This window comes from Leuciscus leuciscus (genome assembly GCF_965113295.1).
Source record: "Leuciscus leuciscus genome assembly, chromosome: 1".
Lineage (NCBI taxonomy): Eukaryota > Metazoa > Chordata > Actinopteri > Cypriniformes > Leuciscidae > Leuciscus > Leuciscus leuciscus.
Genome location: NC_138725.1, coordinates 55332476 through 55476654, shown reverse-complemented (window position 1 = coordinate 55476654; position 144179 = coordinate 55332476). Strand labels below are relative to the sequence as shown.

At 38.2% G+C, this 144179-nt stretch overlaps 6 protein-coding genes and 1 long non-coding RNA gene across 8 annotated transcripts in view; 4 read left to right on the top strand and 3 right to left on the bottom strand.

Moving 5' to 3' along the window:
- Positions 1-64893: 64893 nt before the first annotated feature.
- hapstr1a (HUWE1 associated protein modifying stress responses a) lies at positions 64894-71579 on the bottom strand. The gene is made up of 4 exons (XM_082177229.1): positions 71128-71579; positions 68680-68760; positions 68307-68582; positions 64894-67132 (listed from the first exon to the last, which is right to left on the bottom strand). Exons 1-4 carry the CDS (start codon positions 71321-71323, stop codon positions 66888-66890), a joined length of 798 nt encoding a protein of 265 aa, XP_082033355.1. The 5' UTR covers positions 71324-71579; the 3' UTR covers positions 64894-66887.
- Positions 71580-74712: 3133 nt separating this feature from the next.
- Positions 74713-101152, top strand: usp7 (ubiquitin specific peptidase 7 (herpes virus-associated)). 2 transcript variants are annotated; one of them, XM_082146637.1, is made up of 31 exons: positions 74713-75169; positions 78325-78429; positions 78566-78764; positions 79001-79139; positions 79240-79328; positions 79405-79513; positions 80912-81042; positions 82469-82523; positions 82651-82731; positions 82821-82911; positions 83158-83240; positions 83792-83901; positions 84272-84449; positions 87364-87508; positions 87706-87836; positions 88054-88188; positions 90790-90891; positions 91002-91107; positions 91241-91333; positions 91448-91515; positions 92264-92364; positions 92454-92607; positions 92697-92764; positions 92865-92973; positions 93082-93159; positions 93294-93394; positions 95279-95378; positions 95547-95666; positions 95772-95843; positions 98832-98922; positions 99680-101152. In XM_082146637.1, exons 1-31 carry the CDS (start codon positions 75085-75087, stop codon positions 99784-99786), a joined length of 3336 nt encoding a protein of 1111 aa, XP_082002763.1. In that variant the 5' UTR covers positions 74713-75084; the 3' UTR covers positions 99787-101152. The 2 variants fall into 2 exon arrangements, with proteins under 2 accessions (XP_082002763.1, XP_082002762.1); XM_082146636.1 differs by having other exon boundaries at positions 74939-75169; positions 84272-84428.
- Positions 101153-101250: 98 nt separating this feature from the next.
- On the bottom strand, positions 101251-107704 carry litafd (LITAF domain containing). Its single transcript, XM_082146660.1, has 5 exons — positions 107665-107704; positions 103739-103809; positions 103476-103586; positions 102351-102525; positions 101251-102266 (listed from the first exon to the last, which is right to left on the bottom strand). Exons 2-5 carry the CDS (start codon positions 103782-103784, stop codon positions 102152-102154), a joined length of 447 nt encoding a protein of 148 aa, XP_082002786.1. The 5' UTR covers positions 103785-103809; positions 107665-107704; the 3' UTR covers positions 101251-102151.
- Positions 107705-113633: 5929 nt separating this feature from the next.
- ptx4 (pentraxin 4, long) lies at positions 113634-114324 on the top strand (the record flags this gene model as incomplete). The annotated part of the gene is given in 7 exon segments (XM_082167622.1): positions 113634-113883; positions 113886-114016; positions 114020-114072; positions 114074-114149; positions 114152-114190; positions 114194-114244; positions 114247-114324. Coding segments are annotated over 7 exon segments (678 nt in total), but the record flags the coding sequence as incomplete, so codon positions are not given.
- A 3512-nt stretch (positions 114325-117836) lies between these two features.
- On the top strand, positions 117837-136794 carry clcn7 (chloride channel 7). Its single transcript, XM_082142383.1, has 25 exons — positions 117837-118036; positions 118693-118767; positions 119231-119296; positions 119485-119550; positions 120890-121022; positions 121575-121684; positions 123109-123189; positions 123613-123675; positions 123758-123841; positions 123921-124014; positions 124259-124323; positions 124417-124533; positions 124757-124811; positions 124911-124971; positions 125664-125805; positions 125937-126030; positions 127357-127529; positions 129816-129867; positions 130027-130154; positions 130349-130434; positions 132354-132486; positions 132582-132641; positions 132732-132908; positions 133717-133797; positions 135372-136794. Exons 1-25 carry the CDS (start codon positions 117932-117934, stop codon positions 135456-135458), a joined length of 2388 nt encoding a protein of 795 aa, XP_081998509.1. The 5' UTR covers positions 117837-117931; the 3' UTR covers positions 135459-136794.
- A 1664-nt stretch (positions 136795-138458) lies between these two features.
- Positions 138459-139715, bottom strand: LOC309492946. Its single transcript, XR_014203755.1, has 3 exons — positions 139456-139715; positions 139234-139274; positions 138459-139090 (listed from the first exon to the last, which is right to left on the bottom strand). It is a non-coding gene; the product is annotated as an uncharacterized lncRNA (long non-coding RNA).
- A 2813-nt stretch (positions 139716-142528) lies between these two features.
- Positions 142529-144179, top strand: part of arhgdig (Rho GDP dissociation inhibitor (GDI) gamma) — a 29766-nt gene continuing 28115 nt past the window's right edge. Inside the window, exon 1 of the mRNA XM_082143570.1 lies at positions 142529-142699. The gene's annotated coding sequence lies outside the window, so the exon portion shown is untranslated. The remainder of the gene's footprint in view (positions 142700-144179) is intronic.

Below are 144179 nucleotides of genomic sequence, written 5' to 3'. Positions count from 1 at the left end.
AGTTTTATTTTTTTTAAGGCAACTAAAGCTAAAACTATTTCAATTTTTTTAAATACTGGGAAACATACTCTTGTTCCATGTAGTTACAGGGTAAGTGGTGCTTGTTACCCTCATGTTTCATTTACATTACCTCAAGCGTTTCCTGAACATTATAACCCCAACGTTTATCTGTGTGCTGCACATTTCACGGAGAACAGCTTCCAGAACCACAATGCAGGCTATGCACAAAAGCTCCTCCTGAAATGGATCAGTTCCCACTTTGTCGGGACAATCTGTTGTTTGTGGATCACAGTTAGTATGTATGTCTTATTATTTGTAGTTGCGTTTTCTATTACCAGTTCCAGTTATTCGTTTTATGTTGCCAACATTAGTGTTGATATAGTGTTTACTGTAAGGCTGTTCACCATATCCTTTGGAAAATTAACCATGGTTTTGTGATTGATTACTGTTTGTATTATCATAGTTTTCTGTCAAATATCATGATTAAATGGTGTATAACATCGTATCTAAAATGTATAAAAAAAATAAAAAATTTAAAAACATACCACTCTGAAACATCCTGTGAAATCCGTTCTTGCAAAGTCTGTGCATGAAATCCATTCTGGCCATCCACTTTTGTTCGTTAGCATTCTTAAGTCTTAATCAGGCATGAATTGTATGGTAAGGGTTATTATGGTAAGGGGAATGACATTTCCCGAACACTCTAAGCACTGCCAATCACAACACACTGGGCCAGCTAACCAATCACAGCACATTTCGTATTTCGGTAGGAGGGGCTTAATCAAAACAGTAAATAAACAGTATGTTCGGGCCAGCCTGGGTGCTATCTGACAAAAATTATGTTTTTTGAACTATCAAGCATGAAGGTATATTCTAGTACACCCCAAAAACAAAATCAAGACTTTGTAAAAGGGCATAATTTTAATTAAATAAATGCTTTGTTTATATAATGAGGAGGAAGTTTTATGCTATGAAACTTGCAGGATGTTTTTATGGTAGACCTCTTAGATGTAAAAAAATCTAGACACATTTGATTTCTCATGTCATTACCCCTTTAAAGCATCAGTACATAGATGGTGGTAATAAAAAAAAAACACAGAACAACAACAGAGATTAAATGTTCTTTTTGGAAAAGTTATATTTGCTTCTAATTAGAAGATATCAAGATTAAATGCACTGGTTTTTGTATTGAAGTTGCTCTTATGCTGCAATGTTACCCTAAACAGTCATCTGGGATTTTACCCTGTGAAGGATTGACCCTCATTTCCTAAAGAAAGGCTGTGAGCTCATGCTAATAATTCTGGCAAAAATGTACAACCCTCAATTAACAAGCTTGTGACAAAAGGACAAACAATGACTGCCTCTGAGCGTCCACATGTGGTACTACCATTCACAGCAAGCAATTAGCACATGCCCTCAGCTAATTAATAATAAGAATGGGGTGAGACCAAGTACATCTTACTGCTAAAGTACCTTCCATCTGCCTTGGTGTTAGTTTCAAACAGACTGAATATCTGTTATGTACTTGATCTTCTTTCTAGCTTACAGTGGATTTTTTCCTACATGAAATACAAGAAAAAAAGAAAAGAAAAAAAGTATAAATAGAACTTAAAGTAATCATGAAACAGAAGTTGTCATGTTCTTTTCTTCCCTATTGTGATGTATATCAGAGTGAAATGGCTTCCTGAACAAGAAAAAACAGAGTGGAACTTGATTTTGTCCTTCGGGAATTGATTGAATCAGATTGATTGGATTCACAAGGGCAAATGATTTTTAAAAAGTTAAATATGCATGATTTGCTGATATGCATGGATAAATCATTTACAAGAAACACTGCAATATTCTATTAAAAATAAGAACTGTCTTTTGGATTTGAATTTTGAATTTTGATTGGTGACTTTAAAAGTGATCACATGCAAATGAAACCAAGCCACACCAAATTAAGTTTGATCTTACTGTATTTTACAGTGGCCGAAAGAGCTCAATGCGCTGCAACTGAAGAAAACACATGCAAATTAAGAAAACATCTTCATCAGTTTCACAACACGTGTGTGCTCCAAATACTCACAACACAACCAAATACAGAAAAACGCTGCAAAAGTTCACAACACAACCAAATACAGAAACGCGCAGCAAATAACACCGACCAAAATGTATATTGATTTGTAACAGTTATGTTAACAGCAATAATAATATATTTCTTGTATAACAGCTATTCAGCTGATGGACATCCTGCGTTGTCATGGGAACAAAAGTTGATTTTAAAATGATAAGACCATGAATTACAACATGAATAAGTTTAACAGTAATTTAAAAATAGCTTACATTAAATTTGTAAATTGCATAATGGCTTAAATCAAAAGTATAAATAACATGAATTGAAAAAAATAAACTAGGCATAAAAAGGAAAAAGTGGACAGGTAAAATATCTATAATGAATTAGCTCTCATTTTTGGTTTTTATCTCTCTATTGTATATTACTCAGCCCGATACAGCAGCCTGAATCTTTCAATTCAATGTATATCTGAGACTGTCAGCATTGATAAGGTGTGACAGACTTTTTCCACCACACCTGAATCAAACCTGACAGTATGTCAAGACTCAAGCAGCTCTATACTTCTTTGAGAAGAATATTGCTGGTCTCCTATGCACCAATACAGAAGTCAGTTTGTTCACTCCAATTGCATTGTCTTTTCATAACTGCACTCAAATTCAGGAAACAGTTGCATCAGTTTTGCTTGCATAATTGCAAAAACCTGCGTATTATTAAGTTAAGTTAATGTTTTAAATTGTAATGGTGAGAAAGTCCCTATACCAACTACAATAAACCAAACCTCCTTGAAATCATCTGCTAAAAATCATGATTTACTTAATCATGTCATGGCTGGCAAACCATAATACAAGTAATATGATGGTCCCATCAACCTGATTTTTTTCCTTTAATGGACATGAACTCCACAGCCACCATTATTCAATATTATGGTCAGTCACATTGAATATATCCCAACAGCCTCAATGCAAGCATTTGATGCCCACTTTCTATTCAATACTCTGATTTCGTCAGACAGACTACACTGAACACAACACAGCTGTGTATGCTCACTTTGTTTTTTAAAAGGATTCCCTTTTATGCAGCTACCATTTTGAAATTGAAACTGAGGTTCAGGTACAAAAATAGCATTTTGGAGCTTACTCTTTTCAATGCGAATGAATGGGCTGCGGAAGAATAACAAATTACAGAAGCAGTGTTGAATAGAGGGCTACATACAGTAACTAATATTGAATGCAAAGCCTATTAATGTTAGCATTACAGCTGGCATCAGTAACATCAGAAAGTCTGAGACATTGATTGAATGATGTTGGGGGCTGCCATGGGGTGTAATCAGAAAATAAAACATCAATTTAAGATTAAAATGAGTGACTCATCAACATGTACCGCCAAACTATTTGGTTAAAATCATATATAACTCTTGTAGATTTTTTAAATTTAGAGTTCTGCTCATCTGCATCCTTTAAACTACAATGCAGGCCACTACCACTGTATAAGGTAAAGGTAAGCAATTATGTATTTTAATAAGTCTTTTTTACACATTTAATGTTACATTTCACTTTTTATGTAATGTTGGTAACACTTTATTTTGATGGTCCACTCAACATTCTGTTGACTATAAGTAACGCTGCACCAACAATTTGCAACTACCAGTCATTATTAAAATTACTAAAATTAATCAAACTTAAATAAATGAATCATGTTAATTATACACATAAAAAATATAAATAACTATAAAAACAATTTAAAAAATATATAATACAACATAATAAAATAGCTAAAAATAAAATAAAAGTGAAAATAAAAATACAATTAAATTAAAAATATTAATAAATACTAAAATAGTATATAAATAATTCTAAAATAAAATGTTCACTCCCTGAATCTAAGTTAGCTAACATTAAAACTTCCCTTGGGTCACATGGAAAGTGATGAAGTTACAAATATTTATCCTGTTATTTCATTTGGTAAGTTGTAGCTTGGTGCAAAACAATATTAAATCACTAGTTAATTATGCTCTACTTGCTAATAGCTATTGCTACTTCACTCTCAAATGATCTCCTTAGCCTAGTTTTCATTGAGAGAAATTTCAGTGGCAAATTGTGTGACAAAAGGGAATATAGGATTTTCTGTAAAATTGGAGAATGACAGATAACATTTACATCTTTTTCTTTGTGTTTGACAAGGCGTAAGATTGTTTTCAACTAAATATATCTTGGATAAACAACATGGATGGCCATGACATGCTGCAGAAAGATGGATATGGTTGTTTTTTTTTTGCTCCTGTATGGCCTGAAGGAACAACAGCTGGGCTCTTATGATGCATACGGACTATCAGCATGAATTATGCATTATATTTCAATGCTACGTCCAACAGACGGAGATGGTCCCAAGTGCAAACTGTACCTTTGCATATAGAAGTTCATGTCCACCTCAATCTGCTCACATATCACGCTTCATACATGGATCCATTAAGTAGGAATGAGCCATTTGTATATCACTATCTATCCTTCAGCAATATGCATGTTAGAGAGCAGATTATGACTCAAGGGAGGGTGATTGTGATTTCAGCTTGCATGCTGAAGTCTTTAAATTTAAACATTCATATTCCTAAAATAATTATTGCACTATAGCACTTGTTTTCATGTTTCAATAACACAAGAGAATAAAAAGTCCTTCAGACCAACTGGTAAAGCTTGGAGAACGCCAGGAGCAAAAATGATGATAATATAATAATGATCAATGGGATAAAAGAGCATTTGATCATGTTGCATGAAGAAGCACGACAGTTTGTGCCAGAATTTGTTGTTGTGTTTTTGCCATCAGACTTTTTGTACCTTTGCTATCTAGTTTTAGATCATGCAACACACATGTAATAATAGTACATCAATGCTGTGCTGCAGCAAAGGCTGATATTAGGTGAGATGGTGTCAGTTTTTAACGGTACTATGGCTCCAGGCTTTGAATTAAAGCTGGCAGATGCTGTAATTAACATTGCACTGTGCTTCAAAACCTTTCGCTCAGCTCAGCAAATTTCCTTGTGTTTTCCCTGTACTCACTCCCCTCGTATTGTGCTAGACACAGAGCCCATGCTGCAGTTCTCTCACAGCTGTGATCCCGTTTATAAAGTGTTCTGCTGCTTAAACCCTGAAGAATAAGGCTGAATTCAGCTAATCTGATTTGCTATTCCTGAAGCTGGGATCATATCGGTCCAACAGCTGTTTCATTGTTTGGCAGCGCGCAGGGAACGACCGACTGCTCGCTGAAGGGATTCTGGTGCTCACTAGTCTGTCCAGCACGTCATTTAACTTTCATTTTGTTTCGTGTCAGATGTGAGGCTTTAGCGCCTTTGATTCATTTTGTGTTTTTGGTCTCTTTGTTTAGCTACAGAAGCTTGATTTCCAGAGGCAGCAACTGAATGGGTAACATTCTTAGAACATACTCAATGAAACACTTTACTCTATTATTCTATGGGTTGGTGAACACATTATGAATACTTAAGAAGTTGTTGACGTTAATTGTATTAAAAAATACATTAAAAAAGCAATTCATTCATACAATGACCTGAATACACCTCTTCAATGATACATTATTTCTGTATTAAAATACATAATTTTTAATAGGGCGGCATAAAGTCACAAATTTATTTATTTTGAAATTCTCGAAAGGCTTGTTCGACTTGAACCGACGCTGCACAGACCGATCGGTGAATGACATCAAAATACCACGAGACAAATTGAGAGCGGACGGCTCCTTATGCTTTTGAATTATGATACTTTGATGTCATAAACCGATCGGTCTGTGCAGCGTCGGTTCAAGTCGAACAAGCCTATAGTCTTAGTTCCTGGTCATGTCATGTGATTCCCTGTTCCCCTCATGTGATCCTGTCATGTGCTTCCCCTGTTCATGTGCCATGTTCTTATTGGTTGTTCAAGCCATGTGTTTCTCTGTTCTGTTTTGTTATTGGCTTATTGCCTTGATTGTTCACAGGTGTTTCTTGTTAGTCATTAGTCCTTTTGTATATATAGCCCTCATGTTCCCATTGTCTCTTGTCTAATGGTGTGTCCCAATTCGCATACTATCCATCCTAAATAGTGTTTGAAATTAAAATTAGTACATCCCAAATCGTAGTATGTTGAAATGAGTGTTCCAAAGATACCCGGATGGTCTACTATTTCCGGCCAGAATCCGAAGTGCAGATCGATGCGCACTCTAAAGGCTAATATTGCCCACAACCCATCGCGTGTTGGACGAGGATTCGGTTAGAACTACAAACACAAGTGAAAAGTGTTAAAAACTACAGATATGGAGGACGCGCAAGTCTGACGGTTATGTAGAGAGGTTTAGATAAAGGGGTTTGAGTGATTAATTATCAGTATCTAACCTGACGAAAACATTTTTATTCAATGTTGTAGCAGCATTGTGAACTTTTGTAAAGATACGACAGGGCAGTTTACGGTGACAGGATGCACGCGACAGATCTGTCCATTAAGATGACGAAGTAGTATGTCCCAAAGCTTGCCTACTCTTTTGCTACACACTGTAACAACAATGACTTTGTGTTGGGGAATTAATTAGCGGTAATATTCATCAATGTGAATATGCATCTGTTGCTTCCATAAATTAATTTATTCAAATTAGGGAATAGGTCAAAATCTCGGCTTGTATCAGCGATTACACAATTACTTGTAATAATCACTGATAGAGACGGGTAGCATTTACTCAATTTGGGGGAATTTGAGGTAGAAGTTGAGTTTGTTCATTTACCATGCAGACTGGCCGTCCAGCGGACAGAATGTATACTTTATGAACAGAAATCGGGCGTCTTTAACACTGATAGATAACACTTTCTTGTGGCCACAAAGAAGATAATTATCTCCGTGTTTTAGACAATTTTAGGTTTCTTTTAAGAATAACCAATCGTAGAGCTTATAAGGTAAAATCTGCACTCATCAGGGACTCAGAATTTGAAACAAAACAGGCAAACTTAATTCAAATGATTTAACAAAGTTTATTTAAACAAGCTAGCGATTACACAATCATTTAAAATCACGCAGGAGTAAAAATGCATAAACAAAACAAGCAATATAACGATCGTAATACAGAAATACAACAAAATAAAAAGGTTTTAGAGAGAGATTTGGGAGAGAGAGAGAGAGAGAGAGAGAGAGAGAGAGAGAAACTCAGCGAGAGGAAACTAATAGTTGAGATACGAATGATTTTAGGTGTGTGTGTGAAAGGTGGAGATGGTAGCGTTTGTAAGGTGGGTGTGTCGCTCCGTGAGCACGTGGTAGTGTGTTTATCTCGGCACACGTGGGTGAGAGTATGTGTGTGTGTGTGTGTGTGTGTGAACGTATATGTTGGTGTGTGTGAAAGAGAATTTAGAGAGAGAGATAGAAACAGTTTTAGTCATTCACCACAAAACCCCAACGTTTCTCAGTAATATTTAGGCAACTTTAAACAGCATTTCCTTCAGATTGCAAATTTAAAAGATCTACGTTACTCTGTTTGAAAGATCGGCCTTCCGTGGGTGCGTTCGTCTGTGTTGGAAAAGACACCTGGATCACGTGGTCACAGCGTTCTGGTTGCTATGGCGACTTGAAGCGAGCGAAGACTCAGCAAAGATTATCTTTAGCCTTAAGTTGGTTTTGTGGGTTGGTTTCAGAAGACTATACTGAAGTAATGGTAGTTCTAAGAAAAGACTTGGAAATAAAAGGAAAATAAAAGCGAGCGGAGCTTCCTTGAGGGAAGGAGGCGTGTCTTCTTTCTCTCTGGCGGACTGCAATGAGAGGAAAGGGGGCGCGCAATTTTAAAGGGCTAAACTCACGCCTCCCTCACGTACGTGGGCCAATCGTCTTTAACAACGTATGGGCCCACCTCCTGACGTTTTGAGGTCTATACGCCTTCTTTCCGCGGGGTTTTGAAACGAGGAATTCGTCCATAACTTACTAACACTGGTATTTAATAAAACAATGCATTCTCTGATATTTTGTGTTAAAGATTCAGCATCGTTGTGGTTTGTGGAACACGGCAATACCGCGAATGACAGTTCTAATATCTAAAATCAAGGAGGTACATCATTTCTTGTAATTGTGGGCACCACAGGGTGATTACAAGCCAACAAACTACATAGGCATAATATTTGGGACAAAGGGGGTCAGGCACACATCAAGAAAATACATTTAAAATATTTCATACAAGGATTTGAGTCCCACGTGGTGGGCCTGCGTGTGTTTCTGTGTGTGTGTGTGTGTGTGTGTGTGTGTGTGTGGTGTCAAACAGAGTTCACACCATGCGTTGAACTTTTGGCTTTCCGAGCCGGGGAGGGTGAGGGTGTAAATGTGTGTACGTGCGTTTGAGTCCTTGGATTGATGTATTAGGCACAGACCACATGTTTTGGGTATCTGGTCTCTAAAACACTGTTTTATTGTCGTGAAGAGTTAATTAGTGTCTATGTGTAAATCAGTGTCCGAGAGACTCCCTGGGGGGGGGGGCGCTTTCGGGATCGCTCTCATTGGTCAGCGTCAGGCTCTCCGGCCATAAACAGACGGTCTCTGTTGGTTTAGACGTAAGAGATCATGTAGAGTGAGAGATAGTCAATGATTTACACCATTTTTCGGCGCCGTTTGGGCTGCACGTCTTGCGTAGAGCAATCTCAAAACAGCAGAGGTGTCGTAAATGAGAGTTCTTTGGAATGTGAGAATAGCTTGGGTCAGAGCGAGACAGGGGTTTTGTAGATTTAGACTGAATTAATTAATTTGATTTAATCACCATGCAACTGGTGATCTGCTCTCCGTTACATTCCCCCTTTTGATGAGTCGACCGGGCGTGTATGGGCCTAGTCGAGTCATCACGGTAACAACGGTCAGATGGCAGGTGCATGGATGGGCGGAGGCTGCACACGGGTGTTGCTTAGGACTGCAGCGTGAGCTCGATGAGGTCTTCAGCTTGCTCTGGTGGGGAGTCATCCTTCCGGAGGTTTCTCCTGAAGCCGACGGAGACTGCCTCTGTGAGCTTGGCTGTGGAGGTTCGAATTGCGTTGATCCTTCTGTACAGGATATAGGCCAAACCCAAAGCTAGGGCGTGTCCGAGGATGTTGGTAATGCACAGTGCGGTATCAGCGGCTGTCCATGTTTGTACCACAGGTGAAGTGTTCAGAATGGGTAGTCGAGACAATGCTTGAAGGGCTGAGTCCAGGGGAGCTATGTCGATGACTTGTGACCCCCTTTTTGCAATCCAATCTTCCAGTTCGGGATCTAGAGTGAAATTGCGGCTCTTGAAGAAAGACAGAATTTCTAGTTCGGCTTGGTACTCTTCACTTGGGAGGTGGTACGAGGCCAGGTCCTCTAGGTGGAGGATGGCTCCTCGTGGGACTTGAATCCACATGCTTTGGTTGAGCAGGCTGACACGTGTAGCAGTGTCGTGTTGGTCATAGGTCAGCGAGGGTTGTCCCGGGGGATGGGACAGTCTTCTTTCCTGTAGGGACGGCGGTTGAGTTTAGTTCGTATTGGCCTCTTCTTGTCTGTCCCTACTACGGGCCACATATCTTCTAATTTGATTTCGGTGGACCCATTTGAGAACGGGTTCTCTTGGTCCCCGTTTAAGCTGGATCTGGTATGCTACAGGAGAGAGTTTGTTCACAATTTCATGTGGTCCAGTCCAGTGAGGCAGAAACTTTTTTGACAGTTGCTTGGGTGGCAAGGCGAAACTGTAGTACAGGACTTTGTCGCCCACACTGAGTTCTTGGTGGGATGCCTTTCGATCATAGTATGCTTTCTGGCCATCAGCGCTGGTTTTCAGGTGTTGCTGAGCGAAAGCGAAAGTTGTTTTCAAGTGTCTATGGAGCTCGTCCAGATATTGGGACGTGGTATAGGCGGTGACGAGGTTGTTGTCTCCTGGTTGGTACAACAGGTGTAAGGGCAGAGTCATCTGCCTCCCAGTCATGAGTTCAAATGGAGCCACTCTGGTGGATTCCTGTGGTGTGGCTCGGATAGCCATCAGCACCAGGGGAAGTTTCACATCCCAGTCTTTCTGGTTAGCCGACACATATTTTCTCAACATGGCGACCACCGTTCGGTTAGACCTTTCTACCTGTCCGGATGAGATCGGATGGTGACTGATGTGAAGTTTGGCTTGTACCCCTAGAATTCTCCAGATCTTTTGCATGATCTCTGCGGTGAAATGGGTACCTCGATCTGAATTGACTTTCAGTGGCAACCCGAATCGGGAGAAGATGTGGTTCATCAGGAGATATGCCGTTGTTTGGGCGGTGTCGTTAGGTGCTGGCAAACACTCTACCCACTTGGTAAACTGACACACCACCGTGAGAAAGTATTTGTTACCTCTGCTCGATCTGGGCAGCGGTCCCACCCAATCAATTTGGAGATCTGACCAGGGAAATGTGATTCCTCTGCGTTGCAACGGGGCTCTGTGAGTCAGGTTTGTTGGGTGAAACTGGCAACAGACCAGGCATTCTCTCACATACTCTGCCACATCCTGCTGCATACCTGGCCAGTATGCCACTTGTCTAAGTGTCTCATACGTGGCTCTGGTACCGTGGTGCCCCGCGTAAGGTGCGTTGTGGGCGTGGTTTATCATCTCCCCCCTTTGACATCGGGGCACGACAAGCTTGGGCGAAGTGGTGTCATCGGTGACAAACCATAAAATGTCGTCCCGCACACGCAGCATGTGTCTGCTGTTGTGTAAGTGTCTGAGATCTGAGTTATCAGTGGTGTCAGACGGTGCGATTGGGTTGGTGGAGGGGTCTTTGAGGTGGAGAATCATAGTCTTTATGGCAGTGTCCGAGCCTTGCATTTCTGCAAGGTCATTGTTTGAAATTTGTGGGGTTAGTGACAGCATCTGCGAAGCAGGTGCGGTAGCAGGTGATGGTTTCTTGCTTCGGGTTAGCACTGCTACATCGGGGGTTGGTGAGGGTTTCGGGGAATTCCACGGTTCACCGTGTAGGGCGCCCGCTTTTGCGAGGGCGTCAGTGTGGTCATTGAAGTCTTTGTCTTGGCCTGGGAGTTTGGAGTGTCCTTTTACCTTTTTCCAGTACACGGCGAGATCGTGTGTCGTTGTGATGTTATCACATTCCTGGAACAGGTGTTGGTGTTTTACAGGCTTGTTGTTAGCAGTTTTGAAACCATTCTGTTTCCAGGTCTGGAGATGGCATACAAAACTGAGTCTGGCATAGTTAGAGTCTGTGCAGATGAGAAGTTCTTTGATGTTGTTTGATGCTGCGATTTGCAGAGTTATGAGAATTGCCGCGATTTCTGCATACTGTGATGACTTGGGGCCTAGCTTGAAGTGTTGTGGTGGGCATGGGTGGTCGTTCACCCACAGTACCCCTGCACCTGCTTTTAGGATGCCCTCGCTGTTGTAGGAGCATCCGTCCACGTAGGCTGTGGGCATGCCTTCGCACGCATTCTTGTCAAAGTACCTGTGGCAGGTCAGTGGTGGTTCTTGGGGCTCAGGTGTGTTCAGCGTTGCGGCAGGAGAGTTGTCAGAGCAGTTTTGACAGGCCGCCAAGCCGTTACCTAGAGCGGATTTGTGGTTTTGTGCATATCTTGCCTCGACGTTTCGTCCTTGGAGAGCCATTAGCCATGTAGCAATGCGTGAATTAGTGACAACGCCGTCGCGGATTCGCTGGCTATTGAGGAACATGACGGGCTGGTGGCATGTTTCTATGATGACTTTCTGTGCACCAATGTAGTTGGAGAAGCGCTGAATTGCCCACACTGTACAGAGCAAAGCTTTTTCGCAGTCTGAGAATTTACATTCTGGAGGGAGAAGTGTCTTGCTGGCATATGCGACTACCTTCTTGTCTTGGTCATGTTGTTGGTATAGGCCAGCACTGAGACATTGGTTTGAAAACCCAGCTTCCAGGTGGAATTCTTTCTGTGGATCAGGGTAAGCAAGGCATGGAGCTGTGCATAAATGTCTTTTTAGTTCTACCATAGCGTGTTCTTGAGCATCTGACCAGACGAAAGGGCAGTCCTTTTTCAATAAAGTCGTTAGAGGCCTGGCGATGTCTGAGTAGTTTTCGATGAACTGTCGGGAGTAGTTGCAAACTCCCAGAAAGCTTCGAAGTTCTGAGACGTTAGTGGGAGGCTTGATGTTTTGAATGGCATGAATACGGTTTGATTGTGGTTCAATGCCATGTGGTCCAATGAGCAAGCCAACGTAATTGACCTTGCTTTTACACCATTGTCCCTTGTGGAGGGCTATTTTGGCGCCGGCAGCAGATAACTGGTTTAAAACATAGTCAATTTCTTTTAGGTGGTCTGCCACCGTCGTGCTTTTCATAAGCACATCGTCGACGTAAATCAGGTTACCTCTCATCCTGGCGTCTGGGCATGCTTTGTTCAGGAATATGTTGAATTCAGCTGGTGAGTTTGCATATCCGAACGGACACCTGTTGAAGGTGTACTGTCGGTTGCCGAACGTGAATGCCAGCTTGTGTTGGTCGTCAGGGTGTACTGGAATGGTCCAGAATCCAGAGGCCACATCGAGTGTAGAGAAGATGGTGGCTCCTCTGATTTGTGGGATTTCCTGTTCCAGCTGAGTCATGGGCCATCGTGACAATGGCACCTGTTGATTTAATTTGCGATAGTCGATGGTCGGTCTCCACTTTCCATTAGGCTTGAGAACAGGCCATAGTGGCGCAGAGTATGTGCTGTTGCAGGCTCGAATGACATTTTTCTCAAGCATTGATTCGATGATTTCCCGCACCGGTTCGTGTGAGGCGATGGGAATCTTGTATTGCTTGACAAAGGTGGGCGGAGCCTCGGGGTGCGTGGGGATACGCACTGTGTGGAGGTCCGTAAGACCACAGTCTAAAGAGTCTTTCGCAAATGATTCTTTGAACTTGTATAGGACTTGTTTTAGTCTTTGGCGGTCTGCATCATCCTGAAGGGCATCAGCATCCTGTAGAATTTGTTGCACTTGCAATTCGAAACCTTGGTATGGTTCCTCTGTTGGTTTGTCATCAGTCGGGTTGGTTTCAACCGGCACGGCGGGTGCGTCAGCTTCACTGACGGGCTGGTGGGAGACTGTGTACACTGTGAGGTGTTGATCCTCTGTCAGCTCTGTTCTGCACACACGGTGTTTGGCTACCGACATGACAGATGTGATGGCAATGAATTGGAAGGGTGCTGTGAACAATGTATTGTCAGTATGTCCCTCAGGTATCAGTGCAGGTGGAATAGGCCCTATTACGGGTAGTATCAGTTCAAAGTCATGAAAGTCATTACTGACTAGCCATCCCAGTCGGTAGGCTTTGGGGATGTTGATGTCAGCTGCTGTGCAGTTGTTGAACAGAATGTAGACTACCCGAGATGACACTTCAGTGAGGGGTGTGGCTTCGAGGGTGAGTCCGAGTTCTACACATTCAGGTGAAGGTTGGAAGAAAGCCAGTGTGTGGTTTAGGGTTTGGCCCTGTCGCAGGTTGAGGCGCACGGCGACGCCTTTCGTGTAAGCAGGTATGACTGTTCCTTGTTCGTTGATGAGGGTGCAGACTTCAGGGATGGTCTGACCTGACAGTAGATTGTCATGACTGATGGGAACAGGTGGCAGTGAAATCAATGGAGCCCATACAACCTCATTAAACATGTCCACATGAGCCTTGAGGCGAATCAAGATGTCTGCTCCAATGTAGACGTCGTGAGCTGGGTCTTCCAGGATCAGGAAGTAATGGGTCAAGTGCCGGTGATTCCATGTCAAGTTCAAGGCACAGATCCCTTTGGCAGATGTCAATGAGGTTGGTTCTGGGTTCAAAGGGAAACGGGTGCGTTTACAGGTGTAGGGCAGGTCTGGAGTCTTTTCAAGAATGGCATTGAATAGTGACAAGCTTATAGCTGAGTTGTCTGCCCATAGTGCCAGGATAATGTCTGTTGCGGTTACGTCCTGCAGCTGCAGGGGAGTTTTTACCTGGGGGCAGTAATTATCGGAGTCTGGCGTTGTTCTGAACGTGCAGAGTAGCGAACTTGAACCCTGAACAGCTGTGGGGATTTCATCCTCGTGTCTGGATGAGGGAATTTCCACGATCCTTGTGGCTTGGCATTCTGGCTCAATGGATTTGTGCGGCTGGAGGGGGAGGGGTTCGCGCACCTGAGCCCAAATTTGTAGATGCTTGAAGTCCAACAAGGGTTCAAAACGGTCCAGCAGGTCCTTGCCTATGAGAAATTGATAAGTGTTCACAGGGGAAATATACACAGGGTGGACTACGCTCATAGGACCGATTGCCAGGTGAATGGGAGCTAAGTTCTTTAGCTGGATGTCGTTCTGGCTGTATGACTGCACATTCAGCTCACAAGTGTGGAATTTAAGAGTTCGGTTTTGTCTTTGCGCTTCACACTTGAGTTTTTGAAATAGTTGAGCAGAAATTAGCGTTAGGTCCGAACCTGTGTCCACCAGGGCTTCGAGCTGCATTTCCTTTTCTAAGGTGATGGTTAAGTACAGTTTTCGTGCCACTCCTCTCTCAATAAGGTTGCCCAGGAGTTGTGGCATGGGCTCTTGTGTGTTGATTGACAAGCAGTGGGGGTAGGTCTCTAGTGTCTCGTTGTTGGTGCAGATTACTAGGACAGCGCTGTCTGGCATTTTGTTGTGAGAGCTGCTGCAGTCTTGTGCAGGAAGTGTTGTTGTCAGCTGGAGGGAGTGAGTTGAGCTGTCATTTGGTGATGCAGCAGCGAGTTCGATAGTCTTTGGTTTGACAGCAGTGTTTTGCGGGGCTGTCAGTTTGAGGGAGTGAGTGGAGCTGTCATTTTGTGATGTGACAGCGAGTTCAGCAGTCTGAGGTTTAACAATAGTTTCAGGTGGGCTGTCAGCGTGAGGAGCATTGGTTTCAGGCCTGTGGGCTAGTCATGCGGTGTCTGGTTTATCTTTGTCTTCCTTGTGAGGTTTCTTTTGGACAAGATTTCTCAGTGCTCTTATGAGTTCTGCTTCTTCGGGCGTGGCTGCACTGTTTCTGTCGGGTGTGGGCTCCATTTTGACTTTACCGTTGTCATGTCGAGATGGGTCCCTTGGCCGTTGATCTGGGCTTGTGGTTCGGGGAGATCGGGGTCGGCCCCTTCTGGGGTTGCGGTCGGCTTCCCAGCTGACTCCGCCTTTTTGGTTGTGGGGGAAGCGATGCCGGTCCCAGGATCCACCGAAACGATCATTTTGCGGCCTTGGGCGGACACCTCCCCGGTTTCGCTGTCCTCTGCCGGCTTGGAACGGTCGGGACTGTTTGTTGCCGGGTTCGTAGTTGGCAGGCTGTGCACCCTCCAGGGCAAGTTCTGGACCGGGCGCAGCGACGGCACACACTGTGGGGTATTTTACAGGTTTTTCAGACACAGTCTTTTGTTTTACGTACGCTTTGTGGGCCAGGTCACGTAACTGTTGAATTGACAGGGTCCGTGGACAGACTAGAACGCCCAGGTGCGCACTTTGACTTGGGTGGAGATTCCGCAGAAAAAGCGTTTTGAAACTCACGTCCTCTTCCATGTGTGCCTCATTCCTCGGTCCGAAGTAGGCGAGCCGCAGACGTTCGTAGTAGGCTTGCGGCGTTTCCAGACGAGCTTGTTTGAGGTCCATTGCCGCAATGATGCCTTGGTCCGAGTCTGGATCAGAGAATTCACGGATCAGGGCTTGTCGTAATTGTGGATAGTTCGTTTTAACGGATTCTGGCTGGCGATCCAGGAAACTTCTCACGATGCGCCCAGACGTGGTCCGAAGGAGATATAACTTGTCCCAAGTCGTGACATTGTCTACAGTTTGCAAGTGAAATTCAATATCGGTTAAATAAGAGTGCACGTCGTTGCCACCTGCTGGATTTGGGTTGAATGTAGGGATGTTTCTTGCCAGCTTGTCCAGTTCTTTAGAGGCTGTGCGGTGACTGGTGGCTCGTCTTTCCGGGACGGGGCCCGCAGGTGAGATAGTGTCAGGACGTGGGCTTTCCTCTTCTTCTTTGGCTTTAAGAGTTCGGCTGTGAAGTGCAGGTTCGCGGGTAAGGAGAGACGGGGTGGTGTGTGTCTCCCCCTCCCGCTTATCTTGTAGGTCGTACACATGTTTGAGTTCACAGTGGACCAGGTCCAGCTCGCCCTTAAGCTCATGTCTTTGTTGGATGAGCTCGTCAATTTCAGCTCGGGCTTTCTGCAAAAATGTTTCACACACTTTGACTCTAGCGTCTCTGTCCGTTAATTCTGTGCGTGCTCTTGCTAGCAGATCCTCTCCACGTAGCAGCTTGGAATTTAGGGCAGCCGTGGTCTGTTTCTCCGCCTCCACTGTCCTGTCCGTGTCCAGACGCAGGTCCTCCAGGGCCTGCTGTAATCTTTCCACTTCCTGTTGTAGTCCTTCCACTTCCTGTTGTAGTCTTTCCACTTCCTGTTGTAGTTCCGGGTGTGTTTCCTCCTCAGTTCCCAGAAGTAGCTCGTCCAGTTGTTGTTGTGCCAGCTCCTTTTGTTTGCAGGCCTCCTTTAGCTGAGTTTTTAGTCCAGCGGTGTCCTTTTCCAGCTTGGCTTTGTCCTTTTCCAGCTGGGCTTTGTCCTTTTCCAGCTGGGCTTTGTCCTTTTCCAGCTGGGCTTTGTCCTCCTCCAGCAGACGTGCCTGGGACACCAGGTAGTGAGAGAGACTCCCGATGAGGCGACTCCATTCTTTTGAACTGTAGGCCTGCGTGGGGTCCTGGGACATGATCTGGTCCACGTTGGCGTCCAGTTCCTGTTGGGTCAGGAGTTTTGGGTCACCGAAGTCTTTGGATAGGCAACCGGAGGTCATGGCGGCCAACCACGCCTCTAGGCTACTCCAGTGAGCTGCAGGGCTGGGTGAGCGCGACATGTTGACTCACTGTAGGCGAGAGAAAACACAACACACACACACACAAGAAGGGCCAATGCAATCGTGTCGTGAAGCTAATAAACTATAGGACGGTGTGCCGTCTATAGAACTTTGGGCTAACTGACTTTAGACAGTTAGGCGGGTCAGCCTAGGACCCGGAATAGAGACTGTTCAGTTGTCCCTCTATTACTTAGCTTTCTGGGGTCTCGTTGGTGCACTGAAAAACAAGTTACCAAAGAACATGCAAGGCACGAGTAGGCGAGGATTTAAAGGGAAGGAAGAAACAGAAATTGAACACAAAAACAAAACAAAAATATCAGTGATTTTGATCTGAGCTGTAATTTGGACACTAATAGCACAAAGGATGTGCCTTGGGGGAGGTATTTAAGATTATGTGGCTTATAGCGGGAGGCAGAGTTTTCTCTTTTTTCTTTCCAAATGATTTAGTCTTACCTGAAATGGACGGAGGTCGCCCCGGCCGGCCCTCCCTGAGCGCGGTCAACCTTCCTGGCGCCCCGAACACCTGGCCGCCGTGACCTTGGATTCTCCGTTACTCTGCTCACGGACACGACCCCTCAAACAGGGTGACTTTTAACACAATCCTAGTAGTTCCGGAGATATCAACCAACCAAACGCAATGCAAAGGTGAGTGCGTCACAGAACGGTGGCAGGGGCTGCCTAGTGTTTGCGCAGCGGTCCCAACAATTTACTCTTGCGTCGGTTTTTATGGCTGACACTCCGAAGCACCGGATTGCTGAGGTCACGCACTGCGTGCCGTCGCCCGTGGCAGAGGTAAGAGAAACTCAAGGGTCACCGCACGGTCAGTGTCGGAAACGTCAGTCGGGAGACTCACCCACAGAGGGCGAACCGGGACTCCTGTGGTCCACTGCAAGTGCTGAGATTCTTGCCTATAAAAGCCACAACATGGAGTGAAACAAGGGACTTTAAAGTGAATTAAGATTTCTTGCTTACACCAAATGGGTTATGTGGTAAAACAATAATAACAAAATAAAACTTCGTAGAGGAGAGAAAAAAAAATAAATAAAACAAAGTAAAATTAAACCAACCTTGAAGCGGAAAAACCGAATTAAAGGGGTGTATGGTCTTGTCAGTTAAAGGTGAAACAGAAGAAGGTTAGCGGTTTCTCGATGTAGGTGGAAACAGGTGAAGCGGTGCGGTAGACCACTGTAGTGGTTTAATAGAGCCTCTAGGGGGCGCTCTTCCTCTCGTCGGTTCGCCTTAACTGTTGGACACACTTAAACTTTTAATTCAAAATTGGCTTAAAATCAAATCCAAATAATCCTGGGGTACCTTAACAGAGAATTCGAATGGTTATTTATAACAATCAAACAACACTTAAGTTATTTTGTAATGATTACAAACTAATCATTCGAAATCAGCATCTATGGAATGAAATTCAACAGAGTAAATTTGTAGAAAGCTGACTTGGACAGGGAGCTTCCACTAGGGGGCTCTGTCTTTCTCAGGGGTATGATGATTGGAAATAACAAAAAAAAAAATTTTTTTCTTTTAGAAATGGAAGGATTTCAACAACAAAATAAAATAATCACTATAACATTGAAGTCGTTATTAAATGATTATTTAAAAACGGGAGTAAACCCAAACAGAATCATCAATGTAGATTTAAAAGTGGAAAACACAGCAGGGTATAGTGACCCCGAGGAGAAGAGGGATAGTTGACCTGGAGGGGTGTGGCCACGTGGGGCACTGTCCTCTTCCGGGTGAACTATCAGTGCTTTTGGATTGAGACACTCTATAATTTCCGGTTTCCTTTCTGGGAATCTAAATTCACAATAAAATGTCTCAGTTCAAAATACAAGGGTTGTTTTAAACGAACTTAGCGAGCTGTAAATACAAATATGTATTTAAACAGCGTCTTAGATACTTACGACCGCGAATTTATTTATTTATTTTTTTTATCACCAAAAATCAAGGCGGAAGGAAATGGCCGACGGGTGTTTACCCCGTCGTCAACCACGCGGTGGCAGTGTTGCGCTTACGCGGAACAAAGACACGAGGTGGTAAATTTAAAACATGAGAACAATACACGCCTGTAGGATTGACTTCAGCAATCGCAATTTCACGCGTGCAGGCCTTTTACAAACACACAAAAAAAATCACACTGCAACTAAATTCTTTAAAAAGGTCACGCAGACCTTTTGCAAACACATAAATTACACTGCAAATAAATTCTTGAGAGATCACGGCGGATCTTTTGTTTCTGTTCTGTGCAGAAACTATAACGCGGGTTTTTTTGCTGGTTAGCGAAGCCAGTGGTTTAACCCGTAATGTGTCGTAGCTAGCGACATGCAATAGAATATTCTTTCTGACCGGAGTAGCTTACTTTGCTCTCGGGATTTACAGAAGTACCGGTAACAATGCCTGATGGACTCCTTTGTTCCAACACAGGTATTAAAACAGAATTACATGTACGGTCAAGTAAAAGAGATGTTTATTTTCCTCTAATTTTGGACTCGCAACAATACTGTAAACTTAACTGCAGTTTTTCTCCACGACCAGACTTAACTGGTGGGTTATGGCTTTTTGCCCTTTGATCAGTTTTTCGAGTCGACTTATTCAGTAATTCAATACTTGTTCGGTAACGTTACAAGATTCAAACGCGCACAAAAACGTTAAACTTTCAAAAATCACACATGAATATCAAATTGCACAATTTGCATCAAAACTGAGTATGAGAGTGCCCGCATTCTCCACCAATATTTATGTAACAACAATGACTTTGTGTTGGGGAATTAATTAGCTCAAATTAGCGGTAATATTCATCAATGTGAATATGCATCTGTTGCTTCCATAAATTAATTTATTCAAATTAGGGAATAGGTCAAAATCTCGGCTTGTATCAGCGATTACACAATTACTTGTAATAATCACTGATAGAGACGGGTAGCATTTACTCAATTTGGGGGAATTTGAGGTAGAAGTTGAGTTTGTTCATTTACCATGCAGACTGGCCGTCCAGCGGACAGAATGTATACTTTATGAACAGAAATCGGGCGTCTTTAACACTGATAGATAACACTTTCTTGTGGCCACAAAGAAGATAATTATCTCCGTGTTTTAGACAATTTTAGGTTTCTTTTAAGAATAACCAATCGTAGAGCTTATAAGGTAAAATCTGCACTCATCAGGGACTCAGAATTTGAAACAAAACAGGCAAACTTAATTCAAATGATTTAACAAAGTTTATTTAAACAAGCTAGCGATTACACAATCATTTAAAATCACGCAGGAGTAAAAATGCATAAACAAAACAAGCAATATAACGATCGTAATACAGAAATACAACAAAATAAAAAGGTTTTAGAGAGAGATTTGGGAGAGAGAGAGAGAGAGAGAGAGAGAGAAACTCAGCGAGAGGAAACTAATAGTTGAGATACGAATGATTTTAGGTGTGTGTGTGAAAGGTGGAGATGGTAGCGTTTGTAAGGTGGGTGTGTCGCTCCGTGAGCACGTGGTAGTGTGTTTATCTCGGCACACGTGGGTGAGAGTATGTGTGTGTGTGTGTGTGTGTGAACGTATATGTTGGTGTGTGTGAAAGAGAATTTAGAGAGAGAGATAGAAACAGTTTTAGTCATTCACCACAAAACCCCAACGTTTCTCAGTAATATTTAGGCAACTTTAAACAGCATTTCCTTCAGATTGCAAATTTAAAAGATCTACGTTACTCTGTTTGAAAGATCGGCCTTCCGTGGGTGCGTTCGTCTGTGTTGGAAAAGACACCTGGATCACGTGGTCACAGCGTTCTGGTTGCTATGGCGACTTGAAGCGAGCGAAGACTCAGCAAAGATTATCTTTAGCCTTAAGTTGGTTTTGTGGGTTGGTTTCAGAAGACTATACTGAAGTAATGGTAGTTCTAAGAAAAGACTTGGAAATAAAAGGAAAATAAAAGCGAGCGGAGCTTCCTTGAGGGAAGGAGGCGTGTCTTCTTTCTCTCTGGCGGACTGCAATGAGAGGAAAGGGGGCGCGCAATTTTAAAGGGCTAAACTCACGCCTCCCTCACGTACGTGGGCCAATCGTCTTTAACAACGTATGGGCCCACCTCCTGACGTTTTGAGGTCTATACGCCTTCTTTCCGCGGGGTTTTGAAACGAGGAATTCGTCCATAACTTACTAACACTGGTATTTAATAAAACAATGCATTCTCTGATATTTTGTGTTAAAGATTCAGCATCGTTGTGGTTTGTGGAACACGGCAATACCGCGAATGACAGTTCTAATATCTAAAATCAAGGAGGTACATCATTTCTTGTAATTGTGGGCACCACAGGGTGATTACAAGCCAACAAACTACATAGGCATAATATTTGGGACAAAGGGGGTCAGGCACACATCAAGAAAATACATTTAAAATATTTCATACAAGGATTTGAGTCCCACGTGGTGGGCCTGCGTGTGTTTCTGTGTGTGTGTGTGTGTGTGTGTGTGTGTGGTGTCAAACAGAGTTCACACCATGCGTTGAACTTTTGGCTTTCCGAGCCGGGGAGGGTGAGGGTGTAAATGTGTGTACGTGCGTTTGAGTCCTTGGATTGATGTATTAGGCACAGACCACATGTTTTGGGTATCTGGTCTCTAAAACACTGTTTTATTGTCGTGAAGAGTTAATTAGTGTCTATGTGTAAATCAGTGTCCGAGAGACTCCCTGGGGGGGGGGGCGCTTTCGGGATCGCTCTCATTGGTCAGCGTCAGGCTCTCCGGCCATAAACAGACGGTCTCTGTTGGTTTAGACGTAAGAGATCATGTAGAGTGAGAGATAGTCAATGATTTACACCATTTTTCGGCGCCGTTTGGGCTGCACGTCTTGCGTAGAGCAATCTCAAAACAGCAGAGGTGTCGTAAATGAGAGTTCTTTGGAATGTGAGAATAGCTTGGGTCAGAGCGAGACAGGGGTTTTGTAGATTTAGACTGAATTAATTAATTTGATTTAATCACCATGCAACTGGTGATCTGCTCTCCGTTACAACACTCAAAATGATGTACTTGTACAAAATGAGTACATACTTTTAGGGCATAGTATAAGTAGGCAAATTGGGACGCAGCATAGCTTTCTTTGTGAAACTGCTATTTGGTGAGTTTTCATGTTCATGCTTAAGCCAAGTTTCAAATTTTCTCAGGCTATTGCTTAGTTCTGTTTATTTTGTGTTTTTTCACATTTTGTTTGAATAATAAACTGCACATGGGTCTGCATTCAACTCGCCCTCAGTGGAGTATATTACAGAAAGTTATAGGCCTTAACAATGAACCCAGCAGTTTGTTTATTGTTCCTTCATCAAGGCAACTGGACCCCGAATATGTCAAGGAGTTTTGTGGATTTCCAAAGTGGATTTTAATGACAAGGCACTCAAGGACATTTTCCATTGTGGACTAAATGAGCACCTAGCTTATTTAATGCCTGAGAGCACTGTACCGTGGACTCTGACCCATTGACTTTGCATTATTGAACTGTTTCTCATGTATGGTGAGAACTGGGGATGAAGGACCCCGTATTCCCACAGGACACACAATGCTAGAGCCTCGTTACGTCATGGCTGCCACACCAGAGTCCCTTAACTTCATGGCTATTCATGTCTCCCCTGGAGATTTTTTTGGAGGGGGGCTTTAGTAACCCAGCTCCAGAGGATGCGGACATTGGGTCACAATAGATCTCCTCAGTCACCAGATCTATCTCAGGGTGGACGAGACTAACTGCCTATGTTATTGTTCCACAACTGGGGTCAGTGAGAGTGGGTCAAGTCTGGTGGTCCCAAGTCCAAGTCTGGTGGTCCCAGAGGTCATTCCACTACCTGCAGTGCTTCCAGTGATGGTCACCGCCATCTGAACTTTTTGTCTGCCCTGTCACGGCCATGGAAACCATTTCTGAGCCATTTGCTTACCATGTCATGGCCACAGAGGCTGTCCTTGAACTTTCTGATACTCGTGTCACGGCCACAGTGGTCCCTCAATAACTTATTTGAGCCCTATGTCATAGGCAGGAGGCCTGCCCAGGTCTTTGCTCCACCATGGCCCAGGATAATTTGCTCTGCTGAGGAGGTCCTCTCCTTTGCCGTCTCCGCCCTGCACTGTAAAAAATCCAACTTACGTTTTGTATGACAAATTCAGTTTTTAAAGTTTATTCAACTATTTAACATGAAAAAAGTTGAGAAAAGTTGAGATAACTCAAACACGTAAGTTGAGAAAACTCAAAAATGTTGAACAAGTCTGCCACTGTTCCATAATCTAGGCCATGATCCAGGTCTTCTTCCACTTCATGGTTCAAGTTTCAAGTTTGCTCAGGTCATTAGTTCTGTTTATTTTGTATTTAGTCACATTTTGTTTAAATTAACTTGGCCTTAATGAGCCAGATCCTGTTCCGGGGAATGTCCGATTTTGGATTTTTGCGTTCCGGCATTGTTTTTAAACGATCCGGCATAAACAAGTGCATTACATGGTGACGATGCTTGCACACTGGCGTGAAGCAAGCGTTTTCAGTTCAGTTCTCGTGCGTGAGCATGAGCTTAAAGCACAGCTTCCATAGGAATTAATTGAAAACGCTCGCTTCGCACCAGGGTGCATGCATCGTGTGAGACTGTCAAATGTCAAAGACAGTCAAGCATATTTTCATTTTCCATATCCACGAGTAAAGCTAGTAGTGTTTCTGATCAAAAGAGATCCCGAAGATGGAACAGCTAATAATAATCAGATAGCAGGAGACATGAGCAACGGGAGTTAAATCATCAGAATCAGAAATTGATGTAATGGAAAAGGCAACAACGTTGTCCATGAGGGAATATCACTGATCAACTGAATGATTTTTTGTCTCAACGTAGCTATATACGTGATAGAATAACACACTAGGCTGTAGTTAGGGCTGTGCAGAAACTTGTGAATAATGCTCTCGCCGTTATTGTTTATGATGTCATTTTATGTTCAGGGAAAGCTTAAAGGTGCTCTAAGCGATGATGGGTGACGTCACTTCTTGTTGACGTTCAAAGTATTGTCAAACAAAACGGAGGCTAGCTCGACCCTCCCTCTTCCTCATCCCGTCCCCCCACCCCCCTCCCTTCTGTGCTTCCTGAAACAGTCATGAACCATTTAGAAAAAACAAACTGGATTTACTTACCTGTCCAGCAAAAACAGAGCCACCTGAATTTCGGATTGGAAGCCCTTCTGCCGGCGGAGTTCTCGCCACCTTTTGAACGCTTTTCCAATGTAAATTCGGGACTTTGCACGTTCCTTCTCCTTTTCCCTATTCTTTGTTATTTGTTCATCGGAACGTCATCTCTTTGGTCGTGTGTCGGCCATATCAAAATTCTCAAGAATATAAATTAACGTTAGTCGTTGTCGTTGTCTAGGACCTCTCTCCTCTAGCTAGCATCCCTCTTCATGCTTCTCTCTCCTCCACTCCCCACACCCCCCTTCATGTGCATGTGCATGTGCACTACCCCCCAACCCCCACCCCCAAATCATTCTTGTCAGTTATTGGCTGGAACACTGTTTGTTATGTTTCATGGTCCAGGCTGGGCCAGTTTGTTTTTGTTGCCGTTTGTGGAGCCTGCGCTGTCTACAGAGACCGCGTTTTTTTACAGTCTGTTCAGGAGACAGGCAGCTAGCGGATAGTGAGGAGATGTTTGCTGTATGTGACAATGTTTTGGCCTAAAAAACGCGTGACATCGCTTAGAGCACCTTTAGGTTGTCTGGTCAGAGTCGGTCACAGTGCCTTTTAATTGCTGTTTTTGATCCGCCAATTATTTATTTAGAAATAAAGCACCGATCAACCTTGATAATAAATGTTTCTTGAGCAGCAAATCAGCATATTAGAATGATTTCTGAAGGATCATGTGAGTAATGATGCTGAAAATTCAGCTTCAAAAAAATCCTACTGTCTCTAAACTTTTGAACAGCAGTGTAAATATTTATTTTGGAAATAATGATTAACAGGTGAACAATATTCAATGGTGTGAAATGTTATTACTTTTTACTTGATACACCAAATGAGCCATTAAATTCAAACTTTTTTGGAAAATGGCTTTTCAAAGCCATATGAAACCAACATGAATACAAGAGAGTCTGTTTCTAAGAACTTAACACAACTACACGTCATTGACCCAAACACATTAAGAGTTGAAGTCAGGGACTTGGTTGATCTCTGCAATACAAAATAATGCCCTTGTCTGCGTGTTCTCCCCTGATATTTCTAATGGAGCACTGCTGAAGTGCTTTTGAAGGCAGAGAGCGTGAGTTGAATTCTGAAACAGTGCAGTCTAAAAAGTTGCTCAAGACAAAAAGTGCCACACTCAATAAGTCTCTTTCATGAAACATGAGCAGGACGAATGTTCAATGAAAATCATTCGCAAAACCGTTCTTGCTTAAATTGTTTTATTCTGCTAAGTGCAACAATTTATGTAAGAATGGTTTTACAAACTATTTAGACAGAAATCCATTCTGCTCATGTTGCATGAATGAGGCCCATTGTTACGCAAGCAAGTGGATTGTCTGCCATCTGAGATTGTTTTAAGTGCAAAACTAACAGTTCTTGAGAAAAAGCAATCATGTGGCTTCAAAACCATCATGTGGACCTCTGTTATCATAATTGTATGATGTTTGTGTGTCTTTTATTAATTGCAGTTGTTGTTGTTTTGTCTTTTGTCCTTGTGTGTTATACAGAAGAAAGAAAGTCATTTGAGTTTGTAAATAAGGGTGGCTAAATCATGACAGGTTTTTCCTTTTTGGGTGGACTCTTCCTTTAAGCAATATTGCCTTCATGATTTCATCAGAATGAAAGGTATGATAATGTCATATATTTTCTGGGTTAACTCACCGTCCTTCACTAAAAATAGAAATACCAAATAGGTTTTCGTCACAGATTTTGTAACTGTGTGCCTGTAAAGTAGGTTACCTCATTAACAAAATAGTTTTTTATTATTTCATTAGAATACAAGTTGGTAGTCTTGCAACAGATCTAATCAAGTGAGTACAGAACACTAAAAATAAGAAGATATTTTGTAGACCTACTGCAGGTCACAGGGGTTATTGATGCAAGTGATAGTTGCAAAAAGGTGCTAATATCTGAATGGTTACACTTCCAGTGAATGCTATTTTAAGACTTGTATATCATCTATGCCTCATTGCACCAGTTTCTCTGGCAGACATCTATTAAGCTAACACCTGCTTTTCTAATTGAGAACTTCAGAGCCATATTCACCACTGTTACAGCTAATAACACAAGAAAACACTAAATAAAGAAGATGTTGCAGCCAACACAGACTTATTTGTGCAAAAAGAAATATGTCTCACTAGAGGACAAAGCATTGTGTGAGCTTGTGTATATAAGAGCCATAATTCTGAGATCACATTTTGAAGTGAATCATTAAAGGCCCTCCAACAGGGAAATTCTCCCAGTGTGACTCTGATCTTTGAGAGTTTTTGCTGTAATTGGATGGGCCAAAAAACAAACAAATCCACCACCACCTTTGAGATAATGAGAATTGCAGAAACAAACATCACATGTGAAGCCTCATCAGCAAGTCTTCTAGTTCTCCTGGAAAATATTTGGAGTCACTGAAAATCCTGGGATTTTTCTGTTCACAAGCAATTCATTTCATGCCATTAACAAATAAGTTTGCCTTATTTGATATGCTTTATGATGAGCAAAGCAAAAGTCAGAAATGCCAAGTATTAACCAAACCAGTAAAAATGCTTTTATTTAACATTTTTCTGATGAAATAATTTTCCCCGTTACATGTAGCAACATATCAATTAGTGAAAAGCTTAATTTAAAAATGAACACAAATGAAAGATGTCAAAATTACTGCGTTAACGCACAAACATTTTTATTTCTTAGTTGAATGTGTTAAAAAATATTGAACACAATTAACGCAGCATCCATTTTTTCCCGTCATCCTTTGGCTAGCGTTACATTAAATGATCACACTCTTATACATGCAAATGCTTTTAAACCATTCAAGCATGACAAGACACAAAAGAGAACGCAGTGCAGTGCTGGCGCGTCTGTGAATCTCCTGTCTGTGTGAGACACTCACTCGTGCGCACAGAAACCCGCTTCAGACAGCGCTTGAACGAACAAAAACACACAAAATTATGCTTTAATAAGGATTAATCTATATTTAATTTATAATTTATGCATTGAAGACTGTGAAGTGTTTGATAACGTTATTCAATTTCTGTATATATCCTACCTGTTCATCTTAAAGCATTGTTTACAAGGTTACATGGTTCAAAAACAATAACTTTTTTTTTGCATTTTGGCAGGGTAAGTAAAAATCTGAACCAGTCTGAGTGGGCCAAGAGAAAAATTGAGCCCAGATATAAACCACAGGTAAAAGTGACATATATTATTATGGGTTTATGTTAAGATTGTTTTAAGTTCACTTAAATTAAAAGTTGTTCTATTTTTTAAAGCCTATAAATGTTGCTTTCAATTATACTGTAATGCTGAATGGCTATTTTTAATTGCTTAATATAAGAAAGACAAATTCTATAGAGACATCAGTAGCAGTACCAGGCAGTGATGCGTTCTGTCATAAAAAATAAATATGCCATTAAACAAATATTATTGTCTATTGCTATTGTCTTTGTAGTTTTTACATTAATTTGGAGATTAAATGTGAAATTATTACATTTCAGCACATAGTACACAAAAATAACCTCATTCAAATGCATTTAAACACGCCACTATTTCGCAAAAATTGTAAAACTTATAAAAATGTATTACACTTAATCACAGAAAATGTGTGATTAATTAGTACATTTTTTTAATCGATTGACAGCACAGTATTAATCGTTTTCCAAAAAATAAATAATAATAATAATAATAATCTTACTGGCCCTAAACTTTTTGAATATATATATATTCTTTATTTAGAATTTATATTTATATACACCTTTATTTATCCTTTTATATATACTTATTTATTATACTATTATTTGCAACATTTTCATGTAATTTAATTGATCAATGAACACATAAGATGGCACAAGTACCTATACACATTCCCTCCTTAATTTAAGGTCAGAAACTTTTATCAATATGGCCACAGATGCTGACTTTTTCCTCTCATGGAGTAAAAAAATAAAAAATAAAAAAATCACAATTAGAAAGAATGGATGGGATTCCTAATGAATGTTGATTGCACCCTCACTGAAACAGCGGGCACCTTAAACAGAGGCCAAGAATGTGCTCCCTGTCCTCTCCACCAGCCGTTCTGATTGACTTCAGCTAAGCATCAGTCTGAATCATTTTAGAAAGCTGTCCACACTGGTAGACAGGACTAAATTCGAAAACACTGCAGTGTGCGTCACAGCTGCACCCTTAACAGTCCTCAAGTCAATTTGAGCTGAAAGGTCCTTAATTCTTATATTTTCCTTTTGACTAAATACAAAGTAAACTGGATGGCAAAGGTGTAATCCGTATGCATTTTTCATCAGCTCCACTATGTGCTGAAGTGGAAAATTAACAACACAACAAAAAGCATTTGGAGTCAGATAAAAAATAACCTCATTCATATGCATTTAAACACGCCACTATTTCGCAAATTCTCTCCCTCCAACCGTACAGCTCTGATTAACTTATTCTCAGGGGGTCCAGAGCTAAAGAATAAAGCTAATATTTCCAGAACACACTGAGCTTTGAGCATTACAATCTTTACAAGATTAAGTAATTCCAGAATCCAACATATTCAAGCAAGACACAATAATTTAACTAAACATTTCAAAATCTGATTTACATTTTAAATGTAATACTGAATTTTTCAGTGTTTTTTCCAAAAGATGCTAAAAAAAATAAATAAAATCACACACTGTATAAAATAATGCCCAAATAACCAATCACCTATAAGCTGTAAATGCCATGCGACTAATTACTCTGGAGCTGCAAGAAAATATCGTCATGATGACAAAGCTGACATCATTAGTCACATCATATTCACAGTTCAAGTGATTAGCTCAAAAAACCTGCAAGCAGAAATGTGTTATGCATCTTGCAGGGGCTAAATAGGTCATGCTAATCAACCAAACATTAATCCCTTGGGTTATACTAGAACTGCAGGAAAATCAACTGCTACTCAATCGCCTCTGAATAAAATAAGTAGTTTAGAGTCTGCTGGATAGTAACTGGACTCAGAATTATAGCTTTGCATAACATTTATTCCCCAAAAGAAACATGACATGTATTTCAAAGAAATATTGAAATGCAAATGTATTTACATTATATTACATTATAATATACATATATTTATTCATATTAGGCATGCAATGAAGTAAATTGAAGTAAATTAAGGAGTTGCTTAAAACATTTCGTACTGCCACTGCAGGTCCTTGTGTAAATGTGGATAATGTCTGTAAATTACAGAGGAGTAGGCAGTAGTTATCTGTCAGCCATTCCACAGGAAGAATAAACCGAATGCATTTGAGACAGATGGGTGTTAAGGTTGCACCATACATCTACATTGTGTTGCTGATGTAAATACAGGCAATAGTAAAGTGTGGATAGCACAGGGTAATTACAGCTTCACCTCACAGAATATGGGGTGATTACAGCTGTCACCCTGCAAACTGTGAATGGTTCATTAACAAATACGAAATTGACTATGGAAATTGTGAGCAGTAACCATTAATTGCAATGTTACTTCATACTTTGACAGTAGTTGAACTTTAATGCTTGTACACCTACACTGAGATTAAAATAAGGGTGAATTTCAAATACAGCCAAATAAAGACTGCTTACTTATTATTCATTCTCAATGAATCTTGTAAGACAAAACAGGCTGCAAAACTGAAGAAAAAAAAGTTACTGTATCAAGGAATCTGTTCAACATGTTGAAGTGTTCACCATGTTTGGGTGCAAAATCCATTTACACACAGAAAGTGTTTTAATAATCACTGAAAACTAGAAATCTAGAATTCACTTCAAAGAACAAATTAATTGAGACTACATGATGGTTTCAAACTGATGTCATGTATAAAATGCAGCTGCTATATATATTTGTTCTAATATTGGTAGCTATTCATAGGCCTTTTCTTAAAATTAACTGAATGTTAAAACTTCAAAGAATTTCAATACTTGTTGGATGAAGTTAATACCACGGTGGTTAATGGGGAACAAAATCTATAAAAATACTTAAATATCTGAGAATGTTGACCAAAATAATGGATTGGACATGTTAAATTTCATGAAAGACACACACACACATGTATATGTGTATTTTTTTTTAACCATTTCCTTCTGTCAGTAATATATAATAAAGGCACATTTGCTGAAGAGGAAAATGAACAACACAACAAAAAGCATTTGGAGTCAGATAAAAAATAACCTCATTCAGATGCATTTAAACACGCCACTATTTCGCAAATTCTCTCCCTCCAACCGTACAGCTCTGATTAACTTATTCTCAGGGGGTCCAGAGCTAAAGAATAAAGCTAATATTTCCAGAACACACTGAGCTTTGAGCATTACATGGACAATCTTTTCACGATTAAGTAATTCCAGAATCCAATGAGCAAGACACAATAATTTAACTAAACATTTCAAATCTGATTTACATGTAATACAGATTTTTTCAGTATAACGTTTTGTTTTATATTTTACTTTCTATTTCTATTTATGCTAGAGGGGAAGAGAGCGATAGGGTATTGTTATCATTTTGATAAAATAAAATCTATATATTTTTTTACATTTTGTGTCAAGATCATTAGTGACAATCTCAGATCAATTTCAAAGCGGAAAGGTTTTTTTTCTTCTAAATGGCAGATAAAGTTCTCTCCCATGTCTCAAGAATCACTGTTATGTTTTTTGACTTACTTTCCTTTTGTCTTTTTCCATTTTCTACTCCACCAACACAAAGCAAATTAAAAAGAGAGCAGGTGGAAAGCACTTACAGCCAGCAAGTTGCCCTAAACTTGTCTCAATCAGCATCCCTAGATTTAAGTCGGCGGTAAGTAAGTAAGAGCAGCGGTCCCTTTTGTGTCTCTGAATTATTGAACCGCATCTTCAAGTGAAGCATTTCCCCCTGGAGGATGTGGGGTTTGAAGATGAAAGGCATGTAAATGACAGCAGCTCTAAAACCAGGACAGCCGCGTTCCTCCATGAGCTTCAACGAGCTGCTGGAACCGCTCAGTAAACCACCGTGTTTTCTGTATTTTGTGTCCATGTCGAATGTCTCTCATGTTTTCGCTGACAGTGACAGGGAGTCATACAGAGGGATGGTTAGTCAACACCTTATCAGATTCAGCCTGGAAAATGATCTGTGAAACCTGTGCCATGTTTTTCTCCCTGATAGTGGGGATTTGTTTCAGTAGGCAGAATCTCTTGTCCTTTGAAGCAGCACATATGCTTGGGAATTAACTATTCTACAGCTAACCTGTTATACGCAGTTACTAACATCAGCACAGTCCTTTACTAGCTCTTCTAAGTAGAAGGAGCAAACCTGCCATCAGACATTAAAAAAGGGGGGGGGGGGGGGGGGGGGGGGGGGATTGCATGTTGAGCATTTTTAAGTCAAGAAGTATATTGTCTATTGAGATTGACTTGAGTCTTACAGCCTCTAATGACATGTAGATCTAAAAATAATATGGATGCACCAATATTACAATTATTATATCGTCTGATAACGATAAATGATCAAATAATTAACAATTAATTAACTAACACCAGTATCCTTAAAAGGCGCCTTCTTACAAAATGTCTGTTACTGAGGCAACAGAACATATGGTTACTTTTGAATGGCCATCAATGGAGAAAGATATTTTTTTTTTCCACTATACTAGATGGTGTAGTTCCAGCATCTGCCAGCAGGTGTTAAATGTGCCATGCTAATCAACCAAATCCTGACACATTGAACCATACAGAACGAATGTATATTATCACCACATAACCAAGTCAGCAACCTGGTTTTCAAACCCAGATCTTTCTGAACTTAGCAACACAGCCCAATCCTATCATTTACAGTACAGTTGGCTGGCTAGATTATACATGCAGGCAGTACTATGCTATACTATGAAGTAGCATCCTCATGCCTCATATTAGGATGTTCATTCCTTTTTTTCTTTCTTTTTTTTAGTGAAGCTTGCTGAGAGCTGCTATCATGAACTTTTAAAAGAGCACGGCTTTTAAAACAATCTCGGTTAACACAGTCTGAAACAACCACATGGTAAGCTAACCTTTATCCCCATATGTTTATGCTATAGCATTACCAGTCATAATTTCGATGTGAAACCTACATGTAGCTGGATATGTACGATTACACACATGATATATGATCAGCACAAACGTGGGTTGAGTGCAGAGCTTTCTCACATCCAAACGCAGCCAGAGGATCTTCACATGACTAATGCTGTTTGACATTAATGGAATGTTTAATTAATCAGAAGCCGTAGAGCATAGATAAGTAAAGGTTGCCATTTGTCTAAAACGCCATTGACAGGATATCCCACTCCCCTATAAACCTCTGATGACATCTAACCTCTGCCCCCATTAGGAAGGCTTTAGTGTTGCATCAACCATCAGGGCCAAACACAGAGAAAAGAGATATGATCATCCTGACACATCGTCTAATAAGCGTTCAAATGTCACATAATATACACTAGGGCCCGGTTTCACAGACAGGGCTAAGATTAATTATAAACCAGGATTAGGCCTTAGTTCAATTAGGACATTTAAGTAGCTTTTAAACATGCCTTAGAAAAAAAACATTACTGGTGTGCATCTTGAGACAAAACAACGGCAGTGACATATTTTAAGATATGTCACTGCAAGTTGCTTTCAGTTAAAACAGTCTGGGACTAGGCTTAAACCTTGTCTGTGAAACTGGGGGTATGGGTCCCAAACTAGCAATTTACAGGTTCCGGCTATATGTCCCACATGCATTGCTTGTGTTTTGACATGCTGCTCTGTTATTCCAGCCACTTTGTTTTTTCCTGACTGACTTAAAAAATATTTTCTTTACAAATATGATTGGTAATTGTTTGCTATTACATGTTTGCAGTTTATTTAAATATCTGACCATTATATCATAAACCAAATCAATTTCGATTCACTTAATAAAAACTACCGGTAACTAGCCTGGATGCCAGCCGAACTTAGTACCGGCCACAAAATTTGAGGTCGGGAAGTTCGGTCTGGACTTGATCCGTTGTGGAGCAACTATGCTCGAACCAGAGCTGTTCGGACCAATCAAATTGTCAGGGCGGGCTTTATACGATGATGGACAAATGATCAACAGTAACGTAATCATCCACGTCACCAAAGAGAGCTTGGGTTGAATTTGTTTACAACAAAGATGACTGCCGCTGGAGAATTGAGATTTCACAAGTTCACACTAACAAATAAGTCAGATAGAATAAATGCATATTTGGCGTGCTGTCCGAGGAGAGTGCTCCGGGCTCGGTTTCCGGCCCGAACCCAAAGTACTCCCCCCATATTCCTGGCTGTGGAAGAACAAACCAAGAGTGAGGAGTCGGGGTGGTAGAGGGATGCTGAAAACTGTCAATGAATGTTAGGTGAGTTGACAGAGTGAATAAATATGTTTCCTCTCATGCTGATAGGGTAGACATGGTAATTGTTTGATGACAAGTTGATTGGATTGATTATTTGAACGTGCTCCTCCTGAACTTTGTTTATGAAACATCATGTGTAGATTCTGCCATCGCGTCTGTTATAGAAGATATCGACAGCGCATTCATTTTAAGAGAAGAACAGAGAACCACGATCAAGGCATTTGTCGATCGGAAAGATGAATGAAGAACACACGTCACTTACTCCGTTGCTCTGATTGGTTGTAGGTCTATCGTCTATTGAGTGCAGAGGCATTTTATTTCCTGGTTCGGTTGAAACACGCCTCATAAGCACAGCCCAATGGAGCAGTATCAGACTCATATTCTGACTAGACTCTGAATATGATGACGTCAGGCTAAAAACTAACTGAAACAGTTGAGTAAACTGAGTTGCTCAAATCCAAAAGGTGTCTGCCCATCCATTAATAATAAAAACTATCAGCTGCTTTAATAATTTTACGGAAAATTCACATTATAACAAACTTGATAACAGGCCAATTTCTAAAATTATTAAATAAATTAAAACACTGTTCTAAAATACTCAACACAAGGTCAGTCATGTAGGCCTACTTGATGATTTACACCATTACCAACAACAAACAAGTCCATTCACTCCAATCCTAAATATGCAAAAAGGTAAAAAGAAAAGAACAAGGATTTGTCTTACCGAGTTCTTTCTCTTAGAATCCTATTCCTAGAAGCCCCTTGTTGTGTCCAAATAATCCATGAAAAATTAATCCACAAATGAAATTGTTAGAAATATGACAGTTGAAATTACATTTCCATTTAGGGGGGAAAGGTTAAATATCCAACACAAGCTGGCCCCAGACAGGTGTCCTAATAGCCTATTTCCTCCTTTCAAATAATCCTAATTAAAAGTCCCCTCCACTTCCTGTTGTAGACAATGTGGTACACTATACTACAATGGCAATTCAAATTCATAATTTTGTTTAACTGATGTCTACATATGTTCCCCACAAACTCCAACGTGTGGCAATGTCACAATGGTTGTAAAAACAGTTTGTTGCTTTTTTTTTAGCTATACACCTCGCCCCCTGGTGGTGAACAACACCTGTCTTCTGAGACCCAAGTAATTGAAGTTTGAGACGCCTAAACAACTTTTAATTTTTAGTCCAACAAACGAGGGAGAGTAACTGGCAGGATATTTCATGAATAGGCCTTTCTTAAAATATGGCATATATTATTTGAGGTCTAAGAGAGCAGGACGTTAAAATTCATTCCCCGTTCTCACTGAAGCCTTTTCTGCATCTTCAGCTGTTTTTTGAATTGATAGACTGAGCGAGTCTTTAATAGCTGCATTCTTCTTCAGTCACATAATAAGTTGAAAGGAAAGGTAGAGGCTATATTAGCCCTGCGAGGTCTGTTAACCACAGCACTGCAGCAAAAAGCTAAAAAAAATAAAAATAAATCTGAATCATCATTTATAGCCATTTGCCACACACAAAAGGTTACTCTGGAAACTTTTATTTAATTTTAAAAACCGTAGGAGGTCATTTAGTGTAAACAAACTGTGAATTCAATAACTCAATTATTAAGCATATTACAGTTGTTGTTGTTTTAAACAATTGCTTGCAGAAAATTTCTGAAACTATGGCTACATTTCTGAAAACTCTTAACACAAAACCACAAAACATGCACACAAGATACAAAATGTCATACATGCACTGCACACATCTCTTGCATTGTTCAGTGTGTGCAGTGGAGTGTACAGGAGTTTCTCATAGCACTTACACATACATGTATGTGAACAAATGCACAATTGATAAAGTTAACAGTTATTGAATTTAACTGAATCAACACTGAACTGACTTGAGCTGTGTACAGTTTTTTAAAGTTGCTTACACACTAAAAGTGGTACTTGAGGCTCACTTTTTCCGAAAAAATTCACTCACATCTAATCTTCAGACCAAGTGCCAGATCTAACAAGAGCAGCACAAATTAGCGCCTTTTTGGGAGTTAAATAATGGCACAAATACCAGACTAGTGAAAACCTTAGTAAATCACTATACATGATTCCTTTATGTAAATACTCTCCTCTATTCAGGACTTAAACCTGAATGCACATAGACTCATTGTGACTCGTGTCACTGGGGAATTGAGGTCCCCATGAAACAAGCTTTTTTTGAAAATGTAAACATGCAGAAAGTTTTCTGTGATGGGTATGTGTGTGTGTTGGTCTTGGTAAACCTATGTTGTGAGGACCAAATGTCCCCACAAAGATAGTAATACCAGTAAAGTTTGACCTTGTGAGGACAATTTTTTGTCAGTAGGCCTACAATGTCCTGTAATTTTCTGTAAAATTACTTATATCAAAAAAATAAATGATTAAAGGTACAATATGCAAGAATTTTTGCCGCTAGAGGGCGCTACATTCCAAACAACAACAACGGCGTAGCTTGATGACGATGTGAAGGAGCGTGGAATGATGGGAACTGTCGTTTTAAACTCCACCGTGGATGTAAATCAGTCAGACGGGAATCGAAAAATCATGTTCATGGATGAGGCTAAGTTCTATTTTTATAAATGTTGCGTTTAATGACATGCTTTTTGTGGCGAGGGGGGCGTGGTTCAGCGCGGTCTGTGATGGGAGAGAAAAGAGACGAGCAAGTAGGTCAAGTGCAAATGCACCTGTGTCTTATTGCAGTGATCGGCGTGGAGAGACCGCTTATAAGCCGCGCTGGAACGAGAGAGAGACTGGAGAGAAAATTGGACGCAGAGGAAGAAAACCGGTGGATCCAAGCTCTCATTTTTGAACTGTTTTGTGCCGTCGCGGTTGCCACAGTGAATGGCGCGTTGTGCGCGGCTTTTGTTTGTTTTGCTTTATTTTAATAAAGTACGAGTCCCAGTCACAACGACCCGTCTTCTTCCTTCCTGACTCTTAAACCTCATCACACTATTATTTCATTAAAATGAATTAACCGCATGAAAAGTAAGGTTTAATACTTCATAGATGTTACTGTATTTGTTGAATTCATTGTTGTGATAACGCTGCGCAGTTTTACATGTTCTAAACAATTGTTGTAAAAATACATTCGAACATGCCCACATCATTTGCCAAAATACTGATTCATCTTTATGTATAACACATGCTATATTTATTTACATGGCCATAAACACCAGACGTGATAAACAATGTCAATAAACTAAACACAAATCTAAAGCAATAATACTTTCCTTACATAAACATAACTATTACCGAATGCTACATTTGGAAAATATAAAATTAAGCATGCTTTGTCGACAGAACCAGCTGCAATCGGTAAAGAATAATTGTGTCCCATAACGACTGCAAGAAACAAGCTAAAGTTTGTAGCTTGATAGACGCTCCACGCAGTACGAGCGGAAACCGAGGGTGACGCGGATATGACGCAATTGACTGGCGACTCCCAGCTCCCCCCTGCTCTAACGCCCCGTTTCCTTGGTTAAAATCGCAATTTTCTCACGATTTAAAAATAGTTGGAAACATTTGGGATATTGTAAGTAATCAACTTAACAAAATATATAACACTGGCCTTGAGATTTTGGGATATTTTAATGCAAAATTCTTACATATTGTACCTTTAAATGAATAACGCAATGCTTTCAAACAGGCTTTTAAATGGGAACATTGTGCTTTATCATCCCTTTCACTCTCTCTTGCTTGTTGTTTCATCCTTTACAATGATACTAGAAAATGTACTTTTCCATTTTAGAAGGAAGGTTATTCCACTTTGCATCCAGAAGCTCAAACCAGGTTCACTGAAATGGAAGCAATGGACATTTATTTTACGCCATCCATGGTCTTCGATGTGTGTCGTCCCCTCCATCGCTGAATCCTCTCAGGGAGATGTGGAGCTCTCTCATCCTCAGACTGCCTTTCCCTGCTGAGTGCAGATAAGACCACCCAAATAAACAGCACAGCATTGGAGTGCGTGGGTGCTGAAGTTATTCATTTGTGAAAGGCCCCTCATATATACAGTTCCATCATTTATTTGTAGACAGTTGTTGCTCCAGTTTGAGAGCTCCAAGTCTTTAGTCCTTGTCAGGTGGTGACGAGTAACTGTCTTTACGAGTAATGAATCATTCCCTCAAATGATTTGTTCAAACAGTAATTCATTCAGGAACAAACAAGTGTCTACTTTCTATTTTGAGTCAGTCATCCACTCAATTGATTCATTCAACAACACAGATTCAATCAGCATCTAAATAGATGCTGTGTGCGAGTGACTCGCTGCGCCCCAATTCGCCTACTTATACTATGCCCTACATTATTGTAAGGGTATTTATTGTCAAAGACCCAGTACCAGAAATGATTAATTAAGACAAGAGTCAGAATTATAATAAATTAAAGAAAAGCTTTACTGAAGATAGTTTGCAGTTTCATCAGCAGAAGTCAGCTTCAAGACTCATTGGAGTTCGTAGGCACTTACAGTTACAAAGATCACAGCAATTATACCCTACACCAAGGTCTAAGCTACGTCCTCGCTTCAGGTTGAATGATTCTCATTGGCTAAGAAATAGATAGACATAGTAATTTTCCACACATATACAGATAGACTGAAGCATATCTCCATCGATTAGGCAGCTGACACTCGGACCCTGAAGTTAGGCACGTTGTGACCTTCCAGGTCGCAGATTTGGATTGCTGGGCGCCAGTCTGTCCAGAATAACAAGTCAGTCAATCTCCAATAATGCAGTAGTTCCTTAACCTGTAACCAAGAAGACTAGCACACACACCGACACACAGCTTTTCCAAGGTTGGATTTGGCTAGGCTCTAACTATAAACAGGAGAGTATTCTCAAATCATCAAGATAATACAGTCTTTCTCTCAAGGAGAGGACACTTTAATATAACACAGTAAAGTAAAGCTTTAACTACAAAATGGTGTAATATTAAATGTTATAGAGTCCATTTTTCATTTCTGGAAGCCAGGCTAAATGAGCAAGCACTGTTACTGCATTCCTGACATCATATATAGACATTAAAGAATCCATGAAAAGAACATTTCAGTAATCACACTGGTAACTTCTATAACAAAGTAAAATCTCCTAAGCCTAGCGAAGTCATTCAACTCATGTGATATTTAGAAGAAAAAATATTGATTAATACCTTGATTATAATCACTCATTAGATAGACATTGAAGCAGCAGTGGATTCCATAATTCACCCCCTTCTCTATGCTTTTTGTGAAGAAAAATTGCATACTTTTGAGTGTGTAGCAGAATAGGCCAGCTTTATTGGGACATACTACTTAACAACATAATTGCATCTTTAACGGACAGCTCTGTCACTTAGTTAAGTGCATCCTGTCACTGTTTAAACTGCCCTGTCAATCATCTTGTCATAGTTAAAATCCTCCACATTCAATTGAATTTAATTTCCTACCGTTTCAGAGAGAAATATAGTAGCACATTGATCTGCCCATCATGGGTCTTTCATGTGGAGAACTTTCCTCATGTGTTTGCAATTTGCATAGCGATGCATTTAAGAGTTAACAACTTAAATGTAAGTTCACAATGCTGTTGCAGATGAAATATAATGTGGATAACATTGAATAAATATCTTTTCAACAGGTTATATACTGATTATTAATCACTCAAATCCACTTCTAAACCTCTTACATCTAAACCTCTCTACTTACCGTTGGACTTTCACATCCGTCATGTTTGTAGTTTTTTAACACTTTTTATTCGTGTTCTAATTGAATCCTCGTCCAATGCGCAGTGAGTTGTGGGCAATATTAGTCGTTTGAGTCCGCATGCACGGATCTGCACTTCGGATTCTAACAAGAAAAAGTAGACCATCCGAGTATCTTTGGAATACTCATTTCAACATACTATGATTTGGGACACACTAATTCTAATTTTGAATACCTATTAGGATGGATATGTGAATTGAGTGAGTCAGTGAATCATTCACTCAACCGATTTGGTAAAAAAAACACTGATTTGTTCAAAAACAAGACAGAATTGCTGTATTTTGCTCAGAGACGCACTTGTTTCATTAGGGCTGCTAAAATAGACACCGTGGTAATATTGGGCATCATTTATCAATCTAACGTACAAACGAGTGCAGAACCGAGCGCAGAAATCATCTTACGACAGGGTTCAAGTGTGATTCATGAAACATTCATATGTTACCAATCCCATCGTACGAATGATCGTACATTGGTAAATGTGGCGACTGCAAACAATCGTCATTTGAATATCACACCCCTAAAAATTCACGGTTTAAAAGCCTCGCCCCTAGAGTTTATGTTATAGAGAAATGTAACCCGAGCCAAGAGGAAGTAATCTCATGAAAGAGAAATTATTTTTCTCCAAAAACACACAAGCGTACAATATTTGACGCACATTTTTCTTTTTTCTTTTGTTAATCTGTTAATTATTTAAGTGAAATATATTCTGTGTAGTCCTATTTATTTTATAAATTTTTCTATTGTCAATTTTATTCAGTTTTTCTTGGTTCACAGATGCACTGCAGGTGTGTGATGTGACAATGTGTGAATCTTCATGTTCTGTTGTTTATGCTGCTATTTGCACATGTAAAGCTAAACCCCTGTGTGTGTGTGTGTGTGTGTGTGTGTGTGTGTGTGTGTGTGTGTGTGTGTGTGTGTGTGTGTGTGTGTGTGTGTGTGTGTGTGTGTGTGTGTGTGTGTGTGTGTGTGTGTGTGTGTGTGTGTGTGTGTGTGTGTGTGTGTGTGTGTGTGTGTGTGTGTGTGTGTGTGTGTGTGTGTGCGATGTTTAATGGGTCACAGACATCATCTATTCATATTTAATTTAAATTTGACATTGTAATAGTCATTTAACTGTTAATAATCGATTAATGAGCTTCAATTGTCAGACTCGGTCAGGAAAATAATCTAAGTGAACAAAATGCTCTCATTACAGTTCTCCACCAGATTTACTATGCTGGACGCAAGTTCGCGCTGACTCAAAAACTTGCGTACACGAGACCTGACGTGAGATTTGATCGTAGCCACTGCTCATGTCCATATAAACCTGAATTCCCAGCAGCACCATCTTTTATTTGTAACAGGAATGAAAGCGAGGCTGTGAGGGATAAACATACATCTCGTGGGTTGTACTAATATTTAATGTGTTTTGAATTGTTCTATATGACAAAACACTGCAAAAATACCTTTACAAGAAAATTCTGTAGAAATAAAACTCCAGACAACAAGTGATCGAGGAGCTTTATAGAGTTTTTTACAGCGGATGCCATTGAAAGCATGGCAAGTCAATCACTCACAACCTCATCCCTTTCATACCTCTCATGGCACTGCTCTGAATAATTTCTATTGATAAATGCCAAGATTTGCGTGGAAACGGCTGTGCGCCCAGTTTTCTGTCGTACTTTGTTTCATAAATGAGGCCCACTGTGTGTAAAATTTAAGTTATTCAAAACTAATTTGATTTGTCCAAGCTCAGGCTTATATCATAGGGCTTGATCTCTTATTTGCCTTGATGAGATTATTTGATTCTCCTTTAGAAGTTGCTGCCTGGATCAATACCCTGATTGACATGTCCACACTTGGGAAAGAGAACCATACCCCTGGCACTGCTGCCTGTGATTACCCCATCTGCAAGCCTCTAAATCAGGCAGAGATTGAGAGGGGAGTCCTGGTACCCCCTTTAATGAGAAGGCCAGAAGAAATAATGAGAAGACTGTGTGTCAGAGGTGCTTCAGAGACCCAATCAGGCAATTTAAATCACTCCCTGAGATGACAAATGAGGCCTTAACCCCTGTTGCAGCGATTGGACCCCTGGGTTTTTTTTAAATAGGAGAGCTAATATGTAAGAAGTAATGCGTGGGTCACAACTCAATTAAATTCCTGTCGTGAATTTTTGCCAGCCGCTGTAAATGTTGTTTGATGCACATAGCTTTAAATGTTACTGTGAATACAAAGAGAGGGTGAAGAACACCAGTCAATGTGTCATTTGGCACCACCACACCAGCATTTATTACATTACATGGGATTTATACATATATACTGTATTTTGTATTTAAATTAACATATATATGAAGAGTTCAGATGCAAAAGCCTCTAAATGCCATCTGAAATTTTCTTATAGAATGATCATTTTTATCAAGCTTGTATATTTAAGTTCAGTAATTTCACTTAAATGACAATTAATAGGTAATCTTCATTGCCATTTAAGTGAAATTATTGAATTTAAATATACGAGCTTGATAAAAATGATCATTCTATAAGAAAATTTCAGATGGCACTTAGAGGCGTTTGCATCTGAACTCTTCATATATACTAATATTAGTATATATTATATATTTATTTACCCATGGCAGATCTAAAACGTTTTAATGATTCCAGGTGAATATAATCTTTCTTGCAAGAGTATTTCGAATTTTTGCAAGAGTATTTCTTGCAAGAGTATTTCTTGCAAGAGTATTTCGAATTTTAATTCTCTCCAAATTTTCAGAGAGACAGACCTGAAGCTTTTTGCAGTTGTAAAAGTAAAACCAGCACTGTTAATGAGAACATTTAAAGGGATAAAGGGATTATTTTGTAGCTGTTAAATGAAGCCTACAGCTGATTTGACTTTTTGGTCAGTGAGAGGATATACAAATAATGTCTGTAGACAAACAGTTTTTTTTTTTTTTTTACTTTGCACATTTCATAAGTCTGCATACAGATATCTTTGTAAAACAGATAAAAGCCAAAGAGCTGTTTTAAAAGTATGAACATATGGCCTAATATACCTGAAAACATCAGGGGCATTGATGCACATCAAAGAGCAGTCTGAAATAATGATTCCTAATGGACCCTGAACTAGTGAATAGTTTTGTGCTCATTATGTTATCTTCAATGCTGTGTTTCATCTCTTGCACTCCTCAGTCAACTCTTTAAGTCTTCAGTCTCTCCATGCATTGTTTCTTGCGTCATTCCTTATGCAGTACATTTTCGTGTCCTAATGTTCAAAAGTATATTATATCCTTTTATAGAAAAACACCACAAACAGCAGACATATTTATTTTTAAGAGTTACAGAGTTCAAAAGGGTCTGAATGACAGGAATGGGCCTCTTGTCTAGTTTAGTGAGGAGCAGCAGACCTGTGGAAGGCCAAAAGACCTTGCCAGTCACTGGCATGAGGTTTGTCCTTGGCAGATGGCACTCTTTTCGCTCTCACCCTGAGCTCTTGCAGTCGACTCATTCCCTGAAGGTGTTGTGAAATAGCATGACAAGTCCCTTCTCTTCACTCTTCGCTATCCCACATACCCGTCATCATCATCAGGTCTCTTAGGTCAGTCATTCTCCACTCGCACCACTGCACTCTGGCCAGAGAGTACAGGTTGTAAGTCACTAATCTGTCCAGATGATGATAGATATGATCGGAAGACAAACCGTGTCTCTGACGGTCCCTAGAGACTGGGCTTGTTAAGGACATCTAAAGGACAGTCTGTTTCCCCTCTGCTAGCACGTCCATGGAGAATCTGAAATGGCAACACAGCTGATATGCATTTCTAATTTGATATTAAACAAATAATTATGCGTAGGAGAGTGAGGATGCACTTTGACTTTCAGAAAACTGTCAAGCCTGGAGCTAATCAAGAGCATGTGGGGAAAGGGGCACATGGGTTTGTCTGCCTCTTAAAGACTTGAAAAAGAGGTCATTTTTTTCTAACATTACAATTCACACTCTTCACAAATAATTGATGTAGGCTTTCTGCACAATGACACTATTGCTAGCAATAAGCTAATTAAAATGATTTTTTAACAAACTAGAAGCTATAGCTTAATGAGTGAAGGTAGCTGCCTGTCTGTATATGTTTCTGCTCTTGTCATGTTTGCATTATTCAAAGCTCCTTGCCCCTGTTTTGCTATTTTAGTGAATCCACTAATGACTATTATACACTCCACACTGTAACCATTTAATAAGTTTACCTCTGTGAAGTCATTTAAAAAAAAATATGATTTAACATCACATATCTTTGACAACACCTGTCCTTGCTATAGCCATTTATGCTTCAGTTTATCTATCTATCTATCTATCTATCTATCTGTCTGTCTGTCTGTCCGTCCGTCCGTCCGTCCGTCCGTCCGTCCGTCCGTCCGTCCATCCTGGATGTTTTTTAACCAAACAATTAATTTCAATGGATTGGTAATTTAGTAATTATTTCATTCCACCTAAACATAAATGTGAATATGGGGCTCTGTGTAGTCCCGCTGTCTTTCTCTCTCTTTCTAATTTTACAGTAAGTCTTGGCTATGATAGGTGTGTTTATGAGCTTGTGTGTGAACGTGAAAGTGCACCACTGCCACCTACAGAGCACATGGCTCTTCCAGCAGCAGACTCCCTCCCTTTGGGCCTTATTAAAGCCTTATTTTCACCCATGAGAGGCAGATAAGGCCCAGTTCAGTTTCCCATTAATTATACTTTTGCTGATTTCTTCAGAAAGCATATAGTCAGAGACCGGAATAAGGGCAGGAAACTTTCTTAGTGGTTTGCTTTATTGATTGAGATGCTGAAAGCCAATGGGCAATTTCAGTGGTCTGCGAGGTTCAAAACAGGGTATATGTTACGCCTGTTAAATCTTTCTAATAAATATTAATTAAAAGAGGGAGGTTCAAAATGTATTTTTCAGCGACCCTTCTGTTGCGAGAACGGATGAGCGAGTGGAAAGGATCCGTCTCATCACCTGCTGTAGATGGACTATGACAGCAGTGATAAAGAGTTCAATTCACTCCATAATTAGAGGCACAAAAGCTAAAGCAAGACTGCATTAATTTCAAGACAATGTGCGACATTGTGCTGGCGAGTCAGTTTATGAAGCACTTCAGAATGTGATTAAAGGACTGTGTTTTAAATGGCAGTTACCGCATCCTCACTGTTATCTCCATCCATTCCAGTAAAACCAAAAAATACAGCTCATCTCTGTGTTACTATTACAAATATCCTGCACAGGACTTCAGGCCATATAAACACTATGAATCCTAATTAAAGCAGTAAGGCTACTGCTCCATTGAGATTTACCCTCCAGTTACCTTGTTTCATGACTCAGCGTAGTGTACCTCAGAGTAAACTTTAGCTGCTTGTTAGCCCATGGTATGAAGCCAACACTTCACTCGCTATTTAACGTATGTCCCTCCTCAACTATATGGGCTTGTTTAGAGAATAACTTTAATTGACTTTTATATAATAGTTTGGTCCTCTCCCTCTTATGCTTATAATATTTTATGCCAAGGGGGATCAATATGTAATCAGTGTGTATTAGAAACAATGTGGATTTATGGCTAGAGAAGAATAAAGCCAGGGGCTTCAGATACCTCATTTTTGAAGTGGCACCGGTTGAAATACTGGCTCATTTCTTTCCCCTGGGCTATAAGAAAAAAAAAACATAGTTATCACCATAGTAATGTATTTCTTGAGTGTAAAATGTTAGTGGTACTGGTTTTAGCAATCCCAACCTAAAATAAATATTTTATTTTAATGATCCAAAATTGCTTCTGAACTAAACAGCTTGCGATCAGCATACATTTCTGTTATGTGGCAAACAGCAACTCTGATTCAAGGGAGACAAAAGGTCATGGAAGTTGGCTGCTGGAAATTCAGCTTCAGAATATATTTTAGAAAACATACAAATAGAAATCAGTTATTTTAAATAGTAAAAAATTTTCACTATTTTTGCTTGAATTAATGCAGCTAGTGACCAAACGGTAGAGTGTGGTTGTGTATAATTTAATTATTTTTATAATTATTATATTTTATTTTTAATAATTATTAAATAATTATAATTATTTTTGAATAATTTAGTTGGTTTTGTTTTTAAAAATTACATTCAAAATCCATTTTACTGAAAAATCTGAGGAGACTAGATATTAGGCATACGGCTCAGCTCTAACAAAACAAATCACCCACCACAGGGGTGCAAAAAGATGAAACAAGAAAAATGAGATGAAACAAGAAAAAATACTTTTTATATATATATATATATTTAAAGACCAGAGAAATGCTGCAATTAAACCTAAAAGCAACCCAATCCAACAGTACTCATGCAGCATCCCCTCTTTCTAAAAATAATGATCCAAATGCAGCTGCATGTAATTGGCATCATTCATCAAAGTCATTGTCATTTATGTATAAGTCAGGATATATCCAGGACAACTGAAGAGTGATCAGTTCCTTCATAAACCCTCCTGGATTCCTTCTGGATACACCCTCCTATGATACTGGCTGGCAGTCATAGCATCATATCTAATTAATTTAAAAAAATTAAAGTGGGGCTTAGAGATGACCAAACAAACATTCAAAGGTTACAATATTTATTTCTCAGGTCTAAATTAAATCATAATTTGAATGACTAATTGAACGCACAAACAAACAAATAAATACATAATTCTTTCTCATTTAAAATGAGAACAGTGATGTCCGGCCTAAGAAAATTGACATCTTCACTCTTTATTCAAATTATTAAAAATGTGTTAAAGATTTTGTAATTTTTGTTCTGGCTGCCTTACAAAGAAATTATGAACACATGCAAAAACAAGAGAGAACCAACAAAATATTATTGTTGTAGTCAATTTATGCATTTTCCTGTTTTGTTTTTGGTTTCCTATGTTTTGTTTTGTTTTTGTGCATATATAAAAATAAAACCTGCAGCTGTAGTTTTCTCCTTTTTATTGGTTTCATGTTTTATTCTTCCCTCATATTTAAAATATTTAAAAATATTATATATTTTCTCATATTTTGATGGTTTAATCAAATTTGCAGGGTCATTGATAACAAATCCTTAAACCAATCCTCTCCTGACATCACTTTTGACCACTAGTGTATAGAAATGAGTAAAATTGTATAAATTAGTATATTCAACCACTTCATCAGATCCTTCATCATCATTTTTATTCTTTCCACAAACCAATGAACCATAGAATGGATTGTGGAATTGGGCTAATCACACATCTTGCCTGTCCACGCTGAAAATAATTGTCTATATATGATACTGTGGCACAGAAAAATAGGGGCTCACATACCCTAAACTGCATAAATAAATTAAGTTCAAAACGTATAGGTCGGGAGGAGCCTAAACATTCAGTCCTGTCAATCATCATTACGAGCATATACTACAAATTCTTCTAGCAAATGACCCCGCCCTGCCCTTTGAACCATGTCCCAACCAACCCGATAAGCTTCAGCAGCACCTCGCAAATGAAGAGTGTTCCGCAGAATACTCTTCCTTTGCCAAGCCAACACCAGGATCCTCGGCTTCCCTTCCGCATATAAACAAGGGAAATCGAGCCATCGTCCTTGGCGTCCTCCTGCAAATTCGTCCAGGTGCCGCAATAAAAACCCGCTCCTCCCGCCTTCGTCTAGGCGTCCGTGGTGCGCACCCCAGCCGCCTCGCCTCCTCTTTCTGACAAGGAACTGCTCTGACTCCTCCTTTGCATACCTCATACCTTTTCGATTAAACAGTGTTACTTCACTGCAGTTCGCTTATGTCCGCGACTCTGTGGGAGAAAGAACGGGCCTTCAAAAGCATTCTCTTCTATTGCAGTAACTCCTCTGCAGTCTATTGCATCAACTGCAGGACAGAGATTTAGGACATTGGCTCCATATACAGGCCCGTCACACACCTCAGTGCCTCTCTACGTGGACCTGACATCCAAGTAAATCTTCCTCTCAAAGTATTCCTCGTGAAGTATTAAGCAGCTGATTATTACTCTTCCGTTTAGGAAGTCTAGTGACAGAAAACACCACCAGAACAATCAACGCTCTATTCATCCTCACATTCTTCTGATTTCTCAGATGCTCAGAATCTACTTGCCATTCTAAAATTCGATCCGCAGATCCATTTTGTCATTCTCCAATCTTTCAGTGCTATACAGGGACACCATCCACTTTAACAGCAAGCGTAGCAAAACGGATTTGTTAATGAGCAACCATACGATGTTCATCGTTAATTTACCCACACCCCTCCAACCTAACCAGTCTGTTTCCTTATTTTCAGTTCACAAAGTTCCAAAATGTTATCTTCTTCGTCAACGACAATAATACTCCCATCTCTTTAAAAAACATGGGTGCCAAAATGCTTTCCAAACAGACATAATTTCAAACCTGTGACACCAACAAGCTCATCAATTGCCCACTCAGTAATCTAGTTGCTGCAAACGTGTTCATGAATCAATAAATTCTACCTGCTCTCCTCCTAGTGATGTTGGCCACTGGTCTCACACCAGCTTCAGAGTAAACTTCATTTTCTCACTACCGCAGTAGTGATATTGGCCACTGGTCTCACACCAGCTTTCGGATTAAACTTTATTTATTTTTCAATGCCGCAGCAGTGATTTCAGCCACCACTCTCACACCAGCTTTTAGAATAAAATCTTTCCTTGCTGCCGCAACAGCGATTTTGCTTTAAACTATCAAACAAAATAAAATTTCTACCCGACTTCAGCAAAATATTCTACTCATCTTTGGGGAGGAGAGGGCTAAATGTCTTAAGTCTTTTCTACCTATTCATGGATTTCATCAGGTCCCTTTCCACAGGTGTATTAATCAAGCACAATGCAGTCTGCATTCATAATCTAGGTGCTTGATTTTATACACCTGTGGAAAGGGACCTGATGAAACCCATGAATACCTATATCGCCAAACCATTCATGGTTTATTGCCCTGCTTGCTGTCTTTGCAATACTTTTGGGGGGGGGTTTAACTCGGAGCTCAAGCCTATAGCCTCGGGTTCGAGCCTCCTCCAAGGACAGCAAGCCAGTTTACTATTAAACCTTCAAGGTTGAATGGGCAGGCGAACTAGTGAATCATCAGTTAGAACTATTTTCTGAATCTAAATGCTCTTAGGATGGAGAAATAACTGAACAGCAGAAGAAAAATGACAATAAATTGGTCGTTTTTTTTTTTTTTTTTTTTTTTTTTTTTTTTTTGTTATAGGCTAAATCTGTCTGTAAGAATATTAGCTGCTAAGCCCCATTTGCAAAGAATACAAATGTTTAGGTTTAGCATTTGTATTTCAGCAAGAGACTGCAAAAAAGCTCACCCATCCACACGTGATAAACAGTGCATGGCTAAAAGCAATCACCTTTCCTGTTTAGATCCCTTTGTGAGCTGAGTGACTACATGCATGTTTTCACCTGAATGTAATGTCACGTCTCATCTCATCCGTACACATCTCTTTCACGTGCACGCAATCAGAAGTTCCTTGGCGACATCTAAGAGGAGTTGGCAAAGAGCCATAACAACACCAGCCCCTAAAATAACCATTAAATTTTCATGAGGAACAAATGTTATTTTCTGTGTGCTAAGCTTGCTGTATTGCCTCCTGCCGAAACAGACAAAATTGTGCAGTGTGCCAGACAGTGCACCCCCTTCCACAACCTCTCTCGTGTGATAATGTTTTTGTTTGTTGGCGCAGAAGGGAAAACTGCTGCAGTATGTGTACCTGGGCAAAAAAAGATCTGCATTTTTTTTTTATCACTATTATTATGACCGCCGCTAGCGTAGCTAGCGAAAGCGGTCATATAGGGATTGTCAAAGTTTTTTTTTTTTTTTTTTTTTGTCACCTTACTGAATTTTTCGTTAACGATACCAGGGACACCGAAGCACCGGGGAACATGAAATTTGGTGGGCATGTAGCCCCACTAGACTTCTAAGGAAAAATTTCGTTTGGTCCCCGGGGGCCACTCCCCCCCCGCGCTGGGCCCCCCCAAACCCCCAAAAATGCAGTTTTTCCTAAATAACTACCTGAACCGTGGCACCGAGGATGAAGAATTTTTTATGGTATGTTGGTCTACTAGACTTTTACGGAAAAATTTCGTTTGGTCCCCGGGGGCCACTTCCCCCCCCGCGCTGGGGCCCCCTTAAATTTTTCGTCAACGATACCAGGGACACCGAAACACGGGGGAACATGAAATTTGGTGGGCATGTAGCCCCACTAGACTTCTAAGGAAAAATTTCGTTTGGTCCCCGGGGGCCACTCCCCCCCCGCGCTGGGCCCCCCCAAACCCAAAAAAATGCAGTTTTTCCTAAATAACTACCTGAACCGTGGCACCGAGGATGAAGAAATTTTTATGGTATGTTGGTCTACTAGACTTTTACGGAAAAATTTCGTTTGGTCCCTGGGGGCCACTTCCCCCCCCCCCGCGCTGGGGCCCCCGTAAATTTTTCGTCAACGATACCAGGGACACCGGAGCACCGGGGAACATGAAATTTGGTGGGCATGTAGCCCCACTAGACTTCTACGGAAAAATTTCGTTTGGTCCCCGGGGGCCACTCCCCCCCCCCGCGCTGGCCCCTCCCAAACCCCAAAAAATGCAGTTTTTCCTAAATAACTACCTGAACCGTGGCACCGAGGATGAAGAAATTTTTATGGTATGTTGGTCTACTAGACTTTTACGGAAAAATTTCGCTTGGTCCCCGGAGGCCACTTCCCCCCCCGCGCTGGGGCCCCCGTAAATTTTTCGTCAACGATACCAGGGACACCGAAACACCGGGGAACATGAAATTTGGTGGGCATGTAGCCCCACTAGACTTCTACGGAAAAATTTCGTTTGGTCCCCGGGGGCCACTCCCCCCCCCGCGCTGGGCCCCCCTTAACCCAAAAAAATGCAGTTTTTCCTAAATAACTACCTGAACCGTGGCACCGAGGATGAAGAAATTTTTATGGTATGTTCGTCTACTAGACTTTTACGGAAAAATTCCGTTTGGTCCCCGGGGGCCACTCCCCCCCCCCCCGCGCTGGGGCCCCCGTAAATTTTTCGTCAACGATACCAGGGACACCGAAGCACCGGGGAACATGAAATTTGGTGGGCATGTAGCCCCACTAGACTTCTACGGAAAAATTTCGTTTGGTCCCCGGGGGCCACTCCCCCCCCCCGCGCTGGGCCCCCCCAAAACCAAAAAAAATCTGTTTTTCCTAAATAACTACCTGAACCGTGGCACCGAGGATGAAGAAATTTTTATGGTATGTTGCTCTTAAGGGCCCACATCAACCTAGCCCATAATCACTCATTTGTGATTTGCGCCCCTCCCATAAAAAATGAAAATGCAATATTATTCTGCTTTAATCGCCCCTATCTTCAGTGGAGATGTTCAGAACTGCACCATATTTCATGTGTATTTTATACCCCTATTTTATACTATTTTATAACTTGACAACCTCTGGGGGTATCCTCTGCTAAGTTTTGTAGAATTTCATCCATGGGGGGGTATAAAATAAATTCATTTATGTGCACATTTAGTGACTGTACACTCATCGGCCTGTAGATGGTGCTGTTGAGCGAAGGGTTGCTGGTTTAGGATGATACTGTCACACACACACATGCAGGAATACAAACAAACGCAAGCATGCACACACACTGACATCCACACGCACAGACACACACCCATACACACACATACAAATCCACATGCACAGACACACACACACAAACACACACGCGCACACATGTACGCACACATACATACACGCACAGACACACATACACAAACACACACACATACACACACACACACACACACACACACACACACACACACACACAGACATGCACATACTATTACTTTTTTTAGGTATATACATAAACACGCAATACAGCCAAATTACTCCACGTCATTTATTTTTGTGGAAAGCCAGTGCAGGCCTGAGCGGCGGTCATATTTTGTACCGCGATGCGGTACATCTAGTTATTATAGATTTGAACCAGAGTGAGCTTATTACAGAGTGCATACAACCCCCTGGCTCATTTGTCTTGTTGATATCACATCCTGCTTGGAAATTTTGACAATAAAACCCCAAATAAGATCCAACCCTGCATACGGAGGACAAGCTGTTCTTAATGATATAACAGTGGATTGGTCAGCCATGGTGGCATCTGTGACCAGTCAGAGCTCTGGAAAACACAAATGAAAGACACTGATGTGACTTGACTATGAAGGCAGGGAGCAGAAGCGCACACATGTGCTCATTTTTGTTTATTTGTCAAAGATCAGAATAAATAATAATGATATAATATAAGTATTTATTTGTATAATTATATATTAAAATATATTAAATATATTTTAAAGGATTAATAATAATAATAATACAAAAATAATTATATATATATATATATATAGCCAGCAGCCATATCACCCTGTAGCCCAAGAAATATTTCTTGTCTTCTCTGGCACAAGGATAGCAAACCACAATATTCCAACCATCCAATCAATTCCTGATGGACAAACTCAAGTTGTCATAGAGAGCGGTCCACCAAGATCTGTCAATCTCTTTCCAGCTCAACCTATAGCAAGAGTTTGGGGCGTGAGTATGGGGTGTAGCAGCCATATCACCCTGTAGCCCAAGACTGGTTGCCCACTGAAGCTAAGCAGGGTTGAGGCTGGTTAGTACCTGGATGGGAGACCTCCTGGGAAAACCAGGTTGCTGCTGGAAGAGGTGTTAGTGAGGCCAGCAGGGAGTGCTCACCCTGTGGTCGGTGTGGGTCCTAACAGTGATGGGGACACTATACTGTCAAAGTGCACCGTCCTTCGGATGAGACGTTAAACCGAGGTCCTGACTCTCTGTGGTCATTAAAAATCCCATGGCACTTCACGTGAGGTGTAACCCCAGTGTCCTGGCCACATTCCCTCCAGTCATTGTGGCTCAGTCCAATGGCTCTTGCCAATCATGGCCTCCTAATAATCCCCATCCACTGAATTGGCTCTATCATTCTCTCTCCTCTCCACCTATAGCTGGTGTGTGTTGAGTGCATTGGCGCTGTTGTACCGTGGCTGCCATCACATCATCCAAGTGGATACTGCATATTGGTGGTGTTTGAGGAGAGACCCCGACATGATTGTAAAGCGCTTTGGGTGTACAATATGAAAGCGCTATATAAATACCTCATTCATTCATATTATTTTAGTCATTAAAAATACTTAAATATATAATATTTTTTTAAAATATGGATTTATTATATAACATTTAATGTATTTAGTAAAACAAATTTTTTTAAAGTTTGTTTCAAGTTATTGTTTCAGTACATTGAACATAGAATATCAAAATGGACACAATCAAAATATCAGCTGGTGAAACCATCAGAAGATCAAAGCCAGTTTCCTATGCGATTCTTCTTACTAACGTTTGCACAATAAAAGACTACCCCTGTCATTACAGTCAAGCAATTGGTATTTGTTTGACCTCAGAAACGCCTCCTCTTTGACAATAGCAGCTCTCTTTGGGTCTATGTTAATAATAATCAACGTCTTAGGGGAGAATTTCTGTGTTTTCATTTTACACTGACGGACCCTCTAGTATTGTAATCATACATAATGATACGAGAAATGCTGAGACAGAAGAAGTACAGTGTATGAAAATTGCTTTGAGAATATTTGCCTTTCTCTTGACACTCTATGAGAACAAATATATTTACGCTTTTCTCCTCTCAAGGGAAATAAGAGGGCGTTAATGTATCCTATAATGTCTGATGTGGGATGGATGCATGCTGCTAATAAAATCTTAATCCTTATAAAGTACTAAACCTTTTTCCCATGAACATGTACACTGTGTTTTATTGTGGTGTCTTATCTGTTGCAGTGTTCTCATAATGAATCACTCTTGGTAATGAAATGTTTGATTTATCATTATGTGAAAAAAGCACACTGTCATATGTCCAAGCTATACAAACAAATGCTCGTCAAAAGTCAACGCAGATTAATCAATAATCTAATGTTATCAGTTTGTGTGTATTTAATCCCTTAGTTTCCTCTGTTCATTGTTAAGCCTCGTTTATGTTTGTGTGTGGCAGTGGGTGAGTTTGATTCCTTATTCTCCTGTCTCTTTCCAAGTAAAGACTTTGTTAATGAAATTCCTGCGTCGTGCGATCATTGTAGCCACATTACGCTACAGAACTGAACTCAGAAAGGATTTCAAATATGGACTTACTTGCCGTCCAGTTGCTCTACCTCGAGCAGAAGGACTGTCACCTCAAGGAACACACAAAAGATTTTCTCGATGTGGCATGCCTGACTCACTACCCGGACCGCTCAAATATTATTGTAATCTTTATTTTAATAAATATTACTACAATTATAAACAAAGAATTATTTAAATAAACATCTTTACAATTTTAATAATTTTAAATATTATTACAATTTAAACTATTTAAGATAAAATTATATAAAGACATATATAATTGCATATATAATGCAAATAATTGTGCTCTGCATGAAACCATGCAAATAAAGGTCCCATATCGTACACCATATCGTTTGATGTCCTTAAGAATATATATTTGCGGTTAAAGTACCAAAAACCATTTAATTGTATTTTTACAGCTCCTTTCTCAAGAGCTCTGCCAAGAACAGGTCGATTTTGTCATGTCTAATTAATATTCATGAGTCTCTCTTCTGATTGGCCTGTTGTTTTTCTGAGTGACGCACGGCCAGGCCAACCACATAACTAGGGTCATGTATGCTGTAGCCTGCTGTGGCTTGATGATGCTCACAAGTAAAGCTAAATGAAACACCTGTAATGATGGTGATAAATTCTTTGTTATTAAAGCATAAACATTCACAAACCACTGTTAATTTAACATAAAAGCAAACAGGCAACTGTGCGCATGGTTTGGCATGACAGAAATAGTGCAAAGTGCGCTCCCTTAATAATTCCTAAAAAGCTGACATCTCAGTTCATCTCGATCTCACAAAGCTCCGTTATTATCAATGAAGCTGACTGCACAATAAATCTTGCATAATGTCAACACTTCGTTTGTTCCAATCAGAGGATTTGCCAGCATGCAGAATTCAGCACTGAACAAAAACTCAGTTTTGAGGGGTGAGTGGATTCTATCTTAAAGGTGGGGTATGTAATTCTCTTTTTTGGCCATTTTTTCAAAATCACTTGAAATCCTATTCCTAACCCACTTACAGCCACTGAGTTAGAAGCACTGAAATGAAAATTAAGCAATTTAATCATATGTGGAACGGGCAGGACTCGAAAAACTCCACCCAATCATTTCCAAGACCACCTAGAATCATTGGACAGTAAGTGCGTCAATCAAAACGTCGTACCATACCCCCCTCCCCCCACCCCCCTCATGTTCTTTGAATGGGTGGAGTCAAAGGAAAGAAGGTAGGACCATTTGAGTTGTGTATTTTCTAAATCTGCTGGCCGTTTTGCAAATCACATACCCCACCTTTAAATGCATCTTATTGGTCTTTGCGTTCAAGAAATCAACACACATGTCTGTGATTGGCTACATTGCTTAATCCTGCTAACATGTTATAAATAGAAACTCGTTCTGGCCTGTAAATCGTTTTTATTTATTTTTTGTTATTCTTGTTGCTTTTGAGCAACATATGAATAACAATTTATTTGTTTTTAGATGTTATATTTCTATTTTGCCCGCGAATCGTTTTATTCTCCTGCAACCCGCACACACGGGTACCTTACGCCCGCTCTCGGCCATCAAATCTAGTCCCACGCCGCACTATGTTACGTTGGGTCCCGCGGGAGTGCAGGTCTCTACATCCATCGACTGAACAGCATTTTCTCAACATGTTTCCATGTTTTTTGTTGCTCAGCAACGATCTTGTCTGGGGTTGGGCAAAAGGATGGAGTGTTTGGGGTGGTGACTGAAGGTGGTGAATGAGTAAATCTGACATCACATTTTTACGGAAGTCACAACGGCTCGTGAAAAGGCACAGCTACTTTATGCAGACTGTGTGCATTTGTCTGTGGATTGACTGTTTTGAAACTTAGATGGTAGCCCCTAGACCTCTGTTATTATGAAAAAAAGCCAGGAAATTAAATTTTTGACCAAATTGGACCTTTAAGGTGCACTTTGGAGACAGAAGCACAGTGCTTGCATTGTCCTTGGTGATGAACTGTATTTGACCTCAGGGGAGCAGAAACTGAAAATAAACTCAAGGTCAAAACTTTAAGCTTTTATATTTCACATCAAAGTCTGGCTCAAGACGAACTGAGAGTTCTTTGACCCACTTTGCTTTTGTTTAAAATACATTTCATTAGCACTGGAATCACCCAGGGAAAACATTGCCTCACTAAAAAAATGCACTCAAGACACGATTTCTGCATCTTAATAACCACCAACTATAATTCTGGGACCTTGTTATCCAACCAAAAATTCAGTTGTGAATTTGAAAATTACTCAGCCTGGCAATGTCTCTCTTGCTGTGTAGTTATCAGAGCACTCTTTTGAGCCTTCATGCTCTGCTGGTCTTCCTGCGAGTGATGGCCTCTAGTCCATTAATTACCTCCACAAATAATTGGTGTTTCCAACACTGCATGGCATGCAAAAATGTCATCTCGCTTGGGTAATCTCTGCTGACTAATGGATACATAAATTATTAACTATTCACTCAGCTGACTGATCAAGTGCTCTCCACTTGGCCCTTGAGGTGGACTCACTTTAGATATCATTCATTTTAAATGAAAGCAACTCTGTCCAATTAAGAAGATGTGCCACCCTATGGGATCAAGTGGTCCGACAGCATAACAACATGAAAACTTGAGTGAGACATACGAGAAGCGCAACAGTCATCCTCCTAAAAAAGTTAACAAAGTTTGTGCATTTTGTTGTAAAGGGATAGTTCACCCAGAAAATGTATCGGTGAAGTTTGTAGTTTCTGCTAAACTATAGTGGCAACCTGGTTTTCCCAGGAGGTCTCCCATCCAGGTACAAACCAGCCTCAACCCTGCTTAGCTTCAGTGGGCAACCAGTCTTGGGCTACAGGGTGATATGGCTGCTACACCCCATACTCACGCCCCAAACTCTTGCTATAGGTTGAGCTGGAAAGAGATTGACAGATCTTGGTGGACCGCTCTCTATGACAACTTGAGTTTGTCCATCAGGAATTGATTGGATGGTTGGAATATTGTGGTTTGCTATCCTTGTGCCAGAGAAGACAAGAAATATTGCTGCAAGTGTTGTGGCCAATTCTCTATCTTTGGTTCAGGTCTTCAATATCAGGTTCAGGTTTTAGAAGAAATCTTTCAGAGTCGAAGTTTCAGGTCTCAGGAGAAATAACTTTATTGAGCAGTTCAACAAAGTGAGATGGTAGCAAGTCATCTGATATTACAATGGTTTACACTCAGGTCTTATACCTTTTTTCTCATCTCTTGGTGTCCCATTACCTCACTTGGTGTCCAATTAGCGTTAACATAATTATCTTTTTCTCTTTGCTCCTCCTCGTCGCTTCACCACGATTAGAAACACCTGCATCAATGTTTAATTTCTATTGGTGGCCATATGGCGCATGCGCTTTCTTAAATATGATTTCATATATGGTTTTTTGGGTACTTTTCCACTCTTGTCCTTGTACAACCTTTCACCCAGTTTTTATCCTGTCCTCACACAACCCTTCCCAGTTTTTATCCTCACATACACTTTTGGCCTGTTCAGTGTTTCCCATTATTTTGTCTCCTTTTGACCTGTTTTCTCTGTTTCCCATAATTGTAGGCCTCCCATACTCCTAGGCCTAGTTTTCACTAAAATTACAGCATTTATTTGGGCCCATGTATGAGACAGATGAAATTCTCCAATACATGTGGGAGGGGAAGTTATTTTTATTAAAGATTATGAGGGCATGTTCATTTAATTTCATGGTGACTTTAACAAACAGACAGCATTTTACATTGAGCTTCATGCCTTTCTCTCCAGCCAGTTCTTCTGCAACCGGTTCACTGAATCAGTGAGTTGAATCTGTGAACTGAATCATTCAAATTTGAGAATTAATCATTCCAAAAGCTTTAGTGAACCTATAAATTGATTCACTGCTTATATTCAACAATCACAAACATATTTTAAGTCTCAGAACAATGCACGTCCCCAGTTAACAAAAATTGCTATGCTATGAATAATTTACATTCAACGTGTATTGTTAGCTACAGCTAATAAAAATGCCCTCAAAACAGCAAAATAAACTAATAAGCCCACAATTTCTCTTCAATAAAAGTTTCTTAATAATAGACTTTCAATTTTATCTAAATTCCCTACCATGGGAGGTGATGCATTTTTAAAACCATTAGATGAGCTGCAAACCAATGAATCAATAATTTAGACATTTCATTTGGCAAGCATCCACTCTCATTGGTTAAGACAAGCCTTAACAAAATGTTTTCCATTAGAGAGGGCATGCACGCTATATAGAGTACTCTTTAGTGACAGCAATTTTAAAGAGCTAAGTGCCGAAAAATTATATAGATTTTTTTAAATATATATTAACATTTTCTTTAAATATTTGTTTATATGCAAGGGAAAAGCACAGTTGGAGAATGGATTATATTATATTATATTATATTATATTAATTATATTATATTATATTATATTATATTATATTATATTATATTATATTATATTATATTATATTATATTATATTATATTATATTCATTTAAACATCAAATCTTATGTCTTTCATTAATCCTCCAATAGAAGGAATGATGGTGATACCGATAGGTTAGCACATTTAAACAAAGGAATAAGTGCATTTACACTATTCTCTGTACAATTAGTCTTTTGGACCGAACAAGGTGTCATGTAACATAACTCATCTGGAATGTTCCATCACAGTCTGATGTATGCAGGGACTTTCACGTCAACATCTTCAAAGAGGAAAGAATGTGATAGAAACTACTGCACAGACCCACAAATAAAATTAAATTAAAGTTATCCACTGTTTCATGCCTTGTGCATCACTTTATGCTCATAGATCAGCTCTGAGGGCAGCATCTATAATTTAAGGTCTGCAGTCGTGGAAGTTCAGGATGGAAAAGTGGTGTTGCATTTTTTATTAAATTCAGAGAGACAGTGAAAGAAAATAGAAGACTTGTCAAAGCCTGATGTCTGGAAATGGGGATTAATGCAGAAAAGCATGTGCTATCGGGTCCCCAGCGCTCTACCTTCAGGGCTCCTCTGCTCCTACCCTCCTTTGTTGAGCAGTGCACATGTCAGGTCAAGTCAAGTCACCTTTATTTATAAAGCGCTTTTTACAATACAGATTGTATCAAAGCAGCTTCACAGTGATAACATGAAAATAATATAACAAAGTTTGTTTCTTGAAGAAAATTGCGTCATCGTCCACCTTAAGTAAGGCAGCTCAATAATATTGTTGAATATTAAATGTCCCCAACTAAGCAAGCCAAAAGCCAAGGCAACAGTGGCAAGGAACCAAAACTCCATCAGGTGACAGAATGGAGAAAAAACCTTGGGAGAAACCAGGCTCAGTCGGCGGCCAGTTCTCCTCTGGCCAACGAGTGAACAGTGTATGATTATGATTCAGGCAGCATTACAGGTCAGAAGTCAAATTGGATCAGAATATTCTGAATATTTATCCAGTTCCATCTGGTTGGAAGTCGGAGTCATCTCGCCGGTATGGAGACGAGTTTGTTGAGGATCAGTGCCGATTGCTGTCGTGTCGATGAGGCTTTCACAGGGCTGATGAGGCTGGCACCTCAGAGATGCGTCATGGATGGGTCCAGGCGCAGGTCCACCATCTGATCTGGATACGGCCCGGATCTGGCTGACTTCAGTAAACCTCGGAATAACCAGAAAGACAGAAAGACGCTAACATTAGCGTAGATGCATTCTTCTTATGATGTAACGAGTACATCAGGTGTTATAGGAAGTGTCCCCAGTCATTCTGGCTGACCTAATTTATGCAGCCTAACAATAATTTAACTGATTTGAATAATAGAAATGTATAATGTTCTTGAATGCCAGGTAAAAGAGATGCGTTTTTAGTCTAGATTTAAACTGACAGTGTGAGACACGCATCTTTCTAGATACCATTTCTTTCTAAAAAAGGAACATAGTTGTGAGGATACTGCCTTTTCTATAAATTTTTGACAGAAAAGGTAAATTCGAGATCGGCCTGTAATTGACTAATTCTCTTGGATCAAATTGCGTTTTTTTAATAAGAGGTTTAATAATAGCCAGCTTAAAAGTTTCCGGTACATATCCTAGTGACAAAAATAAATTAATGATATTAAGAAGAGGATCAATGACTTCTGGAAGCATCTCTTTCAGTAGCTTAGTTGGTATAGGGTCTAACATACATGTTGTTGATGTAGATGATTTAACGAGTTTAGACAATTCTTCCTCTCCTATAGCAATGAATGAATGAAAATTTTCCTTAGGGAGACTACAATGCACTCTCTGATGCGATATTGTGGTAGACGGTTGCATAGTTATAATTTTCTCTCTAATATTATCAATCTTGTAAGTAAAGAAGTTCATAAAGTCATTACTGCTGTGCTGTTTGGAAACATCTGGTGTTGGAGCTTTATTTTTCGTTAATTTAGCCACTGTTTCTAATAAATACCTAGGGTTGTGTTTGTTTTCTTCTTAAAGTGTTGAAAAATAAGCAGGTCTATCAGTTTTTAAGGCCTTTATTTTATTTATTTATTTATTTATTTATTTAATATGGACATAGCAATAACATTGGACGAACCAGATGCATTGTTTAAAGTGTTATAGCACATGTGCTAATTTTCAACACCTGTCCATAGGGGGCTTTTACAACAGATAAAAACACATTGTTAAACAAAACAAGACACATTTTACACATGGGAACAACTTTGCCCCAATTTAAGCCACTGTTTGAGCTCTCTGGTAAAGATTTTAATATTGTTCTGCAATTTGAGTCCAGTGGGGAGAGAGTTCCACAGTGTAGCCCCTCTGAAGGAGAAGCTAGACTGTCCAAAAGATTTTCTAAACTTTGGGAGCACACAATCCCCACTAACTGAGGCTCTGGTGGAAGGTCTAAGAGAGCCCTGACGCCTCTCCATGAGGCCAGAGAACAGTGGTGACGTTGTCCCACGGTGTTGGACTATTTTCTTTAATCTTCTTTAAGCGCAATGGAGCAACTGTGTCTAAAGTGCTGGAAAAGAGAGAGTCAATCATTTCTGTTGCAACATCGAGTTCTTCTAAGCTATCTGGGAAGCTGAGGAGATGAAACTGATCAGGAAGATTATTTATAAAGCAATCTTTAGTGGCAGAAGTGATGGGTCTAACATATTTATAACACAGAGTCGGCTTTGCAACCTTGGCTAAATTAAGTATACATGATATTAAATAATGAGCTGAGATGTCATCGCTCTGCTGCAGAATTTCAACAGCATCAACACTGATTCCATGTGATAATATAAGATCTAAAGTATGATTACGACAATGAGTAGGTCCTGACACATGTTGTCTAACTCCAATAGAGTTTAGAATGTCTGTAAATGCTAATCCCAATGCGTCTTTTTCGTTATCTACATTTAGGACTAACAATTAGGACTTTATCTGCAGCCAGTACTAACTCTGATAGAAAATCAGCAAATCCTTTGATAAAATCTGTATGGTGCCCTGGTGGCCTGTATACAGTAGCCAGCACAAATGTCAAACGGGATTTATCACTTACGCTATGTTACAGAAAGCACCATCACTTCAAAAGAATTAGATTTGAAACTAGACTTCTGTGTAATACTGAAGATATTGCTATAAATTACAGCAATACCTCCCCCTTTTCTTTTTAAACAAGCCTCGTGTTTATAGCAGTAATCTTCCGGGGTGAACTCATTTAAAGTAATGTAATTGTCTGGTTTTACCCAAGTTTTTGTCAAACACTGCACACATCTAGGTTATGGTCTGTTATCATATCATTAACAATAAGTGCTTTTGAGGAAAGGGATCGAATATTCAGCAACCCAAGATTTATAATTTGTTCATCTGCATTATATTTGTTTTTTATTTGTTATCAAATTTATACCCTTAAATGGGTTTGGGAGTTTTTTTAATTAATTCCCCCTAATTTGGGGAAACAGACACACTCTCTATGTGATGATATCTGTGAAAGAGGCTCTATGTGATGGGATTTATCTGACCTTGGTGACGTGAGACAGCTAGCAGACGGTCGGTTTAGCCAGTCTGTCTGCTTCCTGACCTGAGCCTCAAGTCATGTTTGAGCTCTAAGACTATGTGCCATATTAGAGAGAAGAGCGGCACCACCCCAGGAGGGATGAATACCATCACTTTTCAACAGGTCAGGTCTGCCCCAAAAGCTTTTCGAATTGTCTATGAACCCTATATTATTTTGCGGACACCACTTAGACAGCCAGCCATTGAGTGAGGACAGTCTACTAAGTATCTCATCACTCCTTCGAACAGGAAGGGGGCCAGAGCAAATTACAGTGCCTGACATCGTACTTGCAAGTTCACACACCTCTTTAACGTTAATTTTAGTGATCTCCGACTGGCGAAGTCGAACATCATTAGTGCCAACGTGAATAATAATCTTAGAGAATTTATGATTAACATTAGCCAGCACTTTTAAATTTGCTTTGATGTCAGGCGCTCTGGCTCAAGCAAACATGTGACTATGGTGGCTGGTGTCTCTATTTTCACGTTCGGTGTAATAGAATCGCCAATAACTAGGGCACTTTCAACAGGATTCTCAGTGGGTGCTTCACTGAGTGGAGAGTACCTGTTTAATGTTGTTATCGGAACGGAAGAGCGGTGTTTTGTCCCGTGACTACAGTGTCTCATGGTCACAGTTGCCCTGCTGCTACAGGCCGGAACCGAACAATGTACAGAGTTCACTAAGCTAGTCGCATCCAAAGCAGTATCTAAAGCCCTTGCATTCTTACTATCCTCGATTAAAGTTTGGATGCGTGTCTCTAGTTCTGAAATCTTCTCCATCAGCCTATCTCCCTGCATTTATCACATGTAAAGCCCTCGGCGCTGACAGAGAAGGCTATACATGTGACATGAAGTGCAAGTGACAATAATAGGAGAAGACATGACTCACCGTGTTTGTTGACTGATCCTACTCACCACAGTTGTTTGATGGGCTCGAAAAGGCGCAAGCACACGAGAGAAAAAAAGATGGCAAACACGGATGGCAGATTAACAGGCTAGCGGAAGGCTAGCGCATTTTGCGAGCGATAGTGAACATAATGAATGATTCAGATGGAATTAGGAATATATCAACTTTTTGAGTCAGATTGTGTTTGTTTCAGATTTTGAGAGATATATGTTGTATTCATACCATAAATTTCTGTATTTGCTTCCTGCTTTATTTTCATATCCCTTTATTAAGGGGTCTGAGCAATAAAGCTGCTTTGCCCTATTACTTGGGAGTTTCTGTTTCTTTTCTTTTTTAAGTATTGTTTATGCTTAAACAGCTATAACCCTATCCCGATATGCTGAAAAGTAAAATTTTGCATGCAGATAAAAAAAAATCTCAAAACTGATGTGCACATTTTAAATAAAAAGCCATTCTTCTGAAAAATGTGAGATGAAGATTATTTGCACCTGTAGAGACATTTTCATACAACTGGATATGAGAAATTATGACAGTTAAAAATGAGCTGATATACATTTTCAGATGCATTTATTGATTTTGAATGTACTTGCATACCTCAAGATAGTGATCATGATCAAATGAGCAACCACTTGTTCATTCAAACATACAAACATGCAAAAATACAGTTTCATGAACATCTCATAAACTTCATGTGCACAGGGCTTGATATATCTGACCTCATTACACGACCGCAGGTCATTGTCACAATCTGGATCTATGAGCTGTGGAATGAGTAAGTAAAATGCGGTTTGTTGCCGGGTATTACTTTCTTGTCAGGCTCAGTTTATGGGTTTCATAAATTGTTCATGGCCGGCTCCTAATACACACAGAAGTCACCCCTACATCACTGCTAAAGAACAAGGGATAGCCAATGTCATTCAGTACAGAATGCTCTATTTCAGTTACACCTGCTCATGTGGAGATTAGACCACAATTCAAGAGTGTGTGATGGCAACCTGTATCACAAGTACAAAGATGATTGAAAACAATTGTTCTGTATTGTGAAAACAAGGAAGTTCTGAAATCAACCTCTAGAGGTCAGATTTCCTTAATGGAGGTCCAGGTTCATGCACAGCAGTGCTCATAATGTTACACTTCCTTGCAGAATTTTTTTGTAACCATTTTAAAATTGCATTTTGTTTTTTATGGTACTTTTTAGTACGGCCATGTGGAAGCTAAACAAGTATTTACGTAGCCTAATCTATCCATCCATCAATACGTCTATGTACTGTATGTAAACGTTACCTTGTTGGGGTTACCAGGGGTGCAAAAATGGACTATGCAAAATACATACTTCCTTTTTGCCAACAAGGCTGCTGATTACCAGATAATCAGATCAACTGTTGAGCAGTCAGTCATAACTAGTTAGCCTATAAATAACTAGTTGGCCTATAGTGTTAACATTGGTGGAATTTTTGGTGGCTTGCCAAACTATCGGTTTTATAATAAATGTCAAATATATAGGCTATAAAAAAATAAAAAGTAAAAAAAAAAGTTTTAAAAAAGTGTTATGATTAGTGAAAATGCTTCCCACAAGAACACATTCTTCATTCCATGTCACAGTAGCAATTTCCGATAATTCACCCTTGGCGTTATGTAGCCATGTGATACTGTTGTGTAGTGTATTGTAGTGTATATGCTTGATGTTGCTGCAAACATAAATTATATAATATAACTACATTCATCTAATTTTAGTTATAAAAAAAACTCTAGAGCATGCTGAATATAACCTTATGTGCTTGATTTGACCCTTTTCCAATTTCTGCCGTTGGTCACAGGGCTGTGATAACAGCGCCATCCAGTGTTGTGTTTTCTAGTTGCAGTCGCCAGAATGAAACTCCCCTGTGCAAAGACATGACGTCATGGACAGCGTCACTCAAACACAAACTGTAGCCATACAGCAGGGACACAGCAAACGTTTTTTATTGTTGGTATAGTGACCTTCCCTTCAGCCAAACCACCTGAGACCAGTTCATATCAGTTTCATCGGCTCACTCGTAATCGAATGAAGAACAATGTCCTGCAGTGTCATTCAAACGGCTGAACAAAATTATCATTTTATTACATTTTTTTTATTACACTTCCATGTAAATCTTCTTGAGCTGTTAACCTCTGAGACAGAGGTCAACATGAACATTACATTGTCCTGTCAAATTACACAATAATTTAAGCGAATATGTCGCTTTTATGTGTATTTTGTCTGCATTTTCAGCGTTCATATTAATTAATGAAGTTCTATCATTATTTGACTGTTTAACTCCTCAAAGTTGCACCATAATAAAATAGATGACACTTTCTATAAAAAGGTGCAAAATCGCTTCTTATTCCAACAAATAAACAGTGAAGAATCTGTTGTTGTTGTTGTTGTTGTTTTTTTTCTATTTATTTTCTGAGGGTTGGGGTTTTGTGCAAATGCAGTTTATAAAGTTATAAAGTTTACAAATGCAAATGTTTAAGCTTTCATTCAGTAGCAATTTGTGTACAAATGGAATGGGGTTGATATTAAGATATTATTTTCAAAAATGTCCATGTTGAGGAGTTAAAAGAAACTTTTTAAAATAAAGAATCAGACAGATATTTTATTCTTATAATTAAAATCATTTAAAATAGTAAAATATGACAACGAAACATTTAGCTGAACTTTAGCTTTTGCTGAAGTTCATTTAATAATGTATTTTTGTTTAGTGCATATTTTCATATTGTTCACAAAAATTCGTTTCAGACTGATATGTTGACTTATTGTCTGTGTTAGAATATAAATGACCACAAGAGGGCAGTTGAGCATCAGTTACTGAAGCACTTCACAACAAACACAGCCCATGCCAATGACAAAACTCACAAGAATCACAGTGATTTGAAATATTTTCCATCTATGTGTTATAGATAGGTTTACATCAAATAAAGGTTTAGATTGTCAGGAAGGTTTTGCAATCACTCGTGCCTCTGGCGTTCACCTGACCAGTTTAGCAAAACTCACAAATATGCATTACATACATGTGCAAATTCTAGTGCTATGACAATAGATATTTAAAGATCAATATAATTACTGAACAAACAAGAATCACTGTTTTAATCATTAAAGTTGCTGTTATCAGGCTCATTTGGGTGTGACACATTCTGTTTTCGTTAAACAAAACATACACACTTGATGTGAATATACAAATGTAACTTTAATAACTTAGCCTATAACTTTTGCAAGTTAAAAAAAAATGGCAACTGTGGTTTCATTATGATGTTCTGGATAATCTAGATATTTTACTTTCCAACTTGACTTTTACAAAATGTTAGCTTTACTTTCTGACCTTTAAATAAATGAAATGCCTTACATGTCAATTCAATCAATGATACACTTTTTTAGAGCAATCAACGCTAGATGCTTGTCAAATTAATCATGAAATCAATAACCAAATAGACAATACTCATATTACAGAAACAAAAAGCAAATTCTCTGAAACATTTGCAACTAAATATGTCTGCATAAAGCAGTTTGATTGGGGTTTGACAACATACACTCCACATCATGATTCCCCACCACCAGCGTTTTCTGAAATGCCAAACACTCATTAATCTAGAAGTGTCAACATGAGGGTCATATCAACTAATTGATCATTCTACATAAAGCATCTTATATCAAGAAATAAAGACAAGGGGAAAAGACGATGCATACTGTTAGATGAAGGGTGATATATGAGAGAAAAGGAGCACACACTCTAATCGCCCAGGGACTCATATTGACATATATTTCTACTTCTAAGAGGGTCAGTATCCAGCTTGACTTCTATACATCAGTACAAAGTGGGACCGTACACGTGCAGCTCTCCAAATCCTCTGGCCTGGATTTGAAAAGCACTTAAAGGACACTTCAATTTCAAGACGACACAGTTTTTCTCTACTTCAGTATACCTCTCCTGAGACAGCCATTCTTATAGCACAAAGACTCACCTAACCCCTAACCCAAATCACAACAGCCTTGAAATGTAAAATGTCAACAATTGCATCCTTTTATCATAAGCCTCGCTTCCCTTGCATTTCTTTTGATGTCTATATGGTTCCTAAAAAATAAAAAATAAACAGGTCTGGCTGAATGCATTTGTGCAAAATCATTATTGCAACTATCTCAAGTTCACACAAACATTTAGATCAGCAGCAGTTTCAATTACAACCAATAATGTTGCACATTTCTAAAATGATCACAACAGAACTGCCATTCAGTGAGTGCAAAGAAAAACTGAAAATATACTGATGGGAAATGAGATGATGCAGACATTATTATCTGAAAGAAACAAAAAACATTAGCTTGGCACTACTAAGCGCAACTAGGAGGTACTGTGAAGTAAAAATAGCCTATTAGATGTAATCCTGTAGTTAATATGTTTCCAAAAAACTGGATACTTACAGCATCATACAACTCAAAACATGATGCGGTCACTTGACTGATGAGATTCATTTTGTGGTAAGCGCAAAAAGAAAGGAGTCAACATGCATGGAGCGTTATGGACTAGCCTCCACAGTATGAATATGCAAGTGTACTGCGCTCCTTGTTTCCTTTTGAGGGAACGCAAATGTTGAGGATTAAGTGGCTTTTATTTCAAGCAGCACAAAGCATACAGAACAAGAACTGAGCTCAGAGCATTCTGTTGCGTTTATGGGTTGGGGAGTCTGTGATGACGTCGGCGCACTGGACCGAGGTCCGCTTCCTGGTGCCCGCGCTGCCAAGGTGGAGGGCCATCTCCTCCGATATGAAAGTGTTCAAGTCCACATCGTGCAGTCCATTCCGTCTGCGCCCTGCATTTGAGCTGCCGCTGACGTGAGTCGGAGAGCCGGGAGTGCTTGAGCGGACACTGATGCCGGCCATTGCTCCACTTAGACCTGGAAAAGAAAGATGAGATTTAATTCATCATCATCATCATCATCATATGCACCTTTTCCACATGTCAATGCCACATTTGCTACCCATAATAATGATACATTTTAAGTATTGCTGTGGCTGTTATTTTACAAATCCTCCAAATAAGAGATAACAACTAGAGGTAATGTGAAGGCAACTTCATGTTTCTAGTCTGTTACTGTGATGCAATGTTTGTAGAGGTGTGACACGCTGTGCTTGAAAATAAACCTTAAGGTCCTTTCAACCAGATATCTTACTCTAAAAATACTATGGAATGTACAGTCATGCAAACCTTGTACTTGAACCATGTGAGGGTCAATGGAGAAAATGATCTTTTAAATGTCTGACAGCCTACACAAAGATTTCTCAACTTGACAAAAACATGAATGTAAATATATAAATATATATAAAATTATTTCATTGATGAATAAAAAAAAACATTTTTATTCATGTTTTCTAAAAAGAACAGCATTTATACAAAATAGAAATATTTTCTAACAATATATTTCTACTATCACTTTTGATCAATTTAACAAATCCTTGCTGAATAAAACTATTAATTTCTTTCAAAAAAGAAAAACAATTACTGACCCCAAACTTTTGAATGGTAGTGTATATTGTTACAAAAGATTCCTATTTTAAATCAATTCTGTTCTTTTTAAACTTTGTACTCAAAGAATCCTCAAAAAGTATCACAGGTTATATAACAAATATTAAGCAGTACAACTGTTTTCAACATTGATAATAAATCATCATATTATAATGATTTCTGTAGGATCATGTGACACTGAAGACTGAAATAATGGCTGATGAAAATTCAGCTTTGCATCTCAAAAATAAATTATATTTTAAAGTGTATTAAAAAAGAAAACCATTATTTTAAATTGTAATAATATTTAACAATATTACTGTTTTTCTGTACTTTTGATCAAATAAATGCAGGCTTGATGAGCATAAGAGACTTCTTTCAGAAAAACTGAAAATAGTAATGCTTCCGAACTTTTGACCATATATATAAGTGGGGAGGAGAAAAAGATATCAATAACCACCATTATGTATTCTACAAAGTGCAGTCACTAAATGTTGAGACATGTCATATATGGTAATCATGTTCAGTTAGCTCTATCTTAACTGTAATCGGGCAGTAATATTTACCATGTAGTGCTATGGCCTCACAGAAGGGCTGTAAATCACTCTCTACAGATGATACGGAGTCCGATGAAGGTGGTCGGTTAGGAGAATGGACAGTCAGTTTGGGGGCAGCTCTAGAAGTCCTTGGTGGTGGCGCTTTACCACAAAGGAAACTTATCAAATCTTCCCTTCGTATAGTTCTCCTTCGCTTTTTGACCCATGCCAAAACATCTTTATTACGTCGCTGATGACCAATCTGGATTCCTAAGTCAAAGCTTCTCTTATGTGCATCAACACTCTCTGTTGAACAGATTACATTCATTTAATTATTTATGCAATTTATACAACAAACAACAGTGTGGGGCACTAGATATGTGCAAACTCAAATCTTTAATACCTTTGTAAAGATTAGTCACTGCTGTTGCAGCGTTCTGAAACGGAGACCACAATGACAGTCCTTGCTGATGACAGACTCGATCTGCAAGACAGGAATAAATCAGGGGTGCTCATGTGACCTTAAAGACAACAGAGATTACTCAAATAAATTAGGTCCAGAAAAGTATTCAGACAGGATTTCTATTGTTAACCTTTACACTATAAGCCTGGGAAAATGATGGTTTTCTAAATTCAGCTGGTTTTGCAATGGATTAAACCATGTCCATGCTATTTTTAAAGAGACAATAAAAGGGTAAGTTCACCCAAAATTTTTAATTATCCCATAATGTACTCGCCCTCAAGCCATTCTAGGTGTATTTGACTTTCTTCTTTCAGCCAAACACGGTCACAGTTATATTAAAAACGATCCTGGCTCTTCCCAGCTTTATAATGGGAGTGAATGGTACCTTGTTTTTTGAAGCCCAAAAAAGCGCGGCTCCATACGGCTCCAGGGGGTTAATAAAGGCCTTCTGAAGCTAAACGTTTTTCTAAGAAAAATATCCATATTTGTAACTTTATAAACTATAATCACTGGGTTCCAGTAACGGCCCTACGAGAGCCTAGTTGCGGCGGAAGAGTGACCTCTGACCCGACGCATGGCGTAGGCATAGCGTAAGCTTAGGTGAGCGTAGACACCTCTCGCCGGTTCAAACAAATTGGGCTGGGCAACAAACTCAAGATTCTCCGACATTTCTCTTTAAAAATTCTCATTTTAGACCTCAAATTTTTGTGACCGGTGTTTTTTTTTGTTCTATACCCTGCGCTTCAGCGTTCGTCAATACGTCAGGTCAGAGATCACTCTTTGGCCGGAACTAAACACACGTACGGACGCCAGTGATTCTAGTTTATAAAGTTATAAATATGGATATTTTTCTTACAAAAATGCATCGCTTCTCTTCAGAAGGCCTTTATTAACCCCCTGGAGCCGTGTGGACCACTTATATGATGGATACGCTTTTTGGGATTCAAAAACCCAGGTTCTATTCACTCCCATTATAAAGCTGGGAAGAGCCAGGATCATTTTTAAGATAACTCCTATTGTGTTTGGCTGAAAGAAGAAACTCATATACACCTAGAATGGCTTGAGGGCGAGTAAATTATGGGATAATTTTCATTTTTGGGTGAACTAACCCTTTAAGTGCCTAACCATAACAATTGCTAATTTATTGCTAAAATAAAATACACGTTCCATTTTATACATTTCTACAAGCAAAAGCTGCAATTAAAAGGATACTTTACATAAATAAAAGAATATTAGGGATTGACAGTCTAGGTCACCATTCACTCCCACTGTATGGAAAAGGATGCAATAAAAATGAATGGTGACTGGGGTACCTAACATTCTGTCTAAAACATCTGCTTTTGTGCTCAAAAGAAATTCATACAGTTTTTTAAAAACCTGAGAGTTAGTAAATAACGAAAGAATAATCATTAAAGATTAAAGACCATATTGGTTTTTTTTCTAGAGGGGAAGGGAAAAATTCTAACTTTTTTTTTTTTTTACAAATAATAAAAGTATTGTTTATGAGCTGATCAAAATATTACATATATAGCATATATATATATACATATATACACAAGCAAGGATGCACTTATCAGTTCAGCAGATTATGAAAGAACGATGGAAGCGAATGCTGAACGTTCCTGTAAATACCTAACGTTTCTTTTTGTGTTTCACATGAAAAAAAAAAAGAACTTCATAGAGGTCCGGAACAACATAACAGCTAGTAAATAATACGAGTTTTCATTTTAGGGTGAACTAAATATCCCTTTAAGAGCGAGTTCAGATACTCCTCGTGGTGTAATCCAGACAATGGCTGTGTGTCAAACCCTAGTGAGCACCAACCTGGAGAGGATATAATGGCAACATAAGTGTGTTCTAACGTGCCTATGTTGCACAAAGGTAGCCAGTTGAGTGCACTAGGTTTTGAAACACAGCCACAAAAGGACACAAGCTAGCTCACTAACCGGCAGGGCTTTGCCAAAATGTGTGATTTTTTAAGACTATAAAACGTTAATGTGTTAAGCATGAAAATCAGTTACTCTTATACACATAGTTTAGCCGAAAGTAACAAAAATCTCATATTAAAGGGCGAAATAGCCGGCTTTCAGGCTAGCCGGTTAGCAATAGCAAGGCCAATATAATAACAACGAACAAACTGTCAAACACAGCCAGACCGGCGCGGCTAAAGCTAATTATCATCCACACGCTCAAAAATAAGCATAAAACGCTGCTTTTGATGCTGTTAGAGGCCAACTGATACCGGTAAGTTATGTGTTTTTTGATCGAAAGGTGTGGTTCGGTCGAAAAACAGCAAGTTTACGAGATTTTTCTAGACGTGAAAGGTTTTTAGTCGAGCTGCTGGACGTCTGTGGGCCGCTGATAGGGTATCTTTCTCTGCCCACAGACCTTTATAAAGTTGCGCCACCGCCGTAGCGGAATTCTGGAAGAGATGCCAGAGTTTTTCCTGGTTCTGGTCCACCGCCTCCTCATTCGGCTCTTCCCTTTCGGCCTCTGCCAGGCATTGGCGCTCCCATTTGGAGAACCAGTGTTCGGGTCCGTGTTCGTGGATCTCCGCTTCGCTCTCCTCCTTCTTCTCCTCCATGATGAATACTGAGAAACTTCGGTGAACTTCTGTTCGTTTTTTTTTTGTAATTTCTTGCTCTTGTGGGTTAATTCTAGTTCTTGAAATCACGCAACACCCGATCAGTGTCGGTTAATATCCTTATTTCTGGATTTACGGGCCTGAATTAAAACGAAATGAAGTGAAATGTTTTGTCTTTTGTGACGCCGAAATGTAATTACCCAGGACAGTAGCTGCCGACCCCCGGTTAGAGGATCGCTTTTGCCCTGCGCAGTTCCTCGCTGTGGGCGGATCATATTTAAAACACGCCCACTTGTCTTGCGCATGCCCTTCTCAAACGCCGTTGCTCTGATCATAGAAAAAAACATGAGAACCAATGGGTGGAGGCAGCTTAACATCCAGCTCCCCCTCTGGATATAATGGGTGGAGCTTGAAGGTCCAGCCACACCCTAAACCCTAAATCGAATTAGGTTGAGCTCCACCTATTAGGTTTAGAGAGGGGGAGCTGGACGTCATTTGATTCTGCAGCGCCAGCGAGCACCACTTAAAAGTATCACTGAACCAAACTGAAGAGTATCGCCTAATATATGCCTACTTTATGTCGTGCTACATGCTAACATTAAAACTTTAAACTCGTATAGTTACGTTTATTAATACTTTTAGATACTCTGAAAGATATTAATGTTAGCAGTCTGTAAAGTAGGCCTAATTTATGTGATTAATGTCAAATAATTTATTTGACCCACATATGGATTCTTGTAGGTAAAGTTAACAGTGCGGGTTTAGCTGAAAACTTAAATTCTGCTCAGATATGCTTGCTGGGTGTGAGGATTTTGCTCAAACAATGATTTTAGAAATAATGCTTTGATTACATTTCTGAGCTAGTGGGTGTCATTGTAAGTATTGGCTAAACCACTTTGAAAGTTTGGAGATGGAAAGCTCTCAGTGTAAAAAGCCAGTTAAAATCAATTGTAAGTGCCAAATCTATTCAAAATCTATCAAATGAAAATCTATTCAAAATATGGCTACTTTATTTGAATAGCATTCCTGGCGCTAGCAACACTGAGGTTATGGATTTGATTCCCACGAAACACACAATTATAAAATGTACACCTTGAATGCAATATAAGTTGCTTTGGATAAGCCAAATGCATAAATGTAAATTAAAACCAGTCATTGTTCTTCTCTTTGTACACTATGTAAATTGTTTTTATGGCTGTTAAATTACAGTAGCCTACTTTGCATTACAATGTCCACATAAATAGGATGAAAGTTGAAGTAAAATGGACTATTAACTATTAAAGGAAATCCCATCCTATTTAGTATATAAACTTGGAAAATATTTTAAAGGATTGTACAAATTCCTGTAAACAACTCACTAGCCTATTGCATTCTAACCCATAGTTTACAAATGTTGTTCAATGTAATATTAAACAATACAATGTGGAGACAGCTGTCAAGTTCAATTCAGCTACTCCACACATTTCCACTCTTTTGTTTGTGTTTATGTTGAGCTGATAAGTTCATATATGTATAGTTGTTGTTTTTTATTTTATAAAAAAGACTGTAGTAATTAATGTGTTCACACAGATGCAACATCTGTCAATTCTGTAATCAATTTGCACTGATGTGGAAAATATATTAAATTAATGCAAGGACACTGAAGGGCTCCAGGGAACAATTGAAATAATGCACAGTCACCCCAATTACTATGAGCTTTTATTGTGAAATCAAGTAATTATTTTCTCTTGTAAACAAAAGGAGCTTCACTGTGCATAAGTTAATCGAAGAATCACGACGAGACTGTGACTTGAGACTTGAATTGGTTTTGTCTAAAATTATTTGGCTGAGAATAAAAGTATTTGAAACAGAACACAAACACCTTGATCATGTTCATTTATTAACCATATGACAGTCATTACAGAATACAGAGCGTTTATTTTTTGTTGAATATCCGATTAGTTGCTGAGAAGAGTTTAATTCTGTGACGTTTTCAAAACATGAATGATTATGCAGCAGGACCCATGCAGCTGCTTGTCCTCCTTGCCAATATTTTTGCGCAATCCACCTCACAAACCCCCCTCACACACAACTCCCACATTGACTTTTTGTTGACTAATGTTGTAGACCCTTCTCAGTCAGCAAGAAATGGACTGAACATATCAACACCATGGTCATGCCAGAGAAATCAAATTGATCACCCTATATGGCCAACACTATCAGACACAATAATAATGTATTTATTTAAATATTTATTAGAATAATACAACACATCAAAAAATTTGTTGTGGTTTCCAAATAATTTTAAGGACTACTTAATAAATGCACAAAACAATAAATCTTTACTGTGTTGACAGTGTATTTTGCATAAAATAAATGGATCTCAATCTATTTATTTACAATTACTTAAAATGAATAAAAACAAACTCATATTTTATAAACTGCAGTAGGTAAGGTGGTAATAAAAACAAAATGCAATGTATTTGATTACCTTTTTTTATTTTTATTTTTTATAGGGCTATATTTAGGCTATAAAATATATATAGTAGCCTATGTTGTTTTTTCATATGTTTAATACAGACCTATATATTTTTTTTTTTATCTATAGGCTATTATTGTGTAATTGTCTGAGGACAAGTGTTTTTTGACAAGTGATAATTATAAAGTTGTGGGATATGTTCGTCCCACGTCTCAAGAATCAATGAGGCAAAATATTTTGCTAAACCTTTTTTTTTTTTTTTTGTCAAAAATGGACCTACACATTTCCGTAATTTTATACAACCCATATAACTGCATACCCTATAGGGATCCTGCTGTCAGTAAAGTAAAATGTGAATAACAAAAAAAATATATAGAAAAGTTTCAATAAAGTCTAGCGTGAGGCAGCATTTGTGTTTATGTCGCTCGCGGTGTGCGCCACTGTTTAGATCTCCATGCGGATGTGACATTTCAGAGAGGAGCGCGACCGCCATTTTGAGTTTTACCTCAAACTGAACACCATAAACCACGGGAGCGGGTGAGAGAGGCTCTGGCCGTGACCGGGCAAAATTATCTTTTCTCGTTTGAATAGCCGTTTGGGATGCATCTTCAGTGTACAATTGAGCGTTAGGTGTTCAGGTTAGTTTCACTAATAACGGCGAGGCGAAACGCAGTCATTTTAGTGAGTTTAAACTTCTAAATTAGTGCGATTTCACATTAGAGTCTGGTTTGAATGGATAGGTTTTTTCTTCGTTCCCCCCCAGAAGAGGGACAATCGGAGGAGCACACGGACTGGAAATATTGCAGGGAAAGTTGTATTTAAAATAATCTTGCGGAGGCGCATGAGTTGCGCTGTTTCTTGTTTTATCACTTTTGCTAGCTTCAGCTGGGCTATCTGTGTTTTCCCCGGCTGCAGGTTGTTGTGAGTTGCATTCGCCCCGCACTTCTACGGGGGAAAGCCGGGGTTTCATTCATCGGGCCTTCGTGAAGCAGAAGCCCGAGGCCTCCGACTATCCTTACCGTTAGCATCCCTTCACCCGGGCGCCGAGATTGGGCGAATAGCGAGCAAATACGTCCGCGTTTCTCTGCCTGCTCCCCCACCGGCCTCCCTTCCTCCATCCCCGGCGCTGACAGCAGACAAGGCCGAGGTCGTCTTAGTGCAGGCCCAGCCGCAAAGGCTCGACCTGTTTATCCCACCTCCGCGTCCTCCGACTCCCCACCAGCCTCTGCCCGCGGAACCGCCATCAGACCGGCCCGACGGAGACAAAGAGCCCAAGCATCGTCCCATTCTCAAAGCCGCCAACATGAACCACCATCACACGCAGCAGCAGCAGCAGCAGAAAGCCGGCGAGCAGCAACTCAGCGAGCCCGAGGACATGGAGATGGAGGGTACGTCAAGGCCTTAAGCAAAAACAAAAAGCTGGCAGCCTTTAGTTTAATATCATAGCCAATATTTCCACATTAAGCCCATATTTAACGAGTTAACTGTTTATTAGCAAGCCACTCTGTCGCATGTTTTGACCCCAATAGCTTGTTAGCCAGCAGCTAACGTTAACCGTTAACGTTAAGTTACCTCGCTGCATGAGGATAGCCAGTCAGCAAAAAGTCCATCGTTTTTTATTTACCTCATCATCTGAGTTATATTGCACTGCTACGTCGTTATTATAAACCCCATTACGGTTGGGTTTTAAATAGCAGTAACGTTAATGTGACCGTTACGCGAGGTGGATTTTGTTCTATTAGCGTCTGGCTATGTGCTGCCTGCATTAACGTGGCGCAGCCCATCTTTAAGCCTTTCTATCTAACAAACTGTGTCAGATTTTCATCTGATTATGTAAGGAGCCCCTCGGCTACACCTGTAGATCCTGTGGGGAACTTTTTTTTTAAAGCATTATGGGGTTAATGCTCACAGATGAGCTAGTGAGTTAACGTTAGATGGGCAAAACCGTATTCGCATGCAGAATGGATAAACGTAAGTCAATAACGTATTGTTTTTGTGCTGTAAATTGTCATTTGAAGGACGGAGAAGCGTTTGTTGTTGATGCGATCTGACAAGAGCATTAAACAGGGCATTCGCCCACTCACGTTAACTAGTTCACCATTTAATCGGGCGGTTTAGTGCCCTTTCAGAACATATGTTTGTTTAGACATTTCTGAAACCAGTTCAATGAATGGCTTTCACCCATAGTCAGCAAATCCTCATGTTCAGTGCTAGTGGACTCAAATAAACAGCATCACCGGATGATTGCTGGACAACAGCACCATTTTGAACTATAATTCGCTCCTGAACTACATAGAAGATGACGAGCTTTCTGTGCGATATCTAACTTAATCGGTTAAGTTGCATTCTGCTGTTACAGTGTCTTATTAATGTTACTGTTGTTGTTGTTGTTATTATTGGCTTTGGATGTGAGCCGCATATGAAGTTGTGCAGCTCGATTAGGGGGAGTGGATGGCAGTTTTATTTCAAGATGGTGGACTGTATTTTGCACAGATCAGACAAACGACAGGCCTGCTTGCGTATGTGTTTGTTTATATCTGGGTGACTGCGCGGCCCGTGGCACATGATGGCTCACCAAAGGATCCGCGATCCAAGTAATTTATTTGCTCATTAGATGGTGTCGGATGACACCGTTTGTCCGGAATATGTACTCTGTTTGCGGAGGGGAAACGTTAGCAGCTCTGCTAAATGTGTATGGAGGGGGAGGGGGTAAACGAAAGGATCGACTCAGAAACAAGTCGTTAATGTAACGTCTTTTTCCTCAGCGATACCCTTATTATTGAGAATATGGGGGGGTGTACCTATGCAGTAAGCTTTACATTTATATTTGATGCGTTTTCGACATCGTAATGACTGTGCGTCAAGGCCAGCGCGTGGGGATGCACCGACAGCGCGCGGGGATTTTCTGCTTCTTCATTGTATAACGAGTCATGCTGTGGGACCGCTCGCCATTTTTAATGATTACGGCTTGCTTGTCTGTTTTTGGCTCGTGCCCACTCGCGATCGCGGTTATAACGCTTAAAAGGCCCTAGAACATTGATGTGATTTCTTCCTCTGTATTTCAGACGCTAAATTTTGCGCTGCGTTTCATCAAAGTTCTGCAGTGCACGTGTGGGGGCGTTTCTGTTCCGATGCTGCTGTCCAGAGACCCGCACTGAGACCTCTCAACACATGAACATATCACACCACACGAAGGCCTAAGAATGCGCAAATTAAACGCAAGTTGCCATTATGTAGCATGCAGGTTGGCCTTTTTTTAGTCTCACTCATTCGGGCCTCGTTAAACAACAAAACGTCGTGAAGAGAACCTGTTTGTTTAGTCTTGCAGCATGCAAGAGCATCTTGGTGCATTTAATGCAGCTTTCATGCGTTATCAGAATTTTTTTAAGTCGTAATTACAAGTTTGTTGCATTCAAGTTGTCAGCAAAATAGGAACAGTGGAGGACGCCGTGGTTAATTTGTGTAGTATTTTTGGGAAATCTCAAAACCAAACTAGCTTATTGAATATATTTAGTAAATATTCAATGGATTTCATACATTGACAACCATAAACATTCATGTATTGTACATTCATCATGCTGCCTAGTCAGCTTGCTAACGACTCTGTAATTTCGGTCAAATAAATGCTGTCTCAAAATTTGCATCAAATGGTTATTTAACTATGTAGATGTTGTGGGGGGGAAACAAATAAAACTCACTATAGCAATAGTTCTCTCCTCCGCCATGTTTGAAGTTTATGGCCTGCCCAACTCGGGGAAAAAAATAGGGTATCAAAATGATCTCTCAGTTCTTGTAAATGACTTGAGAGGCCATTCATGTCTAATTTCTGATAGCATGTGAAGGCAGCACAAGTCCTCCTAGGAAGTCAATTTTACATTGTCAGGTGTGCTCAAATCACTTTGATCTAACACAAACAAAAATACAGCAAGTGTTTCATTGGGTGTGTTTGCTTAGTTTTAATTCAATTTAAGAATGTAAGTAATTATTATACAATACTGTTGTATTTTCGTTTTAACAAATCAATAAACACTACAGCCATTGTATCCAACTCAAAAACTCAGATCTCCCACTTGTAATTACAACATTGTGGTGGCGTTCCTATGCTTTCAACTTGTAAATATGATCTTACCAACATGACTTGAATGCACCATCTATACACGTCTTATTGACTACCTTAAAATGTTACAAATACAATTTCAATCATTTAAAAAGATGCTTCCAGCAGTGTTTTAGAGTCTTCAGTGGTTACAGATGCAAATTTAGCTTTGTCACTGGCAGTTCTCAGTGGTTTTTAATTTTGGCTTTGCATGCTTAAAAAAAATAAAAAATAGAACAGGATATATTAAGTAGTTTGTTGTATTGAGCTAGCTACACATGCTAAATTCTTTGTAATCAATGTTTTGGGTGCATTTGTACCTATTGCACAGTGGATCTGAGCAGCACCATAGTAAGAGTGAGCTTGCAATAAATCTTATGGGCCTGGTGCTTTTTACGTTAGCATTACATTTGACAAGGGATTTTCCGTTTTGACTTTTTCTTTCAGCTGGGGACCCAGATGATCCTCCAAGAATTCCACAAAATCCAGTCATCAATGGGAACGTGGCTATGGCTGACGGACACAACAACACAGAGGAGGACATGGAGGATGGTAAGGAACATAATGAAGCTCAGCACCATGCATGATAACACTTTTTATTTTTTAAATATGATTGTTTTAAATATCTCAAGTTATGAATGGAAGTAAATCTGCAGCTCTAACTATTTATTACAACACGTCATAACAGACACAAGCTGGCGCTCTGAAGCAACTTTCCGCTTTGTGGTGGAGCGCTTTAGCAGGCTGAGTGAGTCTGTGCTCAGCCCACCCTGCTTCGTGAGAAATCTGCCCTGGAAGATCATGGTGATGCCCCGGTTTTACCCAGACAGACCTCACCAGAAGAGCGTTGGATTCTTCCTTCAGTGCAATGCTGAGTCTGACTCTACGTAAGCAATCACCGCCATTACACAGAACAATGGACAATGAATAAGTCTATTAATTCAAGGACATCAGTGAGATCTCTATACTAGAAAATCTAAAGTTAATATATTTAGCCTTTTAAAAAAGAAAAATTTGTAGTTTTCTTTATTTATTTGGGAATAGTTCTCCCTCACTTTAATCAACTTATTTTAGTTTTTTTAAGCGAGCCTAATTTAATTAACCGATTCCTCCTCGTATGTAGGTCCTGGTCATGCCATGCTCAAGCCATGCTCAAAATAATCAACTACAAAGATGATGAGAAATCCTTCAGCCGCCGCATTAGTCACCTGTTCTTCCACAAGGAAAATGACTGGGGCTTTTCCAACTTCATGTCATGGAGTGTAAGTAAACAGTTTTTTTTTTATTACCGTCTCTGCTGAGCTGGTGTTGTCAGGGGAGCAGAGCTAAATAGCTGATGTTAAAGTGATGTTTTGATTTCAGGATGTGACTGATCCTGAGCGGGGCTTTGTGGAGGATGATAAGGTCACTTTTGAGGTCTACGTTCAAGCCGATGCACCTCACGGTGTGGCGTAAGTCATTTCTCGTGACGTTTTCGATGTTGACAAGCTTTTACGACGATAGCTGATGTCACTGTTTTACTTACAGCTGGGATTCAAAGAAACACACTGGTTACGTGGGGTTGAAGAATCAAGGAGCCACATGTTACATGAACAGCTTACTTCAGACTCTCTTCTTCACAAACCAGCTTCGGCGGGTGAGACATCTTTTATTATCACAGTCAGAAGGTTTTGTTAATCTGTTTTTGTTTAGTTTTTTTGCAATATTCTTACAGAATGCAGTATGTATCACATAATTAGATGTTTGCTTGGGATGTGCATGAGTTAAATGACTATTAAAAACAGTATTCCTACTTTGCAAATAGATTTCCCATTGCCTGCTATAAGCTCCAGTGGAATACAGCCTACTTTCCTACTGCATCCCTCACCTAACCAACATTATGTTGAGGTGATGAGAGATGATGCAGTCTGCTTTCAGGTGCAGCCAAGTGTGGCCATATTTTGAGTCTTATTGGTAATGTTTGGTTCTTATTAGAGTCATTCATCTCACCGGATGGGGATTCACTTTATATTGGAAAGAAAATGTGAAGCAATAAGAGAAAATATTGCTTATCAGAGCCAGTATCAGTGGGTCCCTTTGCTGGCAGAGGACTTTTTTAATTAAAAAAAATTTTTTTTTTTATTAACAACAAGCCCTGTTATTAATAGGCACAAATTTCACAATTTTTTTCTGAATAAGATCATGTAAATTGATAAAGCGTGGTCAATTTTATACACTACCATTCAGAAGTTTGGGTTCGGTAAGATAAAAAAAAAAAATAATTCCACAGAATTGTGAATTGGTCTGGTGACCAATGTACACCACATTGGTCCCTGTAGTGGGGACCAGGGGCATGCCCCCCTGGAAGATAATTTTGAACATTTAAATTTAAAAGCCCAGATCTGGCAAAATTAAGTTACTAGATGAATGAAGAAATTTGTTCTCTTGTTGTTCAGCAACTTCTCGCAGCGACCGCAACTTCTCATTTGCGTCTTCTGGCTCTTGAATGTTTAAATTGGCTTAAATTAGTTTAGTTTAAACACAGATAGCAATGTGTGCTGTTCAGGTCTCGCCAGTGCTCGCGGGCTATCAACACCCGGGTGATGACTATCTATGAGAATCTAGTTGAACGCCTGCTGTGCCCCATTGACTCGCTGCATGCTTATTTGGACAGAACTAGCTCCTTTCACTCGGCAGAGCAGTTATTCGTCTGCTGCGGGAGTATTACGAGACGTTATATTTCCTGTTCATATATATATTCACATTTTCCGGGCATTATATTTTCGGTTAATTTTGAGACCGTGGCAGGACAAATTATCGCCACAGTCTAGTTAATGTATGGGAAACACTGCTTCACATTTATGTGGCGGTTGTCTATTTTTCAAATTGATTATGTGAGTTCTGGGTCAGTGGAAGAGTTGTTTTATTTTTATTTTTTACTTTTTTTGTTGTTGATGTTTTAAATAGCATATTGTTTATTTAAATGTTTTCAAAAGTAAAGCACAGGTTGATGCTGTGCATATGTCAGAGAACCTGCTTTTTATTTGCTTTTTAGGCTGTTTATATGATGCCCACTGAGGGAGATGATTCCTCTAAAAGCGTTCCCCTCGCCCTGCAGAGGGTGTTCTATGAGCTCCAGCACAGCGATAAGCCTGTTGGGACAAAGAAGCTGACTAAGTCTTTTGGGTAAGTTTTGTTTTGAATGTCCAAGTTTACAAGCACTGTGAATCAGACACTGACACATGACACGTCTGCCTATTGACATTAAGCAAGATGTGAAGTGTGGGTTTCATGTTGTTCCTTGTCATTCTCCTTGAATATGTTTTATACTCTGTTGTTGGTCTTCGTAATAATTTTTGTAAATAAATTTATTTATTTTTACTGTTAAGTGAACATATTATTTTAACTGTTAAGTGAACATATTTTAGTTTCCTGTAAAATTCTACAAACTACATGACTTTTTCTTTTCTTTTTTTAAGTAGAAAAGGTACAATTGTCGGCAGATCTTAGACTTAAAGGGTAGGTTGCAACAATAAAGGATTAAATTAAGCAAAGTTTAGAGCTAATCAAGGATTTGTTGATCTGAGTTTTATTTTAAATCAAGTTGTTGCACCACTTCATATTGAACACAGATTACCAAATCAGGGATTAGAATTCTAACCTGTGATTTAAAAACCTCCATTTATGATTAATTTTCTCTGCTATGATGTAATTGTAATTAAATGGCAACAATGTTAATTTCCATTTTGTTCTTTGACCACCAGAAACTCTGAAATAAGCAGCTCTTGTTGATAAAGAAAATAAACTTGTAAAATGTCAGCTTTATAAACTGCTGCGTAGAGAGACCGTTACTGCTCAAGCAGGCAATGAAAATATTAAACAACTGAGATAAGAAAAAAATAACTGGGATGATTGACCATCTCCGCTCTTGACAGCGCCAACCTGACCGTTTGAACGCTGCCATGAGAAGTGCGGCAGCGATCACTTGTGCTCACCTCATCATCACCGCTGCTAAATATATTCCTCTTCTTTTCTTGAAAAGAAGCAGAGATGAGTGATGGATCTGTATCCCAGATTTTATAGCAGGCGTAAGCTTACTGGCCGCCACGACCATCACACTCCGCCGGCTCAATGCACTTTAATTTATTTGTATTTGTTATAAACACCTGTTTCTGTCTTTGTTCAATCAGCCACATATTGCAATTGTAGTTGCACTTTATTTTATTTAAACCTCCTCACCTGTAAATTTAAAGTTACTCCCTAATTGAGATTTAAATCTGAGTTTAAATTTATGGAGCAACAGGATTAAAGTTAATCTATTTTAAATATAAATTAAATACAGGATCAAAATGGTGTAAATGTAATCCTGCTTATTTTTAAACAAGGTTTAAAGTTTGGTGCAACAGAATTATTTGATAAACCTTGATTTAATCTAGATTTTAAACTTAATCCTTATTGGTGCAACCCACCCCATGTGACTTAAATGTTTTTGGTTAGCAATACCATTGTAGAAGTAGAAAAGCTCTATTCATAGTCGGGTGTACTTTTATGTGAATCACCCTTTTTTTCCCCCATACGTTTGTTTATATTTAAAAATGGTCCATTTCCTCAGATGGGAGACTCTAGACAGTTTCATGCAGCACGATGTACAGGAATTGTGCAGAGTGGTGAGTTGCCCTATCTCCATGGATCCTGTAGAATCCTTCTCTTTTAACTTTAACTTGTTGATCAAATGAAGGATAAGTCATGTCAGATTGAATGAGCATGACTGTTTTGTGATTGTGCCAATTATAGTTGTTGGACAATGTAGAGAACAAGATGAAAGGAACATGTGTGGAGGGTACTATCCCAAAGCTCTTCCGAGGGAAGATGGTGGTAAGTCACCCGGACTCTCTCTGTGGTTTTGCTCTACATCTGATTCATTGATTCAACCTTACCACATTTGGGTGTTTTCTCCATTTCAGTCCTACATCCAGTGTAAGCATGTGGACTATCGGTCAGAAAGAATAGAGGATTACTATGACATCCAGCTCAGCATAAAAGGAAAGAAAAACAGTAAGTGTGGCTTTCTCTGATATTCCGTCTTTGCTTTTCTGTTCCAGGACGGCCATTCTTGTTATGTGGTCTGTAAATGCATGAATTTTCTGACATCTTGCAACTGAGTTCCATGATGGATATTTGATCTGACAAAATTGGCTAATTCAGCTAAGCCGTTTCAAGAAAAATATTGTTGTAGGACTGCTCACAGTCTGAGATTTAGAGGTAGAGGTGTGTTACTAATGCATCTTTTCTGCCCTGCAGTCTTTGAGTCATTCAAGGATTATGTGGCTGTGGAACAGCTGGATGGGGATAACAAATATGATGCAGGGGAGCATGGTCTACAGGTGAGGGGTTTGCATACTTCATCACCCATCCAAGCTAACCAAACCTAAAAGTGCAGTCACATTTACCTTTGTTCGGTAAAATGCAGTCTTCTATTTTCTTTGAATATGCGAAGCTTCCGATTAATTTTGCTGCTATAGGTAAATAACTAGGAAAAATAACAGTGCAGATATGGTAACTATTTGTGCTACAAACCAGTGTTTAAATATGATGCATACCAGTTTGCAGCATAATGGATTTTTGTACAGCTGAAATAACTGGAAATAGATGACGCAAATGTCATATTGGATTCAAGTATCTTAAACTTTTAACCTGCCAATTCACAGCGTTTACCAATATAAAGCTGCTTGGTTTTAAAGTAAGCTGTGCTTCAGGCATCACTACACCATTTACAATGGACAATGCACCTAATTTTTCTGTTAAATTTAGCTGAAGTTTTGGTGACGTGACTGCCTTGACTCTCTAATAGTATACAGCTTGTTGTGGATGATACTGGTTTTAATGTTTGCACTTATTCAACTGGAGTGCTGTTTGTGGTTCATTTGTCTTCTAGGAGGCAGAGAAGGGTGTAAAGTTCCTGACCTTCCCTCCTATCCTGCACCTACAGCTCATGAGGTTCATGTACGACCCTCAGACTGACCAAAATATTAAGATAAACGACAGGTAACAACTTTTTTTTGTTTTGTAGATGTAATGTTCTGTGCTTTAGATCTGCCGTTTTGACATTAAACGTGTCATAATGAATGAAGAGTTTGTGACAGAACAAGTGAAACTGATACTCATTAAACTTCTGAAATTATTTCTATGATGTAATGATGAATTTAGCATCAGGATAGAATAAATGCTTGTCCTGTGGAGAGGGAGATTACACTTAAAATATCCTTGTAAGAGTGACTCATCTAAATGTTGTTGAGCACTAACTTGGATATGGACTGGAGGGTGCACTTTAAGATGGTCTGGCATAAGCTCTTGTTCACTCTCTCTGAGATGGTGCTAGAGAAATGGAGGCTGAGCTTGATGTTTTGCCTTGCAGGTTTGAATTCCCAGAGCAGTTACCTCTGGATGAGTTTCTGCAGAAGCCAGACGTGAAAGACCCAGCCAACTACATTCTCCACGCCGTGTTGGTGCACAGCGGAGACAACCACGGGGGCCACTACGTCGTCTACCTTAATCCTAAAGGAGACGGCAAAGTGAGTGTCACCGCACCAATAGTGAGAACCTTTAATTTCAGGGGTCCCTATCTTTTCTTATGGTGGTTAATGGGTGGGCTTTTTGGGTGGCTTGTGGTTGCATGAAATGTTTTGTTAATTTTAGTAAAGTAAGACTTGAAGCATTGGAGGGCTCCAGACTGAGACTGAATTTTGCTCCAAATAGTCTTTGTTAGTTTTCACACTATTGTTGCTTATTGATAAATTACCGTTAAAAAGTTTGGGGACAATAAGTTTGTTTTTTGCTTGGTATTAATACCCATTTAAGCAAGAATACGTTAAATTGACCAAAAGTGACAAACGCTTTCACATTGTTAGTCAATTTGTTGCATTTGGGTCTGTTTTGACACTAAAAAGGTACATAAACATTTCTAAAATTGTCCGTTTTTAGTATGAAAATGAACACGTTGAATGTGTTAAGACTGTCAAAATACACATTTCTTTAAAAACAATGTACGAGATATAGCCATTCAAATTAAATTTCCACCTTTTGTGTTCAGGTCCGTTGTAACTCGTCAACTGTGGCTTTACACATGAAATTATGCATAATGTTTTTTGTTTATCTATTAGTTGGATTTGTCTCAAATTACTTTACTGTGAATAGGCCCAGAGGGTTAATTCATGCAATTTGTAATAATTTATACAATATTATTGTTTTGACAATTATTACACCTAACAAAAATGAACCAAATCAGGCACTGGCACAACCAAAACTTTGAGGCAGCAGTGTCACAGTTTTCATTAGGGGTAGTAATCACAGGGTACCTTACTTTACACGATACATGGCTCACAATACCGATAATATCACGATAAAGCAATTTTGTGATAATCTTTATATTGATAGACAATCCTACAATGATACATCACGACATCTGTCGAACTATGAAAACAAAATGCCTTTTGAAAAGGTTAAGTGCAGGTTTTCTCCCTATATTCATTTCCAAACTGTTTTTCACACAAAATGTTTTTCAGTTTAATTAAATAAAAAAATGTATGCTTATACATTTTAAAAGCTTAAACTTTTCTTTGTTTGTAAACTGACACATTTAACTGCTTATCGACTTTTAAATAAACCTGGATACGTTACTAAATTTACCAACCTCTTTTATTTAAACCTGGGAACATCTCAGTGTTTACCAGCTTCCTTAAAATAAACCTGGGAATAGTGTTGTCAAAGGTACAGACTTTGGTATTTAAAAAATGTGACGATACAAGAATTCCCCCTAGCATTATTAGAGGATTCTTAAACGGCTCTGACGGATCTGCTGATAGACGCCTGCTTTCAAACGCTCCTGTGTGTATCTAAGCGCTCTGTGAAGAGTGTCAAAGATGTCTAGACAACCTGTTTGTCCCATCAATGGTATAAAAACCGAAGTGCGTCCAGACTTGGGACTTAAACGTGGCTGGGGCGTCTATTATTTTACTTGCACTTCTGTTAAAAACCTCCTTTTTCCTATGCTAGTTAACTTATGTTCATGTTTCCCTCATTCATGTGTTGAGCGCTACCTCAAGGAGCCATGAAGTAGCGATTCTGGAAGCAGGAAAATCTATTTAGTGCCTTATTTTATTAATTAAAATATATATGTATTTGGCGCCAGCGTATAGATTTTCGTATCACACGGAGAAGGACAATGATATGTCGCCTAGGGCTGTGTCGGTGAACTTGACAAACGCACCACCGCGGTTGTAATGCGCCACCGCAGCGGCTGATTAGCTCCGGCTGTGGTCCGCCAAAATCTTTTTTTGTATGTTGTTTTACATGAATATTATGACAGAAGTGAAGCACAAAGCTTTGTTTACAAAATAAATAATAGGATAGCAATTAAATGTTACATCGCAGCCATGGAAACATTTGGATTTGTGATTAATGAAGAGAGTTGTGCGTGAGCCCATAAATTTAAGCTTTGTATTCTGTTTTGCGATCCGGTCACCTGATTATCAGCGAATTTAACAATATTCCATTAGTTATTATTCCACTGGACATGGAACCTCTTGTTTCTTTTCCCAAATCTTCACTCACATCTCACCCATTTTCGCAGGGGACTATAAACGTGTCTTCCTTTGGTTTGCTTTTAAGTAGTCCTATTATATTTGCATTCTTTACTGTGGTAAAGTAGAAAAATGCTGTAAGAAAGCCTACCTTTTTACTTGCACGTCAGATTCTTTTTAATACCGTTTATGCTTGTTATTATACTTGGTAAGGCACGTCAAGTTTATTTATAAAGTGCGTTTTACATTTTTAGTGATAAAACAAAAAAAATAGTTTAGCTTTCTCTGGCAGCGCAAAATCAAACATAGCTTAAATGTCTTGCCTCTGTGGAAGATAAAATTCGCTCTTCAGACCTTTTACAAGAAGTAGAAAACATGAAGATATATATTTAAAAAAAAAGGAGATGTTCTTGCTGCTCGTGTCCCACATCCCTGATCCCTCTCAAAGCGCAGAGCGGTAGGCTTAGGCTATATCACACGTCTTTGTGTGGAAATAATAATGTTTTTTAAATATTGAACTATTATATTATATTATTTAAGTTAATATTATTTACTTCAGTACTTTACAGGCTTTAGTGTGATGTTTCAGTGACGGAAGTGCTCAAATAAACACGCATGTCTGTTACTAAATTGATGTTTGAGCCTCCGTTTTTTATTATTATTATTATTATAATATTATTTGATTATATAAATAAAAACTGCCACCGTCACAGCCCTAACGCCCTATTGATATTTTACCCCTGTTTTCATAGTCTGGAGCCCTGCATTGTGTTTGTTTGTTTTAGCTGTAGTGTTTAATCTGGTAGCAAACATTGTTTTGACTTTGGCATTTTGTTTGATTTTCTCTTGTTTGGACTGGTTTATTCAATTAATTTCCACATGCCTTCATCATTTTATTTCCAGACGTAATGTTTGTTTGTTCTTGCAGTGGTGTAAATTTGACGACGATGTCGTTTCACGGTGCACTAAAGAAGAGGCCATCGAACACAATTACGGTGGTCACGATGATGACTTGTCAGTGCGTCACTGCACTAACGCTTACATGTTGGTGTACATCAGAGAGTCTAAGCTCAGTGAGTGCCATGAATATAATTAAGCCTGCTGTGAGGTTAATTTATGATGTTATCATTTTAGCACACGGTAATGTGGACCTGTAGACGCTGACAGCAATCCAGCTCTTATGAGAACCACCCTGTCTTTGGTTGTGGATCTTAGGGCATGTGCTTGTCCTCTGTCCATCTGTGCTTATAAGTGCTGTTGTCATGTCCAGGTGAGGTCCTGCAGCCGGTCACAGACAATGATATCCCCCAGCAGCTGGTGGAGAGGCTGCAGGAGGAGAAGAGGGTGGAAGCCCAGAAGAGAAAAGAGAGACAGGAGGCTCACCTTTACATGCAAGTACAGGTATGGAGCCACATTATGTCCAACCAAACCAATTATTCTTGGGAATGCAAATGTTCCTTCTAAATGGAAGACTTATTTGTCCACTTGGTGTGCCGGATAAAATGGTCACTTCAGGTCATGTTGGCATAGGCCTTATGTTTAGATCTTTAGAGTTGGATTTGTAAAATAATTCCAAGCTACTTTGTGTTTGTTTAAACCATCCTCTGTGTTCCTGTAGATGGTGACAGAAGATCAGTTCTGTGGACATCAGGGCAATGACATGTATGATGAGGAGAAAGTAAAATACACAGTGTTCAAGGTTCTGAAAAGCTCCACTCTGGCTGAGTTTGTCCAGAACCTTTCACAGACCATGGTGAGCCTTCACTTGACACAAGTTCCTTGGATAACATCTTTCTCTTTTCATATCCTTACAATGTTAGAAAAGGAATTTAGTAAAAATAAAATTAAAATAAAACACTTAAAAAAATCAAGGAAACATGCCTTCAGATTGAGTTTGCTCAAGCAACTTTTTTTAATCATCCTACGTGGTTTTACCAATCTTAATTTATTCATTCACAATGCAAAATGTCTTGCCAAAATTTCAGCCAATAAATACTTAAGAACTTTGATTAGCCCAAAGCAGACTTAATAGGGATGCACCATTACCGCTTTTTCCAGAACGAGTCTGATACCAATATTATTATTCTTTTTTGTGTGTAAATCAAATTAGTGTGCTTAGCAAATAGATATTTCCTTCAGTTATTTTCATGCCTAATTGTGCCTGTTAAAATGTATTATAGAGCTACTGTTACATTCACTGATCATATTATTGCTCTATCACTATTTTATCTTTAATTTAATTGTGAATACTTAGAGCTGCTCCAGCAGGGCTCAACCAGTCAAGTGCAGTGAGTGATTGTCTTTTGTTGTTAGATTGACATTGAGGACAAAGACAGCAGTAGGCTTATTTTGCTGCTGTTACGTTAAGAGCTGCACATATCCAACATACTGTTACACACACATTTTCTTTTCAACGGTAACCGTCTAAAGGTGATGATACACAGGGCAACTTTGAGCAATGTTGCAAGGCAATGTTTACAGGCAATGCCCTGTGTATCATCACCTTTAGTTTCACAAGAATACGTGCCTACATTTTGCTATATTGTCTGAATTTGTCCATGAAAGAGAACTCTATTTAATAGGTTATTCGTGCTGTCTGAGAGGCAACTTTTTGGTCACGCACACAGAAAACCTCTTGAAAACTTCATGTGATTTCCATACCGCCTTCCTGTAATGTAGGGAACCACTTGTTATGCATAAATCATGCAACAGTTCATGTTTTTACTTGCACATACATTTTAGTTTTATATTCCGCATGTGTGGTAAATCAGTCAGCAATAGAAGTATGCGCTCTCTCTTTACCGTCAGTTAACATAAGTAATATGTGCCTTGTACCTTTTGCTATTGCCATATCCGACCGAACTGCAAACTTCCCAGCGATGAGTCTGTGTCGCTGCTATTTAGGTGTAAATATTTCATTAGTTTAACATTCTATTAATTCGATTACAATTACTTCATAGACATCCTTACCTGATATATCCATTCTGCTCTCTGTTTGCTCTGTTGTTGGTGTTTCTTTGTCACAAGCACTGTACTGTACACACGCTGCGTGGTATCGGTTGTTGGTATCAGAGCATTTTAATGAGTACCAGTACATAAGCACAGAATTGGGCCTGATACTGGTATCGGTGCTTCCCTTCTTATTACGTCAGTGCGTTCTGACCATGTAGGTGCTCATACCGGTTCTCTTCATTCTTTGTTCACACAGCGTCATACTGGTAATGTTACAACTTCTCTATACTGGTAATTTGCCAGAACAGATTTACCTGTATTTTTTAAAAGGTTTTGTTCGCACATGACCCCTTAACGGTAATTTAACAGTAAAGACTGTATAGCTGTTTTTCCACCGTCGGGCCGGGCCAAACCGTTCCGTTCCGTGCCGATCCGGGCCAGCCTGTACGGATATGGTTTCATTTTCCACTGTGGAGCTGATAACAGCCGCTCTTTGGAATGTAATATAAATGCATCAGTCTTTGCCTAGGTAACGCAAGGGTTTACTGATGATATATGATATAAATAGCGAACGCGTTATAGAGGATAATCAGATATTTATTTGTGTTTACATCTTTTAAATAGCGTGCTTAGCCATCTGCAGAGAAACTGGTAGCCAGGCAAGTAGCCAATCCCAAGTGGCGACATCAATACATGTATTCTACCAGCACTGTTACTGTTAGCCAACCGTTATGAAACGTTCAGTTTGTAATCGTGCCGTAACAGGCTTAAAGGGATAGTTCACCCAAAAATGAAAATTCTGTCATCATTTACTCACCCTCAAGTTGTTTCAAACCTGTATGAATTTCTTTTTTCTGCTGAACACAAGATATTTTTAAAAATGTCGGTAACCAAACAGTTGATGGACCCCATTGACTTCCATAGTAGGAAAAAAAAAATACTATGGAAGTCAATGGGGTCCATCAACTGTTTGGTTACTGGAACCGTTCCTTATCGTTCTTAGAACCGTTCGGCCTGATGGTGGAAAATCGGCTTATGTGTGAAAGGGACATTCATACATAGACCTCAACCCTGAATGCTGAAACCTGATTCGTGGTGACAATCAACAGACAGTGTAAAAATGAGGATCACCACTTAACATCACCACACAGCAAATAACTGATGACAGTCAGCAAACAGCAAAAATATAATCCTGCTACAGTAACCACATAATTAATGCTGCAATGCATTCTGGGAGCTTGCAAATCCTTAAAATCAGCAACATTAATTTTGAAATGAAACTGCATTAGGCTAGTTAGGACAATTTCTCATTTTGTTGGTATTCACTTAATGCCTGAGGTTAGTTGTAGTTCTTTTCTGGTTTGTCCATGGAGATGGTCTCAATGAATTTCAATTCCTCCAGGGTTTCCCGCAGGACCAGATGAGACTGTGGCCAATGCAGGCCAGAAGCAACGGCACTAAACGGCCGGCCATGTTGGATTATGAAGCAGATTGCAACAAGTCTGTAAGTCTGTGCACTCATATTTTTAAATATCCGTACTTTTTATAGCATTCTTATTTCATATTTTGCTCTTAATGCGAGAATAAAGCTGTGTATGTCAATGTCACAAACAGATGATCGACTTGAGCGATAACGAGAACCCATGGACAATATTTCTAGAAACTGTAGATCCAGAAATGGCCTCCAGTGGCGCAACGTTACCCAAGTTCGACAAAGACCGTGAGTTTACTCAGAACATTAATATTTTAGTCTGTAAATGTTTCACATTTCATTTTATTTGTATGCAGAGCAAAAGGCCTACAAAAATCTTTCAGTTCTGATTAACCTTTTAACCTTTGGTTTTGATTTTCAGATGATGTAATGTTGTTCTTGAAGATGTATGATCCAAAAACCAGAAGCTTAAATTATTGTGGACATATCTACACGCCTATATCCTGTAAAATACGTGAGTAATAAAAGCTACATATAAAAGGATTGTTCTCATGAAGTTTAAAAGATCTAATTAAACAGAAGTCAATCCTTTATTACGTTTAATCCATTCTAACCCTGACCCAAACAGGAGACTTGCTGCCCGTTATGTGTGAAAGAGCAGGGTTTCAGCAGGGAACTAGCCTTATCCTCTATGAGGTAAGAGTGTTGGTTTGAATAATCTTATCAATTTGTGTTTTTTTTTTTTATATAGGAAATAGTTAGTAGAAAAGCATTAGTAATCAGTAATTGGTATGGTTGAAAACATATATATTTGTATGCTACAATTTAATTTAGGAACATTATACTAGAGCAGCATGAAAATATATAGTTTGTATTTACTGTTCAAAAGTTTATGGTCAGTAATTCTTTCTTTTTTTTTTCTTCTTTTTTCTTTTTTTTTTTACATGAGAATAAGAGGTTATAATTAATATAAAAATAATAAGGATGCATTAAATAAAACTTTGTTCATCAAAGAAGCCTGAATTTTTTTCACAAGGTTTCACAAAAATATTAAGCAGCACAACTGTTTTGAACATTGATCATAATAAATATTTCCTGATCACCAAATTGGCATATTGGAATAATTTCTGAAGTATCATGTGATACTGAAGACTGAAAGGCTGCTGAAAGTTCAGTTGTGCCATCAGGAATTTTGTCAGGAATAAATTACTTTTTAAAATGTATAAAAAGTATTAGATTTTAAATTGTAATACTTTACAGTTTTGCTGCTTTTAATGTATTTTTGATCAAATAAATGCTGCCTTGGAAGAGAGTATGAGGCTCTAAACTTTTGAGCTGTGGTGTATTTCATGCATTTTAATGGTTAGTATAAATGCATTCTGCATAACTAGAAATTGGCTTCAAATAGGGACCTATAGTTAAAACATGATTCATTCTGTTACAGGAAGTTAAACCGAATTTAACAGAGCGAATACAAGACTATGATGTCTCCCTGGACAAGGCTCTGGATGAGCTGATGGATGGAGACATAATTGTGTTCCAGAAGTAAGAATGCGTCATCTTAATTCTTAGGTCATTTTGCACAGGTTTACATGGCCTTAAAATCGATTGTTCTTTTGACGTTTCCCCACCAGGGATGATCCTGAAAATGAAACCAGTGAGCTGCCTACTGCAAAAGACTACTTCAGAGACTTGTACCACCGTGTGGATGTCATCTTCTGTGACAAGACCATTCACAATGACCCAGGCTTTGTTGTGACACTGTCAAACCGAATGAACTACTTCCAGGTTGGTATGGATAGATGGATGGAAGGAAAGAAAAAGAAAGAAAGAAATGCAAGCAACATCTGAAAATTGTCATCCTGGTTCATTTTCAGGTGGCAAAGACTGTTGCGCAGAGGTTAAATACTGACCCCATGCTCCTACAGTTCTTCAAGTCACAGGGGTATGTCTTCTAATTTTTAGTTTAATGGGACTTCTTCACCCCCCACTCCCCCACCCCATTTGCATCCATGCACCTGAATTTTTATTCTCCTTCCTCTCAGGTACAGAGATGGTCCAGGCAACCCACTCAGGCACAACTATGAAGGCACTCTCAGAGACCTGCTGCAGTTCTTCAAGCCCCGGCAGCCTAAGAAGCTCTACTACCAGCAGGTGAGAGAGAGGCCTTATCTTCCACTTGGCACTCCTCTAAGGGAATATGAGATCTGCTAAGCCGTTACGTTCGGGGCATCTGATTTATTCATGGTTTTCCTCCCACAGCTCAAGATGAAGATCACAGACTTTGAGAACAGGAGGAGTTTCAAAGCCATATGGCTCAACAGTATGTTTCGAGAGGAGGTAAGAACGTGCTGCAATAATTCTACATTGAATATACCATTATGCCAGTTAACCCTACTTATTTACATAATGTACGTTTCCAGCATGTTTAGCACACTTATCAGTGTTAATATTTTATCCCCCTTTTGCATTAGGAGATCACACTGTACCCTGACAAGCATGGCTGTGTTCGGGACCTTCTGGAGGAATGTAAAAAGGCAGTGGAGCTCTCAGACAAAGGCTCAGAGAAACTGAGGTCTGTTTATTCTCATTTCAGTGAAAATTGAAAGGAATCCTGTTTCCATTATTCAGGGCTGTTCTAATTTTCTCAATTTTAAGTTTTTTTTTTATGAACAATATCAATTCTTAAATCCCATGAATTGATCTTTTAGTCTATGGTGTTTTCAGTTGATGAATAAACAAAACAATGTAGCATCTCCCCTCTAATAAATTGCAATAAGCTTTGAGCTTTTTTACTTTTGATATGAAACAAAGTCTGAGCTTTTAAATTCTGCCCATTTTATTATGAAATTCAAAAAATAAACACCGTTTTGGCACTCTTTAATGTGGCGACAGATGGCTGTGGTACCTCAGTTCAAGCGAAGCGGCAGCACGAAGCACCAAGAACCGATCATCTCTTCCGTTTACTACCAGTTACAGCATGAAATAAACATGAATGAACATCAGAAGATATGTTGAAAGATACAGTACAACTTACAGAAATCCATATCAAAATGCATTGAGACATACCTTATAAACATTAACATTGCATTTTAAAAACACACACAGAAAGATAGATATTGGGTAGGATTAAGAGATGTAGAATATGGTCATGCAGAACAAGTCATTAATATATGCTTTATAAGTACTAATAAACAGCCAATAGCCTAGCAATATGCACGCTAAAAAGAAACTAGTTAATAATGAAAATTGGACCATAAACTAAAGTGTTAGTTTAAAGTATAAGTGTATGTTAATTATAAAGGCCCAACCCTCCTATACTTAATTTTCTGCATAATTTTCCATAAACATGTACAAAAAGGTGCCGTGAGGCATCTGCATAAAAACCAAGGAGCGCATTACAGAAAGATCCTAACTTTAGAATCCTATCTTATCTGTTACCATGTAACCATGGCAATTTTCAGTTAGGAGCTCATTTAGGACAAAAGCTATTACAAAATGACATTTCTCAAGTGCATAATGTTATCTCAGCTACGGATAGGAAAAGTAGTATTACAGAAGCATCCTAACTCCACAAAAAACCTTAAAACTGTTTTAACTTTAGGATAACCCCAATGGTGTCCTAACTTCAAAATTATTTAAAAGCCAACTGTAAAAATCACATAATAGCCCTGTCTGAGAATGGCGTCACATGTATTAATGCTACAAGATGAAGAACAGTGATGTTTGATGGTGGAGACTTTGTGAACACCCAAATGATGTGCTGCACTTAGACGACAAAACTCTGACAAATAATTACAGACTCCTATAGAATAAAAGGATAAGGCTTTGTCTTTTCTACCAAGCTTATCAAACGTAACTTAATGAAAAGCACCACTTATTTTGTTTCTCCATTCTCCAGTTTTTCTGTTTTACTTAACAGCAGCTCTTTGCGTGTTGTTGGTTGCTTGGTAACAGACCTGAGAGTTGATTACCGAACTCAATGGAGGGGTTTAAGATTTCCTAACTATAGATAAGATTACATTTTGTAAGATGTATAGAATAGGAATCCTAAATCAACTTAAGATTTACTTCTGTAATTTAACTCTTGATATGGAAATCATTTGTTAAAGACTTCTGATCAATTTAATGAAAAATCCCACTGACCCCAAACTGTTCAATAGTAATGTGCAAGTATAAAGGGATACATAAGAATTTCCAAGCGTTACATTTTCTTGCTATAGATATAAGCATAGAGACATTTGATGTTTCATGCAATGTTAATGCACCTTGCGTGTTTTGAAATTGATGAGCCTTATAGATCTCTTGAACGTGAATGCATTACAAACTGACGGTCCTGAGGAAAATCAGCCAGTTGTCTTTAATCACTCAGTGATGCTGCTCTACAAGTCACTCTGTTCATAATTCTGACTCCTTTCACTTTCCACTACTGATATCATTCTCTCTTTTGCTCTTATAGGCTGTTAGAAATTGTCAGCTACAAAATTATTGGGGTTCACCAGGAAGATGAATTGCTAGAATGTTTATCTCCAGCAGCCAGTCGAACATTCAGAATAGAGGTAAGGATGAGCTGATACTCATCAGCCCTCAAATCCCATCATTCACTGATATGCACAACAAAGAATCTATTCCCTAGTAAAGCCTCTTAAAATTATTTGGAATCTGAGAGTTGCCACTTAATTGTGGATGCTGTTCCCTTGAAACAAGTTTAATGTCTTTCGTGGCAGGAAATCCCTCTCGACCAGGTTGAGCTGGACAAGGAGAATGAAATGCTGATTCCAGTTGCACATTTCCACAAGGAAGTCTTCGGGACATTCGGAATTCCGTTTTTGCTCAAGATCCGTCAGGTGTGTTAGCTGAGTGTTCACTGAGTGCATGTGTTGGTGGATTGTGGTCATTTGTTCGGTTTGCATGTGTCGTGTCCTTTTTAATGCGTGCATTTATTGTGGCAGGGGGAACCCTTCAGAGAAGTGATGAAGAGAATTCAGAGCATGCTTGACATTCAGGAGAAAGAGTTTGAGAAGGTAAGAGCAGCAAATGTTAATGTGCAAAAAAAATTTCCAGCTTTGAAAATTCACTGATACAAATGCAAACTTAAGCAGGGTGTCTACAGATATAAACAAGTTAAATTTAAGACTTTTTAAGACCTTTTTAATGCCACTTTGAATTAAATTTAAGACCAAACCTGTGATGGAAATACACATTATATTACATGCGTATATGTAATATTTAACCTAAGTAATTGAAATAATTTAATATTCACTCAGGGCCTGAATTTCATTTTGGAAAATGAGGGGGGAGTTTAGACTTTTTTTTTTATTACATGTATCTGGCCTAAATGTATGCTCACTCATTGCATTTTTACAATGGGGTAATTTTGGTCTTAAGAATTTACACAACACAAGGAAGCTTGATTTCAATCTTTGAATTAAATTGAAAAAAGTAGCACAAATAAATACAATAGAATAAAGATACCAATAAATAGAAATAAAGAGAAGTTTTTGCTTAAGTCTAACACTAGTATTCAGAAATACAGAGACTGAATAAAGTAATCAAATGTAAAATAACACTAGGTAGTATTTTAGTCCTGACTAAATTAAATACATAGGCTATTAATCCTGATTCCTTAAAATGAAAGCTATGTTTTGTTGTTTTGACAACCAAATGAATGACAGACACATATGGCTGCTGTCCCTTTAAGAGCTAGTGCACGGATCCTGTGTTCATTATACGGCCACGTGCGATTAAAGCTTATTTATGACATAACCGACTGTGTTTAGAGGATACTCACCCAGACCGAAATTGACATCATTTTCGCATGTTTTTGACTGTTAAAGCGATCAAATCCACGAAAAATAACTTTTGTTACCCGCGAGCTGTTTGTGAGGCGGCTTTACTCTATGTATGTGTGAAAAAAAACCATCTCTCAGACACAAGTACTGAATAGTTTCAAATCGCGTGAATGTTTAAACTGGTAAAACTTTAAAAGACGTGCAAATGGTAAACTTTAGTTACTCATGATGCAATGCTGGCCCGATTATGCAAGTGACAATTCCGTCTATCCCGAAACCCGAGAGTGTATTATTGCCGCCTGGAGCTCTTAACGAGCTGATAGAAGACCGAAATTCGAGCCCTGCACTACTTGTTTATTGAACTAAAATCAATGTAACATTTGCAATCGTGAGAATATTCAGCAAAATAGCTCCCGTCATGTTATGTTACTTAACTATATCACATGTTATAAATAAAAAAACTCAACATTTTGAATTTTTACCTCAGTATGTTTCTTCTGGGAGTTTTTTTTTTATGTTTGCCGTTATGCTCATTTGTCATAAAATCTATCACAGAGACAAGCAGCGTGAGCCTCAACAGCGTTACCAGAAAAAGCCTACATTATCATTATCAATAGCTGTTTATGTAATAAAATCGGAATCATTCTCGCGATTCGATGCTTCACTGGTTATTTGACGGATATTAGGTCCGTCAGACTGGAGAAATTTTAGCGGTAACGTGACCAGAAATATTTAAGACCTATCGAATCTGAATTTAAGACTTTTTAAGGACCCGCGGCCACCCTGTTAAGGTCACTAGTGACCACCCACGGTATGTAATAGAGCAATTATATTTTCCTGTGCAACAATATTGAATCTCTACGTGATGAGAATGTCAATCATAATACTACCTTGGACATGACATGGTTTAATGATTTCCTGCAAAGCAAGTGCACAATCATATTCGCATCGTTTAATGGTGGATCTGATGACAATGCTCTCAGCTAACAATTTGATTTTTAATGATTTTTTTTTTTTTTTTTTGAGTAATGTAAGGCTATGCGATTCATAAGTTGCATAGGATACACGCACATGATTTCAACTTTTGCAAGTTGTATCCGTTTCATAAATGATTGTTGTTTTTAAACTAGTGGTGGGAATCTTTAGGCACTTAACGATCCAATTCAAAACCATTCTTGGTCTACTTTTTTATTTTCTTATTAGTTCGTTTATCAACTTTACATCTTACATTTATTTGTCTTTTTTAATTTAATTACATAATTATGTAACTATAAGTAGCTACGTTTTACATGACATACAATTGATTTAATTTTTAACTTTTAAGATCTTTTAAATGTAGTTTCAGAACATGCAAGCAGAGTAAATAATAGAGGAACAAAGAAACATTACTAGCATTAAACAGTGTGTTCCGTATCTAAGAGTGGTTTCAGTATCTGAACATTTTCCAGCCAAGAACAGTGAGTGATTTATTCTCTTTCTCAGCTTTGCTGCTGCTGAACTATTACTGATGCCAACGGATCTAATGTCACATTCACACTAATGTACAGCTCTATTTGGACACATCAGATGTTTGTCCTGACTGTCTAATCCCTTAAGGCATAACTGACTGTTTACATTAATTTTGCATCATAAATGCATTTTGAGATCCAACCACTTACACGGAGTTGCACAGCTGCTTCCCTATTTTAAATAAATTGTTGTACACGATAAAATGGCTATAAATTAAAATATTGTTACTTTTTTACTTTTTTTTTACTTTTTTTTTTTTATAGTGACTCAAATTATTTGATGGAAGTATTACAGTGCTATGACTATTTTTGTGCCTGAATCAATGAGGTCAAAATCTAGTGTAATACATAATTTTATTTTGTAATTATTAAAATATCAGGGCAGTTTAGAGATCTTAAATGTGCCTTCTGGTTTGCTGAAGACCTGAATATGTAATAATGATTGAAACATTTAAGGTTTAAATGATGGTCAATTAAATTGTATTTATTTCCATTTTCTGACAGTTAAATGACACTGAAATATTGGCTAAATTTAAAGGACTTAAAATAAATAGTTTAGACAAAGTGCCTTGTAGACGATGTAGAAAGAAGAAAGAAGTAAATGAACCATGGTCACTATTTAGCAGATCACAGTCCTGATTCAGACCGTTAGGTTTCACCCAGACCCACCAGTCATTATAAAATAAATGAATATGGTTTTATTTTATTTTAGTTCAAGTTTGCAATAGTCATGATGGGCCGGCATCAGTATATCAACGAGGAAGACTACGAGGTGAATCTGAAAGACTTTGAGCCACAGCCAGGTATGTCACTCTTTTTTCCTCAAATCAATATACATGTGCCATGGATAAATAAAATGGATTAGCCTTCGCCTGGACAATAATAAAATGATTTTAACTAGATAAGAATACAAGAAAAACAAAAGTGCTAGTTATTAATAATGCATCAATATTTTTGAAAAGAAACAGCTAAAATGAATATTACCGTTTCAAATAACAGCACTGCCTTTTGAGCTGCGTGCGTTGAAGCAATAGATGATTACCGATAAACTGACGTGCTTTATTACTTCATTAACTTTACAAACGCATCCTATATGGGATAAATCACAGATACACACAACATAAACGTATATTACAAATTACAATTGCACAGAACGAAAGGTTTTGAATAACTTGACTGGGATAGTCATGAAGGTGTAACTGTTATCAATGCTCTTAAACACATCTGCACAAAGAATTCACATTATTTTCTAGTCATGTTCTCATTATTTTATGTAGCATGTATGACAGACTTGCGCTGCACATGTTGCACTTAACTGTATTTTCCTTCGCAAAGTGATTCCAATCATATTTCAAGCATTTCAAAACCATCAGTGTGAACAGTGCTTATCTGAAATGACTCAGCTGACGGAAGTAATCCATAATTTATCGGCTTTAATGTATTTGCCAAAATTTCTTATCAGGCCAGTAACGATAACATTGAACACATGTCGGCCGGTACCGATATGGGGGCCGATATATCGTGCATTCCTAAACCTTGTCATATTCTGTACTTCATCAGGGAACATGTCACACCCGAGGCCTTGGTTAGGGCTCGACCACTTCAACAAAGCTCCAAAGAGAGGTCGCTACACGTACCTGGAAAAAGCGATCAAGATTCACAACTGACAAGCCCCCACTCTAACCAACGATACTAAAGACTTTAACCAAACCTCTTGTGTGCACCACTTTTAACACCTGCTGTCTGGGTACACAGGCACCATGTATGAAGTCTTCAGCGAATGGAGTGACTGCTGATGCTCCTGTTTTTTCTTTTGAGGCTGTTCAATTTGGCTTCTCTAACTATTGACTGCCTATTTGTCTGGAAGAATGAATTGGATTTTAACAAGAAAGGGGGAACCGTATGTCCTAGAATTTTGTTTTGATTTTTATTTTTCGTTGTTTTTGTTTGTTTTTCTTTTTTTTAAGTTCGTTTTTAAAAGAATTGTTACGGCAAGAAAGCTGCTGCATTGTGAGGTGGAGGCGATGGAAAGAGGAGTTATGTCATTTGCAGAAGATGAAAAGGATACCTCCATCCTTCAACAAAAAAAAAAATCACCGCAAATGGCTGATGCTTTTGCTAGTTGCCCTGACATGGTTGTCTCATTTTCTGGTTCCTTAGTGCAACTAGTCAATTTTCATGTTTACACAATTCTTCTTTCTCACTTAGTTTGGTTGGAGAAATTCAGTTTGTCGTCTTTGGAAATCCTGTATAATAAAGTAAAGAGCCACAGCATCTGTTTTAAAATAAATAAAAATGAAATAAATTGTCTGTACTTCATCTTGCACGTTGGCACTTAATAATCCCAAGGTTTTACATTTTTCAGCACTGTTAAATGTAATCTTTGGTTGGAGTTTGATTTGCATATCCCTTTGGGTTTCTCCCTCTCTCTTTTTTTCCCCCCTTCTCCCCATAAGGTTTTTTCCCCCCTTCTTTAGCTCCTCTGTCACTGGCTGTGGGATTATTCTGATGGGGAGGGAGGGGTCGCTTGCTGACGGCTCCAGATTCGTTGTACTGTTGTTGGCACGAGGCTGCAGACGCATAATAGACTGGTTTGGGACATAGAGAAACCAGCATTAATGAACCAATACAAACTTTTTTTTTTCTTTAAGCACAGAAGGAATGCTCCCTAGTGCATAGTTGGCTTTGTAAAAACAATTAAAATTGTATATTTAAAGAATGAACATGTAAAATTAAAAACACAGATTTGTTGGGTACAGATCAATTCAGATGTTCATATTCATTGTGTGTAGTTTTATTTTGGATCCTGACAGTTTCATTTTGTTTTGTTTTTTTCCCCTAACTAATTGCAACAGTTTGTCTCGTTTAAGTGCAGTACAAAGATGACCTGCAGATCACATCTTTTTTGATTTTTTTTTTTCTTCTTTTTCTCCAGTCTAATTCCTCCGTGTAGCAGCAGTGTACGACAACTCTTCCTGTATATTGCCTTTTTGCTGGAAAATGTATGTTGAATAAAATTTTCTATAAAAGCTACAGCCATGGTCCGTGGAGAATTGACTCGAGATGGTGTTTAGATTGTAATGCTGTGCTAGTGTCATGTAATATGAAGAAAAACACAATACGGGTTCTCATTAAGGTATTGCACAGGCATGTTTCAGTTTTATTATGACAGTTCTATTTAGATGCACATATGACATTTTACATTATTGTAAAGATTCAGAGGCTTTTTACAGAAGTGAAACATGGCTAAACAGTGACCCAAAGACAAAGTGAATTTTGAAAGTGTAATTTCTATTTTTATTTAACAAACAGCACAAACCCCTGTTCTAAGGCCCCATGACTTTTCCAGTTTGTGATGTACAAGGATGACACTTTTTATTTTTTATTACACAATTTGTACCCTATACAATTTTTTTTAGAGCTTGACATGAGCATGTAAATATTTTAGAGCTTTTCCAATGGAAGTTCAATTAATTTAATTTATTTGGTTTAATTAATTTACATTTACACTTTTAAAAATGAGTCCATCTCATTTACCCACTTTTTATTAGACCGTGTGAAGGGTTCTTCAAATGAAAAATGTCTAAGAAATATCTTTAGATGTTTTAATGCTTGTATTGGTTCAAATCAATTTAAGTCATTTTGAGGCCCCTTTGAAGTTTGCTGAGGCCCTCTAGTTTGAGAACCACCATTCTATATGGCGCTGCTGATGGCAAAATGGGTGATATTTACATTGTGATGCAGTAAATGTAGTTAAGCAAATCAAATTCCATGAACACCTCAAACTTGTGACCCTTAACCCTGAGTCCTTTATAGATATACAATCAAAACCATGAGTATTCATATTCATTTGTGAATGTAATAATACAGACAACCAGATGAACACCAAAAGGTTCTTAGTTACAAAAATTGCAAAGCATGTTCATACGGGCAAGATGACATCTGTGTTGGTCTGAAAGTGTCCTTCATATAGTGTAAGGTGCAACGCAAATCCATGAGCAGTGTTAAAATCTGGGAGAGGATGGGACAGGGTTAGCAGCATCGCTTCCTTTCAATGTGCAGGATCTTAGTGCATTTCGGGCATGTATGATAGACGTCTTTGAAAAACTTGGTGAAAAATGGAATCAGACAGCAGCATAAAACCAACCTGGAAGAGAGAGGAAGACAGTCACAGTTTGTTGGTGCACACAAGATCTGATGTTTTCATCTGCAAATTCAAATGGACTCTTACCCGCACAGGATGAAGAGTATGCAGGACAACCAGGCGAAAACTCCCACTTTGTAGTAGATTTCGGTCAAGACCTGCTGTTGGCAGTGCGTGCAGGTGGCCATTCCTGGTTTGCGGCCCAGCTCATATGAATCATAGCTGACGAATTTGTTTTTGGCTTCAGTTGACTGGGACTGAACTACAGGAGAAGCATGTGTTTAGTAAGTATTGTCTTTATTATTATTTATTTATCTTGTCTTTCTTTACCATTATACAACAGTAAGTTCGGGTCCAATAATTTCATATCTATATTTAGTGCAGCTTTGGGATTAGACCGCTTTTCCTTCCTAGACAGGAACCAGTCACAAAGTCTCGTGAGTGATGAGTTTATTTGATTCATGAATAACAGGAACATGTATGGAAGTACATTTCCAAATTTGAAAAAAATATATAATTCACAATTCTGAGTTTATATCTTGCAATCCTGACTTTTTCGTAGAATTTCGAGTTTATAAAATACAATTGTATATATATTTCTCACAATTCCAAGTTTTCTCAGACAGATCCTTTTTTATCACATTATTAGGTGGCGCTTAGAAATATGAACTAAGAATTATGAGGGGACAAAACTCTTGCGTGATTTAAACTCATAATTCATCACCCTGCTGAAGAAGAAAAAAACAGCTCAAATCAGACGCTGGTTAACTGGTTTAAACTGGTCTTCCAGCCTGGTCATGCCTTGCTGGTTATCGAGGGGTTTTAACCACTTCTTCAGCTGGCCAGGCTATAGCTGAAAACCAGCATGGAGAACAGCTTTTTTCAGCAGGGAGAGAAAAAAGTCAGAATTGCAAGATATAAACTCACAATTTGGAATTGCAAGAAACAGTCAGAATTGTGTGTTGTAAACTCACAATTCTGAGAAAGAAAGTCTGAATTGTGACATTTTTTATTACATAATGTAAACGGGCTTCCATAAACCATTCACCCTGCACATATTAACTTATTAATTTAAATGTATACACAATATAAGGACACTAATAATGGTCCAATCCAGTAAAATCCTGGCATTATCAAAACATGGGCAGTTCTTTCTGTGTGCCCATTACAGCTAACAGTTTCCCACCAATAATGAACAGGTAACAGACTGACCAGGTGTGGATGATTTCGCTTGGATTCCAGAATCTCCAATAGTGGAGCTTTGCGGGGTGAACGGAGTGTGCACATGGTAGACCTTGACGTTGGAGCCCCTGTCACCATCGACTGTTGATGTCAAGAGGAAAGATACGGGTAGAACATTAATATTTCCCTTCATATCTATTTCAGGTTTTCACATTTGCGTCACTGGATTGCTTTCATTATTATTATCATGAAATGAGTCATTCAAAACAACCAATGATGACTCAGCAACTTACTTGGTATGACATACGCAGGCGGGTCCCCGGTTCCGTCAGCACTCATTCTGTCTTTGGCTGTGTTTAAACTGCTGGGACAAAATAAAATAAAAAAAGTCTCAACAGGGTTTTTCCTGCCTCAAAACAAGGCGGAGGTGGTAAAATCGTGATCATGTATATCATAATAATGAGATAATTAAATTTGTATTTTTCGTAGACCATCATAATACTGTGTTTCCCACAGTATTTTTGTTGGTGGGGCTCAGTACCTCTGGAGGGTCCGGGGGCATGCCCCCCCCCGTAAGAAAATGTTATACAATTTAGAGATAAATTCATTAATCTAGTGCACTTTGAGTCACCCGAATCCACTGTTAAAAATAAATAATCCACCACCAACCTATGATATTCTTTGATTTAGATATCTGCATCTGATCATCACATTACAATTATTCTAATTCTCAGTGTTATGCATGATGATATAGTAACATATCACACTGAAGTAGGCTGATTTAAAATTAACATTTATTTAAAATAAAAGTTCTTTTGGCAAAATTACATTTCCTAAATAGCCTAAACAGAGGCTTAACTCCCTTCAAACTTAAATTGTCAATGTTTCATTACATCACTGTTGGAAAACACTCTTATCAGAATATTTTTTTAACCTTTATAAAGAGCATTTTCCCCCTAATTTTATGAAATGTATGCTTCATCTTTCATTTCAAATTCTTAATTTTGATCAATACGTTCAATTAGAATAATAAGACACTAAGCTGTTACCAATCAAATTAAATAATTTACATTGAAAAAATTACAACTGTATTAAATGAGATTATGTTTTAGATTAGACTGTTAGATTGTTTTAAATATTTTTTGAATACACAAATAAGGAATGTTGAAAAGAATGATACTTTGAAACTAAACCGCCAGTAGGTAGTGGCAGACGACCGTCTTAATGAGCGAGTCATTAAGTCATTCATTCAAACGGCTGATTATTTTCAGAATGAGGCAGTTTATGAATGGGTCATTGAATCTTTGACTCAATCGATTCGTTCAAAACGCTGAATCATTCAGTAATGAAACATGGTTTAGTGTTGCTAGATGCGTTGTGTTTCTGTGATCTTTATTTGGAACTATTTTCACTGCTGAAATAGAACAAAAACAGTCATCGCGTCAATATAAGAGACTTAATTTTAACTATTTGTTAATTTAACTGTTATCAGTGTCTAATAACACAGCAGTTACAAAAAAATGTTTTCTCTGTGCGTTTCCAAAAAAAAAAAAAAAGTAAAAAACATTAATGTGCAACAAGTAGGCTATGTGTCGCTGCCTGTTCAATGAGTGCTGAAATCAATTACTCATCATTTAAGTTATTTTGGCTTCATACTTTTGGCATAAAGTTAAATATTTGTCATACCTGACCAGATGATGTTCAAAAAAATGTCACATCAGATAAGGAAGTTGTAGGTTGTGTTTGAATAATTACGTATCTTATTTAGCTGAAGTAAATTAAATGCAATTCTCACGTATCCTTGCTTGATGAAGAATGAGAGACGGCCCAACGAGCAGTTGAAATTTAAAAGGCTGATTTTCGCGCTTCAGGGCAGTGACGAGCAATGGCCCTGAACGGTGGTTTAATGTCAACATTGTGACAACGCTGTGACAACGCTGTAACAACCTTCACCACACAACGTAGATTTAGCAACCTTTTGGCCATGTTGTTAAAACGTTGTTAGAAGGTTGGGTACGTTGCGCCAACGTTCTGTGTTTGCTGGGTGACGAGTACATATGTTGTCCAGTGGTTGTCAAGACACCATAGGCACAACCTTAAGCAATGGCCCTGAATGGTGGTTTAAGGTCAACATTGTGACAACGCTGTGACAACGCTGTAACAACCTTCACCACACAACGTAGTTATAGCAACCTTTTGGCCATGTTGTTAAAACGCTGTTAGAAGGTTGGGTACGTTGCACCAACGTTCTGTGTTTGCTGGGTATTGGCAAACTATAGGCTACAGTTTGAGAACGGACACAGAACAGGAACCCGCAACCGTCACGATGGAAAAAAGGGTATCTGAGCATTTGTCTGAGTTTTGTCGAGAGCCGGAGGCGGCACGAAATTTGGCATTGAGCATTTCTCTATGCAGGAAAAACCCTTAGGGCTTGCAATATAGGCTACTTACATGCTAAAGTGTGATAAAAGGACAATCTATGCTGGCAACTTAAAGGATGTGTTCAAAAAGTCACATTGTGAGCAAAGCATTTGAAAACTACTGTAAGTAAGAATCCATGTTATATTATAGGATTGCTTGCTGTCTGTTACTGTTGTGAGTACAAACATCAGAAAATGCCCAGTAAAGAAGCTGAAAGGTGCCGACCGTTTTCAAAGGGCAACGCCTTTGAGTTTAGGGGGAAGAAGACTGAGAAAGTCAGGGATGACATGATATGACAGTCTTCCCACAATGAAATAGTCTGAACACTGAACACTCCTGCTCAATTATCATCAATCTATGTGTAGCTGCCTGTCAACTTCATGTTAGCTATTTATGTTTGGCCAAAGTGCATAATGCAGACATATTACAAGTCATGTGGCATTTATTTCCATGATGCTACAGTGCGGTGAACGCCTTAGATAACAAAAAGACAACAGTTTTACAAGCCCAGGCACTGATTGATACAGATGTCCACCCAAAGAAAGAAGTGGAATGTTGCTCTACTACATGTCTAACTGTGGTAGTAATACTCGACTAATCAGACACTGATGTTTCTTATGGAAAACAAGCTCCAGTCTTACCTGAACTTCACAAACCAAATATATCAGATCAAGAATGTGTAGATATAAGAACATAAAAATTCCCATTAAATGTATATTTCAAAGTGTATATAAATGATTGTAAAGTTAATTGTATTAGGTGTATCAGTAGGAGGTGACCTGGAAACCTCATACAGTCTAAATACGTCAGTTATTTTACAGCTAAAGCACACAAAGTCAAAAGCACTATTTATTGCTCAGGTCAGCTTTGATCAAAGCATTCACTATGACGTCTTTCTTAGTAAATAACGATTTAGAGCTCTGGCCATTCAAAAAATGTTGCTGCAATTAGTTACAACAACTTAAGATTTGTTGATATAACTTAAATATCCAACTTAACTAAAGTTAACTAAACTTAACATTTTAAGTCAAGCACGAACATATACTTTAAAGTTGAAACAACACATTATTTTTAATTCTAATGTTAAAAATTTAAGTTGTGATAAATAATCACAGCAATAATTTTTCACAGTGTATAGAGCTTAACATTCAAGCTAAAATAAGGCCACACAATGTTTCATTTGCATTTACATTTATTCATTTACATTTTTACTTCTAAAAAAACGTATATTTTTCTAATTATTTCATCCCTGTTCTGTCTTGTACTATTCTGTACAGTTCGAAACTATCTTAGCACTTAATAACTCGTGTTATTTCCTCCTCAAGACTAATTGCTTGTTGTATTCCTCATTTATAAATCTCTTCATAAAAGATAAAAGCGTCTACTAAATTAATAGATGTAAATTATATTAAATTTACCTTCAGACAAATTGTTCAAGAAAATGACCTTTTCTGGTCATAAAAAAAGAATACAGTATTACAATAATACCATAATGTGTTTGTGAACGGGGTAGTTACTGCACAACGCATAACACGATTTCACTCATTATTTTTAAACCTTTTATTGTCTGCTAATCTGAAGCAAATCACCTTTAAAATCAAAATAAATCATTTTAATCAACATCCTTGGAACACTAAGCATCAGTTCTAATTCAATTAAACTAACAATTCAAAACAAAACAGCAATGCAAAACTGTTGAGTACTCAATACTTCAAACTCTTAAACCTTTTCTTAGATCATCAAAAAGGCCCCACCTAAATCCAGAGGCACTGCAGAACTGTATAGAGAGCTCTCTTACCTGTCCTGTTGCTGAGAGTTAGACTAAAAACCAGTTTCGATGGCGTTTACAAGCTTTTCATAGTCACTCACCAGCTCCACCCCTGCCTACTTAGTATGCATTAACATATTCTGTCATGTTTTTTGAATGTTCTGATGTCAGAAACAGGAAGAAGGCAGTTCTTGACATATAAGTCTTTGAAAATGTCTCTGTCTCTGAATAACCAGTTTCGCTAATAGCATCAATGGTGGGGTACAGTATATGAATGTAAACATAATACTTCTATACTGAAAATGACAAAAATCAGCAAAGTGTATTGTGGTAGCAGGTGTTTTGTTTTCACTTTTCACACCTGTTATTTCCAATGAATGAAAACCTAAAGATTGTTTGCTATCATGTGAAGTTGGTCAGATATGGTAATCAAAACTAAGTTGAAGTTGATATCTTATATAGTGACTCCTTTACTCTAAACCTTATGTTCTCCCAGAGCCCTCAAAGATTTATGTGTAAAAATGATAATAAAGAATAGTATTTTTAAAATTAACTTATTTTCTTATCAAATTGTCAAAACCCATTTGACAGTAATTATGGAATCTTTTAAGAACTTTTTTGAAATATGAATGTTGTTACAGTAACATTGATGTGACCCCCCAAAAAAAAAAAAAAAGGTTAAATAACAGTAGACAGTTAGCAGAATTGAATCAGAAAATCTTAACATAATCTTGAAGTAACAGAAGTAATGTAGACTATATTGCTAACACTTTACAAGAAGGTTTTTATTATCATTTATTAATCTAGATAGCTAATGTTTACTTTTGCATACATTTGAACATTTCATGTTCTATAAATTAACATTTGTATTATGAACAAACACAAATTAATAATGAACAGCAGTATATTTGTAGTATACTACTATAGTAGCCTGCCCTGAACTGTAGTATGTAGCCTGAACTGTAGTATACTACATCAAGAGTAAAACATTTATAGCTTATAACGAGTGATTATACATTTTATGAAAGTCATTAACATATCAATGTCAACCTGATATGTTAATTATACTAAACAGGGTGTAAAAAAAAAGAAACAAAAAGGCCATGGGTTCTCTCAGGCCACAAACAGAAGATGTAAAACAACATGTTACAGTGGTCTGAAAATTTTGAAAAACCCATTCTTGAAACTAAAGCCCTATTCACACGGGATAAGTATTACCTGGTTACCTCTAGTCATTTGTAATAATTGCGGAGGTTGTCTGTGATCTTAATCCCGTGCGAATCGGCATCTCTGTGATTTGGCGGGGTCGTATATAATTTTTTTAAAGGTTTTATTGTTTCCTGTGCGCTTTTTTGCGTCTTTCACGAAGAATGGAGGCTTCGTTGGAGTGTTTTGATAGTATTTTGGGTGCTGGGTCATATCACTATAGGCTACACCATACAACTATACAATTTGCTGAAAGAGAAAGCTGAAAACCATCAGAAGAGCAAAAACAAAAAGAGTGATTAGATGGAGATGAATAACTAGCAACATGTGGTAAGGAGCATTCTTCTGTTTATGATATTTCATACAGCTAGACCTCTAACAACAAGACATTTCCAAGCAATAGCCTATTGACGACATATTCGGGAGATAAGTCAGTAAATTCGAGTAAAATCACAGGCTTCGCTTATCCCGTGCAAATGCGGCACACGAAATTCAGATGTTGGTGGGTAATTTCTAAATGACACGTGGTCCCCAGATAATACTAATCCAGTGTGAATAGGGCTTAACAGACTAGATAATGTTGGTTTCCAGCAAAGATATTTCAACTTTTTCTGTTTTAAAGCTTAAGCTCTCTGTGTAAGAGATAAACATCCTTACAAGGGCTAAGGGCAAAGAACTAGTTGAGATGGATGGATGAGGGGTACATGAGCTGACTTTCATGAGATTTCCAGGTGTGGCAGGGAGTGGAAGACTCTGTGTTGCTGATATCATGAGAGTGGGCTCGGCTTCTCAACTGCGTACTTTTGTGCGACACTCCTTTGACTGCGGTTTAGCTTGTCCGACAGCATTCCATCTGCCGTCACCAAACATAATCTGTTTCACATTCCGTAAAAAGGTTGCAAACTTTCTGCTGATGATTACAGAGAAATAATTATAGTGAGATGTTGAGTTTGTCGGGAGTATTTTGAATGAATGAGGTATATGGCGCATTCCTATGTACTAATGTACACCCAAAGCACTTTACAATCATGTCGGGGTCTCTCCTCAACCACCACCAGTGTCCAGCATCCACTTGGATGATGCGACGGCAGCCACGGTACAACAGCACCAGTGCGAATCAACCCCTATTGCAAATCAGGTTTATTGACAAAATGTACAGGCTTTCAGCTGTTTGCAATGAACAAATCAAACAAAAATAATTGAAATAGCTCAACACAACCAATTTTTCAAGTGGTTTCCCCAAATGTAACTGAAAATGCAACTTTTAATGACTTTTGCAGTCTCAAAATGATTTAATCCCCTAAATAGAATCCCTCATAACCGCACAAATCTGCAAAACTGGTGTTGTCTCAAGCACACCTGATGCAACTAATCAATATCTTCATTAGTTGCACCAGGTGATCTTGAGCTAGAACATATGAAATACTTGAACTGGCTGAGTTTGTTGAGTGTCACGTTTGACTGCATGTTAGAAATATGGTCAAAAGTCAAAAGAATGGTCCAAAAATGCTAGCGAAGGCACTAAATGTTCCTAGAGACACCATTGGAAGCATATTCCGCAAGTTCAAAGTTTGAGGAACAGTGGTTACATTACCTGGACGGGGCAGAAAAAGAAAGCTATCAATGGCTGCAACCAGATTTCTGAGAAGGCAGGTTCAGAAAAACCCTTGAGTGACTGCAAAAGACCTGCAGGAAGACTTAATGGCAACAGGCATTGAGGTTTCAGCTTGCACAAGGCGCGTACTAAAAGCATGCGGTTTCCATGCCAGAACTCCAAGATGTACACCACTCAAAAGCACAAGAAAAGTGTTCAAAATCATACATAAGCCACAGAAGTTTTGGGATTCTGTTCTGTGGAGCGATGAAACAAAACTGGAACTGTTCGGCCCTATGGATCAGCGGTATGTCTGGAGGAAGAAGAATGAAGCACATGCTGAAAAGAAAACTCTGCCAGTTAAGCATGGTGGGGCTCGGTGATGCTGCTTTGAAACCCGCCATTGCAGGCCATTGCTCATGAGGATTCATCAGAAACACTGATGGGGAAGTTATAAACATCACGGGAGATATTTTGAACAAAACGCATTCCAAAACCTTTACATAAAGCCTAACAAACTAGCATGCTTCGTTCAGTTAATAATTTTTTTTAATTTTTTTATATATTCCAAATTCTGACTGGATGAGATTAGTTCAAAACTGATGTATAAAAAAACAACTGTGAACATGCATTCTAATACTAACCTTAAGCCTATAGCCTCCAATTAGAATGATAAACTATGTCACTTAGTGGACAGAGTGGATTCTGATCATTGTTCATAACTTCTCACTGAGCGTTTGTGTGTCGATTGCTGTTACTTCAGTTTTATAAAAACAATAAACCACTTGAAAAAGTATATGGCTCCTATGGCTTATTGTTTTATTTTGCAGTAACAAGACAAATCAGCATGCAATATCCAACCAAACTGGATTTTCAAGATGTGTTCAAGGTTTCATAGAGCTATTTTAAGAAACTAGACTGGATAAATTCAGAGAGTACAGTAGTAATTGTCATCTAAGGGGTGTTTTTGCCTTTAAAGGTCACTTCCTACGGAAAATATCCACAGGAAATCTTTGAAAGAGCTTGTACTGTAACTTTTGGGAAAGTGAACAGGCATCAATATGTGGTCCTGCAAGGTGTGGTTGCGACTAAGAAACAATTCTAGTAGGACGTCAAAAAGAAAAAGAGATTATGTGTGCTGTTCATAAAGCATGGAATGACAACCAGGGCAAGAACGTTCATAAATCACATTCCAACAAGAAAAGTCCACCAGAAAGATCTGCAAAGAAAAGCAAGTAAAAATAGGGCCCAATCTACTGCTGTGATATGAAGGATTTTTCCTTACTGATTTTTCACAGGTGTTTTCCCCTTCATTTGAATTTCGCACTGTGTTTTAGGGTAAAATGAAAATGTCTGTAAACTGAACTGTCCAGGGCAGAAAATTACCAGTACCTTTTCTGTTTTTTGTTTTATTTCCAGATTTGTGGTAAGAAAGACAATGTGAAGGCTAGAAACTGATGCGGAGAATATGCATGCTGTGCATATGCATCTGTTTAATTAAGGATAAATAATAAAGAGTTAAAATGAGAATCCTGTTAGTTTTGCATTTTAAAACTTGTTTGCATTTTTTGCAGGATCATTTATTGAAATGTATTCTCTGCAGTATCTAAAGTTAACAGTACTAAAAGCAATACTTTCTGCTTTTTTGCCATCTAGCAGCTAAATAAATGGTAACACTTTATTTTGATGGTCCCTTTTGAACGTTCTACTAACTATAAGTGACTTTGCTACTACGTATCAACTAACTCTCATTAGTATTAGTAGACTGTCTGCTTAATATCTGCTAACTCTTTATTTTGATGTTTCCTAACAGACATTCTACTATCTATAAGTAACTGTGTAACATAGATAGATGCATATCAAAGGGAGGACATCTTAACTTTAAACCACGCTTTAAATAGACAGTTCTTGCAAATGTGTATATATCTATATAGGAAGCTATACATTTGTTTCAAGGTAAGATATTTTGTACTTGCCTGTTGCATGACTAGCAGGCTTTTAGTATTACATGTGTTTCAATCTGAACAAATTTCCCTTTAGGCATTATTCAATCATGTTTTAGTTAATTTATATATTTTAATTGAGCTGTACTGAAATATTTCGACCTGGTGTGAACTGAAATGAATTTAATGTAAATATGTGTGATGACCCAGATCTTGGTGCTGAATTGTGATCAACTCCAAATTTAGTGCCTAAGTAATATCCGAATTCAGCTTGGATAGGTTATTCTCCCAGGCTGTTGTAAGCACTGGTTGCACAAAGAATGCATCGTCAAAATCTGAAACATGATCCATGAATGCAATTTGTTCATTGCTAGGCAACTGTAGCCTACCACCTCTTAACTGAAGGGGAGCTGAACCTATACGCTTTTGGGCTCAGACTTCAGGTTTCAGAAGTGCTTTAAATTTATGAGCCATATAAAAGTTAAATGTTGGAAATCATACCTCAGACATATGTATGTTTATATGTTGTATTGTTATAGATAATTATGTTTGTGTTGTTTTTTTCTCATACACTTTGAACACTTTGTGTTACTTTATACAGACAAATGCAGACCTTGTGCACAGAAAAAAATAATTGGTTGAAAGTTATGTAAATTGATATTCCAACTCATATTCCTGCAATAATATTTATGATTGCCTGTTCACACGTGTTTTGCATATGGAGATTTCTGTTTGGGGTCTGTGAAATCTATTTAGACATGAATTTAGTTTCCCTGTTGACCACTGCACCAAAGGAAAGGGAAATCTTTTTCAGAACATCCGGGAATAGGAGGATGTACACATACACAAACTGTATTAGATTTGGATATATTTTAAAATGTTGGAAATTTTATCTAATGTTGGAAATTGAATCTAAGATCCAGTTATTTAAACGGCTGTAAAGGAGGTAAAGAGACCATGACCAGATGGACCAGCAGAAGTGTTTTGTTCATAATCTTCCTGTTGATGCCTCTGACCTGGACACAGGGTGGAGCACCAACTGTGACAAATAAACCCTTAACCAAAGACTGAGAAGGCTGAATCAGCAGGTTTGTTATGTTTAGCATTTAACATACTGTCTTCAAATATCATATTGCATGTATCTGTACATGTATTCCTCCATTCCTAGTTCAATACATTTCAATGGATGATCTTCACTCATCTTCAGAGCATTGATGAAAACTACAACATTTCAAAAAGCATAGACTCTTGATTTCAAGTTTTTTAGTCTGCAGTTTGAGAGGATCTCCAGAGAGCTCCGTGCATTTAAAGAAACATCAGAGATCAGTCTGAATTCCTTCAAATCCTGGAATCAGCTTTCCAGTCGACAGAAAAGGACTAAGAGGCTTGACTCGAGTCTGGCCAACATGACAAGAGCTTTGAGGGAGAACAACCATCTCAACCTCAGACAAATCCATATGCAGAGAACTGTGCTGTCCCACAAGATCCAGAACCAGCAAAGCCACATCGGTCCTTGAGGAATCAGTTTCGACATGGGATGCAGGATCTTCTGGCCTTTCTCAAAAAACATCAGACCCATATAATGAAATGGGAGAGTCAGATGCAAGAGTTGTTTAAGATCATTTCAGCTTCCAATGCATGAGTTTTTGATCCCCTCAATTTTATTAGGAAGCAACAAGGTGAGGTGATCATGTCCAGCCTATAAACCAAAGTTCGAAGAACACAGAATGAGAGATAGATTGCCTACTTCTGGGCACACCAAACAACCACAGACACACAAAATAAGATAAGACACAGACAACGGCAACCCTGGTAGAGCACTGTACAACCACCAGTTCAGGCTGATGAGGAACCTTTTCAACTTCCACTTTGATAAAAAAAATCCCACATATTCAAGCCCCAAAGGAAGAAGCCAGAAGTAGATATTTCGATGGGTTTTGTGTCTAAAAATGAAATTGAAATGCAAACTGCAAAAAAGCAGTTTTTTCCAATTCTGTTGTATCCACTTTAAGTGACCTGCATTCTACATCTTTGGAGGAGAAAGTTTCACAGTTAAACAATGCTCTTGTTACCAATCTTGATTATTTTGCTCCTCTAAGGTCACGTAAGGTAACTTCAGCCCGCACTGCTCCTTGGTATAATGACAATCTGCGCACTAAGAAGGCTGCATGTTGAAAAATGGAGCGCAAATGGCGTCTTACTGGCTTGAATGGTCATTATTTAGCTTGGAATTATCTTCTGGGTGACTACAGAGCATTAATTGAGACTGAAAGATCTTCTTATTTTTCTCAGACTATTGAAAACAATCAAGGAAATCCCAGACATTTGTTTCAAACTATGAATAGACTGCTTAAAGTTGATGCTGTCACCTGTTTCTCAACCCCTTCAGTCAGGTTTTCATAAATTCCACAGTACTGAAACGGCTTTGGTCAAAGTTACCAATGATTTGTTGATGGCTTCTGACTCCGGTGCAATTTCCATTCTCATCCTTCTTGATTTAAGAGCAGATTTTAATACTGTTGATCATAGCCTATTACTCACCCACCTTGAGCAAGATTTTGGTGTGTCGGGGACAGCTCTGAAGTGGTTTAAATCCTATTTCACTGACCGTTCTCAGTTCGTTTCCATGGGCGAAATTCAGGTCTGAGATTAGTTCTGTTCTCACTGGTGTTCCCCCAGGGCTCTGTCTTGGACCCTCTGCTCTTTAATATTTATCTGTCACCTCTTGGCCATTTGTTGAGATCGCTTGGCCTCCATTATCACTTTTATGCTGATGATACGCAGATTTATAAACACTCTAAATCTGTTGAACACCTTGATGTTGATTTTCTCTCCGGCTGTGTTTCTGAGATAAAGGAATGGATGAGTAATAATTTATTGTGTCTGAACGGTGATAAAACTGAAGTTATGCTTATTGGTTCCCGTCATCAAATATCCAAAGCTGGTTCTTTATCTTTGACTATTGATGGCTCGGTCTTGGCGACTCAAGCTAAAGTGAGGAATCTTGGAGTTATTTTTTATACTAGTCTTTCATTTGATTCTTTTGTTCAGAGTACAGTTAAATCATCCTTCTTTCACCTCAGAAACATAGCAAGATTGTATCCTATGCTAAATTTCTCAGTAGCTGAAAAGCTGATGAATTCCTTTGTTGTCTCTATAGGATAGATTACTGTAATGGCCTTTTAGCTGGAGTCTCTAAATCCACGCTCAACAAACTGCAATATGCACAGAACTCGGCCGCCAGGATATTGACTGGGTCCATGGTATGCGATCATATTACTCCAGTTTTGGAGTCCTTACACTGGCTCCCAGTCAGATTCTGAGTTGATTTTAAAATGATGATGCTGACATATAAAGCATTGCATGGCTTGGCTCTTTATTATTTATCTTAATTGCTAATTTCCTATACTCCAAATCTGAGACTGCGATCTTCACAATCCAACTTGTTGGTTGTTCCTCATACACACTTACTATCAATGGCTTTTTCTTCATATGCTCCTGTCCTTTGGAATCCTCTGCCTCTTGATCTTAGGGAAGCTCAGAACTATGACATTTTTAAAGGTAGACTTAAGACATTTTTTTTAATTAGCATTTGATTATTGATGTTACTTTTATTGTTTGAGCTTTGTATTGCTTAATTTGTGTACAGTGCTTTGAGAAGTTGCCTTTAAAGGCGCTTTATAAAATAAAGTTTATTATTATTATTATTTATAAACGCTTATCCACAGTTTTAGACAGAAAACCTTTTACTATCACTGTTTAACAATTTAAGTTTTCAATCAATAAACTTTGCTTTAAATAAACATACATCATATTTTTGTTGGTCACAGTCTACATTCAGTCAACACAGTGTCAACGCATATATAAAAAATATAAATTAGCCTATACCAAATAAAAATGTCAGACTCCTATATAAGATGAATGCTGTAAATTTAGCAGGTAAGGAACCACAAAATGTATTCATACTGCCAAGCACATTCCCCCAATCTTAACCAATCAGCAACACTGTTCAATATAAAAACAAATTTGTGTTTTTCATGATTTACAAAACTAAATGTATCATGGTTATGCTCCATGGGTGAATTAAGGGTGATTGGACACAAGGTCAAATGGAACAGTATAACTATACAGAAGGTTATTTCTCACCTAATGAGTGATTTTTTAAATTTAAAATATATAGGCTATAGCTAGTTTCGTTAAAATGTTATAAAATTGTCGTAGCTATATTGCACAAAGTAGGGGAGACCGGGGACAGTTCCAACACTTTTTGCATTTCTCTCAATTACTCAGAGACTATTTGAGCTAGACCAACCAAATTTGTATATATTAAACTTGCATCTGTCTGCTAATTACCCATACCATTTAAAGATGATTATATATGACATATCGTTCACAGTATTTATTTGAATGGAAGAAGTCAGATGTTGCAACTGACCCCGACCCAGGGGACAGTTGCAACACAACCCAGGGACGGTTGCAACATGTTAAAAACACCTTAAATTTCATTAAGTAACTTAATGCTTTTTGTCTCATTGAGCAAAGAATTCTGAAAATATTAACTGTTTTAGGCCTACTATAATATTATAGTATTATTTATTTCAATAATATTATTGTAGCCTATTATTTATTTATGTAGTCATATTTATCAAATAACAGTTATTGAGTTTTGTTTGTTCATGTGTAGAACATAGGCCTACATAGATTCAGTGTGCAGGTGTTACAGATGCTATTCAATCTCTCCATATTTCAGTGTCAGACAGGAAGAATTTAACAATTTGCAATGCAACAAACTTTTATTAAACATGCAATTTATAACATGTTGCAACCGTCCCCGACCCTATCAGCCATGACAGAACATCATATGCCTGCTAGACACACTGACTTTGACACATGCTAACCATGTCACTTAGTAGTCAACAAAACAATAATTCAAACGAAGTAAGTTTTGATTAATTCATACAAAATTTCAGGACAGTATGACAAAAATATATCTCATGAAAAAATTTACTTTCATACCTCCAAAACAAGTTTTGTTCAATAAATGCAGCAGCAGATGTTGAATATGTCTACTGTCTTCTTAGTGGGGGGAGGGTCTAACTGTGCATGTGCAGTATGAGTGTCATAACTCTAGCTTGTTTCTGATTGGAGAAAAATGACATGTTGCAACCATCCCCTGTTGCAACTGTCCCCGGTCTCCCCTAACCTTTGATGAATTGGAAACATGAATGTGATGCTGCACAACTGCAACAAAATCAGTAAAAAAAAAAATATAAAAAAAATGTCAATATCATGTTGTCAATATCAATTGAGCATGTTCTTAAGCGTTCAGAACAGTCCCAACTAGACTAGACCTACCGCACATCATTGACAACCCAGAATAACTGTGAACTACATTTCCCAGAATGCCTTTAAAAACTGTTTCTTTCTTGGACCTTTGTGCTTTCCGTACACTCGTGACGGGATTGCTTATGATTGTTAGTCATGGGGAAGAAGACATGTTCGCTGTAGTTGTCCAGTTCGCAGGTTTAATGTATGTATAATTGTAAAAGTTGACATGGCCAACATCGCGAAGAAAGTGTCATGGTCTGGCCGAGGCGAAGATCGCGGAGAGAGAACGCCACTGCTGAACGGTGCCGAGGATGGGAAATACAACAGAAAGGTACCAGACAGGCCATGCAGACTACATAAAAGACATGTATTGGACTCAAATTCAATATGGAATGTTTTGGCTTCTACTTATATGAATTACTTGCTCTGCTGATTAAATACCGCATGCTTGTTAAGCATGCAAAGGTATTGTGTTGGCTTGCAGACAGCAACAAGATATTGACAGTACAGTTGCTTTAACTTCATGTCATTCCACAGTGTTGAAACGAAAACAAAATAGTTCTTAAACCTGTTACAATTGGGTAAAACATTTTTGTTGTTAATCCTTGTAAGGTCTTTATGTCCTTGTATTTGTGCATGGTGTTTTGCAACTCTGGATATTTGGATTTTTAACTTCCCATTTCTTTTAACCCTCTTATTCGGCTAAGAAACTGCAGTCACCTGTGATCCTGTGACCTACATTGAATCTGTAGTTTTTTTGTCAGAGCCATAGCTAAATTCTGGCCCCTCACTGTATACTGCACTGGGCTTCATTCATTGTTGTGGGGCCCCTCTTTGCACAGTGTGTGTGTGTGTGTATACAGGATATTGTGAGAAGTATTTATGTTATTTATGTTCAAATATAGTCATATTTATTGTATTGTTGATGTAGATTCTAAATGTAGATTAACATAGACTATTGATAAGTGTAATGTGTTTGGTTCATAGTTATCTGGGGGAGGTATGTTTCATATAGGCAGGCTGAGCACTGTGGACCTTGAGGAGGAAATCACACCCGAAGAGGTAAAATCTGTTTTACATCAATTCATTTTTTATTCGTGGAAAAAAAAGGACACTTCAAAACAAAGAACACTTCAATAGCCCTTATTCCAGTCCAAAAGAGTGGCTTCACTGTTTCGATGCAGCTGTAGTTTCAGTTTTAATTTCGAAGTGTTTGTAGTTTATTCATGATTTGCATGTTAGGCTGCACAGAAATATGTTCTAAATCTCTCCTAAAATCAACCACTCTTGGCAGGAGACTCAGGAAAAAGCCTGACTTGATGTACTTGATTGTGAGGATATGTTTCCGAATGTGCTGGCATGAGGTCAAGTTTGCTCATGGCTGCAAAGAGTTGATGTAGCTAAATAAAGTGTTGTGCTATTCTGATTGCATGAGCATAGAATGACTGTATATGCCCTTGATGACTGTCGGCCAAATGCAACTCTTGAGTCTGTTCTTTATTATTTATTTATTTTATTCACACAGGACATTGTGAGAAGTCGACCGAAGGAAATCCCTCACAACGAAAAGCTGCTGTCCCTCAAATTTGAGGTAATTGAATCTAGAGCTGACCTCTCTCTTTCAATTGAGCGTCTGTTGGGAATGTTTTGAAAAATAAGTAGGTTTTCAGTAACTTAGCTTAAAATGAGGCAAAATGCAACATGCACACTTTAAATAAAGTGTCTTTGAAGAGCTGTGATATAAAATGTCTATATAAAACTATGCATTCTGTGTTTCAGAGTCTTGATTATGATAACAGCGAGAATCAGTTGTTCCTGGAGGAAGAGAGACGAATGAGTCACATGGTCAGTAGACTCAAATGCAGTAGCGAACCATGACTCTTGAACCTTGGCCCTCTCACCCCCTTCCCTCGTCGGGAAAAAAGTAAACCCAACCTAAAATCAGCCTAGCTTCCTGTGTCCTCTTCTATAATACTGCATGTTACCTTTGACAAGAAATGCCACAAGCAAACATCAGAGTGAGCGTGAGAGTTATCACCAAATTAAACAAAAAGTAATAAAATGCAAATAGTTAATCATATCATTAGAGCAGCTGATTAAATGTATGTAACAGACTGTATTTAAATTATGATTCGGGAAAAATATAGCTATTATGCAAAATTACAGCAAATGTGCATGGTAAAATCAGTCACGTAACCTATTCGATTTTAAATTAGTTGCACAACTTACACAAACGGCAAACGATTCCAGCAGTAAAGCTTTAGTTTGATTGATGCTGTCATCCAGGGCTATAACTTAATTGCTGTGGTTTAAAGGTGCTATATGTAACTTTTTCACTCTACTAAAGCATAAAAATACCATAATATGTTTGCATATTTTGAGTAAACATGCTAAGTTCACATACGCTAAGTTCACATACACGCAAAACACTTTTACGGCCAGTTATTTTACTTTGAAATGTGCGTTTCCAGGCTGGAATGTTTGTTTTTGTTTTGGTCAGTGATACTGCACATTGCCAATTTGCCAATTTTCATTGTCATTGGCGCTCGTTCCTGTTGCGTGTGCTCAGACTGGTAACCCGTGTGAGCGCCGTCCAGTCTGGGGAGCAGGTGGCGGGAGAAATGACGATCTCCGATATTTAGAATTGGACTGCAGTACCTATTTCGACCACTAGTTGTCATTCTTACAGACTGCACCTTTAAATGCTTTAAAATGCTTTGGTTTTCTGGACACAATGAAGCTCTAGTGTTGGTCTTCCTTTGCCGATTAACTCCAGCTTTTCTTTAAAAGTTAATTTTTAAAAATGCGTATATAATAAATTAGCAACGATGTCCTCCTCATTAATGTTGCTTGCGGTTTCCATAGCGAATAGTGCTAGCTATTTTATCAGCTCCCGCCCCTAAACACATTGATTTTTTTTTTCAATCATATTATTTTCTTTAGAATTTATATCACTAAATGAATGAATGAAACTAACAGCACAGTTTAGCACTTTTTTTTCTTGATAATCTCCAAATATGGCTTGATCCAAAATGAATATGCCATGCAGTCATTTTGAAGATTTGCAGAACGGCACTCACTGATAAGCTGTTTCCACTTAAAAGCAGTTTATTCAGTGTACTGACTCTGGTTATAGACTCTATAATTTTTATAGCCATGAAATGCTGATTTATCCTAACCACAGGGTTTTAGATGTCTGGAGATCAGGCGATGGGTGATCTGTGGTCTGATTGGGTTCTTCACTGGTCTCATCGCATGCGTGATAGACATTGCTGTGGAGAGTCTTGCTGGGTACAAGTACTTTGTAGTCAAACAGAGTATCCTTTTTCTGTCAGTCATGTAATTTACAATCCTCTGATATAATCTATTTCTCACGTAAAGCACTCAAAAAAGTTTATTTGTATAAAAAAAGTTTTTAAAGTTAATTAAAATTAGCCAATATACTGCAGTTCTTGAACAATGTCACAACATAATTTCATTTTATGCAATCAGTTTACATTTGTAATATGAAAGTTGGTGTAATCCATTCCCTTTGGGATTACATTAATAATTTGGCCATAACCGGATGCACGGCAATCCAGATCCAGACAGACACAGACAGATTTGAAATCGAGCATTTTTTTATTTATCTTTATCTAATGCAATCTGTCTATGTAGTTTATTAAACTTATTTCTCAACTATATTAAAATGAGGATTTCTTCATTTTTTTCCAGGAAAAAGACTAATAATAGCAATGTTTAGTATAAAAAAGAAAAAGAAAAATCATGTTATTATTCAGTAACATACCTCAGTAATATTTTTAATACAGAGCTAATCTGATATGTGATGTTTCTTACTGGCTTCAGAGTTTCTTTAATCAGATGTTCAGACATTGAGAAATTCACAGAGCTCGGAGGCCTGTCCATCTCTCTTATACTGTGGGCAGTGCTGAACTCTGCTTTCGTGATGGTTGGCGCCATTGCTGTTGCTTTTATTGAGGTTTGTTTTCTTCCTGTCCAAATGATATTTGTGTTGTGTGACTTCTGCTTCCCTTCTGTTTTTCAGAGTCACTTCAAATAAATCATACAGCTCTTTCTAAACAATGTACTCAAGCAGAAAGCAGAATTTGGCTGCGTTTGCAATAGCATACTAGCATACTGTATTAAGTATATTTCTCGACTTATTGAATCAGATTGGGTTGTTACTTTTTTTTTTTTTACCACATTTTTTGTTGTTGTTGAAATAGTACTTTTTTCTGAAAGAAATTAATACTTTTATGCGGCAAGGATGCATTCAGTTGTTCAAAAGTGACAGTTAAATGAAGTGCTGTTTTACTATTAATCAAAGAATCCTCGAAAAAATGTATTACGGTTCCCACACAACTGTTTTCAACATAGATAATAATAAGAAATGTTTATTATCAACAACATTGAAGACTGAAGTAATGATGCTGAAAATGCAGCTTTGACATCACAGGAATAAATTGCTTAAAATATATTCAAATAGAAAATTGTTATTTTAAATTGTCATACAATTTCACAATGTTGCTGTTTTTACTGTATTTTGATCAAATAAATGATGCCTTGGTGAGCATAAGAGACTTTGTTACTGACCAAACTTTTGAATGCCGTAATGTACAGTACAGGCCAAAAGTTTGGACACATTACTATTTTTAATGTTTTTGAAAGAAGTTTCTTCTGCTCATCAAGCCTGCATTTATTTGATCAAAAATACAGGAAAAAAAAGTGATATATTATTACAATTTAAAATAATTGGTTTTCAATTTATTATACTTTAAATGATCATTTATTTCTGTGATGCAAAGCTGCTTTTTCAGGATCATTACTCCAGTCTTCAGTGATTTATTTCAAAAAAAGAAAGAAAAAAAATTACTGACCCCAAATTACTGACCAGTAGTGTATATTGTTGTTACAAAAGATTTCTATTTTTAAAACATTTGCTTCTTTTTTTTTTCTTTTTTTTTATTCTTTTTTTTTTTTTTTTTTATCAAAGTATCCTAAAAAAGTATCACAGGTTATGAAAAAATATTAAGCAGCAGAACTGTTTCCAACTTTGATTATGAATCATCATATTAGAATGATTTCTAAAGGATCATGTGATAGACTGGAGTAATGATCCTGAAAATTCAGCTTTGCATCACAGAAATAAATGACAATTTAAAGTATAATAAATTGAAAACCAATTCTTTTAAATTGTAATAATATATCACAATATTACATTTTTTCTGTATTTTTGATCAAATAAATGCAGGCTTGATGAGCAGAAGAAACTTCTTTCAAAAACATAAAAAATAGTAATGTGTCCAAACTTTTGGCCTGTACTGTACATTTGTATACTACGTAGTATTTACATAGTTTTACTTTGAACATTGTTTAAAATTCAGTCTTCTCGTTTTCTCTCAGCCCATTGCTGCTGGAAGTGGAATCCCTCAGATAAAATGCTACCTGAATGGAGTGAAAATCCCTCGTGTTGTTCGACTAAAGGTGATGTCTTTTTTTTGGTCATAAAGCTATGTAGAGCAGTCGTGGCCTAATGGTTAGAGAGTCAGACTTATAACCCGAACGTTGCAAGTTCGATTCTCAGTACCGGCAGGAAAATGTATGTGGGGGAGTGAATGAACAGCGTTCTCTTCCACCCTCAATAATCCTTGAGCAAGGCACCGAACCCCCAATCGCTCCCTGGGTGCCGCAGTGAATGGCTGCCCACTGCTCCGGGTGTCCATGGTTTGCAGTGTGTGTGTGTTCACTTCTCACTGCTCCTAATGTGTGTGCACTAACTCGGATGGGTTAAATGCAGAGGACAAATTCCTAGTATGGGTTACCATACTTGGCCTTTACATCACTTTCACTATTTCTCTCTCTTTTTTTTAAGAGACCTCTAAAAATGTATTTCTTCTACGTCCACAGACTCTGGTGGTCAAGGTCTTTGGTGTGATCTGCTCAGTTGCTGGAGGTCTTGCTGTTGGAAAGGTACAATAGAAGATCTGTCAATTGGGGTTAATGAGACTTTAATTTGGGGTTTACAGACTCAGCATCTGCTCTTCTCTCCCAGGAAGGGCCCATGATTCACTCAGGAGCAGTGGTGGCTGCAGGAGTATCTCAAGGCAGAAGCACTTCCCTGAAAAAAGATTTTAAGGTCAGTTTTCTGTACTATTGAGTCTACTTGAATCTAACAGTGAACATGGAGCCTGACTGCAAGTTTCTGTTTCCTGCAGATGTTTGAGTATTTCCGCAGGGACACAGAGAAGAGAGACTTTGTCTCGGCAGGAGCAGCGGCTGGAGTCTCCGCTGCCTTTGGAGCCCCCGTTGGTGAGACATGCAGAAAATCATTTCAAATATCCAAATTTTTTTTTACATCAGAGTTATGCAAAGTCAATAACACAAATGTTGTTATTGTTAAAGCATATTAAAATGCCTGATATACGCAGAGTTTTAGCTGTAAGTGAAAATACATTATGTGTTCCTCTGAATAAAAGCTGTTAAACTGCACTGGAATGAATCTTGGATCAGATTGTTCAGGATCATCTTTGATTCATTGTGTTTTTTGGCACAGGTGGGGTTCTGTTCAGTTTAGAGGAAGGCGCATCTTTCTGGAACCAGATGTTGACTTGGAGAATTGTGAGTGATTGTGAATAAGAGCTTGGCTCCTCATTAAAGAGCACTGTCTATTTCACTGCTTGAACCTCTCATCCTGCTTTGTTTTTGATCTAGTTCTTTGCTTCGATGGTCTCCAGCTTCACACTTAACTTTTTCCTGAGTATTTACCATAACAAGGCTGGAGAACTCTCCAGCCCCGGTCTCATTAACTTTGGCCGCTTTGACAGTGATGTAAGTCCTGTATCTTTCTCTCTCAGTTACTCTGACAAGTTTTTTTAAGCTGCCAGTTTTAAGTTTTTCACAGCACCGAGATTTGAAAGGAAAATCTGTAGAATTGATCCTTAAAGCTTTCCAAAATGTCACAAGAAAGAAAGAAAACATCGCAATATTTTGGTGTATCTATATCAGTCATGACATTCCTGAACTAAATTGAATGTGTGTTTTCTTTTTTTAGACTGTGCAATATAATTTATATGAAATTCCTCTCTTCATTATCATGGGAGCTTTAGGTGAGGGGAACATCACTTTGTCTGTGCATAAAACATCTGTAACATCTTACAGTGGATGTAGCTTTTGAATTATTTTTCTGATTTTCTTTCGTTTTCCAGGAGGGATGCTTGGGGCATTGTTCAATTTGCTCAATAATTGGCTAACAATTTTCAGAATAAGGTAGGCTCTCAAGCTATTGAACTCCGAAGGTCATGTGTAATGGTTTGCATTATTTTAAGGACATTTTTTTTTGAAAATCAAAATGTTGTGTAATGGACAACTATTATTGGGGCCACCATGAATCTATTCCTTATATTGGCCATTTTAAGTCATTTTTGCAGCTATTTGACAATAGTTTTGAGATTCTGCTAAATGGATGGTAGGTTTTGACATTGAATTGTAGGTATGTGTGTATCATTGAACAGAAGCGGTTGGGATGTGTACGACAACGTTTACATATCAATGTGTAGGTTATGCACTCCAAACTTGTATGGAGTTTAATAGAGTCTGTGAATGACTGATACTGAAAACACAAAATATCTATGTTTGAAGACATAATGTTAAGTAATATTGGAGAATATTACATTTAACAAACCTTTTTATTTTTAAACGTGTCAGCTTTATTATTTACACTGCCATTCAAAAGCTTGTGGTCGGTAAGATCACTCAGTTTTTTGTTGTTGATTTGTTTTGTTTTTAAAGAAATTAATACTTTTACTCGGCAGGGAGGCATTAAATTGATCAAAATTGACTGAAGACAAAGTTACTCAACTTTTTTTATTTCATAAATGCAATTCTTTTAAACTTTTCATCCACTTCCATCCATCCATCCATCGGCCTGTGAGATTTTAACAGGATGTGTTATGTCTCAGGTACGTTCACCGGCCGTGTCTGCAGGTAATGGAGGCTATGCTGGTTGCGGCGGTGACCGCTACAGTTTCCTTTACTATGATCTATTTCTCCAATGACTGCCAGCCATTGGGACCGGACCACACTGAGGAATATCCTCTGCAGGTGTTTATGTGCTTACTGAGCTTTCAAAATGTTCTCTTAAATGATAAAATGCTTAGTTGAACTGTTCCTAGATCAGAATATAGTCTGAAATGTCAAACAGAAACGTGATTTGTTATATTGTTCATTTACAGCTCTTCTGTGCTGATGGTGAATATAATTCCATGGCCACCGCCTTCTTCAACACACCTGAGCGGAGTGTAAGGAGTCTGTTCCACAACCCTCCAGGTGTGTCTCTGTACGGGTGTGGTTGGGTGTGAATGGGCTTGAGAATGTGTGTGGACATTATCAGACTTTCATTCTCAAAACATCAACCCTCATTGTTATTGCAGCACTTCTTGAATTATGTGGTGTGTCTGCATGTTTTTTGTGAATGTGTGTGTTTGCATATGTCTGTCAATTATTTAGCAGATTTGGTTACAAGTTGGAAGCAGGCCAGCTGACAGGCAGCTAAAATCTTTCCTACGCTCTGGAGAGAAGCCATCTTTGATCGCTTTTCCAGAGAGCTGCAAGTGCACAATAGTCAGTGCTCAGCCACTGGACTAAACAAGCAAAATCACTTACCAATTGGCAAAGTTTATAATGACTATATAATGACCAAGTTGGTAATGCTTCAGAATGTAATATGATTATATTATAAAATCATAATTACATGTTTTATATATGATTAATATCACACATAATGTTATGGTTTTAATATTACATCATGGCTGGTAGCCTTATGCTGCCCTCTAGAGCTGGAGTGCTTGATAGTATGCTAAAGAGAACAGATGTTCACCCTACTACAGATAATGCAGGGTTGTGCATGTCTTTTGCATTTACATTTAAGGCATTTAGAAGATCCTGTCATCCAGAGTGATGTACCAACAGTGTTTTAGCTTAACAAATGAGACCGTTGTGATCAACAGATTGCAAGCATTCCATTTAAAACAATATCTGCTAGGAAAGGTATGCTAGGAAAGGTATGCTTCTTGTTGTGCTAACTATAAACAGAATAAATGCAGATTAAATAAAACCTAGTACAAATAAAGAAACCAATGCAATCATCTTATTTTATTGTTTTTTTGTGTGTGTGTCTTTTATTGTTATCTTTTTAGAAACAAACTTTGCATATATATAACAAACACACCTCGCATATATTTATTATTACATTAGTTACAGGCCAGCATAGTTCTATAGACAAGAACAATTAACAGACATTATCAAAAATAAATATGAAAAAATAGGTAAAGTCATTTAAAATAATAAAAATTACAACATAATAAAAAACAATTTTTTAAATTATATTTTTTAATACAAATAATGATATTAGTACTTGAATCCAACCAGGGGGAACATGACAAGCAAAAGTGTGTATGTGTGTGTGTTTTTATATATCGTATCGTATCGTACCTCATAACTGGGCCATAACTGGACAGCCTAATATAAATCCTTCAGTCCCTACCATTCCTTCTAACCAGGCTACCCATCTCTTTAAATGAGTCCTACTGCAGTCTAGTTTTGTTTTGTTTTAATATTGAAATTTTACTGGAAATATCTCTCTCTCTCTCTCAGGAACGTACAACCCCGTGACTTTAGGGGTCTTCACTCTAGCCTATTTCCTCCTGGCTGTCTGGACGTATGGTCTGACCGTGTCGGCAGGAGTGTTCATCCCCTCTCTGCTCATTGGAGCAGCCTGGGGGCGACTCTTTGGGATCCTTTTGTCTGTCATCGCGTCCAGCCAATCAGTAAGTACTTACCCTTCTCTGCACTTTTTTAATTATAGCTACATTTTTAATTCATTTTTACAGTGACCAAGAGGGGACATGTTTGATTCACTTAGTTTTGTCGTGGCCAACGTCATATTAATTAGTAGGAATTTGATAAGTCATGCCCATGAGATTGTTTTGTCGAGGTTATGACATCCTTATGTTGTGGCCATGTGATGTAAAGTCATGGCCTCGAGATCAGTTAAGATCATATCAATTAAGAAATGATTAATGATATACTAACATTGCCTATTAAATTGTATTGCGCGGGATGGTGTCTATAGACTGCTTTTTATAGACTAAAAGAAATGTATTAATAGCTAATTGTTTAATATTCGGTATAAAACATTTGATCTATCCCATCCAACCGTCTTTTAAATCCATTCACTGATCATTTGTTTTTATATTAATATTTATATATTATTATTATTATTGGTTACATTTTTATTATTCGTTGTTATGCATTTGCTTTATTTTCCCCTTCATTTCTTTTATCTCTTTACCTAATTAACTTTCTGTATATTATGTTACTTAATGGGGTTAGTTCACCCAAAAATGAAATTTCAGTCATTAATTATTCACCCTCATGTTGTTCCAAACCCGTATGACCTTCGTTCATCTTCGGAACATAAATGAAGATATTTTTGATGAAAAGCTCTCTGATCCATCCATAAACAGCAATTTAATTACCACTTTCAAGGCCCAGAAAGGCAGTAAAGACATTGTTAAAATAGTCCATGTGACTCCAGTGGTTCAACCTTAATGTTATGAAGCAAACAAACAAAAATAACGACTTTATTCAAAAAAAAATTCTGTTGACGTTGTAAATACTGTGCAAAGCTTCTGGGTTCTACGTCAGAACTCCTAAAATTAAGGGGTCAGGGAGCTCTCCGTTTTCATCCAAAATATCAAAATTTGTGTTCTGAAGATGAACTTACAGGTTTGGAGTAATTAATGACAGAATTTTCATTTTGGGGTAAACTTGTTGACTCAATAACTTCAACTGTAAACTGACAATAAACTCTTTATTGTTCCATCGCGTACAACATAGCCGCTCTTCCTCTCATAGGACGCCAGACTGAACTTCAAAAAACAAACCACACGCTAACCCATAAAGGGTGCTCTTTGCACATGCGCAGTAAAAGAAAACATAACTTAACAGAACTAACCCTTTAAAGTATATATTTTGTAAATACTGTAAATGCCCGATCATGCCAATAAAGTTCTGTCTTTATGACTGTATTTCTGTAGACTACACCTGTAGCCTATGTGACGATACATGAACGTCTGTTTTCATTTGTAGCCTCTCGTGCCCGTGGCAGCATTCAAATGAAGTTTAAATAATTTGTTATTATTAATAGGCTATGTTATAAGAATATTTAAGCAAAATGTTTTTTTTTATCTCATCCCAAAGTCTTTTAAATCCATTCACTGATATGTAGGCTATCTTAATTTGTATTTTGTGTGTGTGTGTGCGAGTGTAAAGGCTCCATTTGATCTCATTATCTCTTTACCCAATTAACGTTATGTATTTTCTAATAGCATACTTACAGTACCATATAGCCTATGTTTTGTAAATACTGTAAATGCCAAAAAAGCTTGGATTATATGACTATTTCTGTAGGCGCATTGGAATTTTACGGGAAGTTCACTTCACAGGAATTTACATATTAGTATATATTTCATTTTATTTAGGTTTAATAGGCATAATAATAGAATAATAATAAAAATAAAGACACGGTCAGGGAATGGGTTTAAATTGCTGTGAGATGGGATGGGTAAAAATGTTTTCTTGTAGGCCTATATTATTTTATGTTCTTCTTACATATTCTTTTATCATTTATTGATAATAATGAACTTTATTCGAATGCTGTCTATAGGCAAAAATGCGTGCAATATAATTATTATAGGCATATCCAGCGCCGTTGTTTACGCATTTAACTCGTGGCCATGAGAAATAGATCTCGTTCACTCAACATAACGAAGTCACAAGAAAAATGTTTAGTTCCCTCAACATAGGATCTCGAGTCCACAACTTTACATCGCATGGTAATATTACATTCCCACAAATTAATCTCTCATGGCCACAACATATTGTCACGTTCTCACGAGATAATATGTCATGGCCACGACAAAACCAAGTGAACCGAACATGTCCCCTCCCGGTCACCGTAAATCTTTAACCCCAAATTTGAGGAAAAAATAGAGCTAAAATATGAGGAAAGATTAACTGTAATGTGTTGTGGACATTTTCTAAACTGATAGATTTGGGCGGATCCTGGGAAATATGCTCTGATGGGTGCTGCGGCCCAGCTTGGTGAGTTATTGATGATTCATGTTCATTTTAACTAGATTTTCTTTAATGAAATGCAGCAGGAATGCAGTCTTGTGGTTTAGTGCTCCCAACTGCATTTCTGTGAAGGAAGTACGTGTCATCATTAACAAATATAGCTGTTTTGTTGTGTTAATTTGACAGGTGGCATTGTCAGAATGACACTCAGTCTCACTGTAATCCTGGTGGAAGCCACCGGGAATGTGACCTATGGCTTTCCCATCATGCTTGTGCTGATGACTGCCAAAATTGTGGGGGATTACTTTGTAGAGGTGAGAAGCCAAATATCTAGCATGGTTGTTTTTGTCTCTTGTGAACTGGTGATTTGTCTTTCCAGTAGTTTTTTGTTTGGGTTTCTTAAGGGTGTCACAAAGCATTAGTCATGCATGCATGTCATTTATGTTTTGTGTTATTAGAGCATGAAGCTCATTTGTGCATTTGTCTGACTGGTTTTTGTTGTTTATAGGGCCTGTATGACCTCCATATTAAGCTGCAGAGTGTTCCTTTCCTCCACTGGGAGGCTCCTGCTACTTCTCATTGGCTGACGGCCAGGTAACCACACCCTTCGGCCTTACGTGTCATATGATGCTTTTATCTTCTCTGATGCACTCTATACTGACTCTCAGTTCTAATCAATGTAACAGTAATGAATTCAACCATGCAACATTAAGGCTATGAATGCTAAATCATGTATTTACAATATATGTGTACAATAACAATTTTTGGAAAAAATAACATTACGATGCCCAGAAATCGATTTCAATTGTACATTGGGTTTAATTTGTCATTAAATGAGCTCTACTAATATATATATTGTTAGTGGCGAGAATTTTCACGTGAATAAATCCATAGATCTGCGAACAGTACTTGTGTAGCCTACAGTAATGATCTAGTGCTACAACTTTTGCCAAGCGTGTCAGAGGTTCTGGGTTCTAATCCGCAATCATATAACGATGATACAACAAATGCTCTGCTAGTTAACTGGAGATGTTTTATTTATTTTAATTAGGATCATTGGTGCCGCGACATGTTTCAAAAAGGGGGGGTGGACGATATCGACCCTGGCAAAAAGTGGTGGGGACATGTCCCACCCACAAATTGTGCCTATGCTTTGTAGGTCAAAACACAAAGTGAGTTAGCATTTTAGCACTTCCGGTTCCATCGTCCCGAAGTCAATGGGTTTTTTGAATGGGGTTTTGGTTAAATGGCTGAAATAATGTCTGTGCCGAACACAAGCTCAAGATAATCTTCACATGTTATTCTACAACATAAAATACATCAGTATTACCCAACACGTGATTTTTTTAAGCTTTTACGTGTCTTGAAAAAGGCGGTTGCTAATAAGTGGTTAAATGGGACTAAAGAGGCTTTCGAGGAGATTTAACATGATCACGCCGAACAAGTAAACTCGGTCCGCTGTTACAGCCTCATTGTGCTTATAATTGTGCTCTTATAAACTATTCTAACTCCGATGTTCTGGGAAAATATTTTTAGATAAAAACTGAAAGAGTCATCGGAAGCTTAGTGACGTTGAATTTATGGTGCAGTTTGTTTATAGCCTACCTTTACTTCTGGCGACTGCAGTTATGCTTGAAAATTCATCAAACATCTGTGAAAATGATCTTGATGGACAAAACTTGCAAGTATCATAAACTTTTGTTGATCATAGAGCTTGTTTTTAGCTATAATCCAAAAGCCTATGGAAAAATCCTATTGGGTTTTTGTTGAGGGAAATTTTTCATATTTGAAAAATATTTTAAAGTGGATAAAAAAAATTATATTTATAATGAACAGATTTATACCTTAGACTAAACTAATAAAAAAGAAAGTAAGCACGTTGACCAAGTGTATACTCATTTTTCTGTTAACATATGTACTTGTGAAGTTTGTGGCATGAAATGTTTATTAGATATTCAAAGACCTTACCTTTCAATTATTAGACAGAACTGTTAAACAAAGACCGTAAACTAATGAAGATGGAGAATGAGTGCTTCTGAACTCAGCGCTGTCAAAATAAAAGTCTTGCTTCTGATTATTATCGGCTAAACAGAAAAACTTATCAGCCGATGCTATAACAATTTTTTTTAATTATTTCTTCTGATATATCGTCCTTTGCAATATATCGGTCAGCTATTAATCTAGTGCAGTGTTTTTATAATTAACCAAAACTATTCAAATTGTTTTCATTAATTGAAATAAAGCTTAAAATAAAACTTACTAACAACTAACTTACTACTTACTAGTATTTTAGTTACTAAAATAAAGTAATAAAATAAATAAAAACAAATGTATTAATAAAGCTGAATAGAATACTTTTTAAAACAATTATAAAAATTATAAAAGCACAACAATTTGACTAGAACTTAATGTAAAAATAAAAGCGAATTCAAAATATGAATACGTACTACAATATTATATAAATAATACTCAAATGCTGGTGCAGTGTCATATAGTGAATGTGTTCACCACAGGGAGGTCATGAGCTCTCCAGTCACCTGCTTTAACAGAGTGGAGAAGGTCGGAACGATTGTGGACGTTCTTAGCAACACATCCACCAACCACAACGGCTTCCCAGTGGTTATCCATACCACTGGGCATGATGAGGTGACACAACCATGACAGCATGACATCAGATCCTGATACCCCTAGTATATTCCAGTTTCAACAAAGACTAAAAGTTTCCCATCTTCTTCCCGCAGCCGGGCAAAATCTGTGGACTAATTCTCCGCTCTCAGCTTATTGTTCTTCTCAAACATAAGGTGTGGACATATTTTATTATGATGGCTTTAGTTGGACTTTCATCTTTATTTTATAGGCAAATTCTAATAGTTCAGCCCTCTGTGACTCAGGTGTTTGTGGAGAGAGCATCTTCACGTCTCATCCAAAGGAAGTTACAGCTGAAGGACTTCAGAGATGCATATCCGCGTTTCCCTCCTATTCAGTCCATCCACGTCTCTCAGGACGAGAGGGAGTGCATGATGGACCTCACTGAGTTCATGAACCCGACCCCATATACTGTGCCTCAGGTCAGTTAACTGACTTACATGTAAAGCAACCAATTATAGTGTTTGTTTTTGCATGCCATTTAAAGGCAAGTTTATCTGAAATTGATTATGTAAGGAATAATTGGCTCTGGGCTGTTGAATTATTAGAAAAATAATGCACAACTGAGGTAGTAATCGTGTCGTGGCCGTTACACCTCGGGTGTGCATTTTTTAAATAATAATTCAACAGCCCGGAGTCAATTATACTACGGTTATCACACCTCAAAACATTGAGAGAGAGAGAGAGAGAGAGAGAGAGAGATGTGTGTAAGCGTATGTGAATTACCTGAGTCTCAACAGTGTTCGGCAGCAGCGTCTCTACTAAAAGCGAAACTATAGGTTTATCTGGTCAATGTCGTATTGTTGTGGGTTTTGGTTCTTTTGTTTTTATAGGCTGAAATAACCTTTCAAATAACTGAAATCATATGGCGAAATGATATGGGCATGTAATGCGGTCAAGACCTGCCTGGAACTACTTTAGCCGTGTGTTTCCCTGAAAATAATTGCACACCTTACAACGTTCGTCAACCAAACCGATTCAAGCATTCAACAGCCCCCTAATATAAATCATAAAAATCGACTAGTATCAAGAGAATTTTTTTGAGGCAGAGACTAGAACCTCTCCAGTTTGTGGATTATTCATACATGGAATTGAGCCGTGTCCAAGCCTTAACAAGAATGCCACTGCCACACCCATACAAGAAATGCCACCAGGAAGTGTATTTTAGTTGACATGAGTATGTGGTTAAATCATGTGCTGTATGAATAACTATTGTTTTTCATATTTCAGGAGACTTCACTCCCTCGTGTGTTTAAATTGTTTCGGGCGCTAGGACTGAGACATCTGGTGGTGGTTGATAATGAGAACAGAGTGAGTCTATCAATATTCCAAATATGTTACTAATTTTAACTCACAGCTACTGTTTAGGAATGCACAATATGTTGGTACTATATTAGTATTATTAAAGCAACACCAGGTAAGTTTTGCTCTCGGGGTCCCCCTACAGTTGGGAAACAGTATTGTCTTCTACTACTGTCGTAAAATCTGTCATGGTTACACCAGGGGATACACCTGCATTTGTTGACAAGCTGATACCCCCGAACTCTGCAGAAGGAGTTCTCATGTCTTGGGCAGACTGCCTGCGTTGCGTGTGAAATGTCTTCATCCCAGGTACAGTGGCATACATTTCAGCATGTCATATGAATATAATTTCATGGGTTTTATTTTTTTCAAACGGCAAAAGATCGCGTAGCTCACGTTTACAAGCCAGCGTCATTATAGTAGCCTATTGGCTACTGTTTTACAGAATCGATATGCTAATTCAATTCAATGTTTGTGTGGTAGGTAATAGCCATATATCGTCGCTATTATAATATCAAGCTACCATAGATGAATCTGCAAAGTTGAAAAATCGATTTGCATTATAGCCTGAGGCAAGACACTTTCACCAGAAAAATAAATAAACAAACATGCCTAATGACTGCAGGCTGATAGTCTAGTTAGCCTAAAAGATGATTTTGTCCGTCTAATCATGTATTATTTACGTGCAAGAATGTAGCCCCTACCAAACTTGTACACGCCGTTTAGACATGGGCTTACTTCTGACTTTTTTTTTTTGTCAATATACTTACTAGTCCAACAGTGTGACGGCCAAGTCAGCATCGGTCGGGCAGCCCTCCTCCTCCTTTAGCTCACGCCAGCGAGCGAACGCTGAACCAATATTGATCCTCGTCCGGCCTTTGATTTTGTCACTCTCCCTTTTTCTCTTCCTAGTCTCCTCCGACAAAACCTTTGCCTTCTTTGGTTTCGTTGCTGCTTCGGCCATGACAACAACATACACGCGGTATACCAGCCGGCAAACAAACACTACTTGGGCTCTCACGTCCGAATTTGTGGAAATGGGGGGTGAGGGGGAAGTGAGGTATGCCGTAAAGCAGTCGAATTTTGTAGTTCTTTTTGTGCTCGGGTTACTACCCGAACCCCGAAGTTCCGTAGTGCCAGTAAAAGCGATACAGACCCCGTCAGGCTATGGCAGACGTGTCATTCAACCTATTGTAAGTCGATGTACCATCACAAGAGTCTTGGAAATATATTATGAAGGTTGAAAAACTGCATGGTGTTGCTTTAATCAGCTGATATTAGTTTTTTTTTTTTTTTTTTTTGTCAGTATCGGTTGATATTGAATATTTAATTTTGCATGTTGATTTCTTCTAGTTTTAGATTACCTTTCTGTCATGATTATTTCTTTAAATATTTTAATTGAATTTAATATTTTTTCAAATTGAATTTATTTATTTTAATTTCTTTATTCGTTTATTATAATTAAATTTATTATAGAGGAAATAGTATAGAACTTGAAAATCGTCCATTTATCATTTGTCTGCAATAACATCAAACTTCAGAAATGTTACGAGTTTCTAATTGCCTGGGCTTTGGATGTGAAGGTTGTGGGGCTGGTGACTCGGAAGGATCTTGCACGCTACCACATGGGTAAAGATGGCCTGGAGGAGCTTCACCTGGCTCAGATGTGATTGGTTGTCGAGTTCATCCTGGACCCTGCCTTCAGAGCACCAGCTTTGGACCGTAATAACTCAGGGGCTGGTCAGAGTCTCTCTCATGTCAAAGATGCCAAACACAAACCTGCAACATGCACAAATTTGTCCGACATTCAGTATTTTAAGGGCTCGATTATTTGAAAAATACTTTTTTGCTCCTTTACAAAAAAAGTTAGTTATGGGTTGATTTGAGCGTTGAATGAGCACATTATGTTAGTACATAATGTTAGTTTTGCACTATGTGACTATTTATTACATTTATAATATTTTAGAGTAGATGAGCTTTTCGGGAGCCCTAACTTTTCGTGGCTCTCCAATAGCATCATTTTATGTCACCTTACATGTTTATCGTGGGTAGTTATCATTTGAGACATGTACATCAATGTGTCAAGCCAATGATTATGTATATCGACATGACAATGTGTCACTATGCATTTTTTTTCAACAAGGTTTTGTTTTTACAGTCACAACAATTCCTGCACAATATAAATTATGAATGCTTACTTGCTTATGCATAAAAATAGTTCTAGTAAAATGCTGTTTTCAAAGTAAGACGACAGTTATGAATGTGCAGGACAATTTAAGCAAGTTTACTGATCTTAGATTTCTCTTATGCCCATTTGTAGCATTACAAAACCTATTGGTGATACCTTCATGTGCACTTAATACAGACTACTACATATATTGTTACAGTTAATATGGTTCTTACAGTTAATATGGTTCTTTGAATAATTGTTTACCTAGTTCTATTTAGGATTTTTAAATGTTTCTGTCTTGGTTTATCAGTTTAATATTCTAAAATATTTTTGGGTAGATCAGGCCCTAAAATTAAATACATAAATCCTATTTTTCATGTGGCAAGTTTTGGTACGAGCTAAAAACTAGCGAGCGGTTTTATGTAGTACATTTCCTGAGGGCAGTTTGCCTACAGAATGTGAATTTTCTGCCTTGAGCTGCATTTGTTTTCTGTGAAAATCTACACTTTAAAATGAACACATAAATCACAGTATTGGGCAGTGAAAGATTATGCTAAAATAATTGCCAAGCACTGATTGCAAGAAACGGTCTTTAACTGAACATTAGATGAAGCGTATAAACATGACGTTGTTGTCTGTGTGCTAAAAAACTTTGACGAATGCTGTACGCCTCGATGTTTAAAGCCAACATTTTTTGTTTTTATTGATCAATGATCTTTTGCTCTGCTGATCTCTACTTTTATATTGTTGTTGATTTGAAGCAGCAACAAAAAAAGAGTGAATTTTATAACCATTTGAACTTTGTGAACTAATAAAGCTATGAATCAACAAATTAATTCCTAATGCCTCTTCAGTAATTATCTCAGATAATAATGGCTGATTTGGATTTTTTTATTTTATTTTTTTTTTTACTATTTTGGTCCAAGACTGTATTATTTTAGGTTAATTTTGTCAGCTTTTATGAATACACTTAGCATATAGATGGCTTTAAAATTAATAAACATGGATTCAAAAATTGATTTTTTTATTTTTGGGAAACGTGCAGTGTGTGTATATGCAACTGACGAAACTGCCCATGTTTAAATTTGCTAAGGCAACAACACTACATGACTAAGCAGTATTTTATTTTTCAGCTTTTACTTGTCATAATCATCCCTGATACTACCCTGACACATTCCTGTGAGGCATCTGAAAAAATGATGTAAGGTGTGGACATGTGCAAAATGGAATTCTATGAGTAACGCTGCAAGGATCTCATTTTAAGTTTTCATGTATGAATCCCATGTTGATCCGCCCTGTTCATTATAATCATTGCTGTCGTGTGCCTCTAAACATGTTTTATCAACACAGTGATCTCTCTGAGCCCCTCTAAGTAGTGTTTCTCAAGAGAGAAAGCTAACGTAATTGCATTATAATTAAATAATTTATAGAACAAATATTTACATGATTTATAACTAGGCCTATGTAAGTATATCTAATTATGCTGAATCATGAGTGAGTGAGGTTATCTGTGTAGTATTTAACAACAATAAATGATAACCATTCACAGACATTTATTTATTTTATTTTGATCGTGCTCCATTAAAAAACATAAAAAGCATAGAGCATAAATGTATCCATCTGCAGTGCAGGAGCCTGAGGGTTAAGATCAGTGTGTCCTAATCCATTTAGAGCCAATCCAAATCTCCTTTCCTTTATCTTCTCAAATCAATAGGTGCCAAAATACATCTGTCTGGCATCCACTGCTAGAGCATTCGGTAACTGTCAACTTACATTTTTTTTTTACCCTGTTTAAATATCTTATATGAGTATAATGGTCAATTACATGATGTGCATATTTTTGTGCCCAAATGGATAATTTCCTTTTAAAATAATTCGATAAATTCATGACATTTATCACTTTATCCTATTTAGTTTGAATACATTTTTAGTACATTTAAATAATACATATTATTTTGTGTTTTGTTATCTTTCTTAAACCCCCAAATGTCAGGTGGTGCAACTGTCTGATCAAATGAACGGACTAATAAAACCATTTAAAATGGTGTCTTAATAATACAAAATTGAAAACTAAATACTATTGCATCCTTTTAGGTTTGAAATGTTTCATATAAACACATTGGTTGTTGAACATAAACATGCCTATATGGGGAAAAAACATACTTTTATGATTTTAACCTTTTGTTTTGACTTCCTTTTGTGAAAATTGCTAAAGACCTTTGTCAGTCGTTGGGTTGTAACAGATATCAAATGTAATTTAGCTCTGATTATGTTTTACCCTGTTAATCCTTATGAAGAAGTCATTTAGAAAAATGAGAAAAGAGACTATACATAAACGAATTAGAAGAAAGCAATTTGATGGCAGAGGATTTATTGTGAACTACTAATCATTAACAAGGTCAATGGGAGTCATACGATTCTTGCAGCAACGATTTTCCATGCTTAATTTCCACATTTCTTGTTCATGTTTCAAATACTTGAGAAAAAAGCAGACCATGTCTACATCAAATCTTTATTGGAACATAATTAACAACACCGATAAGGTTTTGTGTTTTAAATTAAGCCAAACATGAAAACTAAATTTGCTAACAACAATGGTGTAAAACACTTATACCATACGACAGATGAAGTGATGTGAACAGCCAATAACTTATAAGGCCTTTCTTCCCTGAGAGCACCTTCTGAAGAAAAAAATACAAAATATAGAATTATCACAAATTAAAAAAAAAGTGGTGCCACAGAGTGTACCACTGTATTGTATTTTGGTTATGTGCAGTAGAAAATAAAACAGATTGAAAAGAAATTCCACATTGTTTTTCTGGACTGTCACCTTTCTATCATCCAAAACATCATAAACCTATTTCCTTCTGCATCTGAATAGTCACTAAATGAATCATGCATTCATAGGCTGGTGGGTTGGCGTCTATAACTCAGCTGTTTGCAACAGAGTTTAAAGGCAATGGTGGTGTCCATTTGCAGCACCCCTCATTTGGGATCCAGAGGTGGAGCTAGTCTACTAGACAAGTCCAGGTGATACATCTTCCTGTAGTCCATCTCAAATAATACCATACTGGGCGAGCTCCTGCAACTCCAGATGGCTAAACACTTCCCATGGACACACCACAGTGATGTCTGTGCATGAAAGAAATTGGCAGATGAAGCACAGTGATGAGCCAGACACTGAGCAAAATCAGTTTGCAAGAGTAATGGGTTTAGCATAACACAACACAGTCATTTGAACACTACAAAAGCAACGTTCCAAGGGCTGTACTCACCAGTGCCAAGACCCTCCATTCCTGGGATCTCATCACCAAATCTAATGGAAGGAGAGAAGAAATGAATCCCAAAGTTAAGTCTATTTCCTTATACAATGTTAAAAACAAAGATTCCAAAAGGGAGTTTTCTCACAGAACCATTTAGTTTTAAAAGAAACATTATTTTTTCTTAGTGTGAAGAATATTTTAAAATACAAAGAAGCTTTTTACACTGTTAAGAACCTTTTGTGGAATGAAAAGGTTCTGTGGATGTTAAAGGTTCTTCATGGGACCATAGATGCCCATTAGGAACCTTTATTTTTAAGAGTGGAGAGTTCTAGTAGATTTTGAATGTTGTTGATTCCTTTCTTGGGAGGTTTTGCTTTTGAATTGTCTAGTCACTCTCTATTTGAGTTTAGGGGGTCCTCTTCTGGGTGTTGTTGGTCCTACTCTTGTTGGGATGGGTGAGTCACTGAGACTGTCGCTGCTATTTCCCGAGCACATCTCATACACTGTGTCCCTTTCCAAAAAATCTGGCTCTTATGTGGGCTCAAGTGTTTGCAGATGACTTCTCATTCAATGTCAGTCTCTCTCCTTGTGGTCGGCTTAAATACACTCAGGCTGGTTTGTGTTTGCGTCAATGGGTCACCAACAAAGCCTGACAGATTGGCGCAGTGACACAGCAGCAATTTGTCCCAGGTTAACCCGAGCAAAAGGCCAGGATTACTCCTTGGATTCTGAAAACACAAACCGTTGAGAAATCTTTCTGAATGGTCTACCACTCGCATACTTAAGTTCACCAGGAGAGTCTGTCATGGGTTAGAGAGAACATATTTTTCATTCGTGGCATATGAGGAAATGAAGGAAAACTAAATCTTAAGTCATGTGCACTCACAAGCATTCAATGTCAACAACTTTGATATGACATGTTTCAAAGAAACTTCTAAAGATCTTTGCGAAGTGAGTTGCATATAGTAATTTTACTCAAAAATCGAAAATAATTGCAAATATCTCTTATGTCAAAGAATGCCAGGATTGACTTTTCCTCAGGAAATAAAGTTGAGAATAAACAATGACTTTATGTCAAAGAATAGAACAATGACACTGGAAATATTAATCTTAATTATTTTTTTATAATACATTTAATTCAATAATTTATTAATTTCTCAAAATTTAAATAATAGTAATTATGAAGTTATTGTTGCCCCACAGTATTCAACACTACATTAAAGTGAGATAGACAACAGTATTATCTACACTTCATATGACACAGGGTTGCTGACGTTCAGTGTGGCGTAAGCTATGTTGAAAGACTAATGTACTTAAGGTTAAGTCCCTGACATTGTGAGTGATGTTGAGCAGTGAGCACCATTAAGAAGATCTTGTCACACAGAGACAGACAGATGTCAAATGTAGAACTGGGATATGACAGTCATGTGGCTGTGAGCCTTAATACAATTGAGAAAGAACACCTGCTTCTTTCAGAGAAGAGGAATTCAGGCCAACAGGTAAAATAATATCATCTCATGCAGCCTTTAGAACTGATGCAAAAATAAAAAAGGGCAGTTAAGGAAAAAGAGACCTCAAAGTCCTCCATTTCCAGTTCACAGCGTGATCTGGGTCTCTTTGAAAGTTAACTTCACTCTGAATTACCCACCATTCCCTGCAGGCATAGCTCCTAAAGTGTAGTTCGAAGATCTATAGAGAGCCTTCTGTGGCAATGCCATAAAACTGAGAAATAATAACTTACCTTGGTCTCAAATCAGTACCTGATTGTATTTCTGTGTTCTTTTTATTTTATGTTAAATATGATTTAAGAGAGTAAGGATTATTAGTCGCAGCCAGCAGCAGTTTAAAAAAGATGAAATAATACAAACAGATATTAAACACTAATCCAGCTGGGGAAATGTAATTCAACTTTTAAACAGAAGAGGGTGGTAAGAATCTTAATAAAAGCTGATCCAATGAAATTGTCTAATAAAGAACAGTGGTTTGCCAGGGGCCTCAGCAATCTCACAAGGAGCCCAAAGCTTACTATAGTATTAAATCGAACTCAATTAAAATGCTGCTATAAAAGCTTTTTAAAACAATCAAGATCTATGCAAACTGACATCATATACACAGTTGAGATCTCATTCAGACCATTTAATTCAGACAATTTCAGACCACTGCAAAGTTGGTTTGTGCAGAAAAGATTTGAATATCGTATTGGACAATGAGGGGCCTTGGAATCCAAAAGACTGAGAAATGCTGGTATTCTTTAAAGAAGAAATTTCTAGAGAACAAAAACAGGAATGACTGATTGATAAAAGCTGTGGCCTGTAGCAACTTCTTCAGCATTCCTTAGAACTCCATTAATCCCTCCTCTAGAAACTGTAATGCAAATCCAGCAATACAGGATCTGTCACAATCTTATGCAAAGACTACAAGCATAAAAATCATTAAAAAAAAACACACAAAAAAAAAAAAAAAAAAAAAATTGAATGCTACTACGAAGTATATGACCAAATCGTGACTAGAAAAAAGTATAATGCAATAACTGACCAATTTTAACTGTCCAAATTTATTGTGTTATGCTATAGCCTACATCTAACACATTACATGGCGCAACAAATGCTATGCTATGTTTATCATAATTTAATAATCGCAAAATTTTACATTTAATAAGATATTCAGCTTCTGTAGATATATTAAGATATGTATTCATTTTGTATTAAATTCAATTCTATCCTAAGCAAATTGCATTCAAATTGTATTAAAGTCACATTTAACGTTATGTGACATTTTGAAACACGTTCCTCACTACAGAGAAAAAGCGCGGCTGTTGGCAGCAGGCATTGTTTTACAGAAACGTCGAAAATCCTGTCGAGGAATTCACAGACATGTTGAGACAAAGATGTTATATAGCCTATTTAAACAGATGAGTTTGAGTACAAGGCATCTTGAGGAGCTCATAGATTGTGGCGCAGATTCCTGCAGAGACGCTGCACACACTGGAATGTGCAGATTGACACTGCTCTGTCTTTCTTCATTTTAAAAAGAGTTCCTATGTAATTAATATCTTGCTACGGCTAATACGGAACATAGTTGTACATCGGAATTTTAAAGAAAAGTTTGATAAATCTGTTTGATTACACAGTATCAGATTCACAAAGCTAACGTTGCAGTAGGCTAGTTTGCTTTGCTGCACGTGCAACAACAGAGATTTGTCACGCTCACTCATGCTTGTCTTGTGATACTGTTTCGACATTTTACATACTTTTGCCATTTTTAGCAATGTGATATTCTTTTGCAAGTAGCTACAAACATAAATAGCGATATTTACAAAACCGTAAAACAATTTTTAAGTAGGCTGGTGTTTCTCTTAACAGCTGTGTGTTAGTGTGAGGCGTAGAGTTGTGATTGGCAAACTCTATTTCCTGGTACGCACATGATCTGAACACTCTTGAACATCCGCATCCACAGTTCTGCAAGACGAGACAAGGCGGTAAGACACTTTTACTTGATTACTTTACTATCTAACTTTGTTTTCACTGTTTGAACCGTTTTGTTTCGCTGTAGAAATGATACAAAAATGTATACAATGCAAACAAAATTCATACTAATATTTTAAAGCTGGCTGGTAATTATTTAAAAAAAAAATTGGTGGAAGTAATGATTATATCGGTGATCTTAGTGATTTTCATTTTCTGAGTGATATTCTGAAATGGGAATCCTGTCTTGAACTGTAGTCGGTTTGGAGTAACTTGCAGATTTAAACTTTATTCTCAAGATTTCAATTCACGCAGTTCAAATTTATATGATTTAACTTCATTTTGACAGGAATGTTTGCTACTGAATGATATTAATATCTGGCTATGATGATACTTTTGTGCATTAATAATCTCACTTATGCCATAGTATTAGCGCCTGCCCCCATCCTCTAACTCTCGATGTACTTTTTTGGTAAAGTCGTATGCAACCACATCCTCTTTTAACGTAAGACCAAACTAAGATCCTGTTCTGACTGGCTCCTCTGTCCTCTATACACCACATTGCCATCCTTTATCACTTTATAAGTATGAATATTAAAAAGTAGTAGAATGAGCAAATCATCAGACATTTATATGTTATGTGAGAGTCTAGATAATGTACAGTATAGCCTACAGATAGTCTGACATTATCACAATTCTTTTTCCAGATGTATCACCCTAAAGGGGTTTATTTTGGAATTATGACTAGTGACTGTACCATATCCTACTTTTTATGTTGCAATGGCCTCAATGGCCAATCAGAAACATAGCCTAGCCTATATGTTGAGCGGGTGAACACAATGGTCAATCAGAGGTGTTTAAGAAACTGCTTAACATCGACTTGGTACCAAATCCACTCAATAGTGACTTGGTACCAAACTTTTGACAACACTAGATCTAAGTGGTTACATGCTTGCTAAATAAAACATAATAGCCTACCTTTTTACTAATGTGCTTAAAGGCCTTAACACGCTTGAACCCGGATAATGGCTGTTCACTGCTATATTTTTAATTGAAATAATTTTATTAGCTTACTTGTGATAATTTTTCAGAAATATTTGAGCTCTGAATGTTGCAATTGACCAATAAGAATCAAGAATTCCAGAAAGCTGTGTATTAAAAAAGTTATTAAAATGATCACATCACCAAGACATGTCAACATTTCACCTATTTTATTTCATTTAAATTGTCGTAAATATCTCTTTTTGCCATTTGAGTATAAGACCATGGGTAATTTTACTTGTGCATGAATGAGAAAGTTGATTTAAAGTGCTGGTGAATCACTGTTATTCTCTCAGTTTTCAAAAAAACACATCTTTTACACATACTCGCATAGCAAGTGCTATATATGATGGTGTTGTTGAGTGTCTTTATAGCCAAACTGGGATGCTTTCATCAGCACGAGAAGGTGTATTGCAATTTTATTGCAGCCTCTGGAGAATTCAGATGTTATTT

Excerpts from the sequence above, each read along its gene's own strand:
- hapstr1a (XM_082177229.1), bottom strand. The coding sequence starts at position 71,323 with ATGGAGGAGAAGAAGGAGGAGAGCGAAGCGGAGATCCACGAACACGGA. Across the intron at positions 68,761-71,127 it reads GGTGGCGCAACTTTATAAAG|ATCGAGTCTGTCATCAGCAA; the intron begins GTCTGTGGGCAG and ends CCTGTCTTGCAG. Across the intron at positions 67,133-68,306 it reads TGAGGCCATAGCACTACATG|GTCTAAGTGGAGCAATGGCC; the intron begins GTAAATATTACT and ends TTTCTTTTCCAG.
- usp7 (XM_082146637.1), top strand. The coding sequence starts at position 75,085 with ATGAACCACCATCACACGCAGCAGCAGCAGCAGCAGAAAGCCGGCGAG. Across the intron at positions 82,524-82,650 it reads TACAGGAATTGTGCAGAGTG|TTGTTGGACAATGTAGAGAA; the intron begins GTGAGTTGCCCT and ends TGCCAATTATAG. Across the intron at positions 92,365-92,453 it reads GACATAATTGTGTTCCAGAA|GGATGATCCTGAAAATGAAA; the intron begins GTAAGAATGCGT and ends TTTCCCCACCAG.
- litafd (XM_082146660.1), bottom strand. The coding sequence starts at position 103,784 with ATGAGTGCTGACGGAACCGGGGACCCGCCTGCGTATGTCATACCAA. Across the intron at positions 102,526-103,475 it reads AGCGAAATCATCCACACCTG|TTCAGTCCCAGTCAACTGAA; the intron begins GTCAGTCTGTTA and ends CTTCTCCTGTAG. Across the intron at positions 102,267-102,350 it reads ATACTCTTCATCCTGTGCGG|GTTGGTTTTATGCTGCTGTC; the intron begins GTAAGAGTCCAT and ends TCTCTCTTCCAG.
- clcn7 (XM_082142383.1), top strand. The coding sequence starts at position 117,932 with ATGGCCAACATCGCGAAGAAAGTGTCATGGTCTGGCCGAGGCGAAGAT. Across the intron at positions 130,155-130,348 it reads TGGGGGATTACTTTGTAGAG|GGCCTGTATGACCTCCATAT; the intron begins GTGAGAAGCCAA and ends TGTTGTTTATAG. Across the intron at positions 130,435-132,353 it reads TCTCATTGGCTGACGGCCAG|GGAGGTCATGAGCTCTCCAG; the intron begins GTAACCACACCC and ends TGTTCACCACAG.